Source organism: Zootoca vivipara, chromosome 5 (genome assembly GCF_963506605.1).
Source record: "Zootoca vivipara chromosome 5, rZooViv1.1, whole genome shotgun sequence".
Lineage (NCBI taxonomy): Eukaryota > Metazoa > Chordata > Lepidosauria > Squamata > Lacertidae > Zootoca > Zootoca vivipara.
In genome coordinates, this window is record NC_083280.1 from 95,144,298 (window position 1) to 95,281,542 (window position 137,245).

The following is a 137,245-nucleotide window of genomic DNA, read 5'->3' on the forward strand; positions in this document are numbered from 1 at the left end:
TTCTATTGAATGACACATTGCAAATTGCTTTTGTGTAATTGTTCTATTTCTGGTAATGTTATTGCTGATTTTCTTTGTTTAGAATTATGATATTCTGTATTGCTGGCTTTTGCTGTAATAAAAATTGAACTTGAACTTGAATATTGTAATATTTAATATACCTTTAAGGAAGCACAATCAGGTTTCTGGCTGTGTGTTAGATGTAAGATAGAAAACAAGGTAGAATGGTTTATTTTAAATGCATTTTAATAATGTGGAAGATTTTGGGCGAGGAACCTGCTAAAAGCAAAAATGGACAATGCAGTTCAGAGGGGGGGGACTGAGGGAAGTCCCCACATTAGGAAAATGAAAATGTGATGAATTGTGGAACTATTTTGTGTTATTTGTGTGTATGTCTTGTTTGTTGTTAGTGTATAAAATAATAAAAAATATTAACAAAAAGAAAAAGAAAAATAGGTGCTAGAACTCACCATGAAGTTGTTACAGTAAGTTGCCGGGCGACTCGTGGCATCCCTGAACAGGTGCTGGTTTGACAACAGCCACGTTCACCACCCGTGGAAGTGTTAAAAACTACAGTAAGCGTAAGCTATCTCCCTAGCTGGTTTGGAGGTTGCTCCTGGTTCTGCTGCAAGTCAAATAAATGCACCCCTCCCTCCCTCGTTCTCTTAGGTTTAGGCAGATGGCTAGGGCAGCTTGGAAGGGCCCTCGCACAAACGCTTGTGCATGCAATGGTAGAGGCTTGGCTGGATAGCTTAAAGCTTGCCACCACTACTTGGGAGATGGACTGAAGAAAAGGAAATATTAATGGGCCTGCACCATAGCTTGACCAGTTGCGACTAGGAGCTAGGTTGAGTCATAGATCTAAAAAAAAAAAGTAGACTCGCACATGCTAGCCAGCTTCCATTTTGACTTGAAATATTCGTTTTGGGCTTTTCAGAAGTATGTAAAGGCAAGAAGTGGGCAGGGGAAGCACCAGCCTGCAATAGCACCCACCTGAGATGTGCCAGAACTGCGCTCTGGCTGAAAAGAAAGTGCTGCATCTATGGAGTAGGAACTTTTCCTTGACCCATTAAAGCTTGTATGATGATGAACAGTATTAATTGACAACAGCAACAGCAATGTGCAAGTCAAGCAACCACCAACTTTCCCAAAAGCCAAGTGAGAAGCTTTTAACATTAACATTTCCGCACTGGCTGTGTGCCTGATCATGTCAGAATGTCAGTTTGGGATAGTTAAGAAACCTCTTTGCTATACATGAGCCAGAATGCTTCCCAAACACAGTAATTTGCATGGCTTATCAGTGGACTTCCTCTTCCTATATCTGCAAGTTAAACATGTTACAACAAAGAAGCCCTCTAAGCATTGTTCATCATGAGAAAAGTGGGTAGGCTTTCATAAAAGACTGATCAATGCAGGTGTATTTTTCTTGGGAAGGAAGATTGCAAGAGAAACAAAAGTGTTTTGGTTAAGTTTTCTTTGGCCAGTAAAAATGCTGTCCTAGGGGAAGAAAAGTTATTTTTCCTCTGTTAGCTCAGAGACTTCTTGGAAAAAATGACCTTTTGAGGTTAAAAGTTCACAATGGAATGTGTGAAGGGGGAACGAGAGAAGGAGAGTTTAAAACAACTAATTCATCAATTACTCAGGTCATGGTAGATCAATCTGATACACTGACATGAACATCAGTTCTTTTTTGAGGGACCTGATACAGTTTGATTGAAATACTTTTCTGCACTCAATTTTTGTGGACACAAACCTTTTTTGCATTCTCTCAGAAATGATTTCTCACATTATTTAATCCCTTCCTCATGGATGAGCTGGCACAAATGGCACCTTCCACAGCATTTGGTGAATTCATAAAACTTTGTGTCCACACCAGCAATTGTCTGGCTGAGCAGATTCAAAAGAATCTCAGATGAGGCCTGCTGAATCAGACCACCCTGTTCTGACATTGCCTATGGGAAGCCCACAAGCAGCCTCTCCATTTGTGTTCCCCTTCAACTGGTATTCAAGGGTATACTTAGAATTATAGAGTTGGAAGGGACACCCTGCCATTGCCGGAATCTCAGCTAAAGCATTCATGGCAGGGGGCCATCTAATCTCTGCTTAAAAACCTCCAAGGAAGGAGAGTCCACCACCTCCTGAGGGAGACAGGAGTGAATGTCATTCATCCTGGTGATAGGTTTAGAATGCTTCAAGTAGCTGTAATCAAGATGAGGAGGGAGAGATTGGCCATAACTCAGGAATCTAGTGAATATAACTATTTATCTCAAGACATTATAAACTGTTAACACACCCAATTAATGAGGAAATGTGCAAACTAGAATGCACCCCACAATGACCCATCTCAACCAGGGGGCAGGGGTTATTGAAGTGGAGCAGATGATTCAGCAGGGGAAACACAGCCCAGAATAAGTAAGGAGGTAGTACAAGAATACTTGGCTAGTTTAGATGTATTCAAGTCTCCAGGGCCAGATGAACTACATCCAAGAGTATTAAAAGAACTGGCAGAGGTGATTTCAGAACCACTGGCAATAATCTTTGAGAATTCCTGGAGAACAGGTGAAGTTCCAGCAGACTGGAGGAGGGCAAATGTTGTCCCTATTTTCAAAAAGGGGAAAAGAGAGGACCCAAACAATTACCGCCCAGTCAGCCTGACATCAATACCAGGAAAGATTCTAGAGCAGATCATTAAGCAAACAGTCTGTGAGCACCTAGAAAGAAACTCTGTGATCACTAAAAGTCAGCATGGGTTCCTGAAAAATAAGTCATGTCAGACTAATCTGATCTCATTTTTTGACAGAATTACAAGCCTGGTAGATGAAGGGAACGCTGTGGATGTAGCCTATCTTGATTTCAGCAAGGCCTTTGACAAGGTGCCCCATGATATTCTTGTAAAGAAGCTGGTAAAATGTGGGCTAGACAATGCTACCATTCAGTGGATTTGTAACTGGCTTACTGACCGAACCCAAAGGGTGCTCATCAATGGCTCCTCCTCATCCTGGAGAGTAGTGACTAGTGGGGTGCCACAGGGTTCTGTCTTGGGCCCAGTCTTGTTCAACATCTTTATCAATGACTTGGATGATGGGCTTGAGGGCATCCTGAGCAAGTTTGCAGATAACACCAAATTGGGAGGGGTGGCTAACACCCCAGAGGACAGGATCACACTTCAAAATGATCTTAACAGATTAGACAACTGGGCCAAAGCAAACAAGATTAATTTTAACAAGGAGAAATGTAAAGTACTACACTTGGGCAAAAAAAATGAAAGGCACAAATACAGGATGGGAGACACCTGGCTTGAGAGCAGTACATGTGAAAAGGATCTAGGAGTCTTGGTAGACCACAAACTTGACATGAGTCAGCAGTGTGATGCAGCAGCTAAAAAAGCCAATGCAATTCTGGGCTGCATCAATAGGAGTATAGCATCTAGATCAAGGGAAGTAATAGTACCACTGTATTCTGCTCTGGTCAGACCTCACCTGGAGTACTGTGTCCAGTTCTGGGCACCACAGTTCAAGAAGGATACTGACAAGCTGGAACGTGTCCAGAAGAGGGCAACCAAAATGGTCAAAGGCCTGGAAACGATGCCTTATGAGGAACGGCTTAGGGAGCTGGGTATGTTTAGCCTGGAGAAGAGAAGGTTAAGGGGTGATATGATAACCATGTTCAAATATATAAAAGGATGTCATATAGAGGAGGGAGAAAGGTTGTTTTCTGCTGCTCCAGAGAAGCGGACACGGAGCAATGGATTCAAACTACAAGGAAGAAAATTCCACCTAAACATTAGGAAGAACTTCCTGACAGTAAGAGCTGTTCGGCAGTGGAATTTGCTGCCAAGGAGTGTGGTGGAGTCTCCTTCTTTGGAGGTCTTTAAGCAGAGGCTTGACAGCCATCTGTCAGGAATGCTTTGATGGTGTTTCCTGCTTGGCAGGGGGTTGGACTGGATGGCCCTTGTGGTCTCTTCCAACTCTATGATTCTATGATTCTATGATTCTAAGTGCATAAAATTATGCCCTGGTATGAAGGAAAAGGAATTCCAGCCATTTTGTGCTTGCGTTTTGGTTGCATAATGGTTGCTTTTTGCTTTAAAGAAGGCATAGAATCATAGAGTTGGAAGAGACCACAAGGGCCATCCAGTCCAACCCCCTGCCAAGCAGGAAACACCATCAAAGCATTCTTGAGATATGCCTGTCAAGCCTCTGCTTAAAGACCTCCAAAGAAGGAGACTCCACCACACTTCTTGGCAGCAAATTCCACTGTCGAACAGCTCTTACTGTCAGGAAGTTCTTCCTGCATAAGTCCTGCATAAGTCCTGCATAAGAGGATCAAAAATTCAAACAAAAGTTAAGTTTCAGGGGATATTTTGCTTGAAAGATAGTGGCAGCTATGAAGTTAACAAGGACGGGTGATTCTGTCTTCATTCACTTTCATTTCCCAGGCAGCTAAGGGGAAAAAAAGAAAAGAAAAAGAAAAACAAACAGCTGAGGAGCAGGCACTAAGAGCATCTCTTAAGTGCAGAATTGAATTTATACCCTGAAAGGCAGGCAGGCAGGCAGGCAAAGCAGCAGCAGGTGACTGAGTCCTAGGAAGACAGTTTTGCCAGGTGAGCACAGCACTCCCCTTAGTAGTTTGTGTGAGGCGCAGTGTGTCTTTTATAATGGAAGGACTGCACTGAAAGGCAAGCAGAAGGTTCATGATAGAATACCATTGAAGTATCTGGTCAGAGTAAAATCTGAGATATAATCTCAGTACAGTCAAAAGAAGCCATGCCGAAAACAAAAATAGCATTTTTGGTGGCACTCCACACCAGGAAAATCAGCCCTTACTGTATATTCAAAACATCCTCTCCAAAATGTTACAAGATGTGGGAAGTATAAGGAAACATATTTCTTTCTGTGGTGGGAATGCCCCAAGGCAGCCTGTGTTTGGGAATCTGTTTCAGTGAAATGAATGAAACAGCAGCTCAGGACTTGTTCCCAGTGCCCACATTGGCATCATGGGCTATCTGGGACAACCGCAACAAAGATGGGAAAAGGAAAACTTTAATAGGATTTGTTTTTATGGATGCAAGATTATTATATTAATCCCTGCTATGCTGGAAATAGTTGCAGGGCCTTCTTGCATAGGCGTGGCAGGCAAGGAGGTAGCCAGAGCAGTGGGGTGTCAAGTGGGGGGTTGCATGCAAGCACTGGCTTGACAGCAAAAGAGGAGCAGAGAGGTAGGCAGGCAGGCAGCCAAACAGCTGCTTGTATGTACAAACTGGCGTACTGTGCTCACAAGACACCAATTGCCCTTGGGAATATGTGGAACCCATGCCAGTGGCACATTGGAAGCTTGCATAATTGAAGCAGAGTGCCTGGGTGTGTGCCCAGAGGATTCTGGCACCCATTCATTTAGAAATGGGGCAGCTCCAGTGGCAGCAAATATGGGAGCACCACAGGAAGGCATGTGTTGGACTGTAGGCAGGTTTTAAGTTTTTCTGACCACAACACTTGAGTCAGAACAATTCTCTAAGGATGTTGATAGGATTTCATCAGCTATAAATGGGAGGCATATTTCCAGGAGATAAACAAGAGTGAAATCGTTTTCCTGAAAATCGTGGTGGCTGTGGGTTTATTCATGTATTTTTAAAAGATGCAATTGGACCACCTTAGCTGACAAGATGTGCTCCCATGATGCATGTGAGTGTCTGTATGAAGAGACGTTCAGGGCTGTCTTTAGCATATGTGCCACCGGGGTGCAAAGATCCGCCCAGTGGCAAATTTAGTTTAGCCCAAAAAGTTGTTGACATTTTTTGGGAAAGAATGCTTCATGGATCACTGCCTTGTTGTGGCGAAGGGGCTTGAATAACTCAGAGAAGCTATGAGCTATGCCATGCAGGGACACCCAAGATGGACAGGTCATAGTGGAGAGTTTAGACTAAATGTGATCCACCTGGAGCAGGAACTGGCAAGCCACTCCAGTATCCCTGCCAAGAAAACTCCATGGAAAAAGACAACAGACATATAAAAGTTATGACGCTGGAAGATGAGCCCCTCAGGTCGGAAGGCGTCCAACATGCTACTGAGGAAGAGCGGAGGACAAGTACAAGTAGATTCAGAGCTGATGAAGCGGCTGGGCCAAAGCCGAAAGGTTGCTCAGTTGCGGATAAGCCTGGAAGGGAAAGGAAAGTCCAATGCTGTAAAGAAAATAAAAAAAATTCCTTCAGTAGCACCTTAAAGACCAACTAAGTTTTTGTTTTGGTATGAGCTTTCGTGTGCATGCACACTTCTTCAGATACCTGATGGACTTCCATTTCATGCGGCTCAATGTGGTGCCTTCCATAGTTCTGGTTACAGGTAGGTAGCCGTGTTGGTCTGGATCGAAGTAAAATAAAAAAAATTCCTTCAGTAGCACCTTAAAGACCAACTAAGTTTTTATTTTGGTATGAGCTTTCGTGTGCATGCACACTTCTTCAGATAGCTGTAAAGAAAAATATTGCATAGGAACCTGGAATGTAAGAACCATGAACCTTGGTAAGCTGGATGTGGTCAAAAAGGAGATGGCAAGAATAAATATTGACATCCTGGGCATCAGTGAATTAAAATGGACGGGAATGGGCGAATTCAGTTCAGATGACCGTCATATCTACTACTGCATAGCTGCCAAGTTATCCCTTTTTTTAAGGGAAATTCCCTTATGCTGAATAGGCTTCCTCGTGAGAAAAGGGAAAACTTGGCAGCTATGCTACTGTGGGCAAGAATCCCATAAAAGAAATGGAGTGGCCCTCATAGTCAACAAAAGAGTGGCAAAAGCTGTACTGGGAGGCAATCTCAAAAATGATAGAATGATCTCAATACGAATCCAAGGCAGACCTTTTAACATCACAGTAATCCAAGTTTATGCACCAGCTACTGATGCTGAAGAAAGTGAAATCGACCAATTCTATGAAGACTTGCAACACCTTCTAGAAATGACTCCAAAGAAGGATGTTCTTCTCATTATAGGGGATTGGAATGCTAGAGTAGGGAATCAAGAGATAAAAGGAACAACTGGCAAGTTTGGCCTTGGAGTTCAAAACGAAGCAGGGCAAAGGCTAATAGAGTTCTGTCAAGAGAACAAGCTGGTTATCACAAACAAAATTCCAGTCATCTTATAGCATCTTATAGCAAAATTCCAGCTTAAACTGAAGAAAGTAGGAAAAGCCACTGGGCCAGTAAGACACAATCAGGGCCGGCTCATGGTAGACCCCCGGTGGCGCAGGGCACCATGGCGCCGACCCGCCAGGAGGGCGCTGCGAGCTGCGCCCACCCGCTGGCTGACTGGTCCGCCACGCAGCTGCGCCTGCCCGCCCGCCTGCCACGCAGCAGCGCCTGTTGCACCCGCGCTGCACGCGGCGCCCACCCGCCCACCGCGCTGGGAAACGGGGCGGGAGGGCGCTGGAACGGGGCGGGAGGGCGCCGGAGTGATCCGGCGCACCACGGCTCCGGGGGCGCTTAAGACGGCGCTGGACACAATCTAAATCAAATCCCTTATGAATACACAGTGGAAGTGAGGAACAAATTTAAGGGTTTAGATTTGGTGGACAGTGTGCCTGAAGAACTATGGATGGAGGCTTGTAACATTATACAGGAGACAGCAACGAAAACCATCCCAATGAAAAGGAAATTCAATAAAGCAAAATGGCTGTCCAATGAGGCCTTACAAATAGTGGGGGAGAGAAGGCAGGCAAAATGCGAGGAAGATAGTGAAAGATACAGGAAATTGCAGATTTCCAAAAAATAGCAAGGAGAGACAAGAGGGCCTTCTTAAACGAGCAATGCAAAGAAATACAGTGGTACCTCGGTTTACAAACACAATTGGTTCCGGAAGTCCATATTTAACCTGAAGCGAACTTTCCCATTGAAAGTAATGGAAAGTGGATTGATCCGTTCCAGACAGGTCCGCGGAGTACTTAAACTGAAAATACTCAAACCGAGGCATACTTAAACCGAGGTATGACTGTAGAGGCAAACAACAAGAATGGGAAAAACCAGAGATCTGTTCAAGAAAATTGAAGATATGAAAGGAACATTTTGTACAAAGATCACCATAATAAAGGACAAAAGTGGAAAGGACCTAACAGAAGCAGAAGACAGCAAGAAGAGGTGGCAAGAATACACAGAGGAATTATACCAGAAAGATATGGATGTCTCGTACACCCCAGGTAGTGTGGTTGCTGACCTTGAGCCAGACATCCTGGAGAGTGAAGTCAAATGGGCCTTAGAAAGCACTGCTAATAACAAGGCCAGTGGAAGTGATTATATTCCAGCTGAATTATTTAAAATTTTAAAAGATGATGCTGTTAAGGTGCTACACTCAATATGCCAGCAAGTTTGGAAAACTCAGCAGTGGCCAGAGGATTGGAGAAGATCAGTCTACATCCCAATCCCAAGGAAGGACAGTGCCAAAGAATGCTCCAGCTACCGCACAATTGCGCTCATTTCACATGCTACGGTAGCAAGGTTATGCTTAGAATCCTACAAGGCAGGCTTAAGCAGTATGTGGAACGAGAACTCCCAGAAGTGCAAGCTGGATTTTGAAGAGGCAGAGGAACCAGAGACCAAATTGCGAACATGCGCTGGGTTATGGAGCAAGCTAGAGAGTTCTAGAAAAACATCTACTTCTGCTTCATGGACATGTCAAGTAACAAAAGCCTTGACTGCGTTGACCACAGCAAACTATGGCAAGTTCTTAAAGTAATGGGAGTGCCTGAACACTTATAAAATTAAGATTGCTGGACTAAATATCAACAACCTCAGATATGCAGATGACACAACTTTAATGGCAGAAAGTGAGGAGGAATTAAAGAACCTCTTAATGAGGGTGAAAGAGGAGAGCACAAAATATGGTCTGAAGCTCAACATCAAAAAAACCAAGATCATGGCCACTGGTCCCATCACCTCCTGGAAAAAAGGAGGGGAAGAAATGGAGGCAGTGAGAAATTTTACTTTCTTGGGCTCCATGATCACTGCAGATGGTGGCAGCAGTCATGAAATTAAAAGATGCCTGCTTCTTGCGAGAAAAGCAATGGCAAACCTAGACAGCATATTAAAAAGCAGAGACATCACCTTGCCGACAAAGGTCCGTTATAGTTAAAGCTATGGTTTCCCCAGTAGTGATGTATAGAAGTGAGTTGGACCATAAAGAAGACCAAAGAATTGATGCTTTTGAATTATGGTGCTGGAGGAGACTCTTGAGAGTCCCATGGACTGCAAGAAGATCAAACCTATCCATTCTTAAGGAAATCAGCCCTGAGTGCTCACTGGAAGGACAGATCCTAAAGCTGAGGGTCCAATACTTTGGTCACCTCATGAGAAGAGAAGACTCCCTGGAAAAGACCGTGATGTTGGGAAAGATTGAGGGCACAAGGAGAAGGGGACGACAGAGGGTGAGATGGTTGGACAGTGTACTTGAACCTACCAACATGAGTCTGACCAAACTGCGGGAGGCAGTGGAAGACAGGAGTGCCTGGTGTGCTCTGGTCCATGGGGTCACGAAGAGTCGGACATGAATAAATGACTAAACAACAACAACAAAAATTAATAAAGAAATTATTGACCTAAGAAATCCAAAGCCTATGCTAAAAATAGATAATCATCAGCATTATAATAAAAATTTTCTATCCTATCCTTTCTCCCAAAATAGCCTTGGGTGACAAACAGCAAAATAATACATTTTTTAAAGTTGCATTTATACATAGCATAATATACTTAGGGTGCAGAGTTTAGTTAACTATATTATATATTTGTACAATTGTTCTTATTTTAATAATTTATTATGCAACTGTTTACCATCTTACATACAGTATTCAGTTTTGATATTGCAAAAAGCTATGCAGGAAATTGAAACCCCACCCCTAACCAGTGGGAATCTGACCTCTGAGACTTTGGCAGGCATTGCTCATCTACTTTCAAGCATATCTCCCCTCAACCACAATTATTAGAAACTTGCTTTTAAAAACCACACACAAAATCTCATTCTCAGGAAGCTGAAATTTGCTCCCATGGCTCCATGGTTTGCAGCCATGGAAACACATTGTATACTGGAGTTCTGCGTGATCTGGTTCTGTGTGACTCCACTCTAAAAAAACAAAACAAAACTCAACAGCTGCTTAAAATGTGCAGACTAATAGGTTAAAGGGCTGTAGTTTTCAATGGAGCTGAGTTTGCTTATTTATTTGTACTGTCCTCGCTTGCCCTTGGTGATCTCACCATGTAGCTGTATCTGGCTGGCAATGTGGATGACTTCATGATCACAACTTTAACTTTCTGTATGATCCCGAACTGGGTGAAAGTATCTGAAGAAGTGTGTGTGCACATGAAAGCTTTTTACCAATGACAAACTTATTGGTAGCTGGTCCCTAAGGTGCTACTGGAAGAAAAAATTTTACTAAGAAAAAAGCAACAGGTGGCTAAAACAATGGTGCGAAAAAGAATCAAAAGGTGGGCATATTCACATGCTCAAAGAATACAAATGCACAACCACACTAGTACATGCTGAATGTACAAGGTGTCAGTATGCTATCTTGTAACGTGCTGCCGTGTGCTGATGTGGCAGGAACTTTGAGTTGCAGTGCCACAGTGTTTTCAGTGAAATAAACTAAATCTTGATGGAGGCGGACGTGTGTTTCTCATGGTATTTCTTCTTTATTACTATGGAAATAAATCTGAAAGACCAATTGGGGGTTGTTTTGTGTTTTAGCAATTGTCAGGAGTTTGTGCAGGAGCTGGGCCCTGGGACCAGCAGGGCTTTGCAGGACTGGGATCCTCTTCGGCTTGTTCCGGAGAGGCAGGGCATAGGTGAGGCCACTTGGTACTCGCTGCACCTGGTGGCAAGAGCCAGCAGGGGATATAAGGCCAGCATTTCCCCTCAGCTCTTTGCCACAGCAACACACTCTCTGCCTCACCATGTGCCTCCTTACATTTTGACTGTGACTTTGTGGCTTGACCATTGGACTGTGACTTTGTGCCAGTGTGGTGTAGTGGTTAAGAGCGATAGACTCGTAATCTGGGGAACCGGGTTCGTGTCTCCGCTCCTCCACTTGCAGCTGCTGGGTGACCTTGGGCTAATCACACTTCTTTGAAGTCTCTCAGCCCCACTCATCTCACAGGGTGTCTGTTGTGGGGGAGGAGGGGAAAGGAGATTGTTAGCCGCTTTGAGACTCCTTCGGGTAGTGATGAAGCGGGATATCAAATCCAAACTCTTCTTCTTCTTCTTCTTCTCTGACCCTCGGACTGTGAATTTGTGCTTAGACCCTTGGTCTGTGACTTTGTGCTTAGACCCTCGGACTGTGACTTTGTGCTTTGACCTTCAGACTGTGACTTCTTCCCTTGTGCTTCTTGACCCTTGGACCTCTGCTCTTCGGACGCTTGTGCCTACCATCTTGCCCCCGGTCCTGACGCTCCTTGCTGGGACTTCGCTCGTAAACAGCCCGGACCGTGACAGTTTGCTGTGGCCAAACCCCGTCCCGGCCAGGACGGAGCCCGGCCTATAGACCTCACCGCTGTGCTGCAGAGCCTCCACACGCAGGTAGCTACACTCCAGGGGGACGTTCGAGCACTTCGAGTGGACCCTGCTGCGGTTCCAGCCCGATGCACTCCCCCCCCGTCCCATCGCCGGAGCGGTTCAGGGGGGAGTGTGGCGCCCTGTGGGGCTTTGTAAGCCAGTGCCGGTTGTTGTTTGCCACCTGTGCTATGGATTTTCCCATGCCACGGAGCCAGGTATGCTTTATGGTTAGTCTGCTCGTGGTCCCGGCACTTGCTTGGGTTACGCCATACCTTGAGGCTGGGGCATTTGGACAATTTCATTGCCATCCTGGAAGGCATGTTCAGAGAGCCGAATCGTGCTGAGATGGCCCTGCAGAAACTCCGGCAGGGGGCCCACCCGGTTACTGAATATGCCGCCGAGTTCCAGCGCTGGGCTGCGGACACTCAGTGGAATGAGGCAGCTCGCCAGTTCCATTTTCGTCAGGGATTTCATTCCTGCATCAAAGACGAACTGGCACAGGTGACCTCCCCGGCAGCCCTGACAGACTTTATCACATTGTGTATTAATTAATATTGACACCCGCCTGTCTGAGAGGGATTCCGAATGCAGGTCAAGGGATCCACCGGGGGCTAGCGCTGCGGTGGGGTTGGAAGAGGAGCCCATGCAACTAGGCGCAGCCTGCCGTTCCCTCTCTAGCCAAGAGAAGAGGCGGAGGCGGACCCTGGGACTATGCTTGTATTGTGGGGAAAGGGGCCATTTCGCAGCAGAGTGCCTGGTGAAGAGGTCCGCGCCAGGAAACACCAGGCCCTGGCTGAACTAGGAGGGGTTCAGCCGGGACCCAGTCCTCATGCACCCCACTTCCTGCTCCCTGTTTGCTTCCTCCATCACCAGAGGGGCATGCTGACCCTGGAGGCAATGATCGACTCTGGAGCCTCTGGCATTTTCATGGACATAAATTTATTACAGCAGTTAGCCTGCTCCAAGTCTCTCTGAACAACAGCATGGCTGCCTGCCTTATACTTACTTATGCTTATACTTATACGTGCTAACTAACTTGTAACAGCAATGAATTCCAACTAACTACCCAATCGGTAACAGCAACTGTCAATCCTTCATTTGCATACTGGTGACCCAGAGTGAGAACTGCAGCCAATCTTGATACATAACAACATTAATACAACAAAATGGCTGCAGGAGAGCAGCATGGCAGCAAAAGATAGAATAAGAGAACACTGGAACAAGACAACTTCAAGACTGAGAAAATGGCTGCGTGACTCGGCTCTTTTGTGGAGTCAGCCAGAGCCACCTCCATCTTCCAGGTCACATGCAGGGGGAGGAAGCTCCAGACCAGTGGAAGAGGAAGTTACCCTGACTGGATGTCCCCCTGCCTGTGCCCACTCTAGGGAAATAAGGAATGTTGCATTTGACTGCACCAATGGATTACATCCCACACTTTTGTCAGTGCAATGAGACCTGTACAACACCTATTTATGAAACTGCACGTGTGCAGTGTACCACTGTCTCCTCTCAACCCCCCCCCATTATTCTCTGCCCATCTAGGGACAGATTACAGTACTTTCCTACTAGGGCTGACTTCCCCACAGCCCAATCAGTGACATAGTTTTCCTGTATTTTCATAGAAGTAACTCGTTCTACATTATTTTTGTTTTCATCTTATGCCGTTCTCTTCTTTAGAAAATGAGATAAATTTGGATGTGAGAGGAATGGGAACATGGATTTTTTCATAATAATTTTTCTAAAATTCACCCCCCCCCATACACACATTTTTAAACATGGTACATAAGAAGGGTTTTCAGCTCTCCTGCTCCTGCACATACAGCACACAGATGTGACTTGTACTATTAACTGCACGTGTTTCCCTTTTTGCTTTGATGCCTACCTGTAGCTTTTCTGAAGTGCCCTTTAACTATAACAGCATGCACAATTCTTGGTTGCTGAGGTTTGCTTGATATTATTTTGGGGTTGGGGATTGTCCTCATCCCCTTCTAATTGCGTTTACTTTGGGTTCTTTGCAAGTCTTGGTCTTTTCAATTGACAAACAAAATTTGTGAATATTTTTTGCCACTGTGTCAGATCAGTTGTTATCTTCAAGTTTATCCCATTAAAAAAGAAACCCCACACCTCTGCATTTTGACAGCCAGTACATTGCTCTATATGGGGGATGGGGGCTAAATGCAGGTCCTGCTTGCCCCTCTCTATGGGCTCATCCAGACTTCCTCTTGTTCCACTGCTTTCCACCTGAGTGAATCTTGGTGAGACATGACTTCCCCTTGCAGAAGCCATGCTGGCTCTGCTTCAGCAAGGCTTGTTCTTTATGTTATACCAGTATTCCCAGGACGTGTTAAACTAATTAGCCTGTAATTTCTAGGATCCCCACTCCACACAGGATCCTTTTTTTAAAAATCAGCAGAGAGGTCCTCTTGGTAGTTCTGTCACCCTCAGAAGTTTAACGAGGCAGGTATCCAGGAGAGGACATTCTCTGTGGCAGTTATTACACTCTCTCCCTACAGAGGTGCATTTGGCATCTTCACTAGAGTTTTTGGAAGTATAAATAACTTACAACCTTAAGTCAAGAAGGCCTAATACTTGTCTTGCAAGTGTGAGCACCATGATAGAGATTTTCAAAATCGCCCAGCAGTGTTATTTAAAATGACAACTTCTGCCTTTAAATGTGTTAGTGATCTAGCAGTAACGGGGGGAAAATCAGAGATGCAAGTTAAAGAGTTTTGCAAATTGAAACATAAACCAGTCACCATTTTTAAATTAACTCAGCCAAGAATAAAAATAACTAGTTGCTTTAAGCCTTACAATAAATTATAAATCACTAGCCAATCTCATATATTAGTACAGTTAGATGTACCTCTCACTAAAATGCCTGCCATGCTGGTATGCTTGTTGGCAAAGGGAAAAACTATTTCCTCTCTTTCTGCATACACGTTTCCCACTAAGATCTTCAGATATTTTCCTGAATTCAAGAGAGGCATTTTAAATCTGGGCAATAAATATATTTCTCTGTGTCCCTCAGTATTATCAGTATTATATTTATGTTCTCAGGATAAAGGCTGTATGTCCCCAACAAAGCATAAGGAGTAGAACAGCAGTTTGAATAAATGATTGTGAAACCTTTAATTAAGGCAATATTTCTTGTTGACATACATGGACGTGTCAGAGTTCACAGGACTCCCCAACCACCAAAGAGGCCAACAAAAGGTGTATTATTCTTTCTATTTCCTCATCTCCATACTTATTATTACAATTTTATAAACGGTTATACTGTTTGGCATTGGCATTAATCAAATATAAAGACTTAGTAGTTCACAAATAGGCGCATGTGGTTTTGGATGGGGACGGACACACGTCACGTCCAGTGGGAACTCGATGAGAAAAACAATGCAGATAATAAATGGCAACAGCAGCAACAACAAAAACTACATAGCACTTCAATGTAAAGGTAAAGGGACCCCTGACCATTAGGTCCGGTCGCGGACGACTCTGGGGTTGCTGCTGTCAGCTCGCTCTATTGGCCGAGGGAGCCGGCCATGTGACCAGCATGACTAAGCTGCTTCTGGTGAAACCAGAGCAGCACACAGAAATTCCGTTTACCTTCCCACCGGAGCGGTACCTATTTATCTACTTGCACTTTGACATGCTTTTGAACTGCTAGGTTGGCAGGAGCTGGGACCGAGCAACGGGAGCTCACCCCGTCGTGGGGATTCGAACCACCGACCTTCTGATCGGCAAGCCCTAGGCTCTGTGGTTTAATCCACAGATCCACCCACGTCCCTCATAGCACTTCAATGTATTATTATGCAATCCTTCAACAAAACATACAATTTTTTTGCAGACCAAGAACAAACTGTGCAAAGGTGTAAGAAGGAGCCCACATGCCCAGGAATGTTGGCAGGGAGGCTTGTCTGTCTGCCTCCACCCATGTTTTGAGACTCTGCTTGCTCAGATGAATGGCTGAAAGTGCAGTAAATGCACGCAACAAAGAGTGTGAAGAGTCAAGAAACATTTGCAGCAGTTACATGTTACACCATGGTTGCCCACTTCCATTACCTACATGGTTGGGATCCTGTCCTGGAACCTCCAGTTGCAGGAAATAAAGGTGGTTAGATGCAGTTCCCAAAACAATCCCCACTCCCCGCCCCAAATGGAACACCTCTAGGTCTTTTAGTATCTTAAAGACTAAAAAAAATGTTTTTTGTGGACCGCAAAAATACTCTGAGGTAGTGGAGGCTTACAACTCCCAGCAAAACGCATACTGTACACAAACATACATGCCAACCTTGATAAACAGCTGAGCATGTGCCGTTTAAAATATGAGACTCCTCCTTGCCCCCAGTCCCACCCACCCAGGCAGCTCAGCAGTGTTGAGCAGACACAGCACCTCAGGGGTGTGGGTGACTCTCCAAGGATGACTCCAATGGATGCCCATGTGCTTCATCATGCTCAGCACACACACACAAAACGGTGCCTGCTGCCTACAAGCTCTCCTTCCTGAGCTCCCCCACTCTCTCCTTGCCTACAAGAAGTAGGCAGCCCCTCTCTAGGAGTGATAGGACTACTCTTATAGAACCAGTGTCACAATCTACTACAGTCTCTTAGTATATTGCAATCTTCCCTTGCTGCCCTTTATATTTAAAAATCCTAGGTCAAGAAACCTCAGAATTGGGCAGAAAAATATGTTGTTTCATGGAAGGCTCTTTGAACCCCTTCTGTGAATGGCAGAGGTGAATGGGGTGGGGGGTGGGTTCCTCCTTTTGATGCACAACCTCTGCCCAGAGGAGGGCTAGGATTCTCTCAAACAAGTATGAGGTGGTACAAGGGGCTGCAGAAGAAAAGGGAAATTTGCAAAAATCACTCACTCTCCTTCACTTTCTCCTCACAAGATGAATAGATTCCTCTGTGAATGAAAAGAAAACAATGGATATAGTCCACTGACTTCCCCTTTCTTCCTGCAGTTACATGGTCAATCCCAGTATCTCTGGCACTAGAACAAACTTGCTTGATCAGAAATGATGTTTCCTAATATTTATGGCGCTTTCAAAGTGAGTCTGGTGCTATTAAAAATCTAGCAGACTGTGACAACACTGGAGACTGAAATATCCTATAACTATGCATGCTATATTACTTTTCCGTTTTTAGAACTTTTACATTGATACAATCCATTCCACTCAAAAAGAAAGCTAAAAATGTCAATACAGCCTTCTCCTACAGCTGAAATTAGGAGGATTATTCCATCAAGTGTTAATGCAGAAAACATTCAGGATCTTGTTTATAATTACAGATTATCTCGCACGTGAGGTATAGGTTTGTGCTGATGTTGTAATTCCTCAGTTCTTCAAGCAAAATGAAATGATCACTCTCTTCCTGCTAAGTTTACAGTTTGGCAATTGGTGGTGGAAAATTATATCTTGCCAAAGGCAGTAATGGCACCATTACCAGCAGCACATCAGAACTGGAATTAGCTGTCGGGTATCTTTCATCCAGGCTTTTGCTATCCCCTGTTGTGGATAATCTTAGGAGAAAATGCAATGGTATTCTTCATGTAGAAAGGATTTGTTGAAAATATTGTTTCCTTAATGGTTGAAATATAACTGGGTAGTAACTTATTTGGGGCCATAGTTATGGTTGATGTACCATAAGAAAAATAAAAGAAGTTAGAATATACTGGTCTTTTTTTGGCAGATGGGTGAATGAGTGTCCAAAAAGATGACACAGTTCTTGAAGAGCAGGGACCCCAGGACGTGGTGCATGAAGGCTTGGAAGCAGGCAGAGCCCCCCCCCCCTGCAGTCCAAAAGGCATGACCAAGTACTCGAAGGCTCCCAGGGGGATGTACATGGTGGTCTTCCATTCATCCACTTCTCTGATCCGGATCAGGTTGTACGCCCCTCTCAGGTCCAGCTTGGTGAAAATTTTGCCGCATCGTACTGCTTTCAGCAAATAATCCACCCTGGGCATCGGGGAAGCCACTGGTTCCGTCATGCTGTTCAAGAGCCTGAAATCCACGACCAAACGTTTTTGGGGTGCATCCTTTTTGTCTACCCAGAACACGGGACTGCCCCCTGCTGCTTTGCTTTCCCTTATGAAACCACGCTTGAGGTTCTTGTCGGTGAACTCCCGCAAGTCTGCCATCTCCTGGTCAGACATGCAGTACAGCTTTCCCGGTGGCAGTCAAGCCCCCGGCACCGAATCAATCTGACAGTCAAATGGCTGGTGTGGGGGCAGGTGGTCTGACTCCATTTCGCTGAACACTTCCTGCAGGTCCCAGTACGGCTTCGGGATGCGCCCCCCCCTTGCACCTGCATTGTTGCCACTGTGACTAGAGGCGGTCCCTCTCCCTGCTGTCTCTGCATGCAATGCTCGTGAGTGACCTCTGGTGCCAACTTATCGAGGGATCGTGGTGCGCTAGCCAGCTCATGCCTAGTAGTTATGTGCATAGAATAAATTAGCACACCAGAACAAAAGAAGTGAGCTTTTTGCATGGGGAGCATTCAGAAATGCAAAACACCTGCAATCAGAGCTTTTATCATCTCATGTTGCATGCCTGTTGGCATCTGAGCACCATGGCTGCAGTCCCAGGTTCTAGAAATAAACATCTGTCCCTCTTGCATGTGCTATAAAGTAGGACTTTATTGGATGTGCCTTTTCTTAAAACAAATTAGCAGTTCCCTGGAACAGGATCCAGGGCTCAGAGCACCTTCTTGTTTCTCACCCATGCATTAATGTAGCAAAAGCAAAAGTGTATCAGCAAGGCTAAGAATATCTGAACAGATCTTGTGCCAGTTTTGAATAAATTCCAGGACCTTCCTGCAGTGGCAGCCAACTGTTCCCTTTTGAGATTCTCACTGGGCAGGCACTTTAATTCCCTCCACCTCATAAAACAAAGCTGTCATTGAAACTCTTCTGTGTGTCCTTGACGGTGCAATTCTATACATGTCTTCTCAGAACTCAGGTTTTACTCCTAGGCGAGATGGGAAAGCATTGCTTTCTTAACCACACAAACTTAATTGTATCAACCCATGTAAATCCTATTGAATTCAATGAGACTTGCCCCCAAGTTAGTGGGATACCTTTTTCCTGGCACGCTTGTTTTCTGTGTGCAAGGAGTATGTGAATGTGTGTGCAAAGAAAAATTCCATCTTATGAGAGCATCTTGCTTGAAACTGGTGAAAATTTGGCCTGAGTCTGCTAACAGGGAGAGGAAGTAGATAAAATGCAAGGAAAGTGCTGCAGGGAGAGCTGTGGAGCAAGAGAAAAGCTATGTGGATATCATGTTTCCCCACAGGGATGGGGTGGCTCAAGAAGCCTGTGACTCACGTTGCCCTGTGGCTGACACTTCTATGGCTGACGCTTCAGCTGTAAGATGGAAAGTTGTTCAGTGTGTCTTGGGTCTTTTCTCTGGATGTCCCAGCAGGTGTTTGGCTGTTTCATCAAAATAGGGGAAAAAATCTATCTCCTCTAAAACCTCAATTCTACCCTGTCTCAAGCAGTGATTGACAGAGGCCAGCTAGACACAGAGAAGTGCCACCCAGTCCCAAACCCAATATATTTAAAACATTGTTTTCCCAAAAGAAAAAAATGGGGATGTTTTCCCACCCAGTCCTTCCTTTTCCCGCTATGTGCAAAGGAGACATGCATCAGAGATGCCAATAAAGAAAGGTATATATTAGAAGGAAGGACAAGAATCCCAATTTCATGGCATGCTTGATTTGAATATTTCTGCTAAAATCTACCCAGGATAGTGCAAGAGGGAGAGTAAGGCTGGTGCAGGGGGTGGGGGTGGGGAATGGGGTTTTAGCTCCTACTTTCTAGAAATGTAGTTATTTTAAGCAATGTTTCTTAAAACAAAAAGCATGTGTTCTCATTTCTGTAAAAGCATTGGGCATGGCTCAAACCTAAGGCTGGGTTGCCCAGCGTTGAAGGCCCTGCCAAGGCAAACAGAGCTCTCTGAGGTGGGTCTGAGGCAGGCTGGCTAGTGGTGAGGGAGTCGTGACGAAGCCAGGCTTGAAGCAGCGCGCTCTGATTGGCAAACAGGGAGCGTAGTGTTTACTATCCCTAAAATATTTTCCTTTGGGCGTTCTGTTCTTTTCAGGATATGCTGTTGCCAACAATGAATTGATTAAAGAGAAAAATGAAATTTGCATGAAACGGGTTACATATCTCCCCATCCCCACCCCACCCCTTGTTTCTGTTCTTTCAATCTTCCTTTCACTTTTAAGGAAAGTGCTCCTGGAATTATCAGGATGGTCACGGACACACTCAGTCCTGTTTTGTAACTATATTCATTTTTTGAAATGTTTTATTATGATTGTAAGCATATGGCCAATGAAATTGGGGCTTCTGTTTCTCAAGCAGCAGTGGCCCCCGACCCATTCCACATGTAAAGTGGCAAATCACACATTTGAAACCGAATGGAGTTTCAAAGCTGAAATGATATGAAAAGTTGATGTTTAAAGAAAAATCAATAAGGCTAAAAGCTTCTGAGCACATCATCACAGGTAAGGTAAAATAAGCATCTTGCCAGTAGTACCTGTGAAAATGGTCGAGGGGTCTTAGGAGATCACAAACTTACCATGAGTCAACCGTGTGATGCAGCAGCAAAAAAAGCTAATCCCATTCTAGACAGCATCAACAGAAGTCTAGTGTCCAGATCAAGGGAAATCATAGTACACTCTGTTTTGCTTTGGTCAAACCACACCTGGAGTCCTGTGTCCAGTTCTGGGTGCCACAGTTTAAGAAGGATATTGACAAACTGGAAGGTGTGCAGAGGAGGGCAACCAAGATGATCAGGGGGCTGAAAACTAAGCCTGATGAGGGACTGTCTATTTAGCTGGAAAAAATGAGACTGAGAGGAGATATGATTGTTATTGTTGTTGTTATTGTTATTGTTGTTGTTATTGTTATTGTTATTAATTTGCTCCTTACCCCAAGGGTGGGCTACAGCAATTAAAATGTGGTATTTAAACGCAATTTAAAAGAACTTATTGTCACAAAAATAAGGTGGGTCCTAAAATTCAGCCCAAGCGGGCAAATGCATAATTTTGCAGCCAATCCTTGTTTATTTTGGGTGAGGGGGCAGGGAAGCAACCGGATGACTAGAAACTTCGGCTTGGGGAGAGTTGGGTTCAAGTAGCCGTGGTCCAGTCACTGTTTTTGAGGCCAGTCAACATCACAGAGCTGTTGGGGGGGGGGAGTGAGGCAAGGGGGAAATAAACCCAACTTTTAACTTCATCAGATTTCCAACTTTTGTCAGTTGAACTTGACCAGATGACATCCATTCATGCCACATCTTTCATACATGGCCTTTGAAAGGTTTATTTAAACACACATCTAGGGGCTGTGTAAGTGTTAGGATCCCTTACACACGAGTAGGACCCTGGCAGAGACACATGCCCGCCTGGTATGTTCTCTCCCTTCTGGTCGACCATTCGGGAGTTTCAAAAGCTTTCTCCAGCCCGAACATCACAGTGACTGATGCCAATTGACATCAGCACCCTCAGGGATCTGCAGAGTTCGCGCAACTGCGTAACAGAACTCAGTAGCACAGCATTTGGCTAATCTACGTTTATTTACATATAAACACACATGGAGGACTGCAACATGACTCCCACTCTCCCTAGCATCAGGCAGCAAAGAGAATGAACAAAGGACAATAGTCCCACTCCAGGAAACACAGTAACACAAGCATCCTGTTCCCATCACTTCCCATTCTGTGGAATGTAAACATACACAGTCATGTGATAGACAATAATCCCATGAATGCAAACACGGGGAATGAATCTCTAACAACCTCCTCCAATTCATGAACTGTGTTGCAGTCATCAGTGTAACTGCAACAACCATACAGATGTCATACACAGATGGAACTACCTGCAACTGGATTAGCCTTGGGCCTCACCATCTTGCACTTCTGACTAGTCTTGGCATCATAGCCCTTTTGACTATCAAGAAGTCTCATGCTTGGCTTTGTTGGGACTCAAACCCTAGCCACATTCCTCCCTGAGGAATTAATGTTGGCGCACACAGCCTTTGGACGTGGTCCAGCTTCCTTCTCCAAGGAAACAGTGTCTACCCTTACAGCCTTTGGGCGTGGTTTCCCGTCTTTGAGGACAAACCCTGTACCCCTTTCAAGACTCCGGGTTTCAAGACCTGTGTCGAACCACTAACCACAGCTAAATCTATAACAGCTGTGTTAGCAAAACCTGAGCATACCTGGTGGGCATTTCACCCTTTGTAGTTCCTCCTGATCTGCGCATCTCACACATCTCTTCCGCTGTATCAGTGGGACTCACCTTGGTGTTAGCATCAGCAGTAGAGTCTGTATCAGAGTTTTCCACAGTGGGGTAGCCTTGGAAATTCCCTTACTTTTCACCCATTCTGCACTGCACTCAGCAACCCTAGTGAGTAAAACCAGCTCGGTATGAGGCCTTAGTACTCTGTACATGCCTCCATACCACGGGAAGAATCTATGCTCCCTGCCTCGTGACGTCTCAATGCACATGTCAGAACCATCCATTGGCATCCTGGCTTTTTCCAAGTTTATCTTGTCACAGTCCCCATCAGAAGCTTTGTCTGAATCCAGGGAAAGACCTTGCAAACTATGTTTGCCGAGCATATACACTCTGTGACTTTGGAACCCACATGTCAGATCCAATCATTGGCATCTTGGCTTTTTCTGGGTTTGCCTTGTCACAGTCATCATCACCATCTCCCTTACCAATAGGGTGCCTCTGTGAGATACCCATATTGCCTCCCCCTTTTGCTTTGTCCTGTGCACTGGTACAGTACACCTGACCATCCTCGTGTCCAACAAATAATAAAATGATTCCTTATTGCATTCTGGGCATGCAGTCAGTTTTTTCCTTCAGTGTTTACTTTCACAAATTTATCCTCCACAATTTTTAAAACTGCGCCGAGGTAGACCCCCTTAGTTTCATCCCTCACGCCTTTGTTGGTATTCCAAATATATGCTTTCCCTTTTACATACCTCCTTTCTTATGTATTTGTGGTCGTTTGGAAAGCAATGCTTTGATTTAATTTCTTGTCTCAGAGTAGTGCAGCGCTACCGGATTGAGTCTTGAGGCATTTCTGAGCGCATGAGATTCTCCCTTCCTCCTCACTTTTTAGTTCTTGCCGGAGTACTTGGGAAACCCCCTGGAACTGTTGACACTTAAGATCCCCACTTAAGCATTGGGGGTTGCTTTGCAATTGTGTCCGTCTCAAGCGGTACCTATTTATCTACTTGCACTTTGACGTGCTTTCAAACTGCTAGGTTGGCAGGAGCTGGGACTGAGCAACGGGAGCTCACCCCGTCACAGAGATTCGAACCGCCGACCTTCTGATCGGCAAGCCCTAGGCTCTGTCAGGAATGCTTTGATTGTGTTTCCTGCTTGGAAGGGGGTTGGACTGGATGGCCCTTGTGGTCTCTTCCAACTCTATGATTCTATGATCCATCTATTGTCTACACCAGGGGTCTCCAAACTATGGCTCGCGGGTTGGATCTGGCCCACCAGGCTTGTAAATCCAGCCCACCAGCTGAAACACTGTGCTGAGTTTACCTCAGTGCGCGACTCCCTGCGAGCTGAGGTAAACCTGGTGAGGTGAGGTGTTTACTTGAAAAGAACGCTTGCATGCATGCCAGTGTGACGTGTAGTGGTTAAGAGTGGTAGACTCGTAATCTGGGGAACTGGGTTCGCATCTCTGCTCCTCCACATGCCTCTGCCTCGGGCTAATCACACTTCTTTGAAGTCTCTTATCCCCACTCACCTCACAGAGTGTTTGTTGTGGGGGAGGAAGGGAAAGGAGGAGATTAGCTGCTTTGAGACTCCTTAGGGTAGTGATAAAAAGGGATATCAAATCCAAACTCCTCCTCCTCCTCCTTTTCTTCTTCTTCTTCAGTGGAAATGCCTCGCCTTGTCGCCTTGTCGGATTTACCTCAGCACACAACGAGGCTTCTGCAGCTTCCGATTGGCTGCAGGAAGCTCCTGCAGCCAATCAGAAGCTGTAGAAGCCTCGCCATGCAGGGACTGGTTGAGCGTGTTCCCCATCTCACTCGCTCCTCCCATCGGGGCAGCCCAGCCCGGCCACCACAGCCAGGTGGGAGAGGGAGGGGATCCCAGCTGCATGCAGAGGAAAAGGCCCCCTGCAGCCTGGCGTGGGGGGATTTGGGGTTTGAGGACAGGTGTGCAAGCTGGGGGGTTGATGGGGGTTAGGGAGACACGCGGGAAAGTTGGGTCATGAGAATGGGGCTTAATGGCTTTGTCTATCCCACAAACGGGAGATGACTCTGGCTGTTAATTTTTTCAGATTTATTGCTAAAACCACAAACTAGGATGGAGCCCCTCTACTCATCCTCCTCTTCAGAAGATGGAGTTGCCCGGACTGAGCTCCTCCCGCTTCCCCAACACGGAAGCCCCCACCTTCTTTTCTGGTATCTTTCATGTGTCTCGGCCACTTTTGAGATCCTACGAGATTTGGGAGAGAATGCTTCCTGCATTCCAACGGCTGACTCATCATTGGAGCTCTCTTGCAACAGCCTGTCACACTGGCCCTGTCTTTCATCCCCCCTTTGTTCAGAGCTCAGATTACAGCTGCTCTCCTCCTCCTCCTCCTCCTCCTCCTCCTCCTCCTCCTCCTCCTCCTCCTCCTCCTCCTCCTCCTCCTCCTCTCTGCCTTCCGCTGTTAACTGTTCTCACTCTATGTCTGCTTCTCCTCCTCCTGTCAGCACCTGAGCTTTGCTGGCACTTAAGGAGACATGGGTGCGGGCTGGGTCGTGGGGATCTGGGTTAGGGGCCATGGGGAAGCAGGTTAGGGAGACATGTATAAACTGGGTTGTGGGGCTGGGTGTGTGCAGGCAGACACATGTGGGGATGGGGGCATGGAAGGCCTGCATGTAGACTGGGACATGGGGGTGAGGGAGATCCATGTGTAGACTGGGTTGTAGGGACAAGCATCAGTGATATTGAATGACTATCTCATTAGCCAAAAGCAGGCCCATACTTCCCATTGAAATACTTATAAGTTTATGTTGATTAAAATTATTCTTCATTTTAAATATTGTATTGTTTTTCTGGTTCTTTGTGCACTACAAATAAAGTATGTGCTGTGTGCATAGGAATTTGTTCATATTTTTTTCAAATTATAGTCCGGCCCCCAGCAGTGTCTGAGGGACGGTGAACCGGCCCCCTGTTTAAAACGTTTGGGGACCCCTGGTGTACACAGACGGGCAACAACTTTCTAGGCTTTCAGTTTTCCACAAGAATCTTTCTCAGACCTCCTGGAGATGCACAGGACCTTGTGCGAGAAAAACATGGGCTACAGCTGTTTCCCAAGGTATGGATCATTTCTACTCAAGGAAGGCCATATATTAGAGGGATATAAACACTCTAGACTTAAACTGATTAATCTGCAAAAATAAATAAATTCTTCCAGTAGAACCTTAGAGACCAACTAAGTTTGTCATTGGTATGAGCTTTCATATGCATGCACACTTCTTCAGATAGTAAAGGTAAAGGGACCCCTGACCATTAGGTCCAGTCGTGACCGACTCTAGGGTTGCGCGCTCATCTCGCATTATTGGCCGAGGGAGCCGGCGTACAGCTTCCAGGTCATGTGGCCAGCATGACAAAGCCGCTTCTGGCAAACCAGAGCAGCACACGGAAACGCCGTTTAGCTTCCCGCTGTAGCGGTTCCTATTTATCTACTTGCATTTTGATGTGCTTTCGAACTGCTAGGTTGGCAGGAGCTGGGACCAAGCAACGGGAGCTCACCCCGTCACAGGGATTCGAACCGCTGACCTTCTGGTCAGCAAGCCCTAGGCTTTGTGGTTTAACCACAGCGCCACCTGGGTACACCTGGATACATGCACACAAAAGCTCATACCGATGACAAACTTAGTTGGTCTCTAAGGTGCTACTGGAAGAAAACAATTAATTTTTTTTTCTATACCAGACCAACATGGCTAGCTACCTGTGATTAATCTGCAGTTATCACTAAAAAGAAAAAAAAGGCTGAGAATTATACTTCTAGTAGGACTGGGCCAACAATATTGTAACGGAAAATTTTCAGCGATAGGGCCAGCCCAAGATATTTTGGCGCCTGAGGCAAACCACAAAATGGTTCCCCCACTCCCTGTCATGGAAAAAGGGTGAGTGAAGATCTACATTGAGCAGGAGCAGGGGCAGGGGATAAAGGTCTACATCAAGATCTGCTGCCCCTGTGGATCCTGCTGCCTGAGGCAGTCACCTCACCTTGTCACATCAGTGGGCTGGCCCTGTTCAGCAGTATCAAAAAACTACAATTTCTAGGATTCTTTGGGAGCAACCCAGAAAGCTGAACCAGATTAAGGTGTTTATGTGAATACCTTAGCCTTAGAATTAAGATTCAAAATATTAGTTACTTAGCTTTCTGTCTGTGTCTGTCTGTCTGTCTGAGTAACAGCAGGTATTTTCCAATACAGATGAAACTCGAAAAATTAGAATATCATTGAAAAGTTCATTTATTTCAGTAATGCAACTTAAAAGGTGAAACCAATATAGGCAATAGACTCATGACATGCAAAGCGAGATATGTCAAGTCTTGATTTGCTGTAATTGTGATGATTATGGCGTACAGCTGAAGAAAACCCCAAATTTACAATCTCAGAAAATTAGAATATTAAATGAAATCAATAAAACAAGGATTGCAAATAGAACAATATTGGACCTCTGAAAAGTAGAAGCATGCATATGTACTCAGTACTTGGTTTGGGACCCATTTGCAGCAATTACTGCCTCAATGCGGCGTGGCACAGATGCTATCAGCCTGTGGCACTGCTGAGGTGTTAGGGAAGACCAGGATGCTTCAATAGCGGCCTTCAGCTCTTCTGCTTTGCTCGGTCTCATGTCTCTCATCTTTCTCTTGGCAATGCCCCATAGATTCTCTTTGGGGTTCAGGTCAGGCGAGTTCGCTGGCCAATCAAGCACAGGAATCCCATGGGCATTGAACCAGGTTTTGGTACTTTTGGCAGTGTGGGCAGGTGCCAAGTCCTGCTGGAAAATGAGGTCAGCATCCCCATAAAGCAGAAGGGATGCATGAAGTGTTCCAAAATCTCCTGGTAGACGGCTGCGTTGACCCTGGACTTAATGAAGCGCAGTGGACCAACACCAGCAGATGACATGGCTCTGCAAATGAACACAGACTGTGGGAACTTTGCACTGGACTTCAAGCACCTGGCATTGTGTGCCTCTCCATTCTTCCTCCAGACTCTGGGTCCTTGGTTTCCAAATGAGATGCAAAAGTTGCTCTCATCAGAAAAGAGGACTTGGGACCACTGAACAACAGACCAGTTCTTACTTTTCTTTAGCCCAGGTAAGATGCTTCTGACGTTTCTTGTTCAGGAGTGGGTTGACAAGAGGAATACGACCTTTAAGCCCATCTCCAGGATCCGTCTGTGTGTGGTGGCTCTTGCACTAACTCCAGCCTCAGTCCACTCCTTGTGAAAGTCCCCAACATGTTTGAATGGTCTTTTGCGTGGACAGGTGGAGTCCCCCAAACCCCAGGCGACCCCTGAGCGGAATAATGACTCCAGACAACTTGCTATGGGATTAAAATTGGCCACAACTTTATTAAGATTCAGATGTAGGGAGACCTTGGCTCAGGCATTGGGCATTTATCCCGGGGATCTGGGAGACTTCAGGGTTATCCAGAATGTGTGGGGATTGGGCTGGTGACTGGGAGCGGCCGCCGAGACCACATAACACCGGTCTTGAAAGATCTACATTGGCTCCCAGTACGTTTCCGAGCACAATTCAAAGTGTTGGTGCTGAGTAGCCTTTAAATCCCTAAATGGCCTCGGTCCAGTATACCTGAAGGAGCGTCTCCAGCCCCATCGTTCTGCCCGGACACTGAGGTCCAGTACCGAGGGCCTTCTGGCGGTTCCCTCGTTGCGAGAAGCCAAGTTGCAGTGAACCAGGCAGAGGGCCTTCTCGGTGGTGGCACCCGCCCTGTGGAACGCCCTCCCATCAGATGTCAAAGAGAAAAAACAGCTACCAGATTTTTAGAAGACATCTGAAGGCAGCCCTGTTTAGGGAGGCTTTTTAATGTTTAATAGATTATTTTATTTCATTTTTGTGTTGGAAGCTGCCCAGAGTGGCTAGGGAAACCCAGCCAAATGGGCGGGGTATAAATAAATTATTATTAATATTATTATTATTATTATTATTATTATTATTATTATTATTATTATTAAAATGGTTGTTATGATGACTACCTGGGGTTTAGGGAAAGGAAGAGCCAAATGGGTACTGACTGGAAACTGAGGCAAGCCATCTCCCCACTACCCCACCCTCTTCTTCATCTACCTTACCATCAGGTACTAAACTGAAAACAGTCCCTCCCCTGTTTCTGCAACTAGAAAAGAACTTTAAGGAAATAAGGTTAAGTCTGTCTCCCAGTGGGGCTACTTTGAGCTACATTGCCACAATTGAAGGATGGGGGCTGAGCAGAAATGAGTTTTTGTGTCCTTGTGGATAATGAATGCTTTTCTAGTGTCTGTGGGGCTTTACAGGTGAAAACCAAGTGTGTGTATTGGCAGGGGGCCAAGCTCAGCTCAGCTCCCCTCCTTCAAACTGGCTGCAGGGCACAATTATATCCTCTGTCCCTTCTCCTGCCTTTATCTCTTAAAAGGGTAATTCTGACAGCTTATATTAACAGCCTTCTTATTTGGAAGGGTCTCCTTCTGGCGAGTGGTAACTTCAGGTCTACTGTCAGGAATAGTTTGGATCATATTCACCTGTATGAAGGGAAGCGGGAGGGCAAATATCCTGCCTTGTAAAGTAATACCTTTTCGTCTTTCAAAGCAGGCATTTTTAGACACGGAGCACCTCCCACCGACTCCTATTTCTTAAACAACTCTCTGTTTAGCTGATTGCTGCCTGCTGGGTTCTTGTGGACTGAAATTGCTATGTGATTAGAACTGCAATTAGAGCCATATGTGGCCATATAAAAGTAGAAAGGAGAAGGTATCCTTTATGTTGCCTTAGTCCAGTCAGTGCTACATAACTTGTGACTCATTGTGCTAAACATAGGCCACCAGCCTTGGACTGTGGCCTGCCAGGAAGTTGGCAACCCCCTGGGGTGGGTGGCAGGAAAACATGGAACGCTTATCAGTTCCCTTAGTGGAAGGAATGCTATGCTTTGGTCAGAAGCTGCATCCCGTTTGGTGGCTCACCAGTTGTGCTGCCTTTGTTTTGGATCACATCTGTAATCTGCAAAGCACGTGAACCCTGGAGTTGAATAAGGGTATATGAAGTCGTCGTGTGAAATAATCCAAACTCTTTTGACTCGATTGTCCTCCTCCTTATATCTTGCTTGCTAGCTCACTTCGAGGTTCATTTCAGCTAAAAACTTGTGATGTGTGGACCTCCCTTAATAAACTTCACTAGACTCATGAGACTCCCTTTAAAATGTCTGGGATGTTTTGCCCAAGGACAAACCTCCAGGTTCACTTCTAATTTTGTTCTGGGCATTTTCTTACCTTATGATACTAATGTAGATGTTGCTGCAGTGTGGCTCCTTTGCATGATAATACTCCTGCGCCCTTTGCCCTTCTTTGCTTTCTCCCTTCCGGCCCTTGGGGGAGAAGACTATGCAAGGGCTGCAGACTGTAAGGTCACAAATATAAGTGGAATTTGGGGGTGGGGGGGTGAGGCTTATATTCAAGCCAATACAGTGACACCTGTTCCATATTTGTAAGGACTTGATAGTTTTGTGTGGCAGCACCTACACCAGGCATCCCCAAACTTTGGCCCTCCATAGGTTTTGGACTACAATTCCCATCTTCCCCGATCATTGGTCCTGTTAGCTAGGGATCATGGGAGTTGTAGGCCAAAACATCTGGAGGGCCGCAGTTTGGGATGCCTGACCTACACTGTGAAACTCCCTGGCTTTTGAGATGAAGCAGGAACCTTCAGTGTACTCTTTATGGTGCCTGCTAGAAACATTCTTGTTTAGTCAAGCCTACCCACCCAGATACTTAGGAAGTTGTGGTAATTTTAAATCTCTTTTAGTATTTTTATTTTTGTATGTTTTAAAGCAGGGTTGTAAATGTTACTTGATTTTATTGTTTTATCTTTTTGTAAACAGCTTGAAGGTTGTTGTTTTTTTGCAATCAAGCGGTGTATAAATTTTATGAAATAAATAAATTAATCAATAAATGCATTCTTAACAGCCCAACAAAATGTAATTTATGTCCCTTTTTCAGAACATTGGGGTTCCTTTAAAATATATATTATGACTGCAACAACTCTTGTTTTTGATATTTGGAATGTTTCATAACTTTTCTTTCTTTTCCTTCAGGGAACAAAGCACCACCTGAGTTTAGATGTCCCCCTGGGTCAGTTGTTGTTGTTGTTGTTGTTGTTGTTGTTGTTGTTGTTGTTGAACTAGATTGCATTATGGAAAGCTGTGTTTTGACCTCATTATTTGGATCATAAAGACTTCTTTCTTGGTAATAGAATCAGTATAACAACGAACCCAGTAGAAAAGGCAAACACAAATATCTGAGGTAACTTGCTGGCTCAGACCAACAGCTCCCATGAAGTACAGCTGGAAAACCCCACTAGCTCATCTGCTCCTTTCTCCTGCCAGAAGAGGTTCAAACACAAGCACACAGATGGCATGTGTGGTGCTGGACCCTCCTCTGAAGGAGCTGCCTAAGAAGCCTCAGAGCCAAAGCAGACATTCTGTCGAGGTCACCAGAGGCCTTTGGGCTTTGTCTCACAGATGGAGAGGCTGTGGCTGATGGGCTTGGCCTGGGTGTTGACCTAGTCAGTAGTAATTTCCAATGTGACTTTTGAAGATAACTGGCTTAGCATGGAAACTGGAGAACACCCCTTAGAAAAATGAAGCCGAAACAGAATGAAGTCAGAAATCATGGCTGCGGAGCAAGGGAAAAATAAGACACAAACAGAAGATTTTGATTATGGCAAAGTGTGCTGTCTTCTCTTTATATCAAATAATTTCTTCTTGATTAAGGGTTATTCAGCTGAAAACAATGTCTATCCTCTGCTGAGTGGGACCAAATTTCCTTCTGAGACCTTGTGAGACTCGATTCTGTCGCCAATATATAATTGAACATTATATTCAACATAAGCGAGGTCACCATCATGGTGCATATAGTTGCTATATGTTTATTTATTTATTTGATTTCTTACCTGCCCCTTCACCCCAAAGTCCCAGATTGGGTTAGAAATAACAGTGCTTTTCTTCTAGGAAAAAAAGGTGCCCATACTGCATACCCTTGAGTACCCCCAGAGAGAGAAAAGCACTGGCAATACAATGTACAATTATAAAAAAGGAAAGCAATTATACTTATTTTAAAAAGTAAAACACTAACTGTTCCAACAAAAAAAAGATTAGTAACGGGGGGGGGGGGGGACAGAAAATATGTGGGTTCCACAAACCAAGACTAAATATCAGGAATAACTTTCTGATGGTAAGAGCTATTTGACAATGAAACAGAAAGCAGTGAACTCTCCTTCCTTGGAGGTTTTTAAACAAAGGTTGGATGGCCATCTGTCAGGGATGCTTTAGTTGAGATTCCTGAATTGCAGAGGGTTGGACTAGATGACCCTTGGGTCTCAACCAACTCTACAATTCTGTGATTCAGACCAGGTCAATTTTAATGGGGATATTTTTTTAAAAAAGAAATCCTCAAATTGCTTCTGAAATGTGGAGAAATGAGATCAACTGGGCTAGGGATGTGGGGCGTAATATTGACCTAAGCTTGTTGTGGGAACAATTGTGGGGAAAACAACTTGAAGTTTACTGCCTATCATAGAATCATAGAGTTGGAAGAGACCACAAGGGCCATCCAGTCCAACCCCCTGCCAGGCAGGAAACATCATCAAAGAATTCCTGACAGATGGCTGTCAAGCCGCCCGCTTAAAGACCTCCAAAGAAGGAGACTCCACCACACTCCTTGGCAGCAAGTTCCACTGTCGAACAGCTCTTACTGTCAGGAAGTTCTTCCTAATGTTTAGGTGGAATCTTCTTTCTTGTAGCTTGAATCCATTGCTCCGTGTCCGCTTCTCTGGAGCAACAGAAAACAACCTTCCACCCTCTTCTATATGACATTCTTTTATATATTTGAACATCATATCACCCTTTAACCTTCTCTTCTCCAGGCTAAACATACCCAGCTCCCTAAGCCGTTCCTCACAAGGCATTGTTTCCAGGCCTTTGATCATTTTGGTTGCCCTCTTCTGGACACGTTCCAGCTTGTCAGTATCCTTCTTGAACTGTGGTGCCCAGAACTGGACACAGTATTCCAGGTGAGGTCTGACTCCCAATGATCATGAACTCCTTTCCCTTTTAGTATTTCTGTCCATTGGATCTCACCCAGCGTTTCCCTAAGTTTTCTGAAATCGGCTTTCTTAAAGTCTAAGATTTGAGTCTTAGTATGCTTGGTTGCTCCTTTCCGCTGAATAACAAACTCCAGAAGAGCATGATCACTCCCACCTAATGATCCTGCCACTTCTACCCCACTAACCAGGTCATCACTATTGGTTAGGACCAGATCTAAAATGGCTGATCCTCTTGTTGCTTCTCCCACTTTCTGGACAATGAAATTGTCTGCAAGGCCAGTGAGGAATCTGTTCGACCTTATGCTCTTGGCTGAGTTTGACATCCAACAAATATCAGGATAGTTGAAATCCCCCATTACTACTACCTCACTTCCTTTTGAATGCTTGGTCATCTGTTCCAGGAAGGCCTCATCTGTGTCCTCAGTTTGGCTTGGGGATCTATAGTAAACTCCCACAATGTGATCACTGTTATTTTTCTCTCCCTTAATTTTGACCCAGATACTCTCAATATGGCTTTGAAGTTTTAAATCCTGAATCTCTTCACAGGTATACACATCCCTGACATATAACACTACTCCTCCTCCTTTCCTGTTTGGTCTATTTCTGCAAAATAGATTGTACCCCTCTATTACTGCATTCCAATCATGAGACTCATCCCACCAGGTTTCAGTGATGCCTATTGTGTCGTATTTAGTTTGCTGTACCAAGAGCTCAAGTTCATCTTGTTTATTTCCCATGCTCTGTGCATTAGTATACAGACATTGAAGACCATTTATCATTCCCCCATGTCTCTTATTTAAGGATATTTTCCTCCCACCACTAAGTCTGCGTGCTGTTTGCTCCATTTGGTCCTTGACATTTGGGTGATCATCTTCAGCACTTGGTAGACTCCTACCTTCAGGACCACTGTCTCCCTCTCCCACATAAGTCAGTTTAAAGCTCTCCTGATGAGGTTTTTGAGTTTCATGGCAAAAACATTCCTCCCAACCCTTGTGAGGTGCAGCCCATCACTTGCCAGAAGTCCATCTTTAAGAAACTGCAGACCGTGAACTAAGAATCCAAACTGTTCCTTCTTGCACCATTTGTGAAGCCAGTTGTTCACTTCCCCTATTTTTCCCTCTCTCCCTGGGCCACGTCGTTCAACTGGGAGGCCTTTTGCTGTTTAAAAGAAAACTATGTAAAGATGATTCATAGGTAGTATTTAACTCCCAACAAATTGGCAAAGATGTTCCAATTAGAAAGTGATAAATGTTGGGAATGTAAAGAGACAGTAGGAACATTCTACCATATGTGGTGGTCTTGTAGGGTTATTAAAGACTATTGGGAATTAATTCATAATGAACTGAAAAAAATGTCTAAAGGATCATTTCCTAAAAACCTAGAGGCTTACCTTCTGCGTATAACAGAAGTCCCAGAAAAACAAGTGTGTCTATTCATGTATGTGACAACAGCTGCACGGATTTTTCTTGCACAAAAGTGGAGAACAGATGCAGTTCAAACAAAAGAGGAGTGCCATCCTAAACTGCTGGAATATGCAGAATTAGTGAGTATGACTAATTAAATAAGAAACAGAGATGGGGAGAAACTTGAGGATTGGATGTTATACTGTATATAGAACATATGAAACATTATAATAAGACAATCAATCTAGCAGGATGAGCATGATTCAGTAGCATAAGTTATAACATGAGATAAAGAGAAGGAGAGAAGAAAATTTAGAAGAACAAGAAGACATGGATAGGTTGGGAACAGAGAGGAAACCAGGGAAGGAGTGGAAGGGAAGTATATGAAAAGAAGTTTTCTTCTCCCACCCCCCTTTTCATTCCTTTTTTCATTTGTTTTTTTAAATGCAACAGTTGTTGTACTAATGTTGATATACCAATGAAAAACTGTAATGGAAAAGCAAATAAAAAGAAGGAGGAGAAAGGGGCTACTGGACCAGTATATCCTTCACTTCTTGGGTGGTAGCACTACCAAGAAGTGTCCCTCTGCTCTGCCAATTTTAAAACACGACAAGATCAGTAGATACAGAGGTGGTATTTTAGATGTTTGGGACCTAAGTCATTTAGGGCTTTAAACACAAGTGCAAGTCCCTCAAATTGGGCTTGAAGACAAACTGGCAACCAGTGCAGCTGTTTTACAACAGGGCTTCCATGAACTCTAAATGAAACACAGAGCAGTAATCTGGCCGCTGCTTTTTGGACCAGTTGAAGTTTCCAAATTGTTTTCAATGGCAGAGTCCAGCCAGGGTGTAACCAGTGTGTGAAGCACAGTGGTCATCTCTGTGCAAGAGGGACCATAGCTGGCAAGCCGTCTTGAGCTGGAAATATCCACTCCTAGCTGCTGAAATGACCTGAGTCTCCAGTGATAGCATTGAAACCAGGAGCAGCCCCAGCCTATGGACCTCTTCTCAGGGGGGTGCAGCTCTGTCAAAAACAGGCATTCTGCCCACCTACCAAACTCAGGAACTCAGAACACCTTCAGTTTGCTGGATAACATCAAGCCCATCGCCACCTCCAAGCAGGGATGATGGGAGCTGTAGTCAAGCAAGCATGAGAGGGCACCAGGCTCCCCACCCTGCTCTACTCATTTACCCAGGAGTAAGTTATACAGGTGGCGCTGTGGGTTAAACCACAGAGCCTAGGGCTTGCCGATCAGAAGGTCGGCGGTTCGAATCCCCACGACGGGGTGAGCTCCTGTTGCTCGGTCCCAGCTCCTGCCAACCTAGCAGTTCGAAAGCACGTCAAAGTGCAAGTAGATAAATAGGTATTGCTACAACGGGAAGGTAAACAGCGTTTCCATGTGCTGCTCTGGTTTGTCATGCTGGCCACATGACCTGGAAGCTGTACGCTGGCTCCCTCGGCCAATAATGCGAGATGAGCGTGCAACCCCAGAGTCGGTCACGACTGGACCTAATGGTCAGGGGTCCCTTTACCTTTACCTTTTACCTTATCAGAAGGTACAGCAAGAAGAAGAAGAGAAGAGTTTGGATTTGATATCCCGCTTTATCACTACCCAAAGGAGTCTCAAAGAGGCTAACAATCTCCTTTCCCCTCCTCCCCTACGACAGACACCCTGTGAGGTGGGTGGGGCGGATAGACTTCAGAGAAGTGTGACTAGCCCAAGGTCACCCAGCAGCTGCATGTGGAGGAGCGGAGACGCGAACCCGGTTCCCCAGATTACGAGTCTACCGCTCTTAACCACTACACCACACTGGCTCTCTCTTAAAGCAAATGTGGTGGGAGGAGGGGTATAATGGATTGCTCTCACTCATCCCTTGATTTCCCTCCAAATAGGGACGAGTGGAGTTCCTCTTTTGGCTGTAGTTGAAAACCTGTTGCATTTATGAACTGAAACTTTTGGCCCTGTTTTTCACAAGTGCTTAAGCAACAGCTGCATGCCCCAGCTGGGAGCTTTCACTTTCTATTTTTAAAATCTGTGAAATCAGGAACATATGGAACCTCAACTCACCATTCAGTTTTAATAATGCAAATCTACTCAGCAACATATTGAAACAGCTGTAGTTTCATGCTTTGTACAGTCTGGAGACGCTGATCAAAGGTGGATGTCTCCAGTGATAGACCTTAGCTAGGATATGCAAAGACGAAGCCAACAATTTCCTGAGGAATACTTTTTTCCCCCAGACTTAAAATTCAAGGTCCAGTTCTACATTTATTGCAGGGATGGGCAACCTCAGTCGCAAGGGCCAAATGCATACCCTCCAACATTTCTCTGATGAAAATAGGGACATCCTAATGAAAAGTGGGACCTTCCAGGATCAAATCAGAAACCAGTATGGCTTTTTATAAATCCAGGACTGTCCCTGGAAAATGGAGGGCCTGCAAATGTGGGCCTCCTGATCTCTTTCTGGCCCTTGAAACCCTCTCCATGCCACACACCTCACTGGCTCTGCTTCCCACCTCCCTGATCATGCTTGAACTGAAATGTTGACATGTGATCACATGTTTATGAACCTTCCCAAATGGGGTCCACTTCTTCTTACATCTTTTGTTTTTAATTAGGCAGTTTTTAATTAAGGGGGGCTTTCTCTCCCCCCCTTTTAAACACCATTTCTAGTTCATTGGAGCTAGTCACTCTGTTAGAGGTATCCTCTTTGGAAAGGGTGGCTTTACATTTAGATGTGTTTGCTTCTTTGGAAAAAAAAGGGGGAAAGGGATTATCTTTTAAAATGTTATTCAAAGCAGAGAAACTACGCTTATTAATCTTCATGGGAGGGTCCCCCAATTCCCAGGTGCTGTGCCCTGTGGAACCTTAAAAGACTAACAAATTGATTAAACAGCAATATAGAGGTGAAACTCAGAATATTAGAATATCGTCGAAAAGTGCATTTATATCAGTAATGCAACTTATTATTATTTATTTTTCTTTTAATTTTTACAAATGCTTTCTTTTGGAAATTCCACAGTAATAAAACAAATAGCTACAATAATACAAAAATAAACATCGCTATTACATTTCATTAATTACATATAATTAACCCGCCCAAAGACAAATAATTACAGTTACAACAAATAAAGGCTTGACATATCTTGCTTTGCATGTCATGCATCTATCTCATACATTGGTTTCACCTTTTAAGTTGCGTTACTGAAAGAAATGCACTTTTCGATGATATTCTAATTTTCTGAGTTTCACCTGTATGTTTCAATCTTCATGGTGCCCCATGTCTCCTTTCTGTTTCTCCTAAATATATTCAATATGGTTTTGCTTGATTGAAAAGCTTTTTCATTTGCAATCTCTTTTTAAAGGACCATGCCAGCCTTTTATTTTGACATCATTGGATGGCTGTGTGGTGCCACCTCCCTTAAGTAAAATTAGTAAAATTCATCATTCAAGCAGTGTTGAGGCTCTGTGCGGGGTCTGTGAAATGAGACTCCCCCCCCACCCTATTCATAGTTTATGTTTCTCAATATTGACTGTCTACTGTTCCTCTGCCTTGCAGGGTGATGGATATAAGAAATGTTACCTTGTTGGACTATGTGCTGCTTACCTTGCTTAGATTTAGGTAGCTGGACCACCTAGCTAGAATATCAACTTTAAGAGAAATTCTTAGACAATGATTTACAAGAATGAAGGATTCCTGAGACAAGATTGCCCTCTAATGGAAAAAAGAAAAACCACACCTGCTCCTGTTGGCTAAATCATACTGCTTGAAATGCCCGTTAAACTGCTAATATAAGAGGAAGATTACTTGAAAATTAGCAAGCCCACTCTTGCTGGGTGTGATGTAGAATCACAACTGGGTGTGCTGTAGAGCACAGGGCAACACCAGAGATCCCTTGGAAAGCAGGTCAGTGTGTAAAGAGAGATGAGTTTTGTGTTAAAGTAATTGTTTTCCATAATAAAACTGCTGTGAATAATGATGAGAAATTATGAAAATCAAGAGGGAGAGATTCGGGGAAGTCACCAAAACAATGTTAAGTAATTAAGGATTGAATTTATGAATAGTTTTTCCTTTTTATTGTTTCTTCTTTTCCCCCCTCCTTTTTCTTTTTAATTTTTTTTTGGTAAGAAGTGTATGGAGGTTAGCTGGGCGGACACCCAGCCCTATCTTCCCTTGTTAGCCCGAGGCCCACTGGTAGCAGGAGTGGGCTCTGGGGGGGGAGGAGGAGGAGGGAGAAACCCAGCTATAAAATGGTCCACCTTCAACTATTCGCCCCGCATGGATCTCTCTTGTGGCAGGAGGGGGCTCATGGGGGGGGGTGGAAGAGGGTGGTTGATTATGATTATGTATCTTCTGTGTTTATTTTGCAAAATTAATAAAAATTTATTATAAAAAAGTCATTGTTTTCCATTACTGTGTAACTTTTTTGATGATTACTTACAAAGGTGCCTGTTTGCAAGGGCAATTGTGGAGGGCCAATGTTGCATGTGTGATGTCAGGAGGAACCAGAGGGGAGCTGAACATGGCAGCCACGCGGCTTCAATATCTGGTGGCTCCGCTTGTGCCACCAAGCTGCTTTGACCCTCCTTCCCCTCCCCTCCAGCTGGCCACTGGAGCTGCGCTGTGGTTGGCTCTGTACTTTGCTTCCGCAAGCTTGTTTTCTCCTGCTCTGGAGGGTAGGACTTGTGGACTCTTCTTCCTTGAAGGTTTCAAAGCTGAGGTTGAATGACCATCTGTCATGGATGCTTTAGCTGGTGGGGGGGGGGGTAGAGGAATAGATGACTCTTGGGGTCCCTTCCAATTCTAGAATTCCATGATTCTATGAAATTCCAAAGCAGATAAGTATGAATGATCAGCCACACTATACTCAGACAGAACAGAGACTGACCTGGAAGCTTTTATAGGGGTACACATTAATTGGGGCTATTTGGAAGGATGATTATGATGATAAATTTAATTTATACCCCACCCTCCCCAGCCGAGACCGGGCTCAGGGCAGCTAACACCAAATATATAATACATTAAAAACACAAAAGGAACCAATTAGATTTAAAATACAATTCGAATCACATTTAAAATCAAAATAAAATTAAGTGGGAACCCATGAATCATAACCGTAGGGGTAAGGGATTAAAAGTGCTATTTTAAGGAACAAGGGAAAGTTTCCAGAAGTAACTGTGGTGTTACACTTGAGCAAGCCGTAGGTTAGTCTTTCAGAGGTTAGTCTTTCAGAATTCTTCTGCCTGAGCTGCATGATGTTTTCTCCTCTCCTCTCTCTCTCTCTCTCTCTCTCTCTCTCTCTCTCTCTCTCTCTCTCTGTGTGTGTGTGTGTGTGTGTGTGTAAGCAAACAAATAGAATTGGTTAGGCACACAAATTATCTACGGTATGCCCTTGGATAGATTTTCTTCAGGGCCGCCTTAAGCATATCCAGCACCGTGGTGCAAAGATCTCTCCAGCGCCCCACCCCCTTTCCCAGAGTTGTCAACCTTTTGGCTGGCGGGGTAGCATGACGTGGGCCCAGGGCTCCCGTGATGCAGGGGGCAATAAGTAGAGGCGTAGTAAGACAGTCAAGGCCACCCCACCCTAGTGGACTCCAGGGAAGCCTCAGCTTACCAGACGCCACATAGCTGCTCAGAAAAGGAGGGATGTTTTCTTTCTTCCTGTCTCTCGGCATCCTGTCCAGGTCTTCCACACCTGTGTCATCCTTTTAAACCAGAGGCCAGCAAACTTTTTCAGCAGGTGGCTGTTCCACTGTCCCTCAGACCTTGTGGGGGGCCGGACTATATTGGTGGTGGTGGTGGGGGTTTGAACGGATTCCTATGCCCCACAAATAACCCAGAGGTGCATTTTAAATAAAAGCACACATTCTACTTATGTAAAAACATGCTGATTCCTGGATAATCTGCAGGCCAGATTAAGAAGGCGATTGCGCAGGATCTGGCCCCCAGGTCTTAGTTTGCCTACCCATGCTTTAAACCCAAGGCCAATCCAGCAACAGGAAAGTTAAAGCAACAGGAGAATTAAACAAAGCGATCTTCTTTGCTGGTATTCCTGCATCACAGTGGGGTTTGACTATATGACCGCACTGGGTCCCTTCCAACTCTACGCTGCTATGATTCTAAGGTAGGGAATGGCTCTGAAAGTCAGTATCTGCTACTGAGTGGCCATACATTTAAAGCACCCCCCCCAAAGAATCCTGGGAACTATAGCTTACAATCTGCAATCCCAGCACACCCTTAGCAAACTACAGTTCCCAGGATTCTTTGGGAGAAGCAATTACCTGTTGCTGGAAACCGCAGGAGTCCAGAGAGCTCTTCCGCTTGCGATCTGCTTGGGGGCTTCCCACTGTGAGAACAGGATGCTGGACTAGATGGGCTTCATCCAGGCCATTTTATGTCCTTAAGCTGAATTTATGCCAAAGTTTGGACTAGAATCTTGGGTTATTGGCTAGAATCGGTACTCCGGAATCTTGGGGTATCAAATAAGGACTAGAATCTTGCATACTCCTCATCAAATTTCTTTTTAACCAAGCCTTTGGTTGATCTGATTTGCATCCTTTTTAAGTGGTTTTTTTTGGGGGGGGGCTATTGGGTTTTTGTTTTTGTTTTTATTATGTATTTTGTGCTTTTATATCTTGATTTTATTCTGTGAACTGCCCTAAGACCCTGGGGTATAGGGTGGTATATGGTAGTAGTAGTAGTAGTAATAATAATAATAATAATAATAATAATAATAATAATAATAATAATCTTCCTACTCGCTGGATCATCCCCTTGTCGTGGTGAGTGGGCTTGCATGTTCCTATGACCCTTGTGAGCAAAGCCGTCGGGAATCTCATACTCCCAGCAGGGCCACCCAAGGCGGTAAGGTCAAAGGGAAGGAGCTAGACAAAGAATGACCCAAGAAGTCCTCAACGGCAGAACAGGCGGGTGATAACAAGCGGTATGTTACAACGGCTGTGAAGGTGGATGAAGGCTGCAGCAGATAGAATCTACCGGTTTGCCGTGACTACTTCATGCCATTGGAACAGAACCCTACTGCGAAGACTGTGCGTTCGTCAGCGTGCCCTGATCTACACACATAAAACAAAATCACGCACAGGCATCTTCCAAAAACCCAACCCAAACCCCAAAAGTCCCATGGTGATTGGCAAATGGAACGGGGGCAGGATCATGAAATCTGGAAGTCCCTAGTCATGAACCGGCACATGGGCGGTGGATACAGATTCAGTCATTCTGACTCAAGGAATGAAGCAGTTGAGCAGCTTGGCAGCTGTATCCATGACTGAGCAGCCCTTTTTAGGATCCACTCTGCTCAACCCGAGAAGGGGGAGGGGCTAGCGGTCGTAAAAGACAATTGAACTTTGGAACATGGAATATACGGACTTTGTCAGATAACCCAGACAGGGAGCGCCCTGAACGCAGAACTGCCATCATTGCAAGAGAGCTGCGACGTTTTAACATTGAAATTGCAGCGCTTCAAGAGACTTGAAGAGCAGGCGAGGGACAACTGAAGGAAGAAAAAGGAGGCTACACATTCTTCTGGAAAGGTCTATCTGAACAAGAACATTGAATACATGGGGTAGGCTTCGCTATCAAAAACGACCTTGTGAAGCTCCTGTCAGAAGTCCCTACTGGCATTAATGAGCAACTCTCAACCCTTCAAATAAAGCTCTCCAAAAACCAACAGGCTACTATTATAAGCGCGTATGCACCAACACTGGATGCTGATGAAGACATTAAAGAAAAAATGTTACTCTCAGCTGGATACCGTCCTATCAGAGACCCCTAAGGAAGATAAAATTATCCTCCTGGGTGATTTTAATGCAAGACTTGGGTGAGAGTTCAATCTGTGGCCTGGGACTATTGGGAAACAAGGAGTTGGCAACAGCAACCAGAATGGAATCTTGCTTTTGATGATATCAGCGCACAACCTTGTTATTACCAACACACTCTTTCGACAGAAAAATAAATTTAAAACTTCATGGAGGCATCCTCGGTCAAAGCACTGGCATCTCTTAGACTATGTTATTGTCCGTGCTAAAGATCGCTGTGATGTGCTCCTTACCAGAGCTATGACGAGTGCTGACGACTGCTGGACAGATCACCGACTAATACGCTCCACAATGGCTATCAAGATTATACCTCAACGCAGGCTTCAAGGAAGGAAACCAAGGCGCAAAATGAACACTCAAGCCCTTCAAAATCCCATTAAGGGGGATTGCTTCCAAATGACTCTTAAGGACCATCTGCTTTCAGAATTCCCTGATAACATCGAGGAACACTGGAGCAAGCTAAAAACATCCATTATTGCAGCCTGTGAACAAACTATTGGATACCAAACCAAGAAACACCAGGACTGGTTTGATGAGAATGACAGTGAGATTGAGCACATGATTGACAAGAAAAGGAAGGCCTTTCAGATCTGGCAAAGAGATAGACACTGTGCCACTAAGAAAAAAACCTATGCCAATGCTAAGGCTGAGGTTCAAAGAAGAACCAGAGAACTAAAAAAACACCTGGTGGATTAAAAAAAGCTCAAGAGATCCATCACTTAGCCAACACTCATGATGCACAGAGTTTCTTTAAAGCCACAAAGACCATCTATGGGCCAATAAATCATGGCATATGCCCCCTATGCTCAGCAGATGGTAACACACTTCTAAAAGATAAAGAAGCTATTGCACTGTGGGTGGAATTGAACTTACACAACAACTTCACAAGCTCATCGAAAAAATCTGGGGGGGGAAAAGAAATCCCAGCAGACTTTAGAGATGTCAAAATTATCACTCTCTTAAAAAAAAAAGGTGACAGAACCGATTGTGGAAACTATTGAGGCATCTCTCTATTAGCTGCGGCCAGCAAAATTCTTGCAAGGATCTTAGCAAACCATCTGGTAACAATATCTGAGGTGACCCTTCCTGACTCCCAAAACAGTTTTTGGCGTCCTAGGGGGACAGTGGACATGATTTTCACCACTCGACAGCTTCAAGATAAATGCAGAGAGCAAAACCAACCCCTGTATATGGCATTTATTGACCTGACTAAGGCTTTCGACACTGTAAATCGTAATGCCCTGTGGACTGTCCTCCTGAAAGTTGGCTGCCCAGATGAATTTGTAAACATCATTCGGCTCCTCCATGATAATATGACAGCAACAATAGCAAATAACAATGGCTCTCAAAGTGAACCATTCACAATGGGACCAGGTGTTAAACAGGGTTGTGTTATTGCCCCAACTCTATTCATTATTTTCATTGCCATGATCCTACACTTTGTCAGTGGGAAACTCCCCACCGGAGTAGAAATCATATATCGAACAGATGGAAAGCTCTTCAATCTGAACAGACTGAAAGCAAAAAGTTTACTGTAACTTCCGTCATGGAGCTTCAGTATGCTGATGACAACATAGTGTGCGCACACTCAGAGGATGACCTCCAAATCATCCTAAATATCTTTGCAGAAGGTTACGAAAAGCTTGGCCTATCACTCAACATCCATAAAAACCAAAGTGTTGCACCAACAAGTACAAGATCTTTATCAATGACTTGGATGATGGGCTTGAGGGCATCCTGAGCAAGTTTGCAGACGACACCAAATTGGGAGGGGTGGCTAATACCCCAGAGGACAGGATCACACTTCAAAATGACCTTAACAGATAAGACAACTGGGCCAAAGCAAACAGGATGAATTTTAACAAGGAGAAATGTAAAGTACTACACTTGGGCAAAAAAAAATGAAAGGCACAAATATAGGATGGGAGACACCTGGCTTGAGAGCAGTACATGTGAAAAGGATCTAGGGGTCTTGGTAGACCACATCCTTGACACGAGTCAACAGTGTGATGCAGCAACTAAAAAAGCCAATGCAATTCTGGGCTGCATCAATAGGAGAATAGCATCTAGATCAAGGGAAGTAATAGTACCACTGTATTCTGCTCCGGTCAGACCTCACCTGGAGTACTGTGTCCAGTTCTGGGCACCACAGTTCAAGAAGGATACTGATAAGCTGGAACGTGTCCAGAGGGCAACCAAAATGTCAAAGGCCTGGAAACGATGCCTTATGAGGAACGGCTTAGGGAGCTGGGTATGTTTAGCCTGGAGAAGAGAAGGTTTAGGGGTGATATGATAGCCATGTTCAAATATAGGTGGTCTGAGTCGAAGCAAAATAAAAAAATTCCTTCAGTAGCACCTTAAAGACCAACTATTACTAGTTGGCCTTTAAGGTGCTACTGAAGGAATTTTTTTATTTATGTTCAAATATATACGGTAAAAGGATGTCATATAGAGGAGGGAGAAAGGTTGTTTTCTGCTGCCCCAGAGCAGTGGACACGGAGCAATGGATTCAAACTACAAGAAAGAAGATTCCACGTAAACATTAGGAAGAACTTCCTGACAGTAAGAGCTGTTCGGCAGTGGAATTTGCTACCAAGGAGTGTGGGGGAGTCTCCTTCTTTGGAGGTCTTTAAGCAGAGGCTTGACAGGCATATGTCAAGAATGCTTTGATGGTGTTTCCTGCTTGGCAGGGGGTTGGACTGGATGGCCCTTGTGGTCTCTTCCAACTCAATGATCCTATGATCCTAAGATAACTCCTCTGCAATGCCACAAATCCAACTCAGTGGTGTAACGTTGGGAAATGTTGATAACTTCTACTACCTAGGCAGTTACCTTTCCACAAGTCCCAACATTGATGCCGACATCCAGCATCGCCAGAGCTCTGCAAGTGCGGCTTTCTCCCGATTGAAGTGCAGAGTGTTTGAGGACCGGGACATTCGCAGGGAAACCCAAGTGTTTGTTTACAAAGCTATTGTACTACCAACCCTTACTATATGCTTGTGGAAGATGGACCACTTATAAACGCCATCTCCAAGTCCTTGAAAGATTCCATCAACGGTGTCTCCGAAAAATTGTACACATCACTTGGGAAGACAGGCAAACTAATATCAGTGTACTGGAAGAAGCAAAGATCACCAGTGTTGAAGCAATGATTCTTCAACATCAACTTCGTTGGACTGGTCATGTTGTGTGGATGCCTGATGATCGTCTTCCAAAGCAACTACTCTATTCCGAACTGAACAATGGAAAGCGTAATGCTGGTGGTCAACAAAAGAGGTTTAAAGACTGTCTCAAGGCAAATCTTTTAAAATGTAGTATAAACACTGACAACTGGGAAACCCTGGCCTGTGAGCACTCCAGTTGGAGAACAGCCTTTACCAAAGGTGTCATGGTCTTTGAAGAGACTCGAGAAACATGCTAAGAGGAAGGCACGCTTGGCAAATCCACACCGTGATCAACTCCTGCCTGGAAACCAATGTCCCCACTGTGGAAGGACGTGTGGATCCAGAAATGGCCTCCACAGTCACTTACGGACCCATTGTTAAAATCTTGTTTATGGAAGACAATCTTTCTCGGCTACAAGTGATCACCAAAGAAGAAGAATAGGAGAAGTGGTAGACCTGTTGACGATTGAGAAACAGTGTGATGTAGTGATTAAGAGTGGTAGACTCATAATCTGGTGAACCGGGTTCACGTCTCCGCTCCTCCACAAGCAGCTGCTGGGTGACCTTTAGCTAGTCACACTTCTTTGAAGTCTCTCAGCCCCACTCACCTCACAGAGTGTTTGTTGTGGGTGAGGAAGGGAAAGGAGAATGTCAGCCGTTGCATTCTGTTTACAGCCTGAAACAGAACAGTCACGCTGCATCAGCTGGAATTCCGACCTGGAATGAAAAACACGTTAAACATCACAACGTCACAGCTTTTCAGTTCCACGATCCCGGTGCTATGCACCCCCAAAGAATCTTCACCCCACTGGTGGACCAGTTCCTCTCTGGTGTACAAGTGGTGAACCAGTTCCATCTTCCACAAAGGTGTGCCTCAGAATCTTGCACCAAAGATTCTTGCACCTCTGCACTGGAACAGCTGATCATCATCTCTGCGCTGAAGCTCTGCATCTCTGGCCTTGCTTCATGTCGCCTGTCGGAAATGCTGCAAATGTTCCTGACATTTGGATCCTGTCCAAACTTCTCACAGGACAAACTTTCCACTGCTTCGACCTTAGCAGTGCCACCTGCTGGTTGCAGTGACGATTGAGATGATGTCACCAACTCTCCTTGCTCCTCCTGCTTTGGAAATTTCTCCCCCTGAACGGGAAACACCCCCTAGAATCATAGAATCATAGAATCATAGCATTGGAAGAGACCACAAGGGCCATCCAGTCCAACCCCCTGCCAAGCAGGAAACACCATCAAAGCATTCCTGACAGATGGCTGTCAAGCCTCTGCTTAAAGACCTCCAAAGAAGGAGACTCCACCACACTCCTTGGCAGCAAATTCCACTGCCGAACAGCTCTTACTGTCAGGAAGTTCTTCCTAATGTTTAGGTGGAATTTTCGTTCTTGTAGTTTGAATCCGTTGCTCCGTGTCCGCTTCTCTGGAGCAGCAGAAAACAATCTTTCTCCCTCCTCTATATGACATCCTTTTATATATTTGAACATGGCTATCATATCACCCCTTAACCTTCTCTTCTCCAGGCTAAACATACCCGGCTCCCTAAGCCGTTCCTCATAAGGCATCGTTTCCAGGCCTTTGACCATTTTGGTTGCCCTCTTCTGGACACGTTCCAGCTTGTCAATATCCTTCTTGAACTGTGGTGCCCAGAACTGGACACAGTACTCCAGGTGAGGTCTGACCAGAGCAGAATACAGTGGTACTATTACTTCCCTTGATCTAGATGCTATACTCCTATTGATGCAGCCCAGAATTGCATTGGCTTTTTTAGCTGCTGCATCACACTGCTGACTCATGTCAAGTTTGTGGTCTATCAAGACTCCTAGATCCTTTTCACATGTACTGCTCTCAAGCCAGGTGTCTCCCATCCTATATTTGTGCCTTTCATTTTTTTTGCCCAAGTGTAGTACTTTACATTTCTCCTTGTTAAAATTCATCTTGTTTGCTTTGGCCCAGTTGTCTAATCTGTTAAGGTCATTCTGAAGTGTGATCCTGTCCTCTGGGGTGTTAGCCACCCCTCCCAATTTGGTGTCATCTGCAAACTTGCTCAGGATTCCCTCAAGCCCATCATCCAAGTCATTGATAAAGATGTTGAACAAGACTGGGCCCAAGACAGAACCCTGTGGCACCCCACTAGTCACTACTCTCCAGGATGAGGAGGAGCCATTGATGAGCACCCTTTGGGTTCGGTCAGTAAGCCAGTTACAAATCCACTGAATGGTAGCATTGTCTAGCCCACGTTTTACCAGCTTCTTTACAAGAATATCATGGGGCACCTTGTCAAAGGCCTTGCTGAAATCAAGATAGGCTACATCCACAGCGTTCCCTTCATCTACCAGGCTTGTAATTCTGTCAAAAAATGAGATCAGATTAGTCTGACATGACTTATTTTTCAGGAACCCATGCTGACTTTTAGTGATCACAGAGTTTCTTTCTAGGTGCTCACAGACTGTTTGCTTAGTGATCTGCTCTAGAATCTTTCCTGGTATTGATGTCAGGCTGACTGGGCGGTAATTGTTTGGGTCCTCTCTTTTCCCCTTTTTGAAAATAGGGACAACATTTGCCCTCCTCCAGTCTGCTGGAACTTCGCCTGTTCTCCAGGAATTTTCAAAGATTATTGCCAGTGGTTCTGAAATCACCTCTGCCAGTTCTTTTAATACTCTTGGATGTATTTCATCTGGCCCTGGAGACTTGAATACATCTAAACTAACCAAGTATTCTTGTACTACCTCCTTACTTATTCTGGGCTGTGTTTCCCCTGCTGAATCATCTGCTCCATATTCTTCAGGTCGGGCGTTGTTTTCTTTCTTGGAGAAGACTGAGGCAAAGAAGGCATTGAGGAGTTCTGCCCTTTCTCTGTCCCCTGTTTGCATTTCACCATCTTCTCCTCTGAGTGACCCCACTGTTTCCTTGTTTTTCCTTTTGCTACGGACATACCCATAAAAGCCCTTTTTGTTGCTTTTAACCTCTCTGGCGAGCCTGAGTTCATTCTGTGCTTTAGCTTTTCTGACTTTGTCTCTACACGTGCTGGCTATATGTTTGAATTCCTCTCTGGAGATTTCCCCCCTTTTCCATTTTTTGTACATATCCCTTTTAAATCTTAACTCAGTCAAAAGTTCTTTAGATAGCCAGCCTGGCTTCTTTAGGCACCTTCCATGTTTCCGTCTCATTGGTATTGCCTGAAGTTGTGCTTTTAATATCTCCCTTTTAACAAACTCCCAACCATCATGAACTCCCTTCCCTTTTAGTATTACTGTCCATGGGATTTCACCCAGCGTTTCCCTAAGTTTTCTGAAGTCGGCTTTCTTAAAGTCTAGAATTTGGACCTTAGTATGCTTGGTTGCTCCTTTCCGCTGGATAATAAACTCCAGAAGAGCATGGTCACTCCCACCTAATGATCCTGCCACTTCTACCCCACTAACCAAGTCATCACTATTGGTTAGGACCAGATCTAAAATGGCTGATCCTCTTGTTGCTTCTCCCACTTTCTGGACAATGAAGTTGTCTGCAAGGCCAGTGAGGAATCTGTTCGACCTTATGCTCTTGGCTGAGTTTGACATCCAACAAATATCAGGATAGTTGAAATCCCCCATTACTACTATCTCACTTCCTTTGGAATGCTTGGCCATCTGTTCCAGGAAGGCATCATCTGTGTCCTCAGTTTGGCTTGGGGATCTATAGTAAACTCCCACAATGAGATCACTGTTGTTTTTCTCTCCCTTAATTTTAACCCAGATACTCTCAATTTGGCTTTGAAGTTTTAAATCCTGGATCTCTTCACAGGTATACATATCCCTAACATATAAAGCTACTCCTCCTCCTTTCCTGTTTGGTCTATTTCTCTTAAATAGATTGTATCCCTCTATTACTACATTCCAGTCATGAGACTCATCCCACCAGGTTTCAGTGATGCCTATTATGTCATATTTAGTTTGCTGTACCAAGAGCTCAAGTTCATCTTGTTTATTTCCCATGCTCTGTGCATTAGTATACAGACATTGAAGACCGTTGATCATTCCCCCATGTCTCTTATTTAAGGATATTTTCGTCCCACCACTAGGTCTGCATGCTGCTTGCTCCATTTGGTCCTTGTGTGCATTTTTCCTCCAAAAGACTCTCTTCTGTGGAGCTTTCAGTTTCAGGAACACAACTTTGCACGGTCACCTGGTGTAAGGGTGACTCCCTACAGGGAGCCAGCCCCCACCATCCTAACGTCCACCTCGCCAAGCACAGGGAGCAGCAGTGGGTCTGAAGCAGCCGGGGGGAGGGGAAAGACTCGGAGGGAGAGAGAAACCAGCGTGTGGAACGATGGGAAGGCTCAGGGGAGGAAAGATGCAGGCAAGGGCTCAAGGATGCTGGAGAGCCCTTCCACTGCCCTGACAGGGAGGAGACTGAGAGGGCATCGCTCCTTCCGATGCATGAGTTAAGGAAAGCAACGCGATGCAGGTCAAGGGGGAGGAGTTTTGGGGTGCCCTGACTACTTTGCTGGCGTAAGAACAGACGTACGCCATTGCCAGATTCTGATTCGGAATGAGAGGTCATGTTTTAAGCCAGGGGTCCCCAGACTTACCGTGCGGCGGGCCGGTGCCCGCCGCGCCGACCGCGCGGTGGGCCGGAGGGCAGGGGAGTGCGCGCGCAGCGGGCCGGAGGGCGGGGGAGTGTGCGCCCGTGCGCATGCGCACACGCACACGGGCGGGAAAAAAATCGCCGAAAATCGCTTGCGCGCATGCGTATGGGCCTCCCCCGACCCGGAAGTGCACCAGAAATGACCTCTTCCGGGTCGGGAGAGGCCCATACGCATGCGCACAAAGGATTTTCGGCAAATTTTTGCCGATTTTTTAGATCGTCGCTGCGCCGCGCGCCGTGAGAGCGGGCAGCGGCAGCGGGCGGCGGGGGTCGTCGCGGGCCGGATTGGAAGGCCGATTGGGCCGCATCCGGCCCGGGGGCCGTAGTTTGGGGACCCCTGTTTTAAGCTGTCTCTGCACTGTAAATATCTTGAACAACAAAAGAGAAACTGGACTCAAGTGGAGTTACTCTAGAGTAGCTACTACGACCCTCTGACACCTGGGATACGGTATCAGCCTCCCCTTTTGGCAGTCTGCTGAGTCATTGCCTCCCACTGCATGTGGGTGTCGGAGAGAGCAAAGTCCAGCCCTCTGAACTTCTCTGGCATCCTAGATAGCCTGACGCCATCTTAGAATGTCCAAGTGTGTCGCAGATAAAATTCCTGCTGAACACACTCTGGCTGTTGGCCTCAGGCACAGCATCAAACTACTTTTGCAGCTTAGGGAACAAAAACACTGCTCGCCCACATTCCCAAACGCACAGGGAATGCATCAGAAGAATCCTATCTTCTCAAAGTCCATGCCTGCTACTTCTACCCAGCATCAGGGGAAATTGCTCCCTCCCCAGTAGCTCAGAAATCAACAGCTACAGTTCTGCCTACAGTGGCAGGTCACATCTCCCCCATTTCCCTAACTCAGGGGATGGGTCTGTTGGGAGATTCATTCCTCCCAGTTCCCTCCATGTAAACTTAGGGAATGGGATCCATTCCTGCTCAGTCTCTGTCCCAGAGATTAAACATAGTCAGGAACACTCAGACGCAGTCATAAACCAAAGTTTCTCTGTGCGAGCTTCTTGGCAGCGGCACAAACAGTCCGGCAACCTTTACTTTCTCTTTTAGGCAGCTCAGTTTACTCAGTGTCTCCACACAGCTTCTTCCCCTTTCTGTCTCAGAAGAGGCTTGCCTCACGCTGCCGGTTCCTGTGGGTTGCCTCAGGGTTACATCTACATGCAGCCGCTGGGAGAGATCATCAGGGGGTTTGGGCTGGGTGTTCATCAGTAGGTGGATGATACCCAGCTCTACCTCTCTTTCAAATCAGAACCAGTGAAGGCGGTGAAGGTCCTGTGTGAGTGCCTGGAGGTGGTTGGAGGATGGATGGTGGCTAACAAATTGAGGTTGAATCCTGACAAGACAGAAGTACTGTTTTGGGGGGACAGGGAGCAGGCAGGTGTGGAGGACTCCTTGGTCCTGAATGGGGTAACTGTGACCCTGAAGTCATTTTGGACTTACAGGTGTCTATGGAGGTGCAGGTTAATTCTGTGTCCAGGGCAGCTGTCTAGCCAGAGTGGTGCATGCTCTAGTTATCTCCCACTTGGACTATTGCAATGTGCTCTACATGGAGCTACCTTTGAAGGTGATCCGGAAACTACAACTAATCCAGAATGAGGCAGCTAGACTGGTAACTGAGAGTGGCCACCAAGACCACATAACACTGGTCCTAAAAGATCTGCATTGGCTCCCAGTATGTTTTCAAGCACAATTCGAAGTATTGGTGCTGACCTTTAAAGTCCTAAACAGCCTCGGGCCAGTCTCCACCCCTCATCGTTCAGCCCGGACACTGAGGTCCAGCTCCGAGGGCCTTTTGCCGGTTTCCTCACTGCGAGATGTGAGGTTACAGGGAACCAGGCAGAGGGCCTTCTCGGTAGTAGCACCCACCCTGTGGAATGCCCACCCATCAGATGTCAAAGGATTAAACAACTATCTGATGTTTAGATGATATCTGAAGACAGCCCTGTTTAGGGAAGTTTTTAATGTTTATTGTTTTATTGTATTTTTAATATTTTGTTGGAAGCCATCCAGAGGGGCTGGGGAAACCCAGCCAGATGGGCATGGTATAAATAATAAATTATTATTATATGGCCCAAAAGGGGTCCCCTAAAGGCACTTAAAATTTTAATATTATAATGAAAGAGGGAGGAACTTATAGCTTCAATTTCAGCAAACCAGTCACAATTTCATGAACTTTTATCACTTTCCTTATTAGTCATCTCTTGGAAAACAAAAAGCTCTAGATGCTTTCACTTTTCCTTGTAATGTGTGATGCTGTTTTATGTGACAACGAAGTACACATAGGGTTGCCAGACCCAATAGTGCAGTGTTTCTCAACCTTTTTTGGGCCATGGCACACTTGTTCCGTGAAAAAAATCACGAGGCACACCACCATTAAAAAGGTTAAAAAATTTAACTCTGTGCCGCCCTATATTATAATTATGACTGTAAGAAACACTTGCCAAATATTGCTTTCCGGCGGGTTAGCGCTGTGTATTGGCGGCTGCCAGGCTCGTTTGCACTGAGCTTTGGGAAAGAGGAGGAGAAATATTGCTTTCCGGCGGGTTAGCGATATTAATTGGCGGCCGCCAGGCACGTGACAATGTAAATCGCCCTTCTCGTCGCCGCACGTCGCCGCACACCAGCCAGCGTCTCGCGGCACACTAGTGTGCCGCGGAACAGCAGTTGAGAAATGCTGCAATAGTGGACAGGACTTCTGTGCCTTTAATTGCCCTGCTCTCTTTTGAGTCTGGAAACCTTAAAGAGAAACCAGCAGACCCTTTGTTTAATTTCCAAGCAAAGGGTCTGCTGATTTCTCTTTAAGATTTTCAGACTCAAAAGAGAGCAGGGCAATTAAAGGCACAGAAGTCCTGTCCTCTATTGAATCTGGCAACCCTAAGTACACACATTGAACTTGACATGTAGGACATGGCCCCCAAAAGCACCACACTTCTTAGGGGTAATCCCTAACAAGGATGTGTAAGGATGAATGTTGAGTAAGGATGAATGGAGATTTTGGGGGCAGGGCCTCTGCTACGTGCCCTGTCTCACCACTTGCAGCAAACAGAACAGCTGCCAGGAGGATGAAGGCTTGCTCAGCAAGCAACATTCCTGCGGCAGGGATGTTATTGCCTCTCCCAATGTTGCTGCATTCTCTCTCCCTCCTCCCAAACTGGCTGGGCACAAACAGCAACAGGAACAGCAGGAGGATTGACTTTAGGAGCACTGGGTCAAGAGCATCTAGCCTGGTGCCTCCCCGGTTTACAATTTTGCCTGGGTGGGGAGAGACCGGATTGCAACAGCTGTGTGGCTGCAATCAGAGAACAGCCGCACCAGAGCATTGACAGGGTAGTTGATGGTAGATGGCCTTTGATTAGCTCTCTTCATGGTCTCTTGTGTGCTGAGCTACCCATTACACACAAGGGCGCACACAAGGGTCTGTTACAAGTGGGCAGCCAATACTCATGCGTGTTCATATACCCACTGCTGAGAGGTCAAGGGTCTTTTGCTGAAGTTACTGTGAGGAGTTTCAGGCTGGCAAGAGTTAAAAGCAGCCTGGGTCTGTGTGTCGCCTGACCACTGGGAAGGAGGGAGCAAAGGGGGGTCATGTTACACTCTTTGTTCTCTGACTGTGTGTAAAATCACTTTCGTTTTTGCCTGGCGAAGAGAGCAGTCATGGCTTGTCTCTCGCCGGGAGGCTGATGTTTATTGCTCTGTAAATAATAAAACAATTAGTTTAGAAGACGGACGCTATCTGTGTGATTAATGTGTGCTGCTTCTTGTAGTTCACACACGCTTCTAACTGCGCAAGAAGATGATTTACTTTGCTATTTTTGCCAAGGTCCACAGCTACTAAGGAAGCGGTCTGGACTGCTGTGATGTTTGGCAAAGCCCCTAATGAGCTAACTAAATTACTGTACTCATTAGGAGGAGACTTAACAGTTACTGTGTGTGCTTGCTATGGGTGTGTGTTAACCCTTTACCTAATGCCCAGAAAACGCTCTCACACGAAGGAATAAAGAAAGCTTTGTTTATTATATGAAATAGAAATAACAGACTATATATAAATGCTACTTCAGACAGCAAAGTTATAATCTAAGCAGGTAGCAAATTCTACAATACATACATGCCTTGATTAAATAATAAAAGATTCCCTAAACCATTTAAAAAGGCCTACAGAAATATGGGCACGGCAATTTTGCTGTAAACCCAGACTAGAAGTGTGTGGGGGGGGGAGTATACTATATGTGTCCTTAAAGCATACCAGAAGTGTGCTGAGTCTTGGGGAGTGCTGGATAAGTGTCGTCCAGTTGGAGCTAGAAGAGCTAGCTAACTACTGGAAAATATGGAGTTTTAATAATATTCATTGCTAATGCCTACTAGTAGGGAAGGGAGGGGATTTGAGATTAGCAAATCCAGAGTGTTCCTGCCCATTTCTCACCTTGAGAAAAGGACTGAAAACTGGCCATCCATACCAAATGGATGAAAGACTTGTGATAGTGAAAAGATTAACTGAACTTTGCCATCTCTTCGTCTGCTCTCTGCTTTCAGTGATTACCTTACCCTTGGGGGGATAGATCCCATTGGAGCCCAGCACCCTGTACATGGTCTCTAAATTTGCATATGTTAACCTTTAGGTCAGAGGTGGGTGAACTCAATATATGCCCAAATGCCTTTCAGGAAGCTGGAAGTTCCAGGGTCACCAAAGTTCCTCATGGAGGGTCTGTTATGTCAATCTTATACTCATGCCATGATCTACAGAGATAAACCATATCATAAGTTCAGATTTATGCATACTTGTGCACAAGCCCACTGATCCCTCTTTTGGATAAAAAGCTGCTTCAGAAGGGAAGTGATTGCAAGTGGAGATGTGGCAGGGAATGGGTGCATCACCTTTGCCCCATTTCCATGCTCCAACTCTGCCCCTAGAAGTTGTTTACTTCCCTGTAAAGTTCCAAACATGTGTTTAACCCGCTCAGCCCCAAAGTCTTTTTTTTTTATCCACAAACCAAAACAGCCCTGAGACATCTTATCACTTTATTCTGCATACTTGCAGTTTGCTCCTAGACAAGAGTCCTATTCACCAATTATTGTACTCGTCTGGTTCATAGCTGTCAAGTTTCGGATTTGAAAATAAGGGATCAGCACCCTCACCTGTCCCGGAAGCGGACAGGGGCTGATGCAGGGGGCCAAAACACCCCCCTCCCTGCAAGCGTGGGAAACGGCTCCCGCTCGCTTTGAGGCTTTTCTCTGCAAGGAGGCAAGGTCTTCCCAACCAGGTCCTAGTCCAACACTCTAAGTACTACACCACACTACAGTTTTAGAGTAGAACTTCACAGAGCTACAGTTCCCAGCACCATTAATAAGCTACAGCTCTTAGGGTTCTTGGGAGGTGCATGTGCTTAAAATGTATTTGAAATGTATGGTGTGCACACACAGCCGTAAACTGAGATGTAAGGCACAGCTATGCTTTTTGACTCCCCTAAAACAATTGCCAAGAATAGTAAAAACAATTAAAAAAATACTAAAGCAAAACATTCTCCTTGGAGTACTGAGTTTGCGGTTATGGGCAAGCAGCTATTTCTCACAGAAAGCAATGCTAAAAAGACAACCCACAAATCTAGGAAAGCTTGCAGTGGGAGTGAATTTCAGAAAACACATGGGAGTCCTTTTCTACATCCCAAACTTTCAGTGCATAAAAAGTGATAATGTCAGCAAAAGGGAATCTAAGCAAGTGTCATTTTTCATGTGTGCCGATTTTTTGCATAGTCAGTTGCTGCTGTTTAACGTGGTGAGCGCAAACAAACTATTATTATTATTATTATTATTATTATTATTATTATTATTATTACGCTCTGCTCCCTTGCATTCTAAAGTGGTACAATTCCAGAAAGTGTTGATTACGTGCTTTTCATTATGTGCATAGATTGCCCTAGGTCTATCAAAAACGGAGAGAGGTTTTTCCAGGCACTGTACCACAGCTGTCTGACTCCCTTCCCCGGGAGCCTTGCGAATGTTGAAGTTCCAACATCATTGGAACTATACTTTAAGATTGGAAAGTTTAGAAATTAGAAGGTTTAGAACTCCCTTCCGAGTTAATAGAGACAGAGACGAGGGAGAGAGATAGAAGGTGGAGGGGGGGAGAGGGAGAGCGGGGAAACCCTTGCCAACTTTGGAGTCAAGTAGGCGCTTGAAGAGGCGGCCCAGATCTGAGTAGCACGAACATGTTCACCAGAGAGGTGCCCTCAAACACGGCCGAGGCCATCCTGCCACATAACCCCTCCACCGGCTGGGGGCGGCAAACAGCGTCGGCAGGCGAACAAAATTGCCGCCTTTCCCACCTCCCCTCACAAGGAGCCGCCTCCTTCGGGCACACAGAGAAATGAGAGGAAGCTGCAACTGGGGACTTCTTTCCGGGCAAGAGCGGGAAGATTGAGGAACGAGCCCCGTGCAGCAGCAGCAGCCTTTCTCTTTGGCCTGCTGGGCCGTTTGCGCGCAATGTCTTTCGCAGAGCCTCGTTTCTCTCGCTCGCACGCTCAAATGCTTCCGCTGAAAGAAAGAGGCGGTTCTTTGCTCATTTGAGAGGAGCTGCTTCCTGAAATCCGGGAATTTTAGGGGTATCAAATAATCTGGGGCAGCATCGGGAAACGACTTGGAATAAGTGGGTTTCCCGCCAAAAACAGGAGGGTTGGCAGCTTATGGTCTGGTTCAGCATAGGGGATGGCAATGCACCAGGTAGCCTTATCTCCATCTGTAGTGATGGAGCATTTTGACCAACACAGGACCAAGAATGTATGCATAGGGGTTCCAGCTGCCAAAAATCTATCAACAAGAATTTCAGTGGTTAAGATGAATATTCTTCCCAAAATGGTGTTCTTTATTCCAAAGATTCCAAACATTACTGGCGATAAGTAAATTGTTTCAAACATTGGAAGAAAGACATAATGAAATTTATCTGGCAAGGGAAGAAACCATGTATTAAATTCTAATGGATGTGAAGGAAAGAGATGGTTTTGCTCTACTGGCCTTTAAACTCTATTACAAGGCAGCATATCACTGCCCTGTAATAGGGTTTAAAGGCCCTGTTTCGACAATTCTTCGTCAGCAATGTTTTAATGGTCAGAGTGTACCAAGTATGTTTGCCTTGCATTGCTGACGAAGAATTGTCGAAACAGGGCCTTGTCCTGGGATGTTTTCACTGGAATTTATTTTTATTTGCCTATTATACTGGAATTGGTTCCTATTTGAATTCTTCATTTCATAAATGAAACCTTTTGAAGATTCACTTGAAATTCATCTTCCTCCTGGCCCGAGTTCTTACTGTTCACTTACACAACTGGCATTCAGTTCTCTGAACTCCAAGAGATTTGTGATGCTCCCATAGCTTATTGCTTCTGGACACACCTTAGTGAGAAACATGTTTGTCTAGATTTCTTAAACTTAACACTCTGATATTAACCAGGGAGTTCAGCACATGCTTAAACGCATTGCTGATTTTTAATCTGATTTTAATCTGTTGTTTTATTCTGTTGCTAATTATATACTATTTTAGATTTTAGGCTTACACATTGCTATAGTTTTATGTTATACTGCCTTCTTTGTGGTGTAAACTACCCAGAAAACTATTGTTGGGTGGTATCTGAATAGAAACAAAATAATTCTTTCTGATCAAAAGCAGTGAAACCCAGCCACTCTGGGCAGCTTCCAACAGAACATTAAAATGCAATAATCTATGAAACGTTAAAAGCTTCCCTAAACAGGGCTGACTTCAGATGTCTTCTAAAACATTGGTAGTTGTTTTTCTCTTTGACCTTTGGTGGGAGGGCGTTCCACAGGGTGGGTTCCACTACCAAGAAGGCCCTCTGCCTGGTTCCCTGTAACTTGGCTTCTCGTAGTGAGGGAACCGCCAGAAGGCCCTTGGTGCTGGATCTCAGTGTCCTGGCAGAACGATGGGGGTGGAGATGCTCCTTCAGGTATACTGGACCAAGGCCATTTAGGGCTTTAAAGGTCAGCACCAACATTTTGAATTGTGCTCGGAAACGTACTGGGAGCCAATGTAGGTGTTATGTGGTCTCGGCGGCCACTCCCAGTCACCAGTCTCGCTGCCGCATTCTGGATTAATTGTAGTTTCCGGGTCACCTTTAAAGGTAGCCCCACATAGAGCGCATTGCAGTAATTCAAACGGCAGATAACTAGAGCATGCACCACTCCGGCGAGACAGTCTGCGGGGAGGTAGGGTCTCAGCCTGTGTACCAGATGGAGCTGGTAGACAGCTGCCCTGGATACAGAATTAACCTGTGCCTCCATGGACAGCTGTGAGTCCAAAATGGTCAGGGGTCCCTTTACCTTTTATAGCCAATCCATAACTAGATTTCTTAATTCTTCCACATTTCTCAGTTTTCGTTCCTGTCCTGTAAGATCTATAATTTCACTGTAAGATAACCACTGCTTATCCGTATTTGTTCTTTTCCTGGTCGCAGCTTCCACTGGGAGAGTGAAGTCAAGTGGGCCTTAGAAAGCATTGCTAATAACAAGGCCAGTGGAAGTGATGATATTCCAGCTGAACTATTTAAAATTTTAAAAGATGATGCTGTTAAGGTGCTACACCCAATATGCCAGCAAGTTTGGAAAACTCAGCAATGGCCAGAGGATTGGAGAAGATCAGTCTACATCCCAATTCCAAAGAAGGGCAGTGCCAAAGAATGCTCCAACTACCGCACAATTGCGCTCATTTCACACGCTAGCAAGGTTATGCTTAAAATTCTACAAGGCAGGCTTAGGCAGTATGTGGACCGAGAACTCCCAGAAGTGCAAGCTGGATTTCGAAGGGGCAGAGGAACCAGAGACCAAATAGCAAACATGCGCTGGATTATGGAGAAAGCTAGAGAGTTCCAGAAAAAACGTCTACTTCTGCTTCATTGACTATGCAAAAGCCTTTGACTGTGTCGACCACAGCAAACTATGGCAAGTTCTTAAAGAAATGGGAGTGCCTGATCACCTCATCTGTCTCCTGAGAAATCTCTATGTGGGACAAGAAGCTACAGTTAGAACTGGATATGGAACAACTGATTGGTTCAAAATTGGGAAAGGAGTACGACAAGGTTGTATATTGTCTCCCTGCTTATTTAACTTATATGCAGAATTCATCATGCGAAAGGCTGGACTAGATGAATCCCAAGCCGGAATTAAGATTGCCGGAAGAGATATCAACAACCTCAGATATGCTGATGACACAACCTTGATGGCAGAAAGTGAGGAGGAATTAAAGAACCTTTTAATGAGGGTGAAAGAGGAGAGCGCAAAATATGGTCTGAAGCTCAACATCAAAAAAACCAAGATCATGGCCACTGGTCCCATCACCTCCTGGAAAAAAGGAGGGGAAGAAATGGAGGCAGTGAGAGATTTTACTTTCTTGGGCTCCTTGATCACTGCAGATGGTGACAGCAGTCATGAAATTAAAAGACGCCTGCTTCTTGGGAGAAAAGCAATGACAAACCTAGACAGCATCTTAAAAAGCAGAGACATCACCTTGCCAACAAAGGTCCGTATAGTTAAAGCTATGGTTTTCCCAGTAGTGATGTATGGAAGTGAGAGCTGGACCATAAAGAAGGCTGATCGCTGAAGAATTGATGCTTTTGAATTATGGTGCTGGAGGAGACTCTTGAGAGTCCCATGGACTGCAAGAAGATCAAACCTCTCCATTCTGAAGGAAATCAACTCTGGGTGCTCACTGGAAGGACAGATCGTGAAGCTGAGGCTCCAATACTTTGGCCACCTCATGAGAAGAGAAGAATCCTTGGGAAAGACCTTGATGTTGGGAAAGATGGAGGGCACTAGGAGAAGGGGACGACAGAGGATGAGATGGTTGGACAGTGTTCTCGAAGCTACGAACATGAGTTTGACCAAACTGTGGGAGGCAGTGGAAGACAGGAGTGCCTGGCGTGCTATGGTCCATGGGGTCACGCAGAGTCGGACACGACTAAACGACTAAACAACAACAACAACAACACAAATATAAAAGTTAAAGGCAAAGGGACCCCTGACCATTAGGTCCAGTCGTTACCACCTCTGGGGTTGCGGCGCTCATCTCGCGTTATTGGCCAAGGGAGCTGTATACAACTTCCAGGTCATGTGGCCAGCATGACAAAGCCGCTTCTGGCGAACCAGAGCAGTGCACGGAAATGCCATTTACCTTCTCACTGTAGCGGTACCTATTTATCTACTTGCATTTTGACGTGCTTTCGAACTGCTAGTTGGCAGGAGCTGGGACCGGTCAACGGGAGCTCACCCCATCACGGGGATTTGAACCGCCGACCTTCTGATCGGCAAGCCCGCAACGCAACCCGCGTCCCCTTAAATATAAAAATATTGTCCTGTAAAATAATTAAGGAATATTGGGAAACTATATATAATGAATTAGAAAATACTTTAAAAAGCTTTCCCCAAAACACCTGATATTTTCCTTTTGGGGATGGTAACAATGGAGATCCCTCCCCCCCCCAAAAAAAAGAGTTTACTACTATATGGCACTGTTGCAGCTAGAATCTTATTGGCACAAAGGTGGAGAACCTTTGCCAGAAATGGATAAGACAAGGAAAAATCCTTGCCATCTGCTTTTTATTCAATATTTACAGAGAGAGGCTTGGAATGCAGCCTCTTGGAATAATGGCGTTCTTCACTCGCATCTTCATTCATCATCCTCATCACCTCCTCTACGGGTACTGACAAGTGCCCTCTGTCTTTGAGCTCTTTGCTCCCCTACTTTCAAGGCTCGCCAGGTTCTGGGAGATGGTGGGTCTGGAATGCTTTCTAGTGATAATGTGTCAGCCAGCTGCTCTGGCCCTGCCTCCTCTCCCTCCTCCTCTTCCATTATTTCCCAACTTTTCCCCTCATCTTCCTCTGAGTTGTGACCCTCCCTCAAACTCTTGCTATAATTCTGAACTGTCTTCCTCTTCTCTGCAAGGGTCAGGTTGAGGAGGTAGTCTCCACCATTCCTCCCCTGCCCAGTCTCTGACAAGAACAAGTCTAGTACCCACCAAAGAAGAATGACAGTGTAAAATGTTCGAATATGCTGAATTGGCTGATCTGACAAACAGGATAAGGAAAAATGAAGATAAGGAATATAAGGAGGAATGGATAATGTTTATTTCAAGAACCAGTATAGACAGAAACATAGCTTAGCAGGTCTCGAGTAAATCCAGCAGAGTTGAAATAGACAAGAGTATTTAATAGATAACGAATTGGCTGATTAAAAAAGATGCAGATTATGCGGAGTAGTAAAGGAACCAGGAAAAGTGTGGAAGGAAATCCATATGGTATGTAGACATGGCTGTATTTGGTATGAAGTCGTAAGTGGGACGGGGGAGGGAGGGGGTTAAATATGCTCTCCATTCCTGTTTTTGAAAATGCAAATAATAATAAAAACCCTTCCCTCAGCAAAACGCAGATGTAGGAATGGGGCACGCCTGAATGGGTTGCCAAACAATATGACAGTTCAGCTTCTTCAGGTTGTAGAGAGGTCACATAACAGCAAGATCCTGCTTCACAGAAACCAGCTCTGGTACCAAGACAACAGAGTCTAGGGATGGTGGGAAAAGAATCTTGTGACACACACAAGCTTTGTAAGACAGAGAGACAGAACAGAAGGTCGGCTTCTCTTTAAAGTAGTCTTAGTTTAGAAGCAACACTACCGGTACTTGGGCAGCAACCAGTAAGGCCCATTTTGCAACCTAGAAATTTCTAAAGCCGTCAATACCTCATTAATATGACACTCTCTGAGGCCTACATGGCTTCGTTCAATGCATATCCAAGTTAATGGAACATGACTGAGTAGGTGTTATTATTGCTTGCTTAACTCTGTTGTAACACTAATGAAAGTAGTGGGAATCCTGTGTGTGTTTGCCTCTCTGTGTAGCTAGTTACCCAAGACCAGGCATCCCCAAACTGCGGCCCTCCAGATGTTTTGGCCTACAACTCCCATGATCCCTAACTAACAGGACCAGTGGTTGGGAAGATGGGAATTGTAGTCCAAAACATCTGGAGGGCCGAAGTCTGGGGATGCCTGCCCAAGACTAATCAAGTCAATGTTTATTATGGCAAACAGCCAGCATATTACATGAACAACAAAAGCAACTGATATGGGGTTTTAACAGTCAATATACAATACTTAAAATACAGGTCCAGCGGAATAAAACACCATAAAAGAATAAGAAATTTAACTAAGAACTGTAGCCGCAATATCATCATCGGAGGGCAGGACAAATTGTTATAATATGTTATTCAATAAAAGAGATTTATGTTTTTTAATAGCTAAGGTGCAGAATTTGGCCACAGCATAGGATACTGAACTCAAAGAGTCTTCCAGAAGGAATTTGCGTAACGTTTCGGGGGGAAATTCCAGATAATATTGCAAGGGTGTGAATTTTGAAAATAGGGGTAAAATGAGTAGTGATCGTTCTTCATTATAGAATTCACAGAATAGAAGAATGTGAATAATAGATTCCACCTTGTTGGACATGCATGGACAGAGGCGCTCTTCGATTGGTATACACAAGAATTTGCCGTGTAAGACAGCTGAAGGCATTGCATCAAATCGGGCTCTGGAAAAGGCCCATCTATAAGATTCTGTCACGGTCCGGTCGGCGGGCGTCAGGACCAGAGGCAAGATGGTGGTGAAGAAGCAGGGTCGAGGAGCAAGGCAGAGGCGAAGGTCCACGGGGCACGAAGCAAGGCGAAGGCGAAGCAAGGGTCCAAGGAGCAAGGAGCAAGCAAGGCGAAGGATCCAGGAACAAGAAGCAAGGCGAAGGTCCACGGGGCAAGAACAAGGCGAAGGTGAAGCAAGGGTCCAAGGAGCAAGGAGCAAGGCGAAGGATCCAGGAACAAGAAGCAAGGCGGAGGTCCAGGGAACAGGAAGCAAGGTGAAGGTCCAAGGGTCGAGAGCAAGGCGAAGGCGAAGCAAGGGTCCAAGAAGCACGGCGGCAACAAGGCAAGGGTCCAAGGAGCAGGAGGCCAGATGCAACCAGGCAGGGATAGCGTTGCTGTGGCAAAGAGCTGAAGGGAAAATGCTGGGCTTTTATCCCTCCCAGCTCCTGCCACCAGGTGCAGTGAGATCTCAAGTGGCCTCACCTGAGTGACTACTCCTTGCCTCTCTAGCACAAGCTGAGGTCTTCACCTGTGTGGCCACGCCTTGCTTCCCCAGCACATGCTGAGGCAGGCCCCAGTCCTGCAAGGCACTACAGGCCCCAGAGCCTGACTCCAGCCCATACTCCTGACAGATTCATAGATAATATTGGATAGGTACAGGGCAGCTGCCAGATTAGGCCAAGATTTTAGACACCTGTAGTTCTTAGGAAGTAAGGCATCTTCTTTTTGCAGTTCAATGTCAAAAAGCCTCTGAGTTATAATTGTTTTTGCCTTATTCAAAGTACCGTTAAAGAGATCTTCTGGGTTTAGGCCAATTTGTTTGATCTTGTTAGTAATTTGCGAAAGCCAAGGTGGATAAGGGGCTGCGGCCAAGAAATGAGATAACATTCCCTTTGGGTTATAATGAATTTTCAACCAGAGGGATATTGCTTGTTCCCAGACTTTTAATTCAACTCTGGGCATTCCTGCCTCTTGTCTTAATATTACATTAGATGTGCTTTTAGGGGTGCCGAATAGGGATCTAAGAAATTTTGATTGAACTGTTTTGAGATTGGCAGAGAGTCCAATTTGTGAACCATAAAAAAGTTGGGCCAGAGATTTTGCCTGAAAGACTTTTAAAGCCATAGGAAGGAAGCCAGCACCTTTCCTTTTAAATAGTCTAAGAATGGCGTTAGCACTTCTTTCTGCTGAGGTGGCAGATGCGGTCAAATGTGCTGAGAATTTAGCGTTGTAAGAGAAGGTGATGCCTAAATATTGGAAGTTCTTAGTTTGATCTATGGCATTTTCCTTCATATTCCAATTGTATTTCCTAAAGTAGCGGCCAAAGCGGACAATTTTAGTTTTAGCAAAATTAATTGTTAGCAGTTCGGTGTTACATTGATCATTGAATTTCTCTAACGCTCGTTTCAAGCCAACTTTGGTTTGAGAAAGAAGTACAGCATCATCCGCGTACATTAAAATTGGAACTTTTCTGCCACTAGAAAACACAGGCGGGTGAGTATCAATTACATGCAAACATGTGATTAAGGAATTAACATAGATGTTAAATAAAAATGGGGCCAGTAAACATCCTTGTCTAACCCCTTTTTGAACTGGAATTCCATTGGAAAGTCTGCCATCCTGTGCAAGTCTTATCTGAAGGGTATTATTTTCATGTAATTTAATTAACAGGAGTAATAGCCTTCTGTTGATGCCCATATCTGCCAGTTTAGCCCAAAGGCTTCCCCTAGACACGGAGTCAAATGCTGCCTTTAGGTCCACAAAGGCCGCATACAGTGACTTTTTCCAGTGTTTCACATATTTGTAGATGAAATAGTCAAGCACTAGACAATGATCAATAGTAGAGTGGCCAGGTGTAAAGCCGGCTTGTTCAATCTCTAATAAGTCATTATGGTCCAACCATTTGCACAATTTTAGGCCCAGGTGTTTTGTGTATAATTTGCAGATCACGTTCAAGAGACTAATTGGTCTATAATTACATGGATCAGAGGGGTTACCCTTTTTAAATATAGGAACAATTATGGCCAATCCCCAATCTTTAGGGATATGGGCTGAGGCGTCTATATATGCGAACAGATTTGCAAGGACCGGAGCCCACCAATTTATTTGTGATTTTAGAATTTCAGCAACAATGAAATCACTTCCTGGAGCTTTACCAGATTTCATTTGTAATATTAGAGAAGAGGATTCAGAAATTGGGGGCCACAATGGAGAGTTATCCAAAGAGATAGCAAACAGTGTGGGGTGCTCGTGATCCCTAAACAATGCACTATAGTGCTCTTCCCATACATCTGCAGGGATTGTTATAGGCGCATTGTATGCTTTGGTTTGGTTAGAGATAATCTTCCAGAAATTAACATTATCTTTTTCTATGGAGGCTTTAATGAGCGCCTGCCAAATAAGGGAGTCTGCAGCTCTTTTTTTGATTTTTAACAGCGCTTTATATTTCTTTCTTTTTTTGGATTGTAGTTCGATTTTGGTGGTTAGATTATGGTTTTGATGGAAGGCCCTAAAACATTCTCTGAGGGCAAGTTTTGCTTGGATGCATTCATGGTCAAACCATTTTTTATTAATAGGGCACCCGTCCCGTTTGGGGCTTCTGATTCTCGAAAACAGTGGTTGAAGCTTTAAGATTAATAGATTATATTGATCGATTGGGGAGGTCCCATTGATATTGTTACAGGTCAAATTATCTTTGAGAAGCTGTCTGTCTGCTGACTGTGTCCAAAGGCTAAAGTTATCATTAACATGAGAGGACCATTTAATTCTAGATCTGCCTCTTTGTTTTAGATCGTTGGATTTGGCTACCTGCAGGCTGAACCAGCGTCTGGGTGATCTTGATAGTTCAATCCTCTTAAGGTTTAAAGGCAAATGGTCACTTTCCGTTCTTATATCTACCATAAAGCCAATGTATTCGTCAAAGAGAGCTTGTGAAATGAGGATGTAATCGATAACGGAGTGCCTTAGACCCGACCAATAAGTAAATTGACCAGGGCAGTCTCCCAGTGAAATGCCATTTAAAATGACAAGATCTAGCCTAAGTGCCATTTGAAAGAGGCATGCACCAGCAAAGTTAGCAACTGGATCTAGTGATCGTCGTCTAGAAAGAGGCCAGGTTTCAGCATTCACATTTAGGCCACCTATTCCACATTCATTGATCAGCTGTTCGTCAGAGTGACCTAATCTTGCATTGAAATCCCCGCCAATAATTAAGGAAGCTGAAGGAAATTTATCTGTGACATCCCACACATTTTTAAGGTCAGATTGTTTCATGAGTGGATGGATATAAACATTAATACATATGATCTTAAAATGGGTAGAAAATATCTTGACAGCCAGAACCCATTTTTTGACAATTTCTAATTGCCTGGGGTGGGACATTAAGGCTGTTGACATGAAGGTACTCAAACCTCCAGAGGGTCTCCCCCCTTTTGGTCCAACTGAAGCACAGGAGTGGAAGGTAAAATAGTTATGGAGTTCAAACGGGGTTTGCATCCAAGTTTCTTGGAGGAGGATGATCTTAAACTATGACACATAGTTAATGAAATCTTTGTCCACTGTTTTAGATTGCCATCCAGCAACATTCCAGGATAGAAGGAAGGGTGAGAGTCAATTCATCTTGTCAATAGTGTCCAAGGTCTTCTCATAGTCGTGGTGGATACATCCATTAGGTAGTAAATTATTTGATGTCGGGATGAGGGGCACAACAAGGTTTTCTGTGGGTGTTTCCGTTGGACACGTCAGAGATGTAAATTCAGACATCATCAGGGAGTCTTCATGTCCCGTTTTCTGATATGAGGAGCTGCCCAGGTGTTCAGTGGTTTCAGGCGGTGGATGTAAGATGCTCACAGTAGTCATAGGACCTTTATTTTGCGAGGCCTCCTTCGGAAGGTGTTCTTCCTGATTGAGACCTAGTTCCTCCTTGTCTAGGTGTCTCATTTTGGTCCAAAAGCCTGGCAAGGTCTCCTTGGGCGTGATTTTCCTTTTAGGGGGTGATATACTGCCCTCCCTTATGTGTGTCACGGTCCGGTTGGCGGGCGGTTGAAGCCCTGACTGAGGACGTCAGGACCAGAGGCAAGATGGTGATGTAGAAGCAGGAACAGGTGCAGGGCTGAGGGTCCAGCAGCAGGCAGTCGCAGGGTCAAGGAGCAAGGCAGAGACGAAGGTCTGGGAGTCAAGGAGCAAAGCGTCGGCAAGGCAGAGGTCCAAGGAACAAGGCGTCGGCAAGGCAAGGGTCCAAGGAGCAAGAGGCCAGAGGCAACCAGGCAGGGATAGCGTTGCTGTGGCCAAGAGCTGAAGGGAAATGCTGAGCTTTTATCCCTCCCAGCTCCTGCCACCAGGTGCAGTGAGATAACAAGTGGCCTCACCTGAGTGACCACTCCTTGCCTCTCCAGCACAAGCTGAGATCTTCACCCGAGTGGCCACTCCTTGCTTCTCCAGCACAAGCTGAGGCAGGCCCCAGTCCTGCAAAGCACTACAGGCCCCAGAGCCTGACTCCTGCCCATACTCCTGACAATGTGTTGTGCTTTCATAATTGAAGGCAGGTTTATCTCTGCTTTTACCTGGAGGTTATGTGGGTGACAGTCTGCTGAGTTATATTCCTTTATTGGGGTCATATTGGAGGAAATCTGGCCCTTGTTTAGGTCATCCTCCTGTTACCCAAGACTGTGATCTCTTACTAATGGGAATGCTCTCCTGTGCATGGGCTAGGAGTTTGTTAGCAGAGGGTATTGAAAATAATGGAGCACGGAGAAAAATCTGAGAAATGAGGATATTTCCAGGTACAGTGGAACCTCGGTCAATGAACACCTCGGTTTACGGATTTTCAGTTTACGAACGCCGCAGACCCATCTGGAACGGATTAATTCACTTTCCATTACTTTCAATGGGAAAGTTTGCTTCAGTTTATGAACACTTCAGTTTATGAACAGACTTCCGGAACCAATTACACCCATGCTTTGGGTTAAGTACGCTTCAGGTTGAGTACTCTGCAGACCCGTCTGGAACGGATTAATCCACTTTCCATCACTTTCAATGGGAAAGTTCGCTTCAGTTTATGAACGCTTCAGTTTATGAACAGACTTCCGGAACCAATTGTGTTCATAAACCGAGGTACCACTGTACTATAATTATGTATTGTACCAAGAGTAACTCAATTGCAGGATTATTTAAGTACAATAGGCCTTTGGCTATTTAAAAAACCTATGGCCTTTTAAACTGTGAGGGTATTGTTTTTGTTCCTTACTATGGTACCGTATGTATGTGTTTTTATACTGTAAATCACCCTGTGATCCTTGGATGAAGAACTTTCTGGCAGCAAGAACTGTTTGACAGTGGAATGGTCTCCCTCTGGAGGTGGTGGACTGTCCTTCCTTGGAGGTGTTTAAGCAGAAGTTGGGTGGCATCTGTCATGGATTATTTAGTTGAGATTCCTGCATTGTAGGGGGCTGGACTAGAAGACCCTCAGGGTCCCTTCCAAATCAACAATTCTGTGATGCAACTGGAAGGCTGTGATTTACTGGCTTAATCAGGGTGCTGCAATGAATATAAGAATCTTGCATATATTGTGTTTGGCAATGAAGGTGCTCAGCCCTTATTTAAATGAGATTAAAGCCTCGGTGATTGGGGGAGGTAGCAATAACTTCATTGACATAGACTGATGTAGCCTTTGCATGCGGGGATTTAGGTGGATGCCTGTCTTGTGGTTCTGATGAAGCCCTGATTGGCTTGTGGAATGGGGAAAACAACCATGTTGATTGACATAGTTGTCCTCAAATGGCCTGGCTTAACTGGAATAGCTCAAACTCCCAAAGCTGGGATTGATGATGCTTTCGAGAGAATGGCTAGAGATTGTAAAAGACTCGCAATACATCTAAGTCTGGGCTAGGACTCAATCGTTTATTTATTTATATTGAAGGTGTATATATATCACTTTATTACCAGTTTCACACATTTGGTATGTGTGTCTCCTGAGTTTTTTATGGATACAAGCAGAATAAAAAGATTGGAATTTGGTTAGTATGTATTCAGTATTGAATCTTTTCTTGTTTCTTTCAGTTTCTTTTAAGAGTTCAAATTTTATTCCTTCTTTATGTTCTTCCTCAATTTATTTGCCAGAATTGTTGAATGTTTATTTTCAAATTCATAAAATGATTGATTTAATGTATTATCATTCACCTGAAAGTTTAACAGTATTTAAATAGATATTAAGAGTAATATACATCTCTTTTTTATTTTGTGAGGGTAAAATGATTAATTGTTGATTCATGCTGATGTTCTATTCTAATTCCTATATAGATCTTAGTAAATTTGTTCTCTACATTTCTAAGCTGTTTCATTTTGCAGTTTCACTGATCATTGTTAATCTAATTACTAATGTTAAAGTTTCCCAGCAGGAGAATGAACGCTATTTTTTCAGGGGATTGGGGTTTTTGGAGCAATACTTGGTTTTGCTTCCAGGTAAAGGTATGTTGGTCAGAAATACAGGGCTATGATCAGAAAAACACAAGTCATCAATTATAACTAATACAGTATAAGGGTGGGGATAAGGTAATCTGAAATTAAAATACTATTTGTTATATAATATATTATATCTGTTTTTGGGTATACTCTCATTCATTAGGATGCTGGAATCTCTAGGAATCAAACTTTGTTTATCAATTAATTGAGAATATGCTGAATTAAAATAAACTGATTTGTTGGATTTATGTATTTTTTTATCCAATTGCTTATTAAAAGTAATATTACCCCCCCTCTAAAATTAAATACCCCTCTTGAAAAATTATTAATTGAAGCAGTAAATCAGATTTTAAAAGTTATCTGGACATAATTTGGGGCATAAATAGATCACATCATATACTTTTTAATTATACACAGCAGCAAAGAATGTTCGGCATTTTTTCCTTTCATTGGTTTCTTGAAGACATATAATTTTGTACCTTTTTGAATTTAAAGCTAGAACTCAGTCTGTTAATGCTTCATGACAGAATATTGAGGTTAGACACAGGGCCGTCTTAAGTGGGTCGGGCGCCCGGGCGCTCCCGCCCCGTTTCTTCCCGCGGCTGGTGGGCGGGCGCAGTGTGGTTTCCATGCGGCTTCGCCGTGCAGTGCCCCCCTGCTGGCCCCGCGCCACCCAGCCTACCCCTAGAGCCGGCCCTGGTTAGACATGAGCTTGAAAAAAATAGCATTCAAAACATATATTAATATACTTGGAAGATATTAGAAACATGGCATATCTCCTAACGTAACAATATATGTTGTTCTTACATTTGTAATTGCAGTGACTTTTTAATCAAATAACAGGAAAGGTGTTTTTTACCTAGTCTGTCCTTTATATAGACATTTGTTGGCTCTTCATTTCTGTATATTTTCTCAAATATATATATATGAATAAAACCAATGTAATGTTTGTTTATAAAAAGCACAAGACAATGCATTGGAGTCAGATAGAAATTAATTGATGGGAACTCAGCACAATATCCTTGAACAGTGTGATGCTATATTGATGCTGCAGTTGAGATAGGTAGAGTTTATAATCTGTTTCTTTATTCACACTTCAAGAAGGTTTGGCTTTGAATGGGTAAACGAGTACTCTCCAGGATCGTTAAAGACCTCATATACCAATGCTATATAGCTGAATCTCTTCACAATAATCCTTCATATATTTTATTTAAAATTGGGACAATTGTCAAAGATACTTAATTTCTGAAAACTGAGTTACAATGCAATACTATGAAAGTTTACCCCGAAGGAAGCCCTGCTGTGTTCATTGGGGTTTACTTCTATTAAAGTGCATAGGATTGCAGGAATGTGAGGCAAGAACTTCGCAGGTGAAGTAATTAGGGTTAATTTGACATTTTGATTATAATCACAAAACAGAACAAGGCAAGGAAATGTTTTGTAACAACTGCAAAGGAAACCTGCAGCATTCCTTTGTGTTCCAATGCCTTTACAACTGTATTTGCATTGACCTGAATAACCTTTAAGGGGTGGAAGTACCGTGTTTCCCCTTTTTTAATACGTAGTCAGAGAGTAAGCCATGGCAGCATTTTTTAGCATTAGTGAAACATAAGACACCCCCCGAAAATAAGGCATACCTCCATGCCTTGTAGAACGAGACCGTCGAGCGCCCCAGCCAGCCAGCGGGACCCAGCCAGCCAGAGGGGCCTGGAACCGGCTGCTGCTGCAGCAGCGAACGCCTGGAGCGCCCGCGCCAGCAGCCTGGCCCCTCTTTTTTTTGCCTGCCCGAGGCAGCCTGCCGCCCCGCCACCGGAACCGGCGGCTGCAGAGCAGAGCGCTCCGCAGCGCCGGGCAGAGCGCAGCGGCCTGGCCTCTTTATTATTATTTATTTGCCGGCCGCCCCGCCACCGGAACCGGCGGCTGCAGAGCGGAGCGCGGCCAGCGGGGAGGGCTGCGCGTTCCCGTGCGGTGATGGCGGTGCGTGGACGCGCGGCGGTGGTAGCAGCAGCAGCAATGGCTGCTGTGGATCGGCGGCTGCCGAATCTCGATGACTTCGCGGGGCAGAGCTGGAGCGCCTGGGTGGAGAGGGCCGGGCCGACCGCAGCCGAGACAGGTGAGCGCGCCCGCCCTGCCCGCGGGCCCGGAGGTGGCGGCAGGCGGCGGCGGGAAGCAGGGGACCCTCCGTCGCCGTTTCTGCTGCCGCCGCCGCCGCCATCGAGCTTCCTCCCTCCCTCCCTCGCCTCCCCTCCTCCTCCCTCGCCCCCTCCCTCACCCCGCCCGCCCCAAACAAAGGAGCCGCCGGGTCCTAGCGCCGCCTCACTTCCCGCCCGATGGATCCTGCCTTCCTTTTCCTGCCGCTTCGATCAGGTTCCCTAGGATCTCTCGATCCTCCTGATGGGATCCCCTCTCCCCCAGCCTGATTTCACCGGGGGGATGCTGTGATCAAGTCAGGATCTTTGTCCCACGCGTTTTCCAGCTCCTTATGTGCTTCTCGTTCCTACTTTGATCCCTTATTACAGGAGCATGGGTTTTTTTTTACAGGAGCACAGCGGCCTGGCCTCTTTAATTTTTTTTTTTTGCCGGCCGCCCCGCCACCGGAACCGGCGGCTGCAGAGCGGAGCGCTCCGCAGCGCCGAGCGCTCGAAACGCCCAGCAGCACCAGGCGGAGCACTGAGCCAGCAGCCTGCTGCCTTGGTGCTTGGAACCGGCTGCTGCAGCAGCACCGCACAGAGCGCCCAGCAGCACCCCGAGCCAGCTGCCTGGCCCCTCTGAGGAGGCCTTAAGGTACAAGACATCCCCTGAAAATAAGACACCGTGGGTTTTTTTGAGTAAAAAAAAGAATAAGACGGTGTCTTAAAAAGGGGGAAACACGGTATTTGGCAGTTTAAGTTCATTGTTTCTCATTTTTCCAATCTTAAATTTAGTTTTCCATTTTGTAGCAATTTGGTGTTGTTGGTTTTAATCCTAAGGAAGATTCAACAGCAATTTAATGAGATGTTTTACCAATTTTTACTAATGTACACATTTTTGCAAGCAATGTCCCTAATGTAATGCATTTTGTATGTTATTTTCACAAATATCCTCACTTTTATGCACACTTTCCCTGAAATAAATGTTGATTGTCAACCTGCATCACAAAATTCAAATAAGTGTGGATTTCAAAGGATAGCTGTGATTTCATAGAACTGTAGAGTCAGAAGGGACTGCGAGGCTCATGCAGTCCAACCCTCTGCAGTGCGAGAATCTTTTTGCCCAGTGTGGGACTCACACCTATGACCCTGAGATTAAGAGTCTTATGCTCCAGCAATTGACCTATTTCAGGTGACACTGTTTTGGAAACTGCAAATTTGATAGACTGAGATTTAAATGCATCCTTGGATTTCTTGCCCTTCCCTAAATGATACCTTCTCTCTGATGGATTGCATACTCAAGTGGGATTTGGCAACTTCCCAGTAGTCAAGTGTGTTTCTAAGTGTAGGAGGGTGAAATTAGAATTGTACAATTATGAAACCTATCCCTATAAATTACAGTTGGGCTAGGGTGAATTATGCAAAAGCTGCTTGCATCATTTGCCAGAACCATTCCATAGGTTGATCCTGATGACAGAGACAATGATGCAGGCTTTGGGAGATTATGAAGAATTTAAAAGAAACTTCAGCAATTACCACCCAACTTGATCCAGAGGAAGTGGCGTGGCAGTTCCTTAGAGCCTGGGCATGTATGCAAGACACGGTACTACAAGCCTACAAATAGCCACTTACCTCTGGTGAGTAAAGAATGCTTCCAGGTGAGCAGGCTGGGGAGTTTTTTTTCCTAAAATGGATGGGAATGGGTCCTCCCCCCACCCCCAAGGTATGGACAGTTGAGCTACTAAAGATTTTTGTGGGCTTGTAAATTTTGTGGATTTATTTGTAAGCCTGGAGTCCTTCAGCTGAGAGGCTGTTGGATTTGGTTGGGGGGGGGGGGGTCTGGGTTAAAATCCCTGTTCAGCGATGGGCAATCTTTGGTAAATCATTTTCTCCTGTCTGACAGAACTGAAGTGACAGAAGGACCATATTGCCTGAGCTATATGTTCATTCAGACCTATACCTATGCAAAACTTGCTGGAGGCAGACCTTGTTTTGCATCTGCCTATTCCCCCCCCCTCTCAGAAATGCACAATGCTCAGATGCAAAAGAGGTCACGCTCCCTGTGACTTTGATAGTTACATAGAAGAGGGAACTTCTGGAAGGTATAGTTTGTCATGGAAACTGCAGCTGCTGAAACATCCTATTTCCTCTTTAAAAGGGCAGAAGCCCTTTTGCACCTGATCACCCAAGAAAAAGAGATGTTGATGGAATATGCTTTCTGCGTGCCACAGTGACCACACCCCAGGATATGGCTTCGACTGGTCAGCTAAACCATGTGAGGGCAGCTGTTGAGTCTCAAACCTCGGTGAGTTAGGGAGTTCCCCTGCATGCGAAGACAGGCTCTGGCAGATTGAGTGAACAAGACCAACAGTGAGTCCAGCCATCAAGAAGGTGGTTTCTACACATACAGTAGAGTGAAGTGAGGGGCAGATGGGGCTCATCCACCTGGGAAGGGAGCCCATCTAGCAGAAGGAAAACTCTGATCCTAAATTTCTGCTGCCTTGCGGGATATAACGAGATAAAGGCTAAGGAGTAAGGCCTATACAAATCCAGAGTGTAGCCCCTAAGACGGTTGGGTGGCACTTTGTACGCCACCTTTCAGCAACTGCTGCAGCCAAGCTGGTGCCAAATGTATTGCTTTGGTTTCCTATGGACTGCATCAGTGAGGCTGAGAGGGGGGTCTGGTTGTCTGGGCAGCCCAACTAGTATCCTGGAGAGTACCCAGCACATTGGTGCTGCCAAAGCAGTGATTCACTTCACCTTCAGAGGCACACTCCATTGTCTCTCAGGTCAAACAGATGTCAACCAGAACAACCATGGTTTTAAACTGATTTGATTTTTTTAAAAAAATGAAATTGAAGTATAATTATATTTTATAAATAAAAATAAACAATCACACATGATGTGAATTGGCACTTCATCACAAAATAAGCTTTCCCCTGAACTTTGGGGGTGGGGAGGGGAGGATAGAGTGGTGTTTTGAATATTCCCTCCCAAGAAACTCCATGCACACAGAAAACTAGCATGCTATGATTATGTTTCAGCCTAGCCTTCTCCCTCATATGCAGCTTTTCAACGTGCAGGGTAGTGGTTTTCTTTGTGAGGGAATGTTCAAATATTGCATCTATGAAAAACTTTTTGTATTGATTCTGCTGATTATGTGAACTGAGCCAGAGCCTTAGACCCCTGTGTGCTGCACCTCATCCAAAATAATGCACGTTCTTGTTTTCTGCAGATGGGGGGGGGCACTGGTTTAAGAGCACATTAAAAGAAGGAAATCTGACTTTTCAAAAATAAGTTTATATTTTGTGCTTGTCTTCATTTTCATTACAAAAGCTTAAATCACTTTTTAAAAATATGGATTTAAAACATATAGTTGTAATTTATTACAGAGTCAGTGCTTTATTTCTGGGGGTATGCATACCCCTAAACATTTTTTGAATCTAAGTTTGGCCTCATTGAGGAGCAGTATTTCATAGAATAGAATCATAGAATCATAGAGTTGGAAGAGACCACAAGGGCCATCCAGTCCAACCTCCTGCCAAGCAGGAAACACCATCAAAGCATTCTTGACATATGCCTGTCAAGCCTCTGCTTAAAGACCTCCAAAGAAGCAGACTCCAGCACACTCCTTGGTAGCAAATTCCACTGCCGAACAGCTCTTACTGTGAGGAAGTTCTTCCTAATGTTTAGGTGGAATCTTCTTTCCTGTAGCTTGAATCCGTTGCTCTGTGTCCGTTTCTCTGGAGCAGCAGAAAACAACCTTTTCCCCTCCTCTATATGGCATCCTTTAATATAATTGGACATGGCTATCATATCCCCCCTTAACCTTCTCTTCTCCAGGCTAAACATACCCAGCTCCCTAAGCCGTTCCTCATAAGGCATCGTTTCCAGGCCTTTGACCATTTTGGTTGCCCTCTTCTGGACATGTTCCAGCTTGTCAGTATCCTTCTTGAACTGTGGTGCCCAGAACTGGATACAGTACTCCAGGTGAGGTCTGACCAGAGCAGAATACAGTGGTATATTACTTCCCTAGATCTAGATGCTACTTACCTAGATCTAGATGCTCCTATTGATGCAGCCCAGAATTGCATTGGCTTTTTTAGCTGCTGCATCACACTGTTGACTCATGTCAAGTTTGTGATCTACCAAGACTCCTAAATCCTTTTCACATGTACTGCTCTCAAGCCAGATGTCACCCATCCTGTATTTGTGCCTTTCATTTTTTTTTTTTGCCCAAGTGTAGTATCTTACATTTCTCCTTGTTAAAATTCATCTTGTTTGCTTTGGCCCAGTTGTCTAATCTGTTAAGGTAATTCTGAAGTGTGATCCTGTACTCTGGGGTATTAGCCACCCCTCCCAATTTGGTGTTGTCTGAAAACTTGCTCAGGATGCTCTCAAGCCCATCATCCAAGTCATTGATAAAAATGTTGAATAAGACTGGGCCCAAGACAGAACCCTGTGGCACCCCACTAGTCACTACTCTCCAGGATGAAGAGGAGCCATTGATGAGCACCCTTTGGGTTCGGTCAGTCAGCCAGTTACAAATCCACTGAATGGTAGCATTGTCTAGCCCGCATTTTACCAGCTTCTTTACAAGAATATCATGGGGCACCTTGTCAAAGGCCTTGCTGAAATCAAGATAGGCTATATCCACAGCGTTCCCTTCATCTACCAGGCTTGTAATTCTGTCAAAAAATGAGATCAGATTAGTCTGACATGACTTATTTTTCAGAAACCCATGCTGACTTTTAGTGATCATAGAGTTTCTTTCAAGGTGCTCACAGACTGTTTGCTTAATGATCTGCTCTAGAATCTTTCCTAGTATTGATGTCAGGCTGACTGGGCGGTAATTGTTTGGGTCCTCTCTTTCCCCCTTTTGGAAAATAGGGACAACATTTGCCCTCCTCCAGTCTGCTGGAACTTCGCCTGTTCTCCAGGAATTTTGAAAGATTATTGCCAGTGGTTCTGAAATCACCTCTGCTAGTTCTTTCAATACTCTTGGATGTAGTTCATCTGGCCCTGGAGACTTGAACACATCTAAACTAGACAAGTATTCTTGTACTACCTCCTTACTTATTCTGGGCTGTGTTTCCCCTGCTGAATCATCTGCTCCATATTCTCCATTTCAATATGAGTAGGAAAAATTTTAAGGAAAAAAGCACTGCCAACACTGAAATATAAGTTTAGAGAAGTTCACTCTAAAATGGGCACTTAGCGATTCTTCAAGAAGCTCTTTATTTGGAAGCCAGAACAGAACTGAACTGAACTGCATTACCGAGCTGGCCTGCGTTTATAGAGGCTGGCTCAAACAATGTATCAAACATAATTCAAAGTTCCCTCCTAATGTTCCCTCCTAAAACAGCTGTCAAGGACCTGAGGGAAAACTATATACACTAATACATAACAGGCACAATACATAACAGGCACACACCTGCAGCACATGATTGCTTGGGGAATTCAGTCCTGCAGTCCTTCTTTCTATAATTTAGATTAAGATTAGCCTTCAAAGTTGCACACAAAGTTAAGCGATTACACCTTTATACTTCCTCCATAATCCAAAATCCCTAGTTTAATTTGAGAAAATACCATTGTGGGGAAAATAAGTCTGTGTGCTCCTAGCAGCCTGTATATTAATCCTCAATGTACAGTGATCATAGGGCAAATAGATTTTGCAGTTTACTAGTAATGATAAAAAAAATTATCTTTAGATACAGTGTGATATACTGTAAAGAAGCTCAGTACAGAATGCAGAATTCTCTGAGATTTACCACTGAATACAGAGCTCAGATTTCTTCAATAAAATGTTCATAAAGGGACCCCTGACCATTAGGTCCAGTCGTGTCCGACTCTCGGGTTGCAGCACTCATCTCGCGTTATTGGCCGAGGGAGCCGGAGTACAGCTTCCAGGAAGAGGCGGAGCAAGCGGGGGGCAGTCCGTCCCAAGCGACGCCCTGGGGGTGACAGACACTCGGCCTTCCTGGCCCGCCCCTCGCCTCTGCCCGCAAATGCGCAGTCCGTTCGGGGTGCCGCTGGCGTGCGCGGGCGGCGCTTCGTGTATCCGCCGCAGGCCAGCGGTACCCCAATCGGACTGTGCAAGCGCTGGATCTAGCACGTGCGCAGTCAGCATGTGCTGGATCCGGTGCTTGTGCAGTCCAATCGGGGTGCCGTTGGTGTGCAGCGGAGCCACGGTGTTCCGCACATGCTCGGCGGCCCTTACGTGACCCCGTGCTGACTGCACATGCTCTGGATCCGGAACTACGTAACAAGGCATGCGCCATTATGTAACACGCATGCGTCGTTACGTAGTGACACCGCGCCCCCGGGTGCATGGCAATTTGTCACCCCCGGGTGTTGTGGCGTCTCCCTACGCCCCTGCCTCCAGGTCATGTGGCCAGCATGGAAAAGCCGCTTCTGGCTAACCAGAGCAGCACATGGAAACGCCATTACCTCCCCTATTTATCTACTTGCACTTTGATGTGCTTTCGAACTGCTAGGTTGGCAGGAGCTGGGACCGAACAACGGGAGCTCACTCCGTCGCAGGGATTCAAACCGCCGACCTTCAGATCGTATATGTTCATACGATCATATAATTGTCGAGTTGAAAGGGACCTGAAGGACCATCTAGTCCAAAATGATTATGAATGAATGTCTCTTAAGTTTATTTAGTTACTTCAAATACTGATTGACCTGCCAGGCAAGCACTCAAAGTAGTAATAGAATAATATAATTGAAGGGTTGGAAGGAGCCCTGAGGGTCATCTAGTTCAACCCCCTGCAATGCATCCATGGCAGAGGGCCATCCAACCTCTGCTTTAAAACCTCCAATGAAGAAGAGTTTTTAAGCAGAGGTTGGATGACCATCAATGAACATGGCATGCTACAATAAATCAAAAGCCATACATAAAATCTACAATATATTTCAGAAAGCTGTTTGTGCATTATGCAGTTGGACTACATTTTTATATAAAAACCGCCTTCACCTACTCCTCCTTGACTTCCCAGTCAAGGAGGAGTCGGTACATCTTTGATATTATCTTAACTTTGTTATTTAGTAATTCTTTTTCAAATTTAGAGGGCTCGATGGCAAACCCATTTTTTTTATCTTGCTTAAACATCTCATGGAGTTGATGATATTCTAGCCATCCTGAGAGCAGATCTTTTATTTCCTCATAGCTTCTAAGATTTACTTGGTTACAGTCATCTATCAATAAGGAATTATATATCAGACAGCTTCCTTTCATATTTTTCTTCTAAGATGGGCTCAAGACATCGGACGCCCTATATTGATGAGTGAGTGGGAAACCCTCTGGAAATTTATGGCATGTTACACCGTTAAAGAAAACATGCCAAAGATGCAATACAGATGATATCTCACCCCATCAAAGCTTTCAAAGATGTACAAAAATATATTGAATAACTGTTGGCAGTGCGGTGAAAGTAATGGAGATATGTACCACATGTGGTGGACATGCAGAAAGATCAGAGAGTTTTGGAATCTTATTTATGATGAGCTGAAAAAGATATTTAAGTAAACATTCTTTAAAAAGCCAGAGGCCTTCCTACTGGGTATTTTACTGGGTAAAGACATTCCCAAAAAATTAAGAGAAATCTTTTTATATGCCACGGCTGCAGCCCGAACACTGGTTGCAATGAATTGGAAAGGGGGGGAAAGTTCCAACTTTATCAGATTGGCAAGGCAAATTGGCGCAATTGACCAATAGACTGAGAGGCAATACAAGACAATAATTTATTCAAAAATGGGATATGTATAAGAGTTACTTACAGAAATATAATAGTGGTATAATATCTATGGCAGCATTTGAATGACCCTTGTTTAAAGTAATTGTTAAGAAATAATTACAGGTAGGTAGCCGTGTTGGTCTGACGCAGACAAAATAAAAATAAAAATTCCTTCCAGTAGCACCTTAGAGACCAACGTAAGTTTGTCATAGGTATGAGCTTTCGTGTGCATGCACACTTCTTCAGATACCTAATTCAGATAATGTTTATGTTAAGAAATAAGGTAATGAGTACAAACTAAGAAGGTATTAGAAAATACAGAAAGAGTAAAGTAATAATGTTAAGTACATTCAGCACTAGAAAGAAAGTTTGCATCGGGAAATGATAGGAAGTCAATTTTATGTTAGTAAAAAGACAGGAAAAAAGAGTGTATAAATTTAAACTAAGTTTAATTTTTGTGAATTCAAAGAATAATATTACCATAGTACATGGTTGCTTTCATTTTTGTTGAATTAAGAGTGTGTATATTATGTATATTATTTGTTATTTATGAATTTCAATAAAGTTATGTAACTTTTTAAAAAATATATATATATAAAAGCCACATTAAAAAATTTGAATTGCAGATCACCAGTTAACTATTACAGAAACCATCTTTCTTAATTGTTTGCATAGGTCTGGTATCATAGAAAAGTTTTCAGCAATCATTAAAAGGTTAATACGGAAGGCATTAACTATTGGAAGAGCATTCCACAGGTGTCAGTTTCATGTTGCTGACAAACCAGTTTCACCAGCTCAGCACTCCTGCAGTAGGGCGTGTTGAATTTTCCATCTTTAAAATTCCTGATTTGAGGGGTGTTAAAAAGTTGTGGTATGATGACATAACCCCAGCATCTCCAGGTACTAGTAGCTCTGCAAAGGTCCTGCATGAAACCCTAGCGAGCCTCCACCACCCAGTGCAGTTACCAAAAATCATTTTTCAATAAATTGTACAATAATTCTAGTTACAGGTAGGTAGCCGTGTTGGTCTGAGTCGAAGCAAAATAAAAAAATTCCTTCAGTAGCACCTTAAAGACCAACTAAGTTTATATTTTGGTATGAGCTTTCGTGTGCATGCACACTTCTTCAGATACACTAGAAACAGAAGTGTCAGACCCTATATATATACAGAGGGTGGTGGGGGTGGGTGGGAATGGGTGATGGGCTGATGGGAGTGGTAAACCTGTAGATGGGTGTTAATGGCTGCTGATGGCTGCAATTAGTCCTGGGCTGAGGTGCTAAAGAAAGCTTGATCATGCATAATGAGATAAGAATCCGATGTCTCTATTCATCCCAGGTGCTTCCATGGTTTTAAGCTTGGTAATGATTTCCAATTCAGCAACTTCTCTTTCCAGTCTGTTCCTGAAATTTCTCTGTAATAAAACAGCTGCTTTGAGATCTTGTATAGAATGTCCTGGGAGATTGAAGTGTTCTCCTACTGGTTTTTCAGTCTTATGGTTCCTGATGTCAGATTTATGTCCATTTATCCTTTGGCGTAGGGTTTGGCCTGTTTGTCCAATATAGAGAGCTGAAGGGCACCGTTGGCATTTGATGGCATACACAATGTTAGAAGATGAGCAATTAAATAGTCCTGAGATGGTATGTTGGATGTTGTTGGGGCCAGTAATGATGTTGTCCGGGTGTATGTGGCAGCAAAGTTAGCATCTGGGTTTATTGCAGGCTCTGGTACCAGTGTCCATGTTAAGTCTGGTGGTTGTATTATTGTGGGTGAGGAGTTGTTTAAGATTGGGTGGCTGTCTGTAGGCAATGAAAGGTCTTCCTCCCAGAGCTTGAGAAAGGGAGCTGTCATTGTCCAGGAGAGGCTGTAGATCTCTGATGATGCGTTGTACTGTTTTAACTTGGGAGCTGTATGTGATGACTAGTGGTGTTCTGTTATTTTCTTTTTTGGGTCTGTCTTGCAGCAGGTTCTCCCTAGGTATCAGTGTGGCTCTGTTGATCTGTTGTTTAACTTCATCAGGTGGATATTTTAGTTCTAAAAAGGTTTGCTGTAGATCTCTTAGGTGAGATTCTCTGTCTGTAGAGTTGGAACAGATACGGTTGTAACGTAGGGCCTGGCTGTATACGATGGATTGTTTGGTATGTTTGGGATGGTAGCTAGAAGCATGTAGATATGTTTGTTGGTCAGTTGGTTTTCTGTATAAGGTGGTGTCTATACGTCCATCCTGTATTTTTATAGTAGTGTCCAAAAAATGTATTTCTTGCATGGATTGGTTCATTGTTAGGTTGATGGTGGGGTGAAAGTCATTGAATGTCTGGTGGAAGGTTTCCAGGGTCTGTTGTCCATGTGTCCAGATAATAAAAATATCATCAATGTATCGTAGGTACAAGAGAGGTTTGAGTGGGTAGGAGTCTAGGAAACGATGTTCTAAATCTGCCATGAAGATGTTGGCATATCTACTTGCCATTATTCTGACTATGTTTCTGCCTTCAGAGCTAGTTATTACTTACATTATTACAAAAAACAGTAATAATTGAATGCAGTGACAATAATTTATGATAATAAAGAGTGGACACATAGTCCTACAGATACAACCGGCCCTTTGAGGGTGACCAAACTGCTGATGCGGCCCCCGATGAATTTGCGTTTGACACCCCTGAGGAATCAAAATTTAACAGTGTACACTTCTTTTGAAGAGCATGGTCCAGGGGGCTTCTGCCAGTGGCTCTCCTGCTCAGATGTGGGCCCTCAGCAGATACATGATCATGTGACACCAGCCCTTTAAGTTGTTCATTTATTTTTCTTTTTTCACTATAACAGGACATTATAAGATAAAGTAATGATGTGTTGTTACAGCTGGAAACAAAATTTCTTTATATTATAAAATGATTACCGGTAAAAACTTTAACTTCGCTTCAAAATGCGAGTTTTTGGCTTTTTTTAGTGTATTTCAAACAGATCTCAATTTACCAAGCTAATCATCAACCAATCATAAAAATAATTGCAGATTTGGATTCCTCATGTGCAATAACATATTTTTAGAACCCCTCATTGAGCAAATTCGCAAAAAAAAGGTCCTTAAATGACCCGCCCTACTCCTACAGGTGACCTCAGTGGTCAAACTAGGATATAAGTGTTCAAAAGAAGATCCTGCTGGATCAGTCCAATGGCCCATCTAGTCCAGCCTCCTGTTCTCACAGTGACCACGCAGATGCCCATTGTGGGAAACCCTCCAGGACAAGAGCCCTCTCCCCTCCTGAGGCTTTAGAAACAAGAGCGCCTCTGACTGTGGAGACAGGGCACAGCTGTCATGACTAGGAGCCACAGATAGCCTGGCTCTCCATGAATTCACCCAGTCCTCTTCTGAAGCCATCACCTCAGGGGGTTCCTAAGGTGCCCTGGACCGAAGTTCTTCAGGGCTTTCTAACTTCATACAAGGATCTTGAGCAGTCAGGTTGTCTTTGCACTATAATTTTCTTCTCAAGAGACTAGATTTTGATGGTGTGCAGTGATTTATTAGGCATTAGCGCTTAGCCTGAATCTCTTCAGCTGTTACCTTTCCAGTCAGACTCATTTTAGCTACAGTACATTTTAAAATCAATCTTACAATTTTTATATGTGTGCACGTGTGTGTGTGTGTCTGTGTGTGTATGCTGTTCCATTTATACAATCATATTTTATTCCATTTTGTGTTTTTTCCTTGCCCCATTTTTTTAACACTGGAATCTAAAAATCATTTTAAGTACTGTACAACTGATTTTTCAAAATTGGTTTTTTTTACCTAAAGGTAAAATGTATAATGCTTGGGTGAATGTACCTTTCTCTGCCCACACAAGTTGGCCATGCAAACTAGTGTGAGTGGAAGATAATAATAATAATAATAATAATAATAATAATAATAATAATAATAATAATAATTTTATTTATACCCTGCCCATCTGGCTGGGTTTTCTCAGCCACTCTGGGCAACTTCCAACAGAATATTAAAATACAATAATCTATTAAACATTAAAAGCTTCCCTAAACATTCCCTACCTTGCCATTCTAAGGGCTCATCCAGACTTCCTTTTGTGCCACTTTTCTAAGCACTTCAAAGCACCATGTAAGAGCACAGAACTTTCCCCACAAAACCCCACTCTTTACCCCTCAATCAGAACCATTTCCTCTGATTCGGCAATAAAGAGTGGGTTTTTGCGGGGAAAGTGCCAATACTTGCCAAAAAAATGCTTGGACATGGTGCTTTGATGTGCTGACCTGTGCCTAGAAAGTGTGGGACAATAGATAAGTGTGGATGAGCCCTAAGGGCTGGGAGCGGACCGGAGTGAAGACTGCTACCCTCTGGTCCGTTCCCGCCCCCCAGGCATGGCCTAATTAGCCATAACTCAAATTGGTGGTCGGCAGGAACTCTCACCGTGCCCTGCGGCCAGTGACATTGCTTCCAGGGGTGTTGGAGCAGGACGGGCTGAAACCAGCCCCCACCCCTGACCTTGTGGGTGGGTGGGGGGGTTAGTGATTGACCTGCAGGGCACCTGTGTCAAGCTCTGTATTGTTTTAGAAAGAGAAACCCTTTGTTCTAGTCTTGTTTAAAATGTTTTTGGGGTTGGGTGTTTTTCTTTCTGTTTTTAATCATTTTAAATGAATATTGCCTTGAGAAAGTGGTTTAGAAGACAGTGAACAAATCAACATTAATAATACATACATACCGGAGTTCTATTTTCTTCTTTTTAAATCCTCTCTGTTAAGACTAGGAATCTAGCTTCCTGTTGCAACATTTTCATTGTGGCTTGTTTGGTGGTGATGGTGGTAAGGTAAAAAGAGGCTCTGAAACAGCTCAAAAGCAAGATGGTGAGCAGTTGTATTTTTGCGCCTTTGAGTTAAGTTATGGAGTGCTTTTTCCTCAGTCACAACTGCCCACCATAGGCTGTAGATTTCCTTATCATCTGGAGGAAGGTAAAATGGTTCTCTGTAGTTGATCTTCATCTCTTAAAACCAGCCTGCTCTTCCGTTAATATAGAATTTTCTTCCTCCCAGTCCTCTCATTTTAGCAGAAGGTACAGCCTAAACCAGTGATGGCCAAACTTGGCCCTCCAGCTGTTTTGGGACTACAGTTCCCACCATCCCTGACAGGCCCGGCTCGCCCATTGACTCTAGTGGCGCATTGCACCATGGCGCCTGGGCGATCAGGGGGCGCTGAGGGGCGCCCCAGCAAGTGGGGGAGCTTCGTGGCGGCCTCCCTTTTCCCTCCACCAGCCATGCCGCGAGAGCAGGGTGGGAAGCGAGCGGAACAGGGGCACCCCAGCACTGCGTTTCATTGGTAGAGATGATGCCACATGGCAGCACCTCTACCAATGAAACGCAGCGCCCTGTTGGCGGGAAGGAACCCGGCGTGGCCCGGCCTGCCCAGGTACCCCGCTCCGCTGGGAGAAGGGAGGAAGGCCACGTGGAGCAGTGGCGCCCCCTCCCCGACTCAATCCGGCGGCATCGGACAGGCAGGCGGCCTCCGGCGCAGCGCGGCCCTGCTGTGAGGTGCGGGGGCCGCCGTGAGGCTCCCGCCGCCCGGCACGCCAGGTAAGAATTTCCCCTTTTTTAAGAGGGGGGGAGCCCAAGGGATCCCTGCACCAGGGCGCCCGATGACCTTGAGACGGCCCTGATCCCTGACCACTGGTCCTGTTAGCTAGGGATGATGGGAGTTATAGTCCCAAAACAGCGGGAGGGCCAAGTTTGGCCAATGATCATGATCCAGAATTTTCAAACATCTAACACCTTGCATTATTCCATCTTTCTGCTAGGTACCTCCACAATGAAGCTGGAAACTGAAAGCAACATGTCATCAATTGCATCCTACTACAATGGAAAGTCAGTGCTTGTTACCGGAGCCACAGGTTTTATGGGCAAAGTGCTAGTGGAAAAGCTGTTGCACTGCAGCCCTGATGTGAAAAGTATTTATATTCTTGTGAGACCCAAGTCTGGACAATCAACACAAGAGAGGGTGCAGGATATGGTGAAGTGTAAGGTAAGACATTTAACTCTATATGGGAATCTATGGCAGCAGTGTCTTGTGCCTCGGCACCTCAGGGTTACCATGTCCCTATTTCCCATGTAATCTACATCATTTCACCATAGATAGGTTGGTCATTAGTCATTGAAATCCCCAATAGGAGTCTTGCTTTTGCCCATGGTCTGATACTAGACTTACTCACATACACATGGAAAGCCGAAGTCTGTAAAGGCAGCAGGTGGTGAGGGAGCTGGATTGAATCTCCATGGCCCTCTGCTCATCTCATTTTAGCACCTTGCATGCAATGTCTATCTGGCATCTCCTCACAGAGAACCCAGAATATACAGGACTGGTGGGATGGTATTTTATTTTAAAAGCAATATCAATCTGTAGGTGAGTTCTCCTTACTTCTCAAATATGCCAGCGTCAGAAAACAATGGCAATACGAATTTTTAAAGTGGCATGAGAATCCATTTAAGACAGTGTATGGATGGACTCAACAACGGCTTGTGTCAGTTTCAGTAGCAGCAAATGTATCCTTAGCCTTATTCTCAGGTGTGAAACTTCAGCTTGTTTGTAACAGCCTCTCTCCAAGAAATTGGAGGCTGTGAATGAAAAGACTAACTGTACAATATGTGGTGGGGATTTTTTTTTCACTTTAGCATTTGTTATTTCAATATTGGTTTCTATTGAATATATTTTATATCTGAATGTATCAAATAGTGGTGAGTGGGGGGTTTTGTAAAAAAAAAAGGTGCTGGTGTTCATATACAGTATTGATCAAGGGTGTCAGTACAAAAGAGTTGCTGGTGCTCTGTTCTGGTGAGTCCTGTCACAACACCATCTTTGAGGGGCCATGGAGGCCAGGGCCCCCAATATTTTCAAAGAGGTCCCCCCCCCCGATTCCCCTGCAATCCTCCAAAGGACCTGTCGGGGGGGGGGGTCATCTTCACCTGCAACGTCCCTTTGAGGAACGCCAGAGCACCTTCCAGGAAAGCGCTCTGGTGATCTCTGTCAAAGATGCACCAGCAGGAAGTGTCTTCTCACTGGGACATCCTCCACCAGGGATGCAGCAAAGGTCAGGTGGCTGGAAGTGGGGAGGTGGGTGATGGCGGGCCAAGTTGGCCTGGCCAGGTTGCGGGGAGCAGCACGTGTGTGACACAATGTTGGAGGCAACTTGGTGCACCTGGCTCCCCTCCCCCTGCCGCCTTTCTCCGCCATATAATACCAAACAGGACAAGTAATAATCCCCTATCTTCAGTTGGCTTCATTATCTTTATTTCCAGCTACTCAGGCTCAGATTTTACATGAGGAGGTAATAATTTTCATGCTTGCAGCTGTGAGAATAAGAGTTGCAAAGCACTGGGAAAGAGGATGGCAGGCAGCAGGAGCTGGAAATTTAGCACCTCAGTTGTTTAGAGAGTTAGCTGACAGGGGTCTACGAATGAGGGATCTTCTTTTCAGCTGTCAGCCTCACAAGCTTCTTTCTGGGTGGCAGCATGAATCGCAGCTGCATCTTATCTGGATTGGCACTCACTCCAAATCTGGTGCCCACTCAGGACCAGCCCAGTTCTGCCCAGAGAAGCTGCAGTGATGCCAGTGGCAGGAAGGCAACCACAAATGTCTGGAAGGCAATGAAGTAATGGTTAAGTCCTTTGGTTTCGGATATATTGCTCCTTATTTTTCCAGTAACTGCTTGAGAGCCTGCTTAAGACTGACCTAACCACCCAGTTCATTTTGAGCTGGTGAGGTTTTGTTCTCTTCAGAGGGTAAAAAACGAAACAAAAATACATGTTTTAATTAAGATCATCCAGAGAAAATATGTAATAAAGCATAATTTTACCTTAACATTGAAAATAATTCCTGAATATTTTTTAGCACTATTGCACAAAAAACAAAATCACCCTTTCTAATTTGTTAAAATGTTCATGCGGATTTAGCTGTAGCTTAATCAAACTTTAGTTGAAATAGTACCACTGTATTTGTTTTCTAAAGTGCAGTACACATCCTTTTTAGCTGACATACCCGGACAATATGCACCCATTACTATAGCAAACTTGGGATTTTAAACTCACTTACTTTTGCATTGCGAGAGGCATTCGTAAGACGACAAAATTTTCTATGACCGCCGCTTCGTCTTACGAAGCGCGGCCATAGAAAGCAGCAAAGGAAGATCAGCTCTCAGCGCGGGAAGCTGATAGCTAATCTTCCTTTGCCAGGGGGGACAGAGCCGAAACGCGGCGGTGCAGCGGCTGCCCCTGCCTGTCTTCCCCTTGGCTTGGGGAAGACAGGCGGGGGCAAGCAGCGCCTGCTGTGATTCGGCTCCATCCCCCAGAGCCATTGCACCGCCCCGCACCACCGGAGAAGACAGGCGGGTGGCGGCGGGGGGGCAAGCGCTTCTCTCCCCCGCTGCCTTGCTGCGCACCAGCGGCATGATACGGCGCTTCGGAGAAGGTCTCCGAAGCACCGTCTCTTGTCAGGGGAGGCAGGCGGGAGGCGGCGACGGGAGAAGCTCTTTCCCCACCGCTGCCTTTCGCTGCGCACATCCGGCACGGAGTGCAACTTCGGAGGTCTCCAAAGCTGTGCTCCATGTCGGGGGAGGCAGGCAAGGCGGTGGCTGGGAGAAGAGAGCTTCTCCCCCCGCCGCCTTGCACACAGCCAGCATCGGACGGGGCTTCGGAGACCTTCTCCGAAGCCCCGTTGCATGCCGCCACCAGTCCCCCAGAGCCTATAGGAACGCATTGATTAAGTTTCAATGCATTCCTATGGGAAACTGGGACTCCCTAGACGAAAAATTTGTTACACAAATTGACCCGTGAAACGAATTAATTTCGTCTAACAAGGCACCACCATAATTGCAATTATATTATCTGCCTCGTGCTTGGTCAGTTTCAGAGCGGGATCAATACCACCAGTACTCCAAGATTCTTCATTACCCACAGCTCACTAAAATACCAGGGAGCTTTATGGGCTCTGCAGCACCGGAGGGGGAACTAAGGAGCCCCTACAAGACAAGGGCCTTGACACTTGCCTTTTCTCTTCTGGAAAGTCTTTGGGGACGGACTATCTTAGTGAGTCACCCACCTCTGCCAAGGGGCATAGCTACCATAAGCCCAGACTTAACCAGAATATGCTGGGACCATGACAGTGAGGTACCGCAGCTAGCCAGCCTGTTAGTTACAGACTACTCACTCCACTGGGAGCAAAAACCAAAGATATCTCCTGCTTTGTGCATCAGGCTGGTAACAACCTGAGACAGTCCCATGGTGACCATGGAGGCCATGAAATCCTGAGCTGGTTCAAGAACAGCCTTGGCTTGGAAGTTGGAGTCACACAGCATAATCATGTAGGGTTCCTCCAACACCAAGCTTGAAACTACCTCAGTCAGGGAGGATGCTGTGCCGCAGGGTGGGCAGCATGCCAACAGCTTCCTAATCTATTTTTGAGACCCACCATCAGATGCAACCCCACTGGTCCTGCTCTGCAACAGAGAGGTTTCCTATGTGGTTTCATTAATGCACCTTTATTGTTGATCTTATGCTCCTGGCCACCATATTTGTTCTTAATGTTGGTTGTATGGATATTTCTGCAAATAAAATTAATTAGCTGTCTAGGGATGTGAGAAAATGCTGCCTGCCGAAGGATCTCTCTCCCTGGAAATCAAGGCCTCTTAGTACATTGGCCAACACTCTTTTCGCTGGGCTCTCAGCTCAGCAGTTCAAGAAGCAGCCAAAACAAAAGAAACTCCCTTGCCTGCTCTTTCAGGGCCCCAGTTGCTGTATCCAGGGAGAGCCCCACTGTTCTCTAAGTTTACAGTTCTGCAGATCCCTGTAGTGCTTTCCTAAGATAACTTCTGCAGGAGGTCATTTCAGGGAGTTTACATAGCAAAAGAAAGCAGACAAGGGCCAGAGAAACATGCAAAGACTGACTTCAGGGATTTCCGTTAGGTTTAGAGTGACATGCATATTTGTTAAACTGTGGACAACTTCGTAAGACCCTCCGGTCAAGTGCAAAGGTTTTTCAGAATTACCAAACAGCACTGATGAGGCCTCTAGGCCATATGCTTAATACTTCCTTATGTCTTTGCCGCTTTCCTTGAAAGAGAAGTTTAAGAAGCAGCAATACAGTGGTACCTCTACTTACAAATTTAATGCGTTCCGAACACACATTTGTAAGTCGAAAAAATTTGTAAGTCGAATCCCATAGGAATGCATTGGGAGAAAAAATTCGTAGGTCGAAGCAACCCTATCTAAAAATTCGTAAGTAGAAAAAATCCTATCTAAACCGCATCCAAGATGGCGGACGGAGCTCCATTTGTAAGTAGAAAAAATTGTAAGTCGAGTTATTTGTAAGTAGAGGTACCACTGTAATTAGGGGGGAAAAAATTGAGCAGATTATTCATTTGATGCATTTCTGTCTTAACAGATTTTAATTGAGTTAATAATTGTTCTGGAAACATTTATTTGCAAGCAAACTCTTGCTGTGGCCACATGCTGTGTTTTAGCTGAAATAGGCAAGATGTTGAGTTCTTTGGACCCTAACCACATTGTTTTGTAAGTTGCATCTTTCCATAATGAAATTTAACACTGCTTCAAAATAGTTAGTCTTTCTTTCTTTCTTTCTTTCTTTCTTTCTTTCTTTCTTTCTTTCTTTCTTTCTTTCTTTCTTCATACCTGAATGCTCATTACCTGAATGAAATTTCCAGATCAACTACAAGCTATTTAATACAGTATGTTTTCATCTTATTCTTTGTATATCACCTGGTGTGCCACTATAATTTATTCTGTAGAATGTGTTCTTATAGATGTTTACAGATTTATTTATTTTTAAGGGCTTTTAAATTCATACCCAAAGAGAATTTTGAGAAAAATTGCTTAGGCACCACCATGTTTTGCATGCAAAATGAAATGAAGGTAAAAGTTGGATCTCATAAATAAAAGCAGATAATCATGAATTTACATGGCTTTCCCCCATAGGATTTCCATGTGTGTGTGTGTGTGTGTGTGTGTGTGTGTGTGTGTGAGATCAAATAAAAGCTTCTTTTGATGTCTATACACTACACAGTAAAAATCACAAATCACTTGGAACATATCATCATGGCACAAAAAAGTGGATCCAAGACATGGACCTTTATGATTTTTATGCAGGGTAATAAAATCAATAAATAATAATAATGAAGCTGTCAAGAACTGATAAATTCATGGCACACATGAAACACATTGGGGTGAGATATCACTACATTTGTGAACTTATCCAGAACGGAGCCTAGGGAATCAGTTATTGCCCCAACTAACAGCTGACATACTGACCATACCTCTACCTAGAGATAGCTTCAAGAACCTTTGGGTCAAGATGGGACTCTCAGGGGGTTCTTGACATGCTATACAGTGGTACCTCTACTTACGAATTTAATGCGTTCCGAACGCTCATTTGTAAGTCGAAAAAAATTGTAAGTCGAATCCCATAGGAATGCATTGGGAGAAAAAATTCGTAAGTAGAAGCAACCCTATCTAAAAATTCGTAAGTAGAAAAAATCCTATCTAAACCGCATCCAAGATGGCAGACAGAGCTCCATTCGTAAGTAGAAACATTCGTAAGTAGAGTTATTCATAAGTAGAGGTACCACTGTATTTTTGTATGTTCTTTGCATGTATGCACGCACTTGTCAGAGAAGGGAAATTGTTGTAATATACAGTTAGTGACTCATATTTGCATGCATGAAACGGTTAACCTGAGGGTCCCAGCAGGGGTGGAGCTTAGCAGATTCCCTGCAGCCTATTTTTTTCTCCTCCCCATTTTCTTTTTCTTTCTCTTCCTCCTTTTCCGAACAAACAAGAAGCCATGTGGCTGTAGCTCCCAACTCAAGAAAAAACCAAGTGAACTGAATCTCTCCAAAAAGGAGATTTTACAGGCTGCATATTTGCTAACCAAAGTTGCACGATTCTTTTTTTTGTAAGGAAAGCAATTCCTTTTCTTTTTAAGTAATTTGAAACCATTTTTCTTTGCTTTACTGCAGTAAAGCTTTGTTTGCGGAAACCTCTGGAAACTATGTGAGTAAAATATTCACCTGTTTGCAAAGCCAAGTGTCTGTGATTTATTCTAGCCTAAGTATTTTCATGGGGAACATTTGTTTAAAGGTGGATGAGAGCAGATGTAAAATCTAACCAAGTTTTAGTGTGCTTGAAGCAATCACCATTGTGTTTAACTCTGCTATGAGAGATCAAGAACCTTTCTTTCAAACCTCTCTCTCTCTCTACAAAACAAATCCTCCTTCAATTCACTGTGGTTGCAAAGGTGACTTATGATTTAATGATGATGATGAAGGGATCCCAAAGGATCTGTGCGGCAGATTCATGTTTTTCTTTTGGCAGTGCTGGTTAATCATGAGAGACTGATGTGACTTGTGATTTGATTGTAGGTGGGGAGGGCAGAGTAGTGAAAAAATATGTCCTTTTGAAAGGATCAGTTCTACTTAATCTGATTCTGGGACTTACAAACACCCCCACCCCTTTTATGGCACAGGAAGTTTTCCTAGGACCAGAGCTTTAAATATGTGCTTGAAACAGATATTCAGCTCTGCTTAAAAAGCAAATGGTGTACATTTCTAATTCAGAACTGTGTGATTAAGTCATAGTACTGGCATCCAATAAGGAAAATGGCTTAAAATGTGTTGGGGGGGGGTTATTGGGTTGTTGTTTTTATTTTGATTATGTATTTTGTGGTTTTATATTCATATTATTCTGTGAACCACCCTGAGACCTGCAGGTATAGGGTGGTATAATAATAATAATAATAATAATAATAATAATAATAATAATAATAATAATAATTGTATGCATTTAAAAGCAGAGTCTAAGTACCTGCTTGAACAGGATAACTTATGATGCTGACCCCAGACAGCACTGAAACTGTGTCATTGCCTCATGCTCCTTACTGCTGTTCTTTCCGCCTTAGGAATAATCAGCTTTTTGTTTCCTGGAAGTGGCATCTCTACCTTTTTGAACAAGCACACCCTAACACAAAATCTAATCAAAACCTGTTTGTAGCTCAGTTATGCAGAAGCAGCAATGATTTATTCTAAGCAGGCATAATAAATTTCTGCTATGTTTGCTTAAGTGGAAAAGAGAGGGCAAGAGAAACGAGATAGCAAAGAGGCATAGGGGAAAGCTGAGTTTGCATAACTGCCTGAAGCTTGCATAGAGTGTTGAAGCTGATTTTTCATGTATGAAGTGTTTCAAGATGGGCGTTATTGTGGAAGGAGCACTCCTCATGCACGTTTTTTGCAGCCTCTACATCAGTGTTTCCCAACCAGTGTGCCTCCAGATGTTTTGGGACTACAACTCCCATCATCCCTAGCTAGCAAGACCAGTGGTCAGGAATGATGGGAGTTGTAGTCCCAAAACATCTGGAGGCACACTGGTTGGGAAACACTGCTCTACATGATGTTGTCATAAAAATGCTAGCCCATTTTCTACACACAAGCACCATTTAATCACCAGTATTTTTTTAATCCAGTAAGTTTTTTTTTAAAAAAAACTTGTTGAAAACAATCCAATTGCAATATTGAGCTGCTACCTGGACGTGCCCATAGGCTATCCACAGTTGTTGTTGCCTGCAATGGACGGAATTTATCCTGAGAATCTCTACCGTACCTTCATTTGAATATTTGCTGAAATGTCTGAAGACAGAGATGTGACTGGGTAACATTTCTGGTGGGTGCTATGCATAGCTTTTAGTGTGTCCCTCTGCCCAGACTGGTAAAACTAGAATAAATTATGCAAAATGGCATATGCATCATTCAGTTTTTGTTGGTGCAGATTGGCTGGGTGCCGATTTTTATTTTCAATTTTCATCTCAGAATACACATGGGAATAGTCAGCAACTTTGTATTCGGGAAACCTGTCATGTAAGTTTTAACAGAGCAGGTGTGTTGTTGTTGTTCTTATTGCAATTATATCCTCCCTTTTTCTCCAAGGACCTAAAAGGTTCTCCCCCCCCCCAATTTTATCCTCACAACCATCCTGTGAGGTCAGCTAGGTTGAGAGACAGACTGGCCCAGGGTCACCCAGTGAGCTTCATGCTCGAGTGATGGATTGAATTCTGGTCTCTCCCAGGCCCTAGTCTAACACGCTAAGCACTGCAACTCAGAGGGGGGTGCAATCTGGACAAAGCTCCATTCGCACCCACCCACCATCTTTAATTCCCTACAATGCCTCTGAACTTCCACTGATATGTGGCCTCATTATGTGATTTGAGTTGAATTCGTCCTCTCATGTTCTTATTATTTATTTATTTCATAAAAATTTATACACCTCTTGATGGTATTCCCTCAACTTCCTAAGAATCTGGGTAGGCTTGTCTGTAGAAAAATGTTTTATTGGGCTCAGAAAAGAATGGTTTTATATGTAACATTTTTGTGGATAAATATATGGAGAAATCATTTGTGTGAGTCTCATTGTTTGGAATAAAATAATAATTTTATTTTTTTGTACCCCACTCATCTTACTGGTTGGCCCCAGCCACTCTGGGTGGCTTCCAACAAATATAAAAGCGTAATAAAACATCAAACATTAAAAATTTCCTTAAACAGGGCTGCCTTCAGATGTCTTCTAAAAGTCAGATAATTGTTTATTTCCTTGACACCTGATGGAGGGTGTTCCACAGGGCGGGCACTACTACCAAAAAGGCCGCCCTGCCTGGTTGCCTTTCCTCCTCCTCCTCACTTATCTGTGTTTTGTGTTTGTGTTTAGGTGTTTGATAGAGTCAGAAAAGTGTGGCCAAACTTCTATGAGAAGATTAAACCAATCAATGCTGAACTTGCCCAGCCAAATCTGGCCATTGCTCCTGAGGATGCCGAGGAGCTCCTCTCCGAAGTTAACATTGTCTTCCATTGTGCTGCATCAGTTCGCTTTAATGAGCCACTGGGGTATGTTATGCTTGCTTTTCCTTTGTGTTACTCACCCCACAGTCCTACTCAGGTTTACCTAGAAGTAAAACTACTTAGCTCAGTGGGACACTTTCCTAGTATGTGTGACTGCAGTACTATAGTGAATTTCACTTTGAAAAGAGTTACGAGAGTATTTTGCCTGCTAAATACAGTTCCATACATTCACTTAGGGATTATCCACACTTACCTTTTGTTGTGCTTTAACACTCCATGTCTGAGTTTCTTCTCTTTTCTTCTTCTTCTTTTGTCCCGAGCTTTCCCTGTGAAAACTTTAAAACTGCAAGACCAATTGCAGTCATTGTTGTTGTTAAGTCGTTTAGTCGTGTCCGACTCTTCGTGACCCCATGGACCATAGCACGCCAGGCACTCCTGTCTTGCACTGCCTCCCGCAGTTTGGTCAAACTCATGTTCGTAGCTTCGAGAACACTGTCCAACCATCTCATCCTCTGTCGTCCCCTTCTCCTGGTGCCCTCAATCTTTCCCAACATCAGGGTCTTTTCCAAGGATTCTTCTCTTCTCATGAGGTGGCCAAAGTATTGGAGGCTCAGCTTCACGATCTGTCCTTCCAGGGTGCACTCAGGGCTGATTTCCTTAAGAATGGATTGCAGTCATTAAGAGTCGTTAACAGTCATCAACAGGTTTACCACTCATATCAGCCCATCACCCATTCCCATCACCCCCACCCCCCACCCTCTGAATATATGTAAGGGTCTGGCTACTTCTGTTTCAGTGTATCTGAAGAAGTGTGCATGCACACGAAAGCTCATACCAAAATAAAAACTTAGTTGGTCTTTAAGGTGCTACTGAAGGAATTTTTTTAAAACATCAGTTTGGGAGTTCCACACTCAGACACTGAACATTAAAGAGTGGACAGTGCTTGGTGATTGAAAACACTCCTGATCTTCTAACAAAAGGCTTCTTGTATCAAGAAAATTACCCCTTCCCTCCCTCCTTCCTTCCTTCCTTCCTTCCGGGAGCAATGAGTTGCAATAAATAAAAATAGCCACACATTACAAATAGCAACATAAGTAATTCCTGCTCAGTTATAAACATAAACTTAGTCCACAGAATTTTTAAAAAATATCTGAACAGTTTTCCATCGAAAATGGAATGGAAGGTACATGTTTTCATTCTGTTAGCTTTTCATCCAAACTTTCCACTAAGCATTCTCAATGAACTGATATCACAGTACTTCAGATCATGAGGTACAAAGACAATTCCAACTTTGTACCTAACCCAAAGCAGTGTTTCTTTGGGGCAGTCTTGAGCAGACAACCTTTTATGTAGGACCATGTTGCCCAATGTTTGATTTGCAGCATCTCCTCACTAGCTCAAAAGTGGTCGCACCCTGCTCTGATAGCTGAGATCCTTCAATATGGTGGCATGGATTGAACCCAGGGTGTTCTGCAGACAAGGTTGTAGAATACCACAGAGATATAGGCACATCCTAAGTTACAAGAAAAGGAGCAGCACCAGTGACTTCCAGAACTCACCCAAGACCCAGAAACATGGAAGGGAGTGCAGGCTGCCTTGCTTACTTTTCTTCGTGTTCCCCTTAAACATCTGAAGTAGCTCTATTAATGGTTACTTTATCATGCCAACAGGACTTCTTAATAACCTTTTAATGCTTTCTTGACCAGGCAAGCCCTTCTGTTAAACGTCATAGGAACAAAGCAGCTCCTGAAGTTGGCCCACCAGATGCAGAATCTGGAGGCCTTCGTCCACATTTCAACTGCCTTTGCATACTGTGATCGGAGTTACATAGATGAAGTCATTTATCCTCCTCCTGTGGATCCCCAGAAACTTATTGATCTTGTAGAGTAAGTGATGGAAACACAACTTCTCTTCTGCTGCTGATGTAAACATGATTTTGGAACACTAAGTGCTTCCTCCTGGGCACATGGAAGCCACTCTGTTGTGCTAAACCCAAATACCAGTTGTGCAGGCTTTCCCCATCTTCATCACCTCCCTCCATGATTAAGTGGGAAAGCTTTCCCAAAAATATAACCAACGTGCAAATCGCCAACTACAGTACCTTGAGCACATTCTAAGCTATTTGCCAAAGAATGTAAATGTAGAGATGAGGAAACTATGAACATAAGGAGAGGCTTGGTGGGTCAGGCCAATGTCCCATCTAGTCCAGCATCCTGTTTCCATGCTGGTGAACCAGGTGCTTGTAGGGAAACAGGAAACATTTGTGGGGAGCAGCAGCATGGTGGCTGCTTAACACACACACACCCCGGATACTTCCCCCCACAACTCCTTCAGTCTATTTCCCCAGTTAGCTCCAAGGCGGGCAAGAGGCTCAGCAGGAGGCCAGGGGGAACGGCCAGGAAGAGGGAGGTTGCAGGTGGAAAGAAGATGGCAGGCAAGTTAAGGAGCTCTACTGCCCATACCACATCTCTCCTCCAAAGCTCCCCTATTGCTGTATTCAGCTTACTCTTCGAGTATGGGATTGGGAATCCACCTTTACTAGCATATCTTGCAGTTCTGGTCCAAAAAGTATTTTAAGTGTAACACCAAGAAGCAGCTTTCTGGTGTGAATGTGAACTTCTGCTTGGAGACATTCTGCCGGCTTTGCCAGGGTATGCCAGGGTATTACCTTTATGTCCTGCACTGCTCTTTTGCCTCAGCATTCCCTTTAAAGCTGATTGTCCTGAGCAATAGATTAAGAAAAACCTCTTTGGATACGGCAGATTACTTGTCACCCTGGCTGCTCTGAGGCCCTGAGATGCATGTTGTGACTTCTGATTTGCAGAGATTAATTGTCACATTTCATTAACAAGGAAGCTAAAAGGGGAACACGGCTGTCTTTTAAGAATAGGTAAATAAAATTGTATCCAGATCAGAAGTTAATGCTGAATTCCATATTAAAAGGAACTAGAGAAAAATGTTTGCATCCAAGCAGTCTAGGTTTCTTGGTTGTAAACTTTCAATAATATATGTTCAAGTAATAATTAGGGTTGTCAACTTATTAGAGGCCCTGTCCCAACCTGTGCCATTTGCTTTTCCTGGCTTGGTATGAAAAGTGATGTGGAAAGATTTATTTCTTTGTTTACTTTCTGTGCTGGGGGGGGGGGGGGAGAGGGCTAAGCAGAGAAGAGGGAGATTGGATTTACCGTAGTAGATACAAGAAGTAAAAAGACTCTGTACTTTTAATATTGCATAGAAGAGGAAATTTCAGTAGCTGCTACAGCATGTCACACAGGGCTGCATCTTTTCAAATTATTTTTTCTGTGCCAGAGGTTTTCAACCCTTTTGAGTCCACGGCTTCCTTGACCAACTACATTCTTTCTTTGCCTCCCTTGTGGGATCCCTGGTAAAAACTTATGTTATTTCATCATTTAGCAGTTTTGCCTATTTTTTTTTTTTTTTAGATTTAAAATTTAAGCAGCAGAGCTTTGAAAATGCTTTTAAAAATATGACCCACCCATTCCCCTGCTAAATGCTGTTTTTGAAGGCAGCCCTGTTTAGGGAGGCTTTTAATGTTTAACAAATTAGTGTATTTTAATGTTTCTGTTGGAAGCCGCCCAGAGTGGCTGGGGAAACCCAGCCAGATGGGCGGGGTATAAATAATAAATTATTATTATTATTATTATTATTATTATTGTAAGTTTTGTAAGACTAGACCCATCTTTCCCCTCTTGTTACTTGAAACCCTCACTCTCCTTCCTCTGCCACAAATTCGTCTCTCTACCTTCCCATGTCACCATTTATAATCTCCCAGACCGAACAAAAGGATGGATTGGATTCAAGTTACAAGGAAGGAGATTCTGACTAAACATTATGAACAACTTTCTGACAGTAAGAGCTGTTTGATATTGGAGGGGACTTCCACAAGAGGTGGTGGACTTGGAGGTTTTTAAGCAGAGGTTGGACAGCCATCTGTCTTGGATATTATATTTAAGATCCTTGCAGTTCAGGAGGCTGGACTGGATGACCCTTGAGGTCAGGGGTGCCAACTTGAATTGGGGGCCCCAGGTAAGCCCCGTCCCACATAATCACATGATGCAGGGCGTGCACACCATTTGAAACCCAGTCTATTATTATTATTATTATTTATTATTATTATTATTAATTTGAATGGCAACAGACATCAACTTGGGGGGCTGCCCCCTCTAATATTTTATTGGGGGTGAAGACCCCATGGCCCCTAAGAGTTGGCTCCTATGCTTGAGGTTCCATCCAACTCCTACCATTCCTTTTCTAGCAGGTAGAAAGGGGGAGGGGAGTCAGGCAGCAGGAAAAGACGCCTACTCCTGCCTTCTTTCTATGTTCCTTTAAATGTGTTTGTGGGAGGGGAGATTATGGGCTTGTTTTGTTCTTGTTCTTGATTTTATTATGCATTTTGTATTTTTATTTTGCAGTTTAACCTGTCAACTGCCCTGAGATCTACGGATGAAGGGTGGTATACACATTTAATAAATAGTAGTAGTAGTAATAAATAAATAATAATATCTCAACTTGCCATTGGGAGTGCTGAAATCTTGTCCACATAGCTGCCAAGTTATCCCTTTTTTACAGGGATTTTCCCTTATGCTGAATAGGCTTCCTCGCGAGAAAAGGGAAAACTTGGCAGCTATGCTTGTCCATCTTATTTTGACAGCTGTTCTACAAATCTAATTCCCCTTTTCCTCCTTTGCATCTTTTCTTTTCATGGCTACATTTCAATTGGTGTTTTTTTATCCTGTTAGGTGGATGGATGAGTCCCTCATTCAAGAGATCACACCCAAACTGATTGGGGATTGGCCCAACACCTACACATTCAGCAAAGCCTTGGCAGAGTATGTAATTCAGCAAGAGAAAGGTAACCTAAATACTGCCATCATTCGCCCATCCATCGTGAGCTGCAGCTGGCAAGAACCTTTCCCCGTAAGCATGACTGCTCTTCCATTTCTGCTGAGTACTCTGAAAATTTCCACTGCAGCTGTTGCTTTGCTCCCAGCATTTTGTCTCTCTGGAAATTGTTGCTACAAATACATTTGCTAAAAATCTCAATGGCATCCATTCCTTGGACTGTCATGCTTCTTGGCAACGAGGGGAGAAAGGAAGGGGAACCATATGGATCCTGGACTATGGATTTCTCCTCCATGCCGCTTTGGGGGAATTCAGGTCCAATTTTGTGTGGGGATGAATGCATCCTGCGGGGAATACTGTAGATAACCACTTTTCATTACTCGTTTATAAAGCACCTACAACTGATACTGTGATTTAAGACTCGAGGTTACTCCCTAACACTATGCTTATTCCTATCATGCTTTTTGGATTACTACATTACTTAGAATGTGGTGAACTGCTTTGGGCAGAATCTTTTGGGCAAGTGGTGATTGATAACATAAACCGATGAGGATGACTTTTTGCAGGGTTTCTTTTCTGGGGGTACTCAATGTCCTCCAAAGGTTAAAAGTGTGGCACTTCATGGTGAGTACCGGCACCTTTTCTTCTAAAGAAACCAAAAAACTAGGTGGGTTTTTTTAGTGAATTGGATTTAGGTGGTGGATTGAGTCATGTAGTCACCTTATCCCAGTATTGCCACAACATCCTTTTGAGAGAGAGAGAAAGAATTTGGAGACAATTTGAAAGAGGGATATCTCACCATATTGTGTCCACTCATTCCACTTTTGCCTCTGGTAAATGGATTTGGAAAAGTTTTGTATTTCTAAAATCTACAAAACCTATGTGAGCAGTAGCTTGCTTAGACAAAATATGTGAATGCCACAGAAAGCAAAACCTCTCAAAAACCATTTTCAACACTCTTAAAAAAGTGGTCTATGACCCGGATCCATGTTTATTTATTTTTTTACCACATTTTAACCCACTTTTGTTTGCAGACTCACATCAATAAAAACCATCAATCTCAGGCAGAAAAAAAATGTGTGCTAGGCTTCAGAGTCATAGATTGGAATATGGGAAATGTGTTATGCATAATCTCACCCCCCCCCCCAATAGACACACTCAAAATCTCCCTCTCCATAATTGTTTCCCTTATTTTTTTTCCAGGGGTGGATTGATCAGTTCAATGGACCATGCATTTACTTGATCGCGGTATGTGTCACTTAGTAGAACTCCTGAGATGCAGGACCAGGGCCTGGTAGATGTGGAGCTGGTGTTTCAGTCATATGTAACCTCTGATAATTAATACTTAATGTCCTTAAGAAACAGAATATATTTAATGTGGCTTAACACCGTGTCCTTGCAAGTGGAGTTGGTGGTATACCTGTATCTCCTTTTCACCTTTTAAGTTGCATTACTGAAACAAATGAACTTTTCAATGATATTCTAATTTTTCGAGTTTCACCTGTACTTTGAACAAACAATGAAGCAGCAACAATTGGTGCAAATTACTATTAGTAGTAGCAGTAGTAAAATTTATATACAGGGGAGGTATTAGTAGTAGTAGTAGTAAAATTTATATACAGGGGAGGTCTTTGTAGCCTCCCTTATTTTTAGTTGAAGAGAGGCCAGAAAGCAGGCCTTGCCTGTTGCCAGTTTTTCCCCACCCTCTTTAAATTGGTTGATTGGTTGGTTTTTGCTGCTTGGGAAGGTAGCGGCGAGAATGAGGAGAGGGTGGCCATACTTCATGTGGGTCTTTTTTGCTTTCCTCAAGAATATGCTGGGGTGTGGGCACACAGTTCCTTTGCACGTAACCATGGATGATTTGGAAAACAAAAACAAAAACAAAATCAGAATGATTTTCAAGGTGAGGCAAATATAATTTACCCATAACTATCACCTTTCAGGTGATGAAAGTAGTTCCCCGTTTTACTGAAATCTCGATCTTATTTCAGGTGCTAACTAGCCTCTTCTCCATCCCACAGGCTGGAAAGGGGATTGCACGGATCATAAAATGCAACAAAGATTCAGTTGCAGATATGATTCCTGTAGATATTGCCATCAATTTGATCCTTGCTGCTGGATGGTACACTGCAGTTCAGAGGTAGGACTGATGTTTTGTGATGGACTTACATGGACAAATGGGTTACTGAGATTCCCCTTCCTTCCTTCCTTCCTTCCTTCCTTCCTTCCTTCCTTCCTTCCTTCTTTCTTTCTCTCTTCTTTCTTGTCTTTCTTTTTCTTTTTCTGGATTTGGTCTCTTATATGATCTTTGATTTTGGATGGCTCTTGATTAGTACTAACTAGATGTATGTCTTAACATCTAAAAATATATATTTTGATAGATGAAGACATGTACAGGGAGCTGACAGAGAAAAGGAAGGGGCCTGTATGAAAGTGGTTTTCTCAGGGTGTGAAACGAAGGAAGAGGAAGCTCTCCCAGGTGGGGGGATTTAACTCTCTGTATGTGTGAAGATCAGGATAAAAGGGTGGCCAAGGGCTATATTTAAAGTTTTGTGTCTTCTGAATATCCTATGAGGATTATTAATGTGCCGTATTTTCTTTTTCTCGTTAGTTCTTTCTGTTTTCTAATATTGTTTTCTATTATTCCCCTTATTTTAGTTGGAATTTTATGGTTTATTAGGTTGAAAACCTTTAATAAAATAGTTTTTTTTTAAGGACTGATGTTATGAACATGCATTCTACTTTCTACCTTCCCTTGTGAGGTAGGAATGCTGAGATATGCCTTTTGTGTAGCTCGCTCGCTTATGGTATCGCCGCCACCACATTTTAATATGAACATGTGCAAATTCAAACTTCTCATTCATTCATTCATTCATTTATATATATATATATATATATATATATATATATCTCAGCCTTCCTGTCAGAGGAGTCCAGGGCGGCTAACACAGCAGCCTTTAAACAGTACCATGCAAATAAAATAACATCATAAAAAAGCAAGCGAAAGAATTACAAAATTTAAAGGGGAAGAAGAGAGACCTAATCAGCTGTTCTTCCAGCATTTACAGCCATTGTGAGATAGAATCATAGAATCATAGAGTTGGAAGAGACCACAAGGGCCATCCAGTCCAACCACCTGCCAAGCAGGAAACACCATCAAAGCATTCCTGACAGATGGCTGTCAAGCCTCTGCTTAAAGACCTCCAAAGAAGGAGACTCCACCACACTCCTTGGTAGCAAATTCCACTGCCGAACAGCTCTTACTGTCAGGAAGTTCTTCCTAATGTTTAGGTGGAATCTTCTTTCTTGAAGTTTGAATTCATTGCTCCGTGTCCGCTTCTCTGGAGCAGCAGAAAACAACCTTTCTCCCTCCTCCATATGACATCCTTTCATATATTTGAACATGGCTATCATATCACCCCTTAACCTTCTCTTCTCCAGGCTAAACATACCCAGCTCCCTAAGTCGTTCCTCATAAGGCATCGTTTCCAGGCCTTTGACCATTTTGGTTGCCCTCTTCTGGACACGTTCCAGCTTGTCAGTATCCTTCTTGAACTGTGGTGCCCAGAACTGGACACAGTACTCCAGGTGAGGTCTGACCAAAGCAGAATACAATGGTACTATTACTTCCCTAGATCTAGATGCTATACTCCTATTTATGCAACCCAGAATTGCATTGGCTTTTTTAGCTGCTGCATCACACTGCTGACTCATATCGAGTTTGTGGTCTACCAAGACTCCTAGATCCTTTTCACGTGTACTGCTCTCAAGCCAGGTGTCACCCATCCTGTATTTGTGCCTTTCATTTTTTCTGCCCAAGTGTAGTACCTTACATTTCTCCTTGTTAAAATTCTTCTTGTTTGCTTTGGCCCTGTTGTCTAATCTGTTAAGGTCATTTTGAAGTGTGATCCTGTCCTCTGGGGTATTAGCCACCGCTCCCAATTTGGTGTCGTCTGCAAACCTGTTCAGGATGCCCTCAAGCCCATCATCCAAGTCATTGATAAAGATGTTGAATAAGACTGGGCCCAAGACAGAACCCTGTGGCACCCCACTAGTCACTACTCTCCAGGATGAGGAAGAGCCATTGATGAGCACCCTTTGGGTTCGGTCAGTAAGCCAGTTACAAATCCACTGAATGGTAGCATTGTCTAGCCCGCGTTTTACCAGCTTCTTTACAAGAATATCATGGGGCACCTTGTCAAAGGCCTTGCTGAAATCAAGATAGGCTACATCCACAGCCTTCCCTTCATCTACCAGGCTTGTAATTCTGTCAAAAAATGAGATCAGATTAGTCTGACGTGACTTATTTTTCAGAAACCCATGCTGACTTTTAGTGATCACAGAGTTTCTTTCTACGTGCTCACAGACCGTTTGCTTAATTATCTGTTCTAGAATCTTTCCTGGTATTGATGTCAGGCTGACTGGGCAGTAATTGTTTGGGTCCTCTCTTTCCCCCTTTTTGAAAATAGGGACAACATTTGCCCTCCTCCAGTCTGCTGGAACTTCGCCTGTTCTCCAGGAATTTTCAAAGATTATTGCCAGTGGTTCTGAAATCACCTCTGCCAGTTCTTTTAATACTCTTGGATGTAGTTCATCTGGCCCTGGAGACTTGAATACATCTAAACTAGCCAAGTATTCTTGTACTACCTCCTTACTTATTCTGGTCTGTGTTTCCCCTGCTGAATCATCTGCTCCATATTCTTCAGGTCGGGCATTGTTTTCTTTTTTGGAGAAGACTGAGGCAAAGAAGGCATTGAGGAGTTCTGCCCTTTATCTGTCCCCTGTTTGCATTTCACCATCTTCTCCTCTAAGTGACCCCACTGTTTCCTTGTTCTTCCTTTTGCTACAGACATACCCATAAAAGCCCTTTTTGTTGCTTTTAACCTCTCTGGCGAGCCTGAGTTCATTCTGTGCTTTAGCTTTTCTGACTTTGTCTCTACATGTGCTGGCTATTTGTTTGAATTCCTCTCTGGTGATTTCCCCCCTTTTCCATTTTTTGTACATATCCCTTATGAATCTTAACTCAGTTAAAAGTTCTTTAGATAGCCACCCTGGCTTCTTTAGGCACCTTCCATGTTTCCGTCTCATTGGTATTGCCTGAAGTTGTGCTTTTAATATTTCCCTTTTAACAAACTCCCAACCATCATGAACTCCCTTCCTTTTTAGTATTACTGTCCATGGGATTTCACCCAGCGTTTCCCTAAGTTTTCTGAAGTCGGCTTTCTTAAAGTCTAGAATTTGAGTCTTAGTATGCTTGGTTGCTCCTTTCCGCTGTATAATAAACTCCAGAAGAGCATGGTCACTCCCACCTAATGATCCTGCCACTTCTACCCCACTAACCAGGTCATCACTATTGGTTAGGACCAGATCTAAAATGGCTGATCCTCTTGTTGCTTCTCCCACTTTCTGGACAATGAAATTGTCTGCAAGGCCAGTGAGGAATCTGTTCGACCTTATGCTCTTGGCTGAGTTTGACATCCAACAAATATCAGGATAGTTGAAATCCCCCATTACTACTATCTCACCTCCTTTTGAATGCCTGGTCATCTGTTCCTGGAAGGCATCATCTGTGTCCTCACTTTGGCTTGGGGGTCTGTAGTAAACTCCCACAATGAGATCACTGTTATTTTTCTCTCCCTTAATTTTGACCCAGATACTCTCAACTTGGCTTTGAAGTTTTAAATCCTGGATCTCTTCACAGGTATACACATCCCTGACATATAACGCTACTACTCCTCCTTTCCTGTTTGGTCTATTTCTCTGAAATAGATTGTATCCCTCTATTTCTACATTCCAATCATGAGACTCATCCCACCAGGTTTCAGTGATGCCTATTATGTCGTATTTAGTTTGCTGTACCAAGAGCTCAAGTTCATCTTGTTTATTTCCCATGCTCTGTGCATTAGTATACAGACATTGAAGACCATTGATCATCCCCCCCATGTCTCTTATTTAAGGATATTTTCCTCCCACCACTAAGTCTGCGTGCTTTTTGCTCTATTTGGTCCTTGACATTTGGATGATCATCTTCAGAACTTGATAGACTCCTACCTTCAGGACCACTGTCTCCCTCCCCCACATAAGTCAGTTTAAAGCCCTACTGATGAGGTTTTTGAGTTTCATGGCAAAAACATTCCTCCCAACTTTTGTGAGGTGCAGCCCATCACTTGCCAGAAGTCCTTCTTCAAGAAACTGCAGACCATGATCTAAGAATCCAAACCGTTCCTGTTTGCACCATTTGCGAAGCCAGTTGTTCACTTCCCCTATTTTTCTCTCTCTCCCTGGGCCATGTCGTTCAACTGGGATGAGATCTGCAAATAAAGCCTCATTACTCAGAGCCAGGTTTCTAATTTGAGACATTTATTAGATTATTCAAGAGTAAAATGTGTGAGAAATACTCAGTTGGACAGAAATAAAAAATGAGCAATATTTTCTGACTAATCCACCCGCATATCACACACCCCACCAGTCATGGCTCAGGCCCTTCATCACTTTTGCCTGGGTGGAAAGTGTCTTTGAATTGCAGTTATGCTTCCTGGTTGTTGGATGGAGTGTGAGTGTGTGTGTGGAAACCTCTGGTTTTACTACAATTTAAGCTATTGTACCAATGTAAGAGGCATGTCCATTGCATCAGGTGTGGGATGGAATCAGCCCCAGCACAAATGTGCAACATGCCACATTTCTGCATGAGTCACTGCTCTGGGCTGGTCTCCTCCTAAGCTGCAAGATTGGTGATTTATACAGAAGTGCATGGGTATTTGCTTTTTAAAAGTAAACCTTTTGGGATGTAAAAGTTCCTCTAATTTTAAACCTCCCTTTTTAATTCAGGAGAGAAGCATGACTCAGCTGTTAGAAATTTAGAAAATTTAGAATGATAGCCATTCTAAACAAAACAATACTGTGTTTTGTTTTATTTCTCCATTTCATTCTTTCCCTACTTGCTTATTTTTCAGGCCCAAGTCACTGTTGGTATACAATTGTATAACAAGTACCATCAACCCATTTTCCTGGGGAGAAATGCGTAAGTTCATTTTTTTAAAGTGCAGGGTGGACTCCATGAAAATCACAGGTTTCAGACATGGCACATATTTGGTCGATTCTGCCAATGCAACCCTGAATGCTTGCCCGGGTACATCCACAGTTAAAGGCACCATTATGAATTACTCTGATTAACCCTGTGGCCTTCTGCCTCTTCCTTTATTAAATTAAAAGCAAAAACCCCAATATTTTGGCTGCTTGTTCCATTGACTCCAGAGCACTCACCTACAGCACAGTCACAAACCAGTGGTGAGAGAGAACTCAAAGTCCAAAATATATTGTAGGTTCCCATTACCAAAGGGGTTGGCGATATTATCTGGTCCTGCATCCATTCCCCTCATCTTGTAAGCAGTTCACACCAGTGATACCAAACAAGCCAAGCCCGACCATCACTGGGGTGTCATGGCTGCCTTCTTAGGGAACAAGGCAATGACTTTGGAGGAAGCATCAGAAGGTGAGAGGGAATTGCCCTCAGAGCCTGCCTTGGAAGACCCTCCTGCTCCGAAACAGGAGGAGCCCATTCTGCCAGCACCTCTGTGGCCTGAGGAGGTTGCTTTGCTGCCCTTTGGTTCTTGATGGCTCCAGTGCAGAAGCTCCATTGAAGCCACTGACTGTTAAAATAGGCAAGGTCTCTTTAACAAAGGAGTCATCTGGGGAGCTAGCCATTGAAATCGAGGTGCAGCTCAACTTAAGAGTTGCCTGTTGTTACTTGCTATGGGACACACACACACACAATATCTTTCTGCCTGGCTCATCATCTGCAGTAGAACAGGGTGTCACTTTGGCAGTTGCTACATTGCTACATCAATGGCTTCTCCTTCATGGATCACTGCCTCGTCATACCGAAGGGGCTTGAATAGCTCAGAGAAGCTATGAGCTATGCCGTGCAGGGCCATAGTGGAGAGTTTTGACCAGGGTGGATAAAAATCAATGATTTTTTTAAAAAAATCAAAAAAAATCGGATTTTTTTTTATTTAAATCAGATTTTTTGATTTAAATCGATTTTTTTGATTTAAATTGGATTTTTTTTAAAATAAAATGCTTTTTGAGGAAAATATATTACCACCCAAAGGTTATTCCATCATGAAATAAAGATTAGTTTTTTTATTATGTAGAATAAGGTTGTATATGTTTAATTTTTGGGGTAAATGAATTCCATTAATCCATTCACAATGTCATGCTCTTCCAGAGGTTTTTGTAAGATTATTGGGCAGTTTCTCTGCCTACAAGATATTATCACAGATGCTTGGTTTACTTTTGCAGTTCTCAAAACTGAATTTGACTCAACAGAGATCACATGCCTCTTCTTCCCAACAAAAATGTTATAACATGAACAGAGTTGAGAAAAAGACCTTAATCCTATTGTTCTACAAACCTATGAATACAGAAACAACTCCTTCAGTGCAAAGTTTCAAGAAGTTCAGTGAATAGAATAGAAACAATATTTTTCTGATTGTTTGGAGTGGACAGTATTTAAGTTTTTCATGTGTAGGCTGGGCTGACAGTCTAAGTTTCTTAAAATATATATATTTTGTTTTTGTTTAGCCAAATTAGTTAACAAACATGGATGTTTGTTTAAGCAAATAACATATGCTGTAATGTTACTGTTTCTGTTGAATAAATCTATTTAAATTGTTATTATTAAGGTAATGATTATTTTTCTCCTTCCTAAGTACAACAGTAAAGTTGTCCAAATATGAATGATTAACCTATTAAAAAACTAATATGAAAACTTGTTATTCTAAAAATCTTTATCTACTTGCATATTAAAGTAGATTAGAAAGAATTAGTCTTTATGTAGAAAACTATGATTTAAATCAAGCCTTACTGACTAGTGATTTAAATCGTGATTTAAATCGTGATTTAAATCAGTTTGATTTAAATCAAATCCACCCTGGTTTTGACTAAACGTGATCCACCTGAAGCAGGAACCGGCAAGCCACTCCAGTATCTCTGCCAAGAAAACTCCATGGAGAGAGACAAACACACTCTTCAAAATGACCTTAACAGATTAGGGAACTGGGCCAAAGCAAACAAGATGAATTTTAACAGGGAGAAATGTAAAGTACTACACTTGGGGGGGGGAATGAAAGGCACAAATACAGGATGGGGGACACCTGGCTACATGTGCAAAGGATCTAGGAGTCTTGGTAGACCACAAACTTGATATGAGTCAACAGTGTGATGCAGCAGCTAAAAAAGCCAATGCAATTCTGGGCTGCATCAATAGGAGTATAGTATCTAGATCAAGGGAAGTAATAGTACCACTGTATTCTGCTCTGGTCAGACCTCACCTGGAGTACTGTGTCCAGTTCTGGGCACCACAGTTCAAGAAGGATACTGACAAGCTGGAACGTGTCCAGAAGAGGGCAACCAAAATGGTCAAAGGCCTGGAAACGATGCCTTATGAGGAACGGCTTAGGGAGCTGGGTATGTTTAGCCTGGAGAAGAGAAGGTTAAGGGGTGATATGATAGCCATGTTCAAATATATTAAAGGATGCCATATAGAGGAGGGGAAAAGGTTGTTTTCTGCTGCTCCAGAGAAGCGGACACGGAGCAATGGATTCAAGCTACAAGAAAGAAGATTCCACCTAAACATTAGGAAGAACTTCCTGACAGTAAGAGCTGTTCGGCAGTGGAATTTGCTACCAAGGAGTGTGGTGGAGTCTCCTTCTTTGGAGGTCTTTAAACAGAGGCTTGACAGCCACCTGTGAGGAATGCTTTGATGGTGTTTCCTGCTTGGCAGGGGGTTGGACTGGATGGCCCTTGTGGTCTCTTCCAACTCTATGATTCTATGACAACAGGAATATAAAAATTATGATGATGGAAGATGAGCCCCTCAGGTCAGAAGGCGTCCGACATGCTACTGAGGAAGAGTAGATTCAGAGCTGATGAAGCGGCTGGGCCAAAGCTGAAAGGTCGCTCAGTTGTGGATGTGCCTGGAAGCAAAAGGAAAGTCCAGTGTTGTAAAGAAAAATATCGCATAGGAACCTGGAATGTAAGAACCATGAACCTTGGTAAGCTGGATGTGGTCAAAAATGAGATGGCAAGAATAGAGGACCGCCAGTGCTGATCAGCGAGGAATCCTTGAGCTCCGAGGTTCCTGGCGCTGTGAGGGAGGGGGGAGCCACGAGAGCAATGCGGCCCCCCAAAAGAACCCCAGATTGAGCTTTCTGGGGGCGTGAGAGCTTGGCTGCGCCCCAAAGTGACTCCTCTGTTCCCCAGCAAGCTCTTTTTAAGATCCCTGAGAGAGAGAGAGCGGAGTCAGAGTCGCGGGTGCCATTTTTTAGTATACCGCTACCCTCACAGAGTGAAGCTGCAAGCCAGCAGAGGAGCGGTGGATTCTCCCCCCCCCCCAAAAAAAAGGATTTGAAGACATTGGACACCGTGAGTACAGAAAGAAATTTTTTAAAAAAATTCAATTGAAAAGAATTGGCCACAGGAGGAAATTTAAACAGGAAGTCGGTCTCCCCCATTGAGAGAACACTGATGCAGTTAACTTGCCTGCAGCCGGAGAGTTTGACAGGAATTTAATAACTTCCAAGGATTGGACTTAAAACCTTCCCCTTGAGGCAGGGTAAAGGGGAGAAGGATTGACTATATTAAAATCCCTGCAAAAATTTTAAGTTGGACTGGGGAAAGCCCCCTGGGAAGTGGAGTCGGGTCCCTGGAGGGATTAGCCAGCCGCCATTATGACATCACAATAGAAAGGAATTTGTTTACCTCTTTGGGGCTGAGAACTGTTAACTTTGAAGAGAGCGCAAATATAAGGCTGTGTACAAGAAGTTTGATAATGCTCTTTTCAGAAATGGACATAAGATTTTTAAAATATGAACAAGAATTAAAAATGAGAGTTGATAACCAGATCGGACGTAAACTTTGTTTCAGAGGTTTGGAAATACGAACAGCATCACTTCCTGCATTGTAATCTGTGCAGTTCCCATGGAATTTGAGACGAGCAGGATGTCAGTAGACACAACACCATCTGGCTCTTTAGACTTTGTGGACTTTCAAAAACTTCTGGAACTGATTTTGGATGTGAGAGATGAATTGAGGCAGAATAATATACAGATTCGCAAAATAAGTCAGAACTGTGTGGAAAGTGAAGGTGGATTGGTTTTGGTAGAGAATGAAGAGAAGCAAGATGAACAAGCACCAGCCGGGGACAATGTAAATGTCTTTATAGAAGAGGAGGAAGATCCATCAGTCCTGGACAATATAATTGAACTTAAAAAAGAGGAAGAAGAAGTATGGAATATTGTTCCCCCAGTGGGAGAGGGGGAACAAGACTAATGCTCGATTCAAGGAGTCCTCAAAGAAGAACCAGCATGGAATAATGTCCTCCCAGTGAGACAGGGAGGGCAGGATCTATGCTGGGGCCTGAGCTCAACTGGAATAAAAATTGAGATAGGGCTGGAAAATGGGAGCATAGCTGGATGGTACTGTGCTACAGTTAGAAAGGGGGGGCAGCAGGGGACAAAGAAGGGAGAGTGGTGGATAGGTGGCAAAAGAGTGGGAATAGGGTGAGGAGCAACAATGGGTTATTTTCTGATTTAATAAGATAGTCCGAAACTATATGATAGATGACCATCATATCTACTACTGTGGGCAAGAATCCCATAGAAGAAATGGAGTGGCCCTCATAGTCAACAAAAGAGTGGCAAAAGCTGTACTGGGATGCAATCTCAAAAATGACAGAATGATCTCAATACAAATCCAAGGCAGACCTTTTAACATCACCACAGTAATCCACATTTATGCACCAACTACCGGTGCTGAAGAAACTGAAATTGACCAATTCTATGAAGACTCACAACACCTTCTAGAAATGACTCCAAAGAAGGATGTTCTTCTCATTATAGGGGATTGGAATGCTAAAGTAGGGAGTCAAGAGATAAAAGGAACAACTGACAAGTTTGGCCTTGGAGTTCAAAACGAAGCAGGGCAAAGGCTAATAGAGTTTTGTTAAGAAAACAAGCTGGTCATCACAAACACTCTTTTCCAACAACACAAGAGACGACTCTACACATGGATATCACCAGATGGGCAGCATCGAAATCAGGTTGATTATATTCCCTGCAGCCAAAGATCGAGAAGCTCTATACAGTCAGTAAAAACAGTGAGAGATTTCACTTTCTTGGGCTCCATGATCACAGCAGATGGTAACATGAAATTAAAAGACATCTGAGAAAAAAGTGATGACAAACCTTTACAGCATATTAAAAAGCAGAGATATCACCTTGCCGGCAAAGCTCCGTATAGTTAAAACTATGGTTTCCCCAGTAGTGATGTATGGAAGTGAGAGCTGGACCATCAAGAAGGCTGATCGCTGAAGAATTATGGTGCTGGAGGAGACTCTTGAGAGTCCCATGGACTGCAAGAAGATCAAACCTATCTATTCTGATGGAAATCAGCCCTAAGTGCTCACTGGAAGGACAAATCCTGATGCTGAGGCTCCAATACTTTGGCCACCTCATGAAAAGAGAAGACTCCCTGGAAAATACCCTGATGTTGGGAAAGATTGAGGGCACAAGGAGAAGGGGATGACAGAGGACGAGATGGTTGGACAGTGTTCTCGAAGCTACGAACATGAGTTTGACCAAACTGCGGGAGGCAGTGCAAGACAGGAGTGCCTGGCGTGCTCTGGTCCATGGGGTCACGAAGAGTCGGACACAACTAAACGACTAAACAAGAACAACGTCCATGGCTTAACCCTTCCTCTGCTCATCATTTTTTCTCTATGTTGCCTCTCTCAGTCTTTGTTCTTGTTTGTAGATCTTATCCTTTCTGAGGTCCAGGCCCGGCTCTAGGTAGACCCCCGGTGGCGCAGGGCACCATGGCGCCGGCCCGCCAGAAAGGTGCCGCGACCTGCGCCCGCCCGCTGGCCGGCCGATCCGCCGCGCAGCTGCGCCCACCCACCCACCGCGCTGGAGAACGGGGCGGGAGGGCGCCAGAGAGATCGCGCTGCGCCTGCCCGCCCACCGCTGCGCCCACCCGCCCACCGCGCTGGGAAACGGGGCGGGAGGGTGCCGGAGAGATCCAGCGCACCACAGCGGCAGGGGCGTTTAAGACGGCCCTGCTGAGGTCTGAAATAATTATAGGGCTTATGCAATTCAGCTTCTGTACATTTTCTCTGCTCCACTCAGTAAATCTCCTCCCTTGTTGCACATATGCACAAAGGACTTACAGTATTAAGGTCAGCAGGAATTCTGTATGGAGATGAAATGCAGAGTATGCAGCTGAAATGAACACTGTGCATCGAAAAACAGAAGCAGGGGAACAGAATAGAATCAAGGTTCTTTGGCAAAACTGCTCTGAAGCTATTTCACACAGTGACTTATGTCAGTTGGCATTTAGCCATGTGGCTAAAACCACTGAAATGTAAGAATCTTAGAAGATTTAATGTTTTGTGAATTGAAGTCTTAGGGTGCTGAATCCCCTGAAGCTACATGCTCTGGGAAAATGTGATGTGGTGATTTTTAAGTTTCCTTAATGTAGTTTATCCCTAAAGGGGATAGTGTAGATCAGCAGTTACAGATACAAGTAGTTCTGTGAGTAGTAGTGCCATGAAGGGTTCACAACTCAGCCAAAAGTTAGTCTCCTGGATCCCCAGATGGCCTTTCCTCCTCTAGACAGAATTTCTAATTCCCCTGCATCACTGCCTTCATTGAAAGAGTAAGGAAGGGCAGGAAGGTCCCTTTGGTCTTGTCATCATCTTCCTGTTCAAGGCAGAGTGAAAGGTAAAAGGTAAAGGGACCCCTGACAGTTAAGTCCAGTTGCGAATGACTCTGGGGTTGCACTCTGGGGTAGCGGCGCTCATCTCGCTTTACAGGCCAAGGGAGCCGGTGTTTGTCCGCTTCCTCAGACAGTTTTTCCGGGACATGTGGCCAGCATGACTAAGCCGCTTCTGGAGAAGCTAGAGCAGCACACGGAAACGCCGTTTACCTTCCTGCCAGAGCGGTACCTATTTATCTACTTGCACTGTGTGCTTTCGAACTGTTAGGTTGGCAGGAGCTGGGACCGAATGACGGGAGCTCACCCCATCGCGGGGCCTCGAACCGCCAACCTTCTGATCGACAAGTCCAAGTGGCACAGTGGTTTAAAGCACAGCGCCACCCGCGTCCCTTGAGTGAAAGGTAGAAACACATTATTTCTTGTGGACATTTTAAAGGGAAAAAATGCACGACAGCTGAAGTTATGTTGAACTAATCAGAGAGGTGGCTTTCTGTTTGTAATCCTATTAACTTTCTTAGGTATGTAGACAAAGGATGGAAAGAATCCTACCGCAAAAGATCTCTCACTTTCCCAGATGATTTTCTACAGAGTGCAAAAGTTAATTGCAGCCTTTTTTCATTGCTTTTCTGTAATCAAACAATACTAAATTAATTCAGGCCTATCTGTATGCTCTTGCAAGTATGACTTCAATGCAATTACTCTTTTGATAAAAGCGGAAACAACAACCGTGTCCCCTGTTATTTTACAGAGAATGCTGTCATGGACATATTGGAGAGGATGCCCCTGGAGAAAGCCTTCAGAATCCCTAGTGTTTACATGACCAAAAGTGACTTTACGTATGAGTATTGGAGAACAGTTAGTCACAAGTTCCCCGCCTTTCTCTATGATTTGTATTTAAGACTAACTGGAAGGAAGCCAAGGTGAGGGAAAACTGCTAAATGGTTAAACAGGCAGTGACCATTTTAGGTGCGTCTAATGTGTGTGCAACCACGACCATGTGCATCACATCAAACCTGGAAGGGACATGAAAACGTCACAAAAAGGGGTGGAACTGGGCAGGGCTGAATGGGGTGTTTGCAGGGTTTTCTAATGCCATTTCAAATATATGCAATTTTACTTAAATATGTGATGCCTTGGAACATAACCCCTGCCTAAATTGAGAGTTACCTGTACAGGCAACAACCAATTGGTGTTTGACCATGAACACATGCATTGCAGCAACCCGGAAGTGGCCAGGAAACAAAGTGTGTGTTTGGGGGGGGGGGTAAACAGGCAGCCCCTGCCCCAAATGGCCATTGCCTGTACTGGCAAGCACTGTAGGGAATTTGACTTGCTATATACATGAACGAAAAGAAAAAAGCAACCTTATTGTCTGTAGTTCTTTCTTTATTGCTGTTAATGAGTTCAGCACTGAAGCAACAGTGTGTGGAACCACCCAGAAAGGGTGTGGGACGTTTGTTCTGGTCATTGCATCTACAAGGGTGTGCAGCAATGTTGCACCAGTTTATAGAGAATTGTCAAGATTATATTGGAAAACATAACTATTAAAAATAATAGGTAGTTTATAAATTGAAGAGTGGGTTACAGTTGAAAAATCCAAAAGTGCCCTGTCTTTAAGCTTGTTTAAATTTTGTGTCTGCACCCAGTTTTACAAGCAGATATGAGCTGAAGACACATTGATTTCAGTAGAATTTAAGTAAATGTAGTCACTAGGACCCAAAGAACTACTTTAAGTATACTCAGTGGCGGAGCTTCATGCTCCGGCACCGGGGGTGAAGAGCAGGCAGGGGCGGGGCTGGCATGCATTCTGGGGGCGTGGTGCACCGCCCGTAGGGGCATGGCGCACGTTCTGGGGGCGGGGACCACCACCTGCGGAGGCGGGGTGCCCAGCATGGGGGGGGGCACAGCCACGATGGTGCCCTCGGGATTGCGCTGCCCGGGGCGGAGCGCTCCTATTGCCCCCCCTTCCTATACCACTGAGTATACTCAAAGTCTTGGGTTTCCTAGCAGGATTTCTTTTTTCACTCCCCACGTTTTCAAACTGCATTCAGAAGTTCTCTCCACTTAAGAAGGGGTTTGCCATTTTGCATGGAGGCTGGTGTATAATAACCCAAGTTCAAGGATTTCTTAAGTGCTCATAATTAGTTGCACTGCTCTTTGGATCCTGGTCATATCTCATATTCCAACACAAAAGTTGTGCACACTGATTTAATTTCTATGGGCTTAAAGATTCTCAACTCTGTGTTGAATTGTATCCTACATTTTTAGTATTAAAGGTGAAATTTAATTAAAGGTGAAAATTGACACTGCTAGAAACTTTGCTAACAGAAAATGTAAATCTAACCTATAACAACACAAAAAAAGTTTTTTGGAAAAAAACACAAACCTGAAAATTAGTTCCATATTAGTTGTCCACCCTCCTGATGGGCAAGAAAAGGTTTGTGAAAGTTCAGTCGGATTTCAGATTGCATTCAAATCCCTGGCTAAAGATCAGTTTTCTGTAGCTCTTGCTTCTGGTCTTTTCCTGCTTGCTCATGTTCTCTTTGGCTGCCGCATCTTCCAACCTTCCTGTCTCCTCTCCCTCTTCTTTGACCACTGCCTGTTCATTTCCCAGGCCCAACTCCTTTGTGTTTTCTTTTCCCATTTCTCTGTAACATTGGAGCAGCTCAGCCAATCACTGCCAGAGGCTTGTGATCGCCCTCTCAAAAATCTCTAGCATTACAATACAGACCAGCATAAATAAGAATATGTGGATTACACATGGAGAGAAGGGGTTTGCGGTATGAATAGCACTACATATACCATGACTGCTGCCAGAGGAAAACAGAAGGAAGGCAAGTTAAGAATGGAAGGCCTGCCAGTCAGATGGTTGGTATTAGATTCTTCAAAGAATATTTAAGAGGCTGCAGAATGCCTGAAGAAACTCATTCCCTGTGCTTCTGATAATCATTTCCAAAATGTATTTCAAGTGCAAGCTGAAACGTCACTGGAGCAGGCTTTGATCTGGAGTAGCCTCTGGAGGGCTTTGAATTATTGCATGGCTATGTGGATTGTGAACCAACTGTGGTAATCCCGTCCATTTTGGATGGGATCTCTGTTCTGTCTTTCAGAATGATGAAGATGTATAACCGCCTCCACAATTCCATGAAGTTCTTTGATTTCTTTGCCAACCGTTCCTGGGAATGGAAATCAGACAATATGAACATGTTACTGAACCAACTTAGTCCAAAAGACAAGAAAGTAAGCATTGTTCTAATCCAAAATATCTTTACAGATTCCTATGAAGGTAACAATTGTTTCCTGTGGCCTAAAAGAAAAACATCAAATTTCTAGTAAGTATGCCCCCAAATTCCACTACAACCCAAATCTTGGTTGCTTTCAGGATGGGTTGAATTGATTTTCAATACAATGATTTGACCATTTTTTATTGAATCTATAATTGGTACAGAAATAACAGGTGAAGCCTAGAATAGTTTATGAACAACACAGGACATGCTTGCCTTTCTGTCCATGCTTGGAGGCTGTGGGAATACATGGTTCATTCAGTCTAGATTTTGGGGTGAACCAGAACCAACTTGGATCTGAACCAGAGTTGATCAATACAATCTGGACCTGAAATAAGAAATTCAATCCTTTCCCTAATTTCCTACTGTTAGTATCGAGTGTCACACTCCAGTGTCAAATTCACAAGAAGCAACAACAAGCTGCAATCCTATGTACATTTTCCTGCGAGGAAGCACTTTTGAGCACAGTGCATGCATAGGATTGTGTTGTTAATCTGCAACTCGCCCAGGCCAGGGTTGGGGAAGGAAAATCAGGTGTCTGTGTGGTCTATATGTATGTGTTGGGCCAGCTCACAAAATCTGGGGATAACCATATGTTGTGCAGATGAGTTGCCTTCATTTTTGCAGCCTATGCCAGTGATGGCAAACTGTTTTAGAGACCGACTGCCCAAACTGCAACCCCAAACCCACTTATTTATCGCAAAGTTCCAACACGGCAATTTCACTTGTGTATGTTTCATGTTTCTTCTTTATGACTGCTGTTATAATCCTTCATGAAAGTTATTACATTACATTCTTCATTAAATTATCTTTCTAAAGGTAAAGGTAAAGGGGCCCCTGACCATCAGGTCCAGTCGTGTCCAACTCTGGGGTTGCGGCACTCATCTCGCTTTACTGGCCAAGGGAGCTGATGTACAGCTTCCGGGTCATGTGGCCAGCATGACAAAGCTGCTTCTGGCGAACCAGAGCAGCGCACGGAAACGCCGTTTACCTTCCCGCCGGAGCGGTCCCTATTTATCTACTTGCACTTTGATGTGCTTTCGAACTGCTAGGTGGGCAGGAGCTGGGACCAAGCAACAGGAGCTCACCCCATTGCAGGGATTCGAACTGCCGACCTTCTGATCAGCAAGCCCTAGACTCTGTGATTTAACCCACAGCGCCACCTGGGTCACCAAATTATCTTTCTATTGACATAACATTTTAGGGTATAACTCAGTGCTATTTTTTCTCCATTCAGTTCCTTTCTCTCTTAAGCCACACCCCCTTCTATTGAATTTGCATACCACCCTCAGGGCAGTTTGCAGCATAAAAATACAAGATAAAAAAACAAGAAATACATAATGAAAACAAGAACGAACCAGTAGCCCTCCTCCCTTCCAATACTTATTCTATATGTAAACATGTACCGTACATTCACAAGATAAAAGGATAAACAGAAACCACATGACCCGAAAAGGGTCGCCCTTCTGCCTGCCAACAATTAAGCACCTGTTTATTGCAAAATGCAACCTGCACAAGTGTGTTTAGATGCACCCCTATCAGTCCCAAAGGAAGTTGGCTGGCTAAAGTCCTGTTGATCCACCCCTCAGATACTCTTTATAATGGGAAACAACCCTCCAGAGAGGACACCCATCCTTCACACCCCAGTGTTGCCCACCAGTTGCTCTTAATGCCCTCGCCTACACCTCGCCTCCTTTGAGTCCCTGCCCGGCTTTCCTCCTCCTTATTCTACACACCCTTACTCAGGAGTAAACCCTGCCGTTCTCAGCAATGCTTCCTTCCCAAGAAAGTGCAGGAGGTTTCAAAGGCCCCTACGTGCAAATTCCCACACCAGATCACCTCTCTCGTCTTGGGTTTTTGTTGTTTCTTTTTGGCACTCAAGTCACCTCCCTTTGTCAGGAGAGACTGCTGCTTCCATGGCGGTGGCGCCCCACCTCTCCTTACCCTAACACTAACCCAGCCCTCCTCTCCTCCTCACTCCTCCCCTACCCCTGGCACGGTGGGGCAACTGCGTGCGTGCCCACAGAGAGGGCTCTGAGTGCCGTCTCTGGCACGCGTGCCATAGGTTCGCCACCCTGCCCTATGCCATGCCAGCCTCGCTTACTTGCAGGAACCTATAAAAGTTCAGACCTTTTTTAACTCCTTCCCTAGTCTAATTGCCTTATTTCTTTCCCCACTCAGCCCCCCAGGCTGCACTGCTCGCTCAAGCCACGCAAATAAACATGGCACTGATGTTCTTTCTTTTTCCTAATTCCAGCTGTTCTTCTTTGATGTCCGCCAGTTGAATTGGTCAGAATACATGGAATATCTCTGTCTAGGAGCTAAGACCCATGTGCTGAATGAAGATTTGGCTGGCATTCCTGCAGCAAAGGAGCATTTACGAAAGTAAGGCATGCAGAATCTTTTTTGTATACTTTTAGTAGACAGAACAGGACATTTTACTCACAGAGTAAAATTCTATTTGAAATAGCTAGAAGTATTTGAGATATTACAAATAGTTCTCCTGGAAAAGTTTTTTTGTTTTTTCAACTTGTGGATCCCCCCCCCCCCCACACACACAAACAAATCAAATTAAGTTAGAGAAAAATACAGTCTGGAATTTTGATGCCAGCAATGTTTCATTTCTGGGAGCAAACAACTACTTATTTTGCAAAACATAAACATAAACATGCATGCAAGGAGTTAGATTTATGTGATCCAGTTGGAGGCATCTTGGTTATTGACAATTCATTTCACTTTTATAAAATAAAGAGTGGGTTTTTTTACGTATACTTAAGACATTATAAAAGGGACACGGGTGGTGCTGTGGGTTAAACCACAGAGACTAGGGCTTGCCAATCAGAAGGTTGGAGGTTTGAATCCCCGTGACAGGGTGAGCTCCCGCTGCTTGGTCCCTGCTCCTGCCAACCTAGCAGTTTGAAAGCACATCAGTGCAAGTAGATAAATAGGTACCGCTCCGGTGGGAAGGTAAACAGTGTTTCCGTGCGCTGCTCTGGTTCGCCATGCTGGCCACATGATCTGGAAACTGTACGCCGGCTCCCTCGGCCAATAATGCGAGATTAGCACTGCAACCCCAGAGTCAGTCACAACTGGACCTAATGGTCAGGGGTCCCTTTACCTTTACCTTTAAGACACTATAAACAAGTTTTAAAAATTCCTTCAGTAGCACCTTAAAGACCAACAGTGTCTGAAGAAGTGTGCATGCACACAAAAGCTCATACCAAAATAAAAACTTAGTTGGTCTTTAAGGTGCTACTGAAGGAATTTTTTAATTTTGCTTCGACTCAGACCAACACGGCTACCTACCTGTAACTATAAACAAGTTGTTTGCTTCTGGTAGCAGCCTTCATCTTTTATTCCATCTTATTGCAAAGCTACCATGCTTCTGTTTTTGTTCCCTAAGTCTAATTTAGCGAGTCAATTAGGCCATTGCAGCAAATTCTCAAAGTCTCTCCATTGGGAATTTCATAGATGGGGCACATCTTTGCAAAGAGAATTCTGGCTGCAGCCAGCATACAAGGGGCCATCTCTTTATGTACTGATTTCACCAACTATTCCACAAAAATTAGTAGAGAAAATACTGGGTGGAGGGGGATTTCATACCCTCATATCATTTTAATGTGACATTTTATTTCTCCCAGTATTGAATTGTCTTATCACAGTACTAGCACATGTAAAATAAGTCTACCTGTGTACTTTTAGACATTTCCAATATGTGGTTGGGTGTTGTTTTATTCATTTTTTTGTATCTGGAATGATATACACCTACTCACAATTTCTCCTTATTCCCACAGGGAGATCTGTGAGCATTTTCCCAGATATTTTCCTAGATATCCAACAATACGTTTTCCCCAATATTTTCAGCCAGTTTTATCTTATAACCTTTCACTTGCTCTGGTTTTGTATCATATTTGTTAAGTAGCTACCGACGTGTGTTTCTTGGTCTTTTTTATTAGTTCAAATTCAGTCATTTCTCTCATATGTAAAGTATTTTTCAACACAATATTAAACTTATGAGAACTTAAACCAAGGAGAATTTCTTCCTTGCAACTCAGCCTGGATTGCTGTGTAAGAGATCATAGTGCCCTGAAGAACCAAATCTTTACTTTTGAAAAGGCTGTCATTCCCTTTACACTATTAAGGGTGCTCCCTTCTCCCAAACATGGTATCATTTGAAACCTGTGATGGTTTAATGTTTACACTCTCTCTTCCTTCCCTGGTTTATTTGTTGCATATAATTTATAGGATTTGTTTGAAGTTTTATTCTAAAATTTCCTTTCCCATAGGGGAGCAATATTCTTTTGTTGGTGTTCTTTGCATTGCTAAACTAATAATTTACCAACCTGTTACCCCATTTGAAGGTATTCTGTTTGCTTGCTTTGGTTGTTGGTGTAGATAATTTTTTATATCTATGTGCATCCATACAGTCTCGTTGTTGTTGTTGTTTAACACCTATTAAGCTTTCTTAAAAGATAATTATTTTTAACATTCATTTTCTAATTTGTTAACCTCTTTTTTTGTAAGAGTTTTGTTTCTCTGTTCTTTCTGCCAGGCTAAGAAATATTCAATATGTCATCAACATCACCCTGATTGTGTTCATCTGGCGCGTATTTATTGCAAGGTCGCAAATGGCACAAAACATGTGGTACTTTGTGGTACAGCTCTGCTACAAGTTCCTTAGCTACTTTAGAGTTTCCAGCACCCTCAGGCATTGAACATACCTGTCCGGTTATTGACTACCAGCTCTTGGAAGGACCTCCAGTCAACAACTGTGGGTGTGTTTGAGCTTCAGAGCTTCAGCGTATCTCTCAGCTGCTGTGTCATTCAACATATTTCATTAAAGACTCATAGCTTATTTCCCCCCCTAATGCTTTAATAAACCACCATCTACCATCTCTAGGTCTACCAGGTTACATATCAAAGCCATAACTAAATATGTGGACACAGGTCATTTTAGAGCACTTACCACTGCTGAAGGGATACTGTAGATTACCAAAGCTGCCCTATTTCACCTCAGATACAAAACACTATTTAATAAAAAAAAAATTCCTTCCAGCAGCACCTTAGAGACCAACTAAGTTTGTCATTAATATGAGCTTTTGTGTGCATGCACACTTCTTCAGGTATCTGGTATTGTTGTTGTTTAGTCGTTTAGTCATGCCCCCATGGACCAGAGCACGCCAGGCACTCCTGTCTTCCACTGCCTCCCGCAGTTTGGTCAGACTCATGTTCGTAGCTTTGAGAACACTGTCCAACCATCTCGTCCTCTGTCGTCCGACAGAAGCAGAGGAAGATTAAAGAAACTATGGGCCCCTAAACCATAAAATGCCCAACATACTACAATTTCAATGATTCTTTTTTAATTTTTATGACGTAAAATGATGTGTCTAAAAAGTATGTCATTTTTCTTTTTTCCTTTTTCCCTTTGCAGAAGCCACCATAGTAAAGCTGATATAAATCAGATATATTTGTAGCATAAATCGTCCCCATATAAAATGGGCCAATTCATCACGAAGTTCAAGGGCTTTCCCTGTCCTGACAATCATTTATATGGATAGTAAAAGGTAAAGGGGTCCCTGACCATCAGGTCCAGTCGTGTCCGACTCTGGGGTTGCGGCGCTCATCTCGCTCTATAGGCCGAGGGAGCCGGCGTTTGTCCGCAGGCAGCTTCCGGGTCATGTGGCCAGCATGACTAAGCTGCTTCTGGCGAACCAGAGCAGCGCACGGAAACGCTGTTTACCTTCCCGACGGAGCGGTCCCTATTTATCTACTTGCACTTTGAAGTGCTTTCGAACTGCTAGGTTGGCAGGAGCTGGGAACGAGCAACGGGAGCTCACCCCGTTGCAGGGATTCGAACTGCCGACCTTCTGATCAGCAAGCCCTAGACTCTGTGGTTTAACCCACAGCACCACCTAGGTCTATATGGCTAGTAACAATTTGCAAATATTCCTTTTGGGTTCAGATATTGTTTTTTCCAGAACTCAAACTATAGGATGCTGCTGCTGATAAAATGAGATTCTTTCCCCCATTTGCAGAGCCATGGCAATTTAGACAGCTATGTGGAGTGCAATTGCACAAATGTCAAAAGCGTTGAACCATGCTGTGCCATCACGGATTATGAGGGATGCAACTCTTCACTCTTCTTTTTACAATATGTTGCAATCCTTACATTGGCATTCAGGCTGAAAGGAGGAATATTGCATTAGAGTTGACTAGCCTTTTGCTCAGTCTGGAGAAGCCCATTGTCAAGCCCAGGTCAGATACTGTGAAAGCCTCTACATTAATGGCCTGATAGCAAGTGTAGTATGATGATTAAGGCCAAAATTAGAAACACAAAGAGGAAAAGCAGAACAATGTCTAAGAATGGAAGAATGTGCATTCGGAACACATTAAATTCGTAAGTAGAGGTATCACTGTAATGGATGTAAATTTTTGATTGATCTAGATGGTCCGAAACTGGAACGGCTTATGGAACTCACTGAAGTATCTGGGAGACCCTGAGTCCAGGGGAAGGGGGGCTGAATTAGTTTTAAGTGTTTAAATGTTAGCATGATAGAAGAATTAATATTTAAATTTATGGAAAATTCTTGGTAATAAATTTTAGGCTAAGGGGAGAAATAGAAGAAGGGAAAATAAATTTTGATTTGGATAAATTGATTAATTATTGGTGAAGAATAGGTGATGCTTTTAGAATAGAATATTTGAGCGATAATGATAAAATGTTTTAGAATGATTTAAGATATAAAATGAAAATTGCTTAATTGGAATTTTAGAATGGACCCAGTGAGGGGGGAATTGAGGAAGTCAACAATGTTAAGTAAAAAATGCAATAATTGATATGTTTTGGGTTTTTTTTGGTGATTTTGTAATATTGGAAAATGAATTAAAATTAATTGAAAAAAAGAAAAAGAAACAAGCAACCATGTAAAATAAGCCCAAACCAAGTAAAACACGTTGTTTGTGGCTCAGTATGCATAGATAGAAGACAAATAAGCGTTGTATGGGTTTATTTCACATGGTTTCTTTTTCCTTGAGCAAATATGCATGTTCACTCAAGAAACAAACAACCATGTAAAATGACCCCAACCAAGTGAAACACGTTGTTTGTGACAAAAAATAAAATAAAAAATTCATTCCAGTAGCACCTTAGAGACCAACTAAGTTTGTCATCGGTATGAGCTTTCGTGTGCATGCACACTTCTTCAGGACAGGTGTGATGGACAGCAGAACCAGAGTCTGGTGGTGCAATTCCTCAGAATTCCACCAGAGGGCTGGAAGCCCTGTCTAATTTGCTACAAAGACAGATGGATAGAAAGAGATTAAAAGGAGCAATTTTTGAGGTAGTGTTCAGACAGGGAAATAGTTTTAGAAGGGAGAGGAGAGTTAGAGAGTTTTTTCTGGTCTGTATGTGTAACATCCACCCTGAGGAAAATATCTACAGCTAGAGAAAGGACCTTAGATTAGTGTTCTTTAGTGTTCTCTGAGAGTATTCAGGTAGGAGGGCTGAGTTTGAGCCAGGCGAAGTAGCGCTGTGAGGATACAGCCACTTGGGTCTCATTCCAGACAGGAAAGGAGATAAAACCAGTTAAGAGAGTTGGGGTGATCCTCTGGGATCTTAACTGCACTGTTTGTCGAAAGGCTGGATAACTGACAGAAAGTATCGCCTTGTTTAGGAAACCGAAGTATTAAGCTGTAACACTGCAACAACTAAGTTAAGCAACTGAAATGAAATAACTAGAAATAGTTATTTTGACAGAATTATTTTGACAGAATTACAAGCCTGGTAGATGAAGGGAATGCTTTGGAGAGAAGTGACTAGTGGGGTGCCACAGGGTTCTGTCTTGGGCTCAGTCTTATTCAACATCTTTATCAATGACTTGGATGATGGGCTTGAGGGCATCCTGAGCAAGTTTGCAGATGACACCAAATAAAAGGCACAAATACAGGATGGGAGACACCTGGCTTGAGAGCAGTACATGTGAAAAGGATCTAGGAGTCCTGGTAGACCACAAACTTGACATGAGTCAACAGTGTGATGCAGCAGCTAAAAAAGCCAATGCAATTCTGGGCTGCATCAATAGGAGTATAGCATCTAGATCAAGGGAAGTAATAGTACCACTGTATTCTGCTCTGGTCAGATCTCACCTGGAGTACTGTGTCCAGTTCTGGGCACCACAGTTCAAGAAGGATACTGACAAGCTGGACCGTGTCCAGAGGAGGGCAACCAAAATGATCAAAGGCCTGGAAACGATGCCTTATGAGGAACAGCATAGGGAGCTGGGTATGTTTAGCCTGGAGAAGAGAAGGTTAAGGGGTGATATGATAGCCATGTTCAAATATATAAAAGGATGTCATAGAGAGGAGGGAGAAAGATTGTTTTCTGCTGCTCCAAAGAAGCGGACACCGAGCAATGGATTCAAGCTACAAGAAAGAAGATTCCACCTAAACATTAGGAAGAACTTCCTGACAGTAAGAGCTGTTCAACAGTGGAATTTGCTGCCAAGGAGTGCGGTGGAGTCTCCTTCTTCGGAGGCCTTTAAGCGGAGGCTTGACGGCCACCTGTGAGGAATGCTTTGATTGTGTTTCCTGCTTGGCAAGGGGTTGGACTGGATGGCCCTCTATGATTCTATGACTAAGCATTTACCAACTAGTCTAGAAATTTATAACTTCTAACTGAAGAGTAAGAACTGAAAACAAACAACTGAAGTTTAAAAGAAGCTGTGCGATTACTACCTTGTTTAGAAGCTTGTAACATCCAATAGAGTTAGTCCAGGGGTAGGCAACCTAAGGCCCGTGGGCCGGATGTGGCTCAATCGCCTTCTCAATCCGGCCCGTGGATGGTCCAGGAATCAGAGTCTTTTTACATGAGTAGAATGTATGCTTTTATTTAAAACTAGTGTATTTCAGCCCATTCAATAAACGGGCACTAGAGAGAGAGAGAGAAGCGAGCGGGGCTTCTCCGGGACGTGCTGCCTGCGCGAGCGAAGGGAAAAAGCAGCAGCCGTGAGAGGGGAAAGTTGCGGCTGCGTTTCCCTCCAGTGACCGCCTGAGGTGGTTTGCTGTGGCGGCGGGCGGGCGGTTTGTGTGTGTGTGTGTGTGCGAGAGAGAGAGAGAAAGAGAGAGAGAGAGAAGCGCACGGGTCTATCTCGCAGCCGCCTCCACCTCGCACTGCTGCTTAGAAGCGAGTGGTTGGCGGTCGCAGGTAGGTAAATGGTAGGCAGAGGGGTTGGGGGGAGAGCACGTGCGTGTGCGTTCCAAGTCTCTGGTCCAATCCCTGTGTCCGTGGGGCACATGCGCAGTAGCGCGGAAACGGGACACAGAGAATCTGGACGCAGAGACACAGGGACTTTATTATATAGGATGGATCTCTGGGTTATTTGTGGGGCCTGCCTGGTGTTTTTACATGAGTAGAATGTGTGCTTTTATTTTAAATACATATCTGGGTTATTTGTGGGGCATAGGACAACACCTGCACAGCCAGTGATTTACCTCCAGTATTTTCCTCATTGTTATACCTTTTAAATTGTTATACCTTTTAAAACAACAACATCGTCTCTCTCTTTCTGCTCCCAAACAATGAACACAGTGCCTTTGAATCAAACAAGGGTTGGCAGGCTATAGCAATGCACTCTATCTCCATTCTATTGATACAGTGGTACCTCGCAGGACGAATTTTTCGCAAGATGAATGGGTCTTGCGATCTGATGGTGACTCGCAAGACCCATTCGCCTTGCGAAAAATTCGCCTTACGAATCACGGTTTTCCATAGGAATGCATTGAAATTTAATTAATGTGTTCCTATGGGCAAAAAAAGAAATTTCAATGCATTCCTATGAGAAACCGTGATTCGCAAGACAAATTTTTCACAAAATGAATTGACTCACAGAACGAATTAAATTCGTCTTGTGAGGCACCACTGTACATCGTCAGTGGCCTTTTCAGTCCAAAGCCTTTGGAATAGAGATTGTATCAACATTTTGATATATGCTGGATATACAGAATGTCTGGATATTAGGACATCTGTGACCATCACTACCCAGGAATTTCTCAGTTGAGCCATTATGGGAGATCATGGAAAGGATTGAAAATAGACCCATATTTCTGTTGATGACTTGGCTGGTGGAAAGAGAGCCCACGGCCACAAATTGTATTTCAGCAGGAGACAGAGGGCTCGTTTAGACAATCTGGACATACAAACTGTCACCTAGTATGCTGATATCTGTGACCCTTCCTGCACACATTGTTGTGTGGTTCTGGCCAAGCACATCCCCGAAGTGTGTTCTGATTATTACCATGTGATTATTACCATATTATCAGCAAGGCCAAAAGAAACTAAAGCACAACCCTAACAGCACAACAGGAAAAGTAAGACATATTGAATTAAATGCTGCTTACTTCCAGGGAACTTGAGTTAGGATTGTAGTCTAATCAACATATAAATATTTAATTTTTATTTTTAACATTTAACTATTAACAATGTATTCTGGGTGGGTCACAATTTTTAAGTAAACAAACAAATAAAAGCAATTTAAAAAATAAACAGTAGAAACTCGGAAAATTAGAATATCGTCGAAAAGTGCATTTATTTCAGTAACGCAACTTAAAAGGTGAAACCAATATATGAGGTAGATGCATGACATGCAAAGCAAGATATGTCAAGCCTTTATTTGTTGTAATTATAAATATTTGTCGTTAGGTGGATCAATTATAAATGGAATGTATTTTTTAAAAAAACTTTATTGAAATTCAAATCAAATACAGTACATACAAATGAAATACATACAAATAATATAAAAAAATCTAACAAAACATACAAAATATACAAATCAAAAACATACTAATAAATACCTAAATCATAACCTAAATCAATTAAATCAAATATATCAAATAAAGTAATTTATTTTAATTTCATATAAACTCTCCTATAAACAGACTTCCACTTGTCATCATCCCGGGCTAATAGAACCTCATACTTCCATACTGCTTCCCTTCCCTTTCCTTTTTTTTAAATCACTACGGAATATTAGAATTAAATCCAAGTCTTCATAGAGGGGCATTGCCTTTTCATATAATCCCCAAACTTTTCCCAATTCTGATTAAATTTCTGATTACTACATCCTCTAATTGAATTTGTTAATTTAGCCAATTCTATATAACTGAATAATTTTTCCTCCCACTCTCCAATTTTGGGAATCTCTTGTTTCTTCCAATATTTGGCAATTAAAATTCTCGCCGCCGCTATTGCATATAAAAATACCTTCTCATCTTGTTTATTTATTTCCTCGTCCACCATTCCCAATAAGAAAGATTGGGGATTTTTAAAAATATTATATTTAAATATCTTTTTCAATTCTTCAAATATCTCATTCCAAAAAGATTTTATTCCACCACAATGCCACCATATGTGTATGAAAGTCCCCACTTCCTTTTGACATCTCCAGCAAAGGTTATCTTTGGTTTTATACATTTTATGAATTTTAACTGGTGTCAGGTACCATTTCTAAAACATCTGAATCATATTTTCTCTGATTCCTTCCAACGCTGTAAACTTCCACTATGTTTTTCACAGCCTTTCCCATTGTTCCAATTGTATAGGTTTTCCCAGATCAATTGCCCATTTTGTCATGGTTTCTTTTACCACCTCATCTTTGACCTCCCATTCTAACATTAGATTGTACATTTTGGAAATAATTTTATGATTACTTTGTAACAAATTAACTTCCAATAGGGAAGGTTCAAGCAGAAAACCTTTTTTAGAATGTAATTAATGAAATGTAATAGTGATGTTTATTTTTGTACTATTGTAACTACCGTATTTGTTTTATTACTGTGGGATTTCCAAAAGAAAGCATTTGTAAAAAATAAAAATAAAAAATAATAAGTTTCATTACTGAAATAAATGCACTTTTCAATGATATTCTAATTTTCTGAGTTTCACCTGTAAGATCAATGCAACTATTTCCATAAAACACACACAAGCTGTAGAAAACCATTCTAAAGCAGTATTAAAGCTCACCTAAAAATAATTTGTTTTCTATACTGGAACGGTTTGGTCTGTATAACCAAAGTCCTAATGACTTTTTAAATAGAAGGCTGAAGACAACTTTGTGTTAAGAAACACAACAAATAAAACAGAATAACACAGGGAACCCTCCACATTAATTAGTTCAGGACTTCTGCTAAATCAAAGTCAGCATATCAGTTCAAGATAAGGAGGAAACACTTGTCCTTCACTTTGCCAACAGCTGGTGGCACCTTGTGCTGATTTACTTCTCTTTGCTTTGGCAAGGATGACGGCAGAAAAACAGAATATGAGAGAACACTTTGCTCCCGGCTATTTTAGCAACAGGCAAGCTGAGCAGCTTTGCTATAAACAAGGTGAGCTTCTGGTCTGGCTCTCCAGCTTGGTCCTTGGTCGTTGCCAGGGAGTTGGTCCCCACTGTGGAAGGACGTGCGGATCCAGAATTGGCCTCCACAGTCACTTACGGACCCATTGTTAAAACCGTGTTTATGGAAGCCAATCTTACTCGGATACGAATGATCGCCAAAGAAGAAAGAAGAAGAAGGTTTGGTGGCAGGGGAGGATTTCGTTTTAGAGCATGGATTGTGAGGTACTGTGGGGAGAAGGGATGGAAGGATCTTACTATCTAGGTCAGGCATCCCCAAACTTCTGCTCTGGTCAGACCTCACCTGGAGTACTGTGTCCAGTTCTGGGCACCACAGTTCAAGAAGGATACTGACAAGCTGGAACGTGTCCAGGGGAGGGCAACCAAAATGGTCAAAGGCCTGGAAACAATGCCTTATGAGGAACGGCTTAGGGAGCTGGGTATGTGTAGCCTGGAGAAGAGAAGGTTAAGGCAGGGGTGTCGAACTCAAATTCATCAGGGGCCGCATCAGCAGTTTGGTCACCCTCAAAGGGCCGGTGGAATCTGTAGGACTATGTGTCCACTCTTTATTATCATAAATTATTGTCACTGCATTCAATTATTACTGTTTTTTGTAATAATGTAAGTAATAAATAGCTCTGAAAGCAGAAACATAGTCAGAATAATGGCAAGTAGATATTCAAATGTACAATTATTGTACAATTTATTGAAAAATGATTTTTGGTAACAGACATCAAAGCAGGGGGGAGGAGACGGTAAAACAGAAGGGGGAAAGATCACCTACAAACAGAAGGGGGAAAGATCGGAGCGTAGCTGTCAGCCAGCATACTAAACCTCCGGAGAGGGAGAGGCGCAGGGAGAGAGAGGAGGAGAGGGAGTCTGAAACACGCACACTTTGACCAAACTCTTAAAACCACGGCCCAAGCCTGAGATTTGCACACACACCCCTCCCTCCCCCCATGCTAACGCTTTTTAAAGGGCTCTTGCAGTCCTTCCTGTCCTCCTTCTGAGAAGCCCCCCCCCCCTGCTCCTTTTTGAGTACAGCAATCTACATTTGTTCAATTGTGGTTGTGTGTTCGCTTATTCCCTGGTTGGTGGCGGTCCTGGACATACCTTGCTTACTTCAACTAAGACTCACTAAGCTCAGAGTAAACATGCATTAGGATCCATCTCAATTCTTGCCATCAGAAGCATTTTCCCCTTCCCTTGGCCTTTTGATTGCAAGGAAGGTGGACGTGAAAGGTTTCGGAAGTGAGACGGGAGGGGGGGAGGCTAGCTAATTTTGTCTTTCTGGAAAAAGAGGAACATTAGAACTGAGAGGAATTGGGAAAAGCCGCTCGACTACTGGGAGCAGAGACTCTGTCAGACAGCGAGAAGCCATTGTGATGTAACAATTGCAAGAGTGAAAGTGCTACTTTTGTTTCCGCTTGGATTACTTTGTTCTTTCTGGACTGTTATTTTCAACTGGAAAGAAAGGGCAACATTCTTTCTTCTAAATCACTCAAAGAGGGAAAGACAGACAAGGGACTGTGTTGTGTTTTATTTTCATCCCCTTCTCCCAGGGGCGGCGGGGAGGTCCTGCTTCGGCGGAGATGGGGGCTCTCTCTCTCTCTCTCCAAGCGCGGCAGGCGCACGGAAACTAGAGTGACAGCAGGGGTGTGGGGAGAGAGAGCGCTCGGCGCCGGGGTGCACGGAGAGGGACACCGCAGCAACACAAATGGTGCGGTGTGGTGGTGGGGACACGACTGGAGCCAGCAGGATGGGAGAGCCGCTTCCCTCCTCAGCCAAACCCGCCTTACGGAGCGGAGCGGGCTTCTGGTCGAGCGGGATGCCGGCGCCCACCGAGCGGCCAGCCGCGTCCCTTTCTGCACACGCGCTCTCTCCGGAGGGCGGGCGGCAGCAGCTGCGCCACAGCCGCTTCCCCTTGCACTGTCCGCGCTTCAGCGTGCGGGACCCGGGAGGCGCTTCAGCGGAGAGGGGAGGTGGTGGCGGCGGGGGGAAGGAGGAGCCGGTTTCGCCTCCTTTCCTCCCTCGTGGGGCTCCTCGGCAGCCCCGGCACAAGGCAGAACCTCGGGCTCAGGAGCCGCCGGCCGGCACTCACCGAAGGGAAAGGACCCAGTGCACTGGCGACGCGGCTCGCGTGTCTGTCAGCTACACGGCTTGGATTTGCTTTTATTAAAAGGACATGGTCCCCGTCCGCCCCCTCTCTCACTCCCTCCGTCACCCCCCTTCTCCGCTGCAGTCTCCTCCCTTCACCACCACCCCCGTCACGCTCGCAGGCAGGCACGGGCTGGGGCTCAGTGGGTCGGACGCAGCCATGGCGGAGGGAGGCGAGGGAGAATAACTGCTCCGGCCACCGCTGCCCGCCGTGGGCTCGCCGGGCCCCAAGCGCCTCGGGTAGTGAGGCTGGCCTCCCTCAGGAGCTCTATTCAAGGCTGTTTTAAGGGAGGCGCCTTGCCTCTTCCTTGGCGCCCTCCAAATCCCCACGAGCTCGGCAGGGCGTGAGGCTGGGAGCGCGGCGCCTGACTGCCTTCCCAGCTCACGACTTCCCCTCCGCCTGGACCCTGGGCGGCTCTGACCCTTTTGCACTCTGTTGAGCTCCTCTTCTGATTTCCGGAGGAGCGGCCGCGGGCGCCTCGGCTTGCCATTGGCTGCCCAGCGCCTGACGTCGGGGCTGTGGGGAGGCGGTGGGGGCGCAGGCCGCTGGAGGATCGATCCCAAACATGCTGAACTGAAAGCCCCGGAGCAAGTGGCGGGCGCCGCTCTCGCCCTCTTGCCCACGGCTGCGCGCTCCGCCGGGTCCTGGCCATAGTGGATGCGCCGGCCCTACTTCTAGAGGGCGGGCCACATGACAAGGTCTGGCGGGCCGGATTTGGCCCGCGGGCCTTGGGTTTGACACCCGTGGGTTAAGGGGTGATATGATAGCCATGTTCAAATATATTAAAGGATGCCATATAGAGGAGGGTGAAAGGTTGTTTTCTGCTGCTCCAGAGAAGCGGACACAGAGCAATGGATTCAAACTACTGCACAAGAAAGAAGATTCCACCTAAACATTAGGAAGAACTTCCTGACAGTAAGAGCTGTTCGACAGTGGAATTTGCTGCCAAGGAGTGTGGTGGAGTCTCCTTCTTTGGAGGTCTTTAAACAGAGGCTTGACAGGCATCTGTCAGGAATGCTTCGATGGTGTTTCCTGCTTGGCAGGGGGTTGGACTGGATGGCCCTTATGGTCTCTTCCAACTCTATGATTCTATGATTCTAACTTTGGCCCTCCAGATGTTTTGGACTACAATTCCCATCTTCCCCGACCACTGGTCCTGCTAGCTAGGGATCATGGGAGTTGTAGGGCAAAACATCTGGAGGGCCACAGTTTGGGGGTGCCTGATCTAGGTTCTCTCTCATCCCCCCCCCCAGCAATCTGAAATTCAGTTCTGCACAACACTTACTTACTTACTTACTTACTTACTATAATCTTTAAGAAAGTTCTTCGATATTTTACAATCAGAGACAGTAATGCTTCTGAATACCAGTTGCTGGAAACCCCAAAAGGGACAAGGGCCCTTGTGCTCAGGTCCTGCTTGTGGGGTTCCCACAGGCACCTGGATGCTGGAACAAATGGAACATTTGCCTGATCCAGCCAGTGGCGGAGGAAGCCACTCAGGCACCCGGAGCGGCCCCCGAGGTCAGGTGTTGCTATGTAGCTGCACATGCACACCACGTAGCAGTTTGCCGGTGGCGCTGCTCCAGCGCCTTATGGGAATGGTGCCGGGATCCTCTGCTCACGGCTGTTTCTTAACCAAGTGTTTCTTCAAATAACACTTAGTTAATTGTGGCCACAATTCATAAGCTGACTAGGGCTGCAAGCTTGCATTTCTTAGATTGTTAGATTAATCAAGATTAATCAAGAGGATTGCACAACAGGGAACATTTGGTTCTTAGGTCAGGGCTCCTGTACAGGCCTTGAGGAGAGGGAAGAAGTTTCAATAGCAAGTGGGTTTAATTCTTCTTCTCTCTGATGCAGAGATCTTCCCAGTCAAAGGAACCAACTCCAGGGGGCCATGGGTGCCTGGGCATCCACAATAATATAATTGTGGGGACCGAGCACCCACAAAGTCAATGAGAAAAGTCGACAGACAGCTGTGGTGCTGCTTCTGAGAGAGAAGCAGTTCAGCTCTGCCCTCCGCAGCCAGCGAGCAAGGCGCCCTTTTCTGGAGAGGCTCAGGCGCAGAGGCAGAATCTCTCTGCCTCCGAGTCTGAGCCCCTCCCCATGGAAAAAGGTGCCTCACTGGCGGCAGAGAGGAAGAGGAAGAGGAAGAGGAGCTGTGGCTGCTGGCCACCCCACACATTGTGTGTGTGTGATGTCACATGTCCACGTTGCAGCAGAGGACACCCACAATCCTGAGGGCGAGATGGCCTCCCTGTTCCTGGCCAGGCTGCTTCTAGACCAGCCTAAAATACCTCACAGGATTGTTTTGGGATTGAATGAGGAAGTGGAGAATTATGTGTGCCACTTTTAGCTCATTGGTGAAAAATATGGGATATAAATGTAGAAATGATAAATAAATGCCCACTTGCTGTTTCCTACCCAGGTTGCTTGTGCCAGAATTCTGAAAAGATGCTGGGTGCAGCACTTATAGGATGTGAAGTGTGACTGGAGAGCATTCAGCCCCACCACCCCACACCGCCCTGCCTGTGCTTTTAAAGGTAAGGGTAAAGGGGCCCCTGACCATCAGGTCCAGTCGTGTCCGACTCTGGGGTTGTGGCGCTCATCTCGCTCTATAGGCCGAGGGAGCCGGCGTTTGTCTGCAGACAGCTACCGGGTCATGTGGCCAGCATGACAAAGCTGCTTCTGGCGAACCAGAGCAGCGCACGGAAACGCCGTTTACCTTCCCGCCGGAGCGGTCCCTATTTATCTACTTGCACTTTGATGTGCTTTCGAACTGCTAGGTGGGCAGGAGCTGGGACCAAGCAACGGGAGCTCACCCCGTTGCAGGGATTCGAACCGCCGACCTTCTGATCAGCAAGCCCTAGACTCTGTGGTTTAACCCACAGCGCCACCTGGATCCCCAAATCCTCACTCTGTACGATTCTTATGGCTGCTCTGATTTTAATATATAGTTATTACATGGAGTCTGAAACTAAGCTGCCTTTTGATGACACATGCCTGAGTGCAGGAGTACAGAAGAATCAAATGAATTTTCATCGTTTTTGTACACTTAAGTTCACTCCATCATATGCAGAACAGAGAAATTCAACAGAACAAGAGAACAACATAATTTAACTTGAATGTTAGCCAAGGCATGCTTGACTGCTGTAGTTGTGTATCTTGAACTGCTTGCTTGGCTGGCCTGCTTGCTGTCTACCAACTCACCTGTATATTTGTAAGCATATTACAAAGTCAGCACATGTCTTTGGAAATTGCCCTTTCATTCAAAAGGAAACTGGACCTGCAAACGGCTGCCCTGGAACTTCCTACCATTTGGGGAAGTAGGAGGAGTAAAACAATGCTTGCTTTGTTAGACTCACCTGTCATTCAGCCTCTTCCCCTTCACCTGCCAAACACTGAAAAGGGATTGTTAAAGAACAATACATACTCAACAGCTTTGGCTGCTAATCAATTACCTCAGGCTAGCAAACTGTCTTTATAAGCTACAGGTAACTGAAGATCTGCTAGTGCTGCTGAACACCTGCCATTGACCCTGGTAACTGCCTTTCTTCCAACACTTTGAGACACTGGGAGATTCTTATGCACTGGAGTCTGAGGGGTTTTTCCTCACTGCATGTTTTGCAACTAAGTATGTCACAGACACAGGTTGCAACCACAGACGCAGGTGGCGCTGTGGGTTAAACCACAGAGCCTAGGGCTTGCCAATCAGAAGGTCGGCGGTTCGAATCCCTGCAACGGGGTGAGCTCCCGTTGCTTGGTCCCAGCTCCTGTCAACCTAGCAGTTCAAAAGCACGTCAAAGTGCAAGTAGATAAATAGGTACTGCTCTGGCGGGAAGGTAAACGGCGTTTCCGTGTGCTGCTGTGGTTCGCCAGAAGCAGCTTTGTCATGCTGGCCACATGACTTGGAAGCTGTATGCCGGCTCCCTTGGCCAATAATGCGAGATGAGCGCACAGCCCCAGAGTCGGTCACGACTGGACCTAATGGTCAGGGGTCCCTTTACCTTTACCTTATGTTAGTTATAGAGGCCTGTATTGTGCTTTGTTTTTCTTTGTTAAATAAAAAAGTAAGTATGAGTTATGACCTCCAGCTGCCTACCCCTTATCTGCACATACATCCAGCAGTTCTCTGGACCACAATTTAAGAATGGAAGAGGACACTAAATTGTTTATTCCTTTAGACCCTGTTGTGCATATTTATGTCTAGAGTTGCTGGAATATAGCTTCCAAGGACTGGTGTATGCCTGACAAAGGCACACACATTTTTGTGCTCAAGCCTTTCCCATTGAGCATGAGCAGCAGTCTGTGGTGAGCCAGAGGTCAGGACTGATAGCCTTGAATGAGCTAAAATACTGGGGAGTCCAACACGGCTACCTACCTGTAACTAAGTATATTTAAAAGAACATTGTTCCCATATGAATTCTTTGACATGCTTTGATTAACTTCTGCAATGTGCTACAAAGATTATAGATAATTTATGATGAGTTAAATGTCATACAATGTGCAGTCAACAAGAAAATGAAGGACCCACGCTGAGGAAGACGGAAGTCTCAATGCATGGAAGAACTTTGTTTTATATGTAACATTTTTTGTATTTGATGTGTTTTGTTTTTTCCTTTTTCTTTTTGTGGTGAATAGATGCAATATTTAAAATCAATAAGGATTAAAAAAATTTTTTTAAAAAATGCATAAGTTGGGGCACACCCTCTAAACACCCTTTCTGCTTCTCTCTCTTCAATTCATACCAAAATACTGTAGCCCCCAGGCTGGCAGGAAGCTGGGACATGTAGGGAAGTGGTTGCTGCTGCTGCTGCACTATCCCACACATCAGCTGTTAGGTGGGGAGGCTGAACAGTGTAAAGAGTCTCTTCAGGGATTCCTCTACCTTGACTGACACCCTCTGGGCAAGGTCTCCTCGCAAGCCCCAAGGACTCTCCAGCTCTCTACCACCATTTCTGGCTTTGAATTGAATTATTTACTTCCCTGTGCCACACATATACACGGTTGTGCATGAGTGGATTGCGCGGAAGTGTGGGGATGCCTGCACTATGGCCTCTTCACACATTTTCCTTTATATGCATACACCTAAAGATGCAGGATTTCAATGTATTACTTTATTCATACAGTACTATGAGCAAAGAGCAATTCCATTCTCCTTCCATTACCATATACAGTAGGTAAATCCCAATATTATCGCATAATAAATTAATGTTGTGAACCTCCCTGATATCTGTGGGTATTTGTATGGGGCAGTATACAAATTTAATAAAGAAATAAATGAGCAAATATTAAATATTTTGTATTACAAATAGCAATATTGATTGCTGCTATTCAAGTTATTGTTCAAACTTCTTCCAGGAAACATCCAAATAGGGAATTTCCCCACTGCAAAGTTTCTGTATTGACTGCCATATGCATTCATGCCAAGAACTTATTGAACAAGATAAATCACATAAAGTGTCAAGAGAGTGAAGTAATGTCATATTAAATATCAGGGCTTCCATAGGTCCCAGCGCTTTGTCCTGGATCTTAGGCAATTCAATCGAAAAATCAGTTTACTTTTTGAAATATGGCAACCCTATAAAAAAATAGCACCTAGCAGCCGAATCTATTAATTATGGAACAACTTTGAAAGTTACTAGTCAAAACACCAAACACACCAAAGGAAGTTGTTATTGGAACAGCTTTTATTGGATTACTTTACTTCTGTAGTAAAATAGTGGCATTGCCCACAAACCCAAGTGGCATTGCCCACAAACCTGGAACTGAGGCTTACTCACTGACAGCTGGGCTAAAAAGCAAGTTTCTTGCTTTGCAAATTTTAAATCATGAAGGCAGACCATCAATGTACCTGGCTTATATTTTCCTCTCACTTTCCCCCATACTCTGTGACAGTGGGCAACCAAATAAACACAGAGGAAGATCTTAAGTCCATTATCACGGTAATGCAAGCAAGACTTTTATTGAATCCACCCAAGTCTGGGCTGTTTGGAAATCTTTGGAAATCTGCCAGTGTAAACTCCTTCCTAAAGCAAAATTTAAGTATATAATTCTGGCCCATAGTAAACAAGTGAGCAAGCAAGCCTAGATTTGATCATGGTTACCATTATAATTTTGAGTAAAAACTTATTGAAGTATAATATTCAATTCCATTTTCACATCCTGCTGGTTACATGGAAGGAAACAGGACATCATTACCTTTCGCTATCACATATTGCTGTCATCACCAGTAAATTTATCAGGCAGTGTAAAAGGTGAAGACTTGGACAGATGTTTATGTCAAGGGGGGAGGGAGTGCAGACTTTTGCCCCCTATGGCAAAATTAGTATATCTGTCACTACAGACGTGGCATTGGCCTTATGTTTATGATGTTTGGGAATAGGTGTTCAGGCTAATCCTTGTACATCCCTACAGCTGTCTAAATGGTGATGCGGGAGCGCTTACAGGCCCCAGTTCAGACCTCGGCAGCACACAGCTGTAAGGGGGATTATGTGGGAGTGGGTCCAGCCCCAAACGTCCTCTCATGTGAAGGGTAAACCTCTATAGACCTATTGAGAGCCCAGATGCAGCAGGAACTAGAGCATATGCGAGGAAATGATGCCTAGGATTCATGATGCCCACAGCTGACCTAAAGATTGGCCAGGAGAAGAGGTTGGTGGAGAGGTAAGCTACTTTCACGTTCCAAAGATCACCGGTGTGCAAACAGTAAATCCACTTCCACAGTCACACAATAAACCCTCAGAGGTAAAGGCCTAGTGCTCCTCTTACAAGCTCAATGGGAGAATTGTGCTAGTCTCATGCACTATTTTAAAAATAAAATAAAATTCAGGGCCACACTGTGAAGTCAGTTGTATGCAAGTGTTCAGGTAAGAGGGCATGATGGACATGTGCATACCAGTTGATGATGTAGGAACAGTGCAGGAATGTCAATATCCGGAAGAGCACGATGGAGGCTCATGGCAGTGAACCTACAAACACAGTCCTCGACTATGGATGAGGCAAGGAATTACCAACACCTGATGTCAACATTCAGTGCCAACAAATCAGACCCTAAACAGCATCAATGAATCCATGCGGTAGGAGCAGAGAGTGGGGAAGTGATGTGCTCTGAATAACATGGGGGAGGGCGATGGAGGGAAACATTTACTGTGCTCTAAGGTGCAAATGTGAACGTAGTCCAAGGGCAACTAGAAACCCTCTAAGTCAGGGGTGTCAAACTCAAATTCATCGGGGGCCGCATCAGCAGTTTGGTCACCCTCAAAGGGCCGGTTGTATCTGTAGGACTATGTGTCCACTCTTTATTATCATAAATTATTGTCACTGCATTCAATTATTACTGTTTTTTTGTAATAATGTAAGTAATAACTAGCTCTGAAAGCAGAAACATAGTCAGAATGATGGCAGGTAGATATTCAAATGTACAATTATTGTACAATTTATTGAAAAATGATTTTTGGTAACTGCACTGGGTGGTGGAGGCTCGCTAAGGTTTCATGCAGGAACTTTGCAGAGCTACTGGTACCTGGAGATGCTGGGGTCCTTCTGCATGCAGGACAGATGTTCTGCCAGTGAGCCACCACCCTTCACCAAAGGGACTGGCTGAGGTTGACTCACTGGAGCTGCTCTCCTGGTTCCAGGGTTTAAGGGCCAGAAGTATAAAGCAGCATCCTATGTTTCTGAGGAGAGGGAGAGGGAGGGGAGGGAGGGAGGGAGGGAGGGAGGGAGGGAGGAAGGAAGGAAGGAAGGAAGGAAGGAAGGAAGGAAGGAAGGAAGGAAAGTGGGAGGGGGAGGGAGAGAGGAAGGAAGGAAAGAGGGGAGAGAAAGAAGAGTAGGAAATAAGGAAGGGAATAAAGAAGGAAAGAAAAAGAAAGACGGAGAGAAGACAGCAAGGGCGTACCCACCATTCGGCAAGTTAGGGCAGCTGCCCTACTCTAGAAGCAGGGCTGGTGGGCAGAGGTGGAGCACAGCCCGGCGGAGCGCGAGTTCGCCATTCCCGCCGCACCGCGCCGCACCCTCCCTCCAGCTC

General features: G+C 44.3%; 1 protein-coding gene across 2 annotated transcripts; it reads left to right on the forward strand.

Annotated features, from left to right (window-relative positions):
* Window positions 1-71,679: 71,679 nt before the first annotated feature.
* Window positions 71,680-121,637, forward strand: FAR2 (fatty acyl-CoA reductase 2). 2 transcript variants are annotated; one of them, XM_035138488.2, is made up of 12 exons: window positions 71,680-71,791; window positions 83,663-83,886; window positions 92,622-92,797; window positions 94,459-94,638; window positions 97,513-97,690; window positions 98,819-98,863; window positions 99,637-99,755; window positions 104,569-104,636; window positions 112,137-112,308; window positions 114,499-114,628; window positions 116,930-117,057; window positions 119,225-121,637. In XM_035138488.2, the coding sequence occupies exons 1-12, from the start codon at window positions 71,782-71,784 to the stop codon at window positions 119,385-119,387; spliced, it is 1,593 nt and encodes a 530-aa protein (XP_034994379.2). In that variant the 5' UTR covers window positions 71,680-71,781; the 3' UTR covers window positions 119,388-121,637. The 2 variants fall into 2 exon arrangements, with proteins under 2 accessions (XP_034994379.2, XP_034994380.2); XM_035138489.2 differs by having other exon boundaries at window positions 71,680-71,770.
* The last annotated feature ends 15,608 nt before the right edge of the window (window positions 121,638-137,245 follow it).

Coding starts and splice junctions, on each gene's coding strand:
- FAR2 (XM_035138488.2), top strand. Junction 92,798..94,458: donor CGCTTTAATGAGCCACTGGG/GTATGTTATGCT, acceptor TTTCTTGACCAG/GCAAGCCCTTCTGTTAAACG. Junction 104,637..112,136: donor ATTTTCCTGGGGAGAAATGC/GTAAGTTCATTT, acceptor GTTATTTTACAG/AGAATGCTGTCATGGACATA.